The 106,671-nt window shown below is 44.7% G+C and overlaps 2 protein-coding genes across 8 annotated transcripts; both read left to right on the top strand.

Moving 5' to 3' along the window:
* The first annotated feature begins 383 nt into the window (after nt 1-383).
* On the top strand, nt 384-63,605 carry PARP14 (poly(ADP-ribose) polymerase family member 14). Of its 7 annotated transcripts, none has more exons than XM_077829586.1 (19): nt 384-636; nt 4,777-4,913; nt 5,022-5,055; nt 7,765-7,815; nt 10,481-10,669; nt 14,447-14,713; nt 20,717-20,953; nt 23,174-25,452; nt 27,297-27,533; nt 27,777-27,998; nt 29,332-29,425; nt 30,598-30,747; nt 32,025-32,087; nt 33,176-33,343; nt 34,027-34,236; nt 34,337-34,936; nt 37,592-37,734; nt 40,908-41,082; nt 63,079-63,605. In XM_077829586.1, the coding sequence occupies exons 1-19, from the start codon at nt 450-452 to the stop codon at nt 63,099-63,101; spliced, it is 5,466 nt and encodes a 1,821-aa protein (XP_077685712.1). In that variant the 5' UTR covers nt 384-449; the 3' UTR covers nt 63,102-63,605. The 7 variants fall into 7 exon arrangements, with proteins under 7 accessions (XP_077685712.1, XP_077685707.1, XP_077685706.1 ...); XM_077829581.1 differs by lacking the exon at nt 63,079-63,605 and adding an exon at nt 47,723-49,408 and having other exon boundaries at nt 386-636; nt 7,798-7,815; XM_077829580.1 differs by lacking the exon at nt 63,079-63,605 and adding an exon at nt 47,723-49,408 and having other exon boundaries at nt 386-636.
* A 900-nt stretch (nt 63,606-64,505) lies between these two features.
* LOC144271923 (protein mono-ADP-ribosyltransferase PARP14-like) lies at nt 64,506-100,365 on the top strand. Its single transcript, XM_077829579.1, has 17 exons — nt 64,506-64,710; nt 68,588-68,727; nt 68,827-68,860; nt 71,624-71,872; nt 72,717-72,953; nt 74,197-76,478; nt 78,849-79,085; nt 79,362-79,583; nt 80,982-81,045; nt 83,815-83,964; nt 85,142-85,204; nt 86,928-87,095; nt 89,890-90,099; nt 90,192-90,800; nt 93,020-93,165; nt 95,369-95,543; nt 98,752-100,365. The coding sequence occupies exons 1-17, from the start codon at nt 64,524-64,526 to the stop codon at nt 99,039-99,041; spliced, it is 5,463 nt and encodes a 1,820-aa protein (XP_077685705.1). The 5' UTR covers nt 64,506-64,523; the 3' UTR covers nt 99,042-100,365.
* Nucleotides 100,366-106,671: the final 6,306 nt, after the last annotated feature.

Genomic DNA, 106,671 nt, shown 5'->3' with positions numbered 1-106,671 from the left:
TACACTGTAACTGTCCTACTCTCAGCAATTTGTCCTGAATTGGTACTCTCAGTTGGGTCCCACCAAAGCCAGCATCCTTACATGCTGCTTTATCTTTGTTGTGCTTTTCTGGTACAGATGCATGTAGGGCTGTGCTGGCAGAGGACGGGGATGCCCGGGGTGAGGTTGGAGGCTTGCAGGGTGCCATGACCCAAGGTGGGGAGGTTTATCTGGGGCACGCCGCAAGAGAGGCGGCGGCGGGGGGGACGCTGCACGCGTAAAGCGAACACCTGCCCCCGCCCTAGTTTCCTATCTCAGAGGCAGGCTCGGATCACGTTGCAGACAAGAAACCCTGGGAGGCGCTTTCTGAGAAGCGAAAGTGAAAGCAGCTCAGCCACTGGGGTGTTTTTCCTGCCGTGAGGAGGCAGATTTCCTCCGGTGGGCGGTTTGCCCCTCAGCAGGAGCTGGTCATGGCCGGGGAGGCGACGTGCCCCTTCCCGCTGCTGGTGGAGGGGGCCTGGGGGGGCTCGGGGCTCCCCAAGAACCTAAAGAAAAAACTCCTCTGCTACTTCCAGAGCGGGAAGAAATCCGGAGGGGGGGAGTGCGAGATCCAGGAGCGGCCCGGCCAGGTCCTGGTTTGCTTCGCCCAGGAGGAGGGTAAGGCGTCTGTGGGGGGGGGAGACCCTGACCCGTCTCTTAATGTTTATTTTTTGCAGTTTGGGGTTAAAGCCGGGGCGGTGCCAGCCCCGGGGGGGGGGGGGCAGGAGCTGAGATGGGCTGCACAGAAAATGGCGCGGCGGGGTGGGTGACTACAGAGCTTGTGGGCACACCCAGGGAGGCACTGAGACTCCCCCGCCCCCACGCAGGGCCCGAGCATGCGGCCTCTGGCCTCTCCCTGCCTGTCTTGGCGGGAGAGGCCCCGAGCCGCCCGACCTGCTGCTCGAGGTCAGCCCCGAGCCCGCGGTTAGCAGCCCTCGGACAGCCGCGGCCCCGGCTCCGGCCCGGCCCTCTCGCAGCAGCAGCAGCGTCCCGGGGGCTCCCAGCTCGGGCGCGGCTCCTCGCACGGTGCCTGCGCGTGTGGGGCTCCTCCCCGGGCCCCACGCCCGCTGTTCGGGGCAGTCCGCGCCCCCCGCTTCCCCTAAGCACGTCCCCTCACCCCGCTGTGATTCCCTCTTGTCTGTGCATCCTGCCCCAGCCCCATGATTCGCCTTCCTCTGTGCATGTCCCCCTTCCCCCGGCTGTGATCCCCCTCCCCATTGATGCTGCCCTTCCCCGCCTGTGATTTCCCATTCCCCGCACCTGTGAACCTTCTCTCTTATGCACACTCCTCCCCGTATCTCTCCCTGGATGCTCCCTCTCCACGTTGGTTATTTCCTTGCTCCCCCTTTCCCTGTGCTCATATGGCCCCCATCTCTGCTGCTGCTGCTGGCCACGCTGCCTTCAGAGCTGGGTGGTGGGAGTGCAACAGCTGCTGCCTTGGCACCCAGCTCTGAGGGTAGCAGCAGCACAGACCTGCAGAAGTAAGATTTCAGAGTAACAGCCGTGTTAGTCTGTCTTCGCAAAAAGACAAGGAGTACTTGTGGCACCTTAGAGACTAACCAATTTATTTGAGCATGAGCTTTCGTGAGCTACAGCTCACTTCATCGGATGCATACCGAGTGGAAACTGCAGAAGACATTATATACACACAGAGACCATGAAACAATACCTCCTCCCACCCCGCTGTCCTGCTGGTAATAGCTTATCTAAAGTGATCATCAAGTTGGGCCATTTCCAGCACAAATCCACAAATCCCCCCCCCCCCCCCCCCGACTCACTCTCCTGCTGGTAATAGCCCATCCAAAGTGACCACTCTCCCTACAATATGTATGGTAATCAAGGTGGGCCATTTCCAGCACAAATCCAGGCTTTCTCACCCCCCGACCCACCCCCATACACCCACAGACTCACTCTCCTGCTGGCAATAGCTCATCCAAACTGACCACTCTCCAAGTTTAAATCCAAGTTTAACCAGAACTATTACCAGCAGGACAGTGGGGTGGGAGGAGGTATTGTTTCATGGTCTCTGTGTGTATATAATGTCTTCTGCAGTTTCCACGGTATGCATCTGATGAAGTGAGCTGTAGCTCACGAAAGCTCATGCTCAAATAAATTGGTTAGTCTCTAAGGTGCCACAAGTACTCCTTTTCTTTTTGCAGAAGTAAGAGTGACCTTTGCACTGGGAGGGGTGGCTATGGGGTGGACAAGGCAAATTTTAGGGTGGCTACTGCCCCTGCAAGCCCCCCTACGTGTATTCTAAGAGAGTGTGTGTCAGAAGGTCCTGTTTCAATTAACTAGGCTATTCTGTCTCTTCCTGTCCTTAAAAAGATACCATCAATGTGAACTCTAGTCACTTTTGAAAAGCCAGTTACAAGTCCTTTCAGTATTCCGCCTGCCCCCGAACCCCCCTGCCAATTTTTGTGCCACTGGAATTAAAAAAAAATAATTTTTTTTTTTTTTTTTTCAAATATTTTTCTCTCTCCTGTTCTGGTGTGAGATACCACCCTGAACAAGGGGAACTGACTGACTGTGCAGGGGAAATAGTGAAAATGATACAACATAGTGTTGGAGAAGTTGAGCAAACTGGGGGGAAAGACAACGATTCCCCCCTTCCTCCCCCAATCTTTTGTTCTTGTAACTATGGGGGTGGGGGAGTTCAGACAGACATATGATTTTTTGAAGTCAGTGGGATCCCTGCAACTCCTGTGCTGTGTGCTGTTAAACAGTTCCTGTGTATCACGCCTGAGGTGGCTGCATTTCAGTGCTGGGTGAAATGTTTCTTGCGTATATACAAGGGGTAGATGGAGCCTTTGCTCCTGCCCTGAGTAAGGGGTAGTTTGTAAGCACATTGCCCCATGAGGAGTCTTGGGAAGAAATTATGATCTGGAGGATAAGCGAAGTTACTGCAGCCTTTTACAGGGCAGAGCATACTTCCCTCTTGTCAGCTCAGCTCTGCTTGTCAAAGCTTTGTGGGGGTTAGAGCCCACAGTACCTGTTTCCACCATTCTGCACCTAGTTGCTGACAAGCAGGACGTTGTATTGGCCTCCACATGCTTGACTTGGGAATGGGACAGGTTGCATACAAGCGTGGAGTAACCTTATAACTCCCACAGTCCCACGCATAGCCATGTTAGTGGCAGAGAGAGTCTGGCTCAAACTCTGTAAAGCACTTGGGAGGAAAATGCTATGTTAATGTCCAGTAATATGTTGTTATTTATTACAAACTTTTTCTGTACAGAATTTACACCTGCTAATGTTGGGCCATAACTCTTGACTGGAAAGAGGGTATCATCTATATGTCCACTCTTCCTTTCCTATGCACATCAGACTGAGTTGATCTCAGACTTTCTGATGCTCATTTCTTGTGTCCTGTAATTTTTGAATGTCATGCCAGAAGGCTGTGCATATTTGTGTTTTCTTGATTAAAACCTTTCATTTGTCTCTACCACAATCCTGCCACATACATATCTTTTACTTGGAACACATCTTTAAAAAAAAAAAAAAGAAAAAGCAATTGCTAGATGGAGCCAGTTGTGCAAAAACACTGTACTAGGAAGTAAATGAGTTCTGGTTTCATGGCACACTCTATATCCAATATAAAGGATGGAGTAATCCTCTAATGTGCTCTGAATGATGCCATGATACTTATGTTGCTATGCACAGTGGAAATTTTCTGTGATGGGTTCCCCTCGTAATGCATTGACCAGATGCACCTAATGCCCCAAACCTGCATGTATTTATGCTCATGCTTAACTTTACACATATGAGTAGTCCTGTTAGCATTACAAAAGCGCGCAGACACACCAGTTGCATTGTGGCCCAGTTACACTGAATGATTTATGAACACACAGTAAGAGACAGTCCTTGCACTGAAGAAGTTACAGCCATAGGCCCTCTTATTCATGTGAGTAGATCATTTGCTGCAGTATTTGTGAAGCACTCTGATTTAACTGGTGTCACTGTAATACAAATAACAGGCTTATATATATTTCCCTCTTCTCTGCCCTCTTCCAAATAAAACACTTTTATGACACTTTATGCTTCCTGCAACTCCACAAGATCAGAAATCCACTCAGAAGTTACTACTGGCTAAGATGAATAACTCCCCATATATATTTATTCAGCACTCCTCCAAAGGTGGGCTCTGGAGCATCACCCAGTGGGGACCATGCTGCCATGGGGGAAGGGGTAACCCAGGGAGCTGTGTAGAAGCCCCATGTTCCTGCAGATTTCTCAAGATCCTCACAAATCTATGGGTTTAGGGAATCGAACACCCTCCCAGTTCCATGCCTCTACTCACCCCACTATTACTAATGGAACAATTGGAAGGAAGTTGTGAGGAAACTAATGTAGTGTATGTATTAATTATTTAATCTTTTATTTATATAGCACCAACAATGTGTTAGGCGCTTTAGAGACTGGTGTGACAAGGTCCCTTCCCCAAACTGCCTGAAACCTAAGGGCACGATCTTCCCTGTCCTGAAGTCAATGGGAGCAAAATTAGCCTTAACTAGGCAACATGCAAACAAGGGGAAAGAAATGGGAGGTAATGAAGAGCAGTTTTATTGAATGATGTTTAGCCCATCAGTCTAGTGCCATGATTTTTTTAAATGTTCTTATTTAATTGTTGGAGTTTTGTTGTATGATTTGTTAACAGTGCTCAGCAGGGAGGAGTATGTTGCCCATAATGGTGCATAGACCTATAGACTAACATCCCTTCTACCAAGATTATAACAGTTTTCTTTATTTGTGCCTTAGTGAGGCAGCGAGTTCTTAACAAAAAGACCCATGAGCTTGACTGGGCAGCGAAAGGAAAATTAAAGCTGGTTGTCATGCATCCTGAAACAGGTGCAACCAAAAAAGACGTGTCTGGGGAAGTGCCGGGTCCTAAAGAGGTAAATAAATATGAAACAGAATCCTAACCTGCAGTGTTCAGAGTTTTGAAGTAATAGCAAGAATGTCACATGCTGTTTTTAGTTGGCTTACTGTGCTTTTTGTTTTAGGAGTCCGAGACACCAAGCAAACCCCAAGAACCAGGTAAGGTTTTCAAAACAAATCTGAAATATTTAATGTTTATAAAAACTAGAATATTATTTGTGAGAAATGAAGCTTTTTCGTCTGTGTTGAGGTATGATGTATGGAAGATAAAAACTACTTTTAAGGGAGAGAAAACGCTTTCCACAATGACTGCCAATCCTTGGCTCAATGTAGAACACATTGAAGTCAATGAAAAAATCCAGAAAAGCTGAACTGCATCCTCTGGAGATTTATTCAGCAGAAATTCTAATATGTGACTTTTCTGCCTGGATTTGGGTTGTGCAGCCTGGCTGAATATAGTTATTCAGAAACCCTAAGTTAACTGCCTATGTGTACACAACAGCTGGAAAGTGATCCAGCTAGTGTGCTAAAACCAGAAGTGTAGCCACTCATGGTAGGAGAGGCTAGCCATCCTGAGTATGATCCCATCCAAACCCATAACTATGTACCTGAGGCAGCTATGCCACCATGGATACACTATTTTTAGTGCGCTAGCTCAGTCACAGTTAGTGCGGGTAAGTCTCCTCAAGCTGGAATTTACGTTTTCCAGTTCCAGCGCAGACAAATCCTAAGAAGGGAGTAGTGTTTTGGACATGATCAGTGAGTTCTATTATCTCTTGCTGTAGGCTCTTCTCAGGCTCCGATGTCATGTCCCAGTCCAGCAAAATACTTAAGTACATGGTTAACTTTTAGCACTGAGAGTAATATCATTGACTTCAAAGGGATTATTCATGTGCTTAAAGTTTATCATATGCTTAATTGCTTTGCTGGATCAGCATCTATAATGCTTTACTCCTCCTCTCTAATTCCTGCAGAAAGTTTTTAATTTGTTACTCTTGTGAAAGCTATTTTTCTCCTCCAGTTTTTATCGTTAGTCTAGCTCTGAACTACAGCAGCCATAGCATATTCCCTTAACTGGTTGATTGCAGCTGAGAAACCAGGTGGGTGTGGTAATATCTTTTATTGGACCAACTTCTGTTGGTGAGAGAGAAGCTTTCGAGCCACACTAAGCGATTCTTCTTCCTGAAGCTCAGTGCGGCTTGAAAGCTTGTCTCTCTCACCAACAGAAGTTGGTCCAATAAAAGATATTGTCTCACCCACCTTGTGTCCCTAATATCCTGGGACCAACATGCCTACAACTACACTAGTAAGGGGATTGCTGCTGAACATTCCAGGTGCCCTCAGGGCCCAGCTGTGCTACTCAGTGTGATCAACACTCAATCCTCATCTGTGAAACATCAGTGAAACATCGGCAGCACAACAGTTGCCCTGGAGAAACAGTATTAAGAGTGTTAATGCAGTTCAAAAGTTAATTTATTTTTATTGAGGCTTGATGAAAGTTAATGTAAGCAGTGGCACTTTAAAGGGACACTGTCAACATTGTTTAGCTTTAAAATTAACATGCAACTCTCATGCTAAACCCTGGTATCTGTGCTCCATGGTCTATTTTTAAAACTGATTTTTGCTTTGTCAGTTCCACCCATCAACACCTGAATTCACTGTGAGTCACAGAGGAAACAAATCTATACATAAAGGATCCCTTGTCTATTGAAAGAATTGCTCATTGAAAACTATCAGTGGATGATGTTAGCTTTGTTCTTGATATGAACTAGTATTTCAGTAATCAATGGCCATGTGCCTAGGCTCAGCGTGAAGTCATACATATGAAACTCCCTTCAGCCCTTTGTGAGCTGTTGGTGGCTCCTACATGTCACTACAGCAACATTTCAGGGCCAGATTGTGGGGTGAAATCTCTCTTAAAGACTTGTATAATCATCAGAAATATTTGTTTAAACCTTTTGGCTTTTAGGATTCTTTCAACCCTGTGCATATCTGCATTTTTCTTGGCCTAATTAGAAAGTAATTACACACCAACTTTTCTTTAATCCACATTGAGGTCTTTAAAAATAACCCTCCCATTTGATAAAACAAAGCTCCTTAACTAATCTCCAGTAATTGAATGAAAATTAAAGAGCCCCTTGTGCTACAGGACTAGAGAACTCATCTGGTATGCAGTTTTTGTTGCAAGATTTTTAGCTAAGAGATGGGTAAGACTCTCCCTTCCTATTAGTTAGTCTCCTGCATACCCCTACATCATAAGTGCTTACTTGAGTAATCCTTACTTGCACATGTGAGAAAGGGGTCAAAGTTTCAGGCCATAAACGCAGTTTGGCAGCTTTTGTCATTTTACCTTCTCCCTTCCGTGTTACTATTATATATTTGTATTGTGGTAGTGCTCAGGGGTCCAGTCAGGATCAGGAGCCCTTAGTAATGCTTCTCACAACAAAAAGATTCTGTCCCACAGATCTCTTGGTCAACAGCATCCATTTCGCAAGAGCCAGAGTTTACTTTAAAGTGCTGTAACAGATGGCAAAGGTTCTTAGCCATGTTTCTCACAAAGTGGATGGATACAATCTAACAGACTGTTGGTGCATTAGTTTGTTTTTAATATGATGCATCATAATTTTTGAGGTTTGTGTTATTTTTGAGTGACATAATACTTGGTTTGAAATAAAAAGATATATCACAAAGTGTAATGCTAAGGTAACTGCAGTCAAAGGACACAACAATCAAAGGAGATTAATTCGGAGCTCTAAAAATTGTGACAGTGTTCCTTCAACTGCAATAAGCACCAAGCAATCACATTTATTTAACCTTATGGGATTTTTTTTTTTTTTTCAATTAATGAATGCCATGTATCTTTTCAAGTCGGCTCTGATGATGGGAATTCTGTGTCTGTAGAGCAGGAAAAGAGGACAGGTATGTATGCAGTTTGTTAAATAGGACAATCACAAATTCTACTCTTGCATTAATTGATGGTTTTCATTGAAATTTAAACTATAACAGCTTCATGGAAAATTTAATGGCTGTTTGTTTAATGCAAAGTAGACTTAATTACACGAGTCTAAAAAATACAGACTGTGTCTTTTGTAAGGTGCCACTGTCCTTGAGGAGTCTGCCCACTCTTTCTTTGTGGGGTCTCTCTGACTGTACCCCACAGGTGTCAAGCATTGAGCCTTCACTTCTCCTAAGGTGGAATTGAACAGTTTACCCACTCTCAGACCAGGGCCTGGGTTACAGCCCCCTGGTATCAACCATGACTAATGCAGCTAGCCCATCTGGGATTGGACCCTGCAAGGCTTTGATTTTGGGAGCCTGTGATATCATACATTTGCAGAGAGACAGAAACCACTTCTTCAGAACAATGCGTGATTTATTTTTGCCCAGAGGTACACAGCACTTTAAAAAGTGGATTTAAAAGCAACAAGGAGATCTTCATGCATATTCCCTTATATTAGAATCATAGAATATCAGGGTTGGAAGGGACCTCAGGAGGTCATCTAGTCCAACCCCCTGCTCAAAGCAGGACCAATTCCCAATTTTTGCCCCAGATCCCTAAATGGCTGTTTCCACAGCTGAGGCAGGTCTGGTTTATTCCCCATCTCTGAGTTGAGAGAACCAGCCTACGCTGCTTGCAGCCTGTCTCAGGGCTTTACTGCGCTACAAAATTAAGTCCACTTAAGTTAAGTTGACATACAGCCACCGCAGTAAATAAAGCAATGGTTCACATCCACACTTGCTCTTTCTGTCAGTGGTGCACATCCTCAGAGGAGTGCTTCCACCGACTGAAGTGGGACATTGTGGTTACGCTGACAGCTGGAACCTGGCAGTCCAGCAGCTGCTTTTCCTGTCCCACCGCTGACAGTCACTCCAGGGCTGACAGCCAGAAGCTGTCAGCCAGGCATGGGCTCACAGTTGGGCCCCTGGCTCTGACAGCTTGAGTTGTCAGTCAGGGGCTGGGTGATCCCTGCATCCAGCTGACAGCTCAGGTTGTCAGCACTCAGGGGCCGGAGGTCAGCTGTGTACCGGTGCCCAGCTGACAGCTCAGGTTGTCCGCGGGGGGGGAGCTCCAGCTGTCAGCCATCAGCCACACTCGGGGCTGACAGCCAACAGATGACGTAAGTAATGCAGTGTTTTAACAGACACTGCGTCGCCCTAACTACATCAACGTAAGCACTATGCCTCTTGTGAAGGTGGAATTATTATGTCGGTGTAGCGGGGGACTTACTTCAGTAGATGCAGCGTTCTAAGGTAGACACTGACGTAATTAGGTCAACGTAAGCCACCCTGCATTTACCAAAGTCTGTAGTGTATCACAGGCCTCAGTCAGCCTTTTCACTGACACATCCCGGCTAACCTCTCTGACTACCTCGCATATCACTTTCTGCAAGGGGCTTTGAGGGGATTGGTCTCCTTTGTTTCCAGTTTTTGCCTGTAAGGAATCAGGAGAGCTCACCTACCAATTGATGGCCCAGCCATTGTTATCTTAATTCCTTTGAAGATCCTTAAATGAGGCTGACTTCTATGTATCATTGTTTTACCTTTCTTGGGAAGTTCCTTAACAAAGTGCATCAAAGGAGTCTGTAAAGGAACTCTATGCATTCAGTCATGCAGCAATATAAAATTGAAAAGGGAAACCAAGTCATATAAAATATTGCTAAAAAATAATCCAGAGAGACAAGGTGGGTGAGGTAATATCTTTTATTGGACCAACTTCTGTTGGTGAGAGAGACAAGCTTTCAAGCCACTCAGAGGTCTTCAGGTCTGGGAAAGGAACTGTCAGCATCACAGCTTGTCTCTCTTACCTATAGAATTTGATCCAATAAAAGATATTATCTCACCCACCTTGGCTTTCTAATATCCTGGGATCAGTATGGCTAGAACTAAGACTGCATGCAAGAAATAATCCAGAGATTTTCCCAGTTTGCCATGTATTCACAGCACAGAACCGCTAGCCTCACTGGCAATCTCAGAAGAGGCCAAGTATTGAATGAGCCTGAATACTGACTTCCTCTCTCACTGTTGGCTGTGTCTACACAAATTTCCCATTGTTTCCACTGACAGTGGTGGACATTGTTATCCTACACTGATCTGAATGAGTTTAGACGTCATGGTGGTTTAAAACACCAGTACCTTGTTTATGCTAGAGGTCCCATCATTGCTGGCACTGGTGGAGCTGCACTGGTGGTGATAACAGTAGGAAATGTAAGAGGAAAATGTCTTGTATAATCAAAGTGTTACAGGTGGTCCTCTTTGTCATGGATGAGCCAAACTGGGCATTGTGGAGAAGTTTGTACAGCCATTCCTCTGCTGTCCTGGTTTTGTGGAGGAGACATTGTCTCCAGGACTGTGGATCCACAACCTTTCACTAGCATACATTCAGTTTATTTGACTTTTTAAAAGAATTTTGTGAAACAAATTTAAGGAAAGTCATTTTAGAAATAGCTCTCTATTTCCCTTTCTTCTGTCATTATTTTTGTGCTGATAAGCTTGATATTAATGCTAAGAAAGATAAAAAGATCATTTTTCCTTTTTAATTTTGTTCAGTCAATCAGATTTCTGATCTTTGATTTCATCCTCTTAGGGAATTTGGGAAAAGAGATGACATCCTCTGAGCAATCCACTGTAGTAATCATCACTGCCCCAGGGGAGGAAATTGATGATGACCTTGTGAGCATGTACTTAGAAAATAAAATGCGGTCAGGTGGGGGACCCATCAAATCCTGCATCAGAAATAATCAACAAATAATCATCACCTTTGAAAATGCTGAAGGTATGATATAGACCTACTTCTCAAAAATATGCCCTCTTTGGTAATGGGTCTTTGAAATTCCATGTTGTAGTAGGAAGAGAGCCTGAGACATAAGCCCTTGTATCTGAGGCCTGAACTAGAGTAATGGCCAGAACTTGCTAATATAAAGCAAAATTTAAGTTGTGAGCAAGAGGCAGGCCCTGCTTACAGAATCTGGCAAGAATAGGGCTGATATTGCAGAAACACACATTCCTAAGTAGTGCTAGGCATAAGAATATATACACAAACACATTCCAGAAAGGTGGTACCAGAACACCTCAGTACCAGCACATTCCCCAAAGATAACAGAAACACACTGACCTATCCTAAAAATAAGTCAGGATGACAGCATGATGGATAGAAATGTTTTGATCAAACCATTAGGTACAAGGTAATGGGTGGTGCTTAGCCACATCAGAAGGTGGCACCTAACTACGTCAGAGGGGTGGTACGTAATTTGTTGGTATCTGTGTACAAAGATGTATCTCAGAGGGAGTGTCTTTGCCCAGCCGAGGGAGCAGTGGAAAGTCCCACCACTGACTGAGCTGTGTCCATTATCACGGGCATATATGTCTTAGTATCCTCATAGAGTCTGCTAGGTGCTATTACCGTGCTTCATCAACAATAAACTTGGCTGGGTGCCTTCGCAACTTAACAGATTTTGTGGTCATTGGGCGATTTGCTCAGGATCTGCTGTCGCCAGCTATCTGCGCTGAGCTGGGACAGCACACAGGGAGAACACGCATGCAGCCGAACATCTGATGACACGTTATTCCTGGATGACTGGTCTGAACAGAATAACTGTACCTGTACCCTTTGTGCACTGAAGATGTGGGTGTCATGTCAGCTATGAATACACTAGTACTGGGATAAGTCTAGGGAGAAATCACTGGATCCATGTAGATCTCACGCATGGAAACCACTATGTAAGGTGTATGGCAGGGCAGCCTGTTCATGGGCTAAAATAGCAAGTGGGGAACTACCCTACATACTGGCTGCAGTTAGGAGGTAAATTCTCTCATTGGCCTTTTGCCCCACGCAAGTCCCATTTTTTTTTTTTTTAGGTTTTGGAAGTTGGGAAAGGAAGGCAGTAAGTTTCATGCCATTGTGAAAATCAGAGAAACACTACTGCTGTTTGTCAAAATTCTTCATATACTCAGTCTGCCATGGCACCAAGTGCTGGGAAAACTTTTCCAGTTGGCTGAGGAGTTGCTGGAAATTCTGGATACAAGGTACAGGGCAGCAGCTAAGATAGGGATAAGGAAGATGAAAGGAGTTATAGTCATAAATAAGATTCAGATGGCTTTTCTTTAGGTTAGGTTAGCTTTGTAGTGATGTGGTAGCTAGTTATTCACCTGATAATATGGAATCTCAACGGAATTAAAAAGGGGGTAAAGTCAAAAGAGTTCTGGAACCAAGTTACCATCCTAGGCAAGTAAACTACATCCTCATCTTCAATTAGCAAATAAATTACCTCCTTGACTGTTTCTCCTCTTCTGCAATTAGGCACCCATTCAGAAAGGTCTTTATTTACCTTCCTGAACTGGGGGCCTTGAACCTGAAAACCAAAAACTTCTATACCATGCAGCTTCCAAGAGAAACTAGAATCTCCTAACTCCTTGTTTGACTCTCCTGTTTAAGGCAAGTTGCTGCATAGGGCAGAAAGACTGATAAAGATAAAGTACATAAATCTCCGTGGCTGGCATCTGTGTGCCTCCTTGAAATTGTTTTTTCTGCAGAATCGCTGAGCTGTGTGCAGAAGCCAAGGTCTGTTGAAACTCACAGGTCTTTAGTGGAAAACAGACTCCTAGCATATCTCAGGTTTCTCACCTACAACTTTAAAATTTAAGACCTGCTTTTCCCTTACTATAATGACAGTATTCAGGAGAGCTTTTCAGATTTTTTCCCCCAAGAATCTTAGTCAAACTGAGACATGTGGTGCATCATTCGTCTGTCTTCCTTTTGGACCACACTCTAGCTGCTTGTTGTCTGACTGTGGCCCTCCCAGGCTGAGATGGCTCACACCCTCACTTCTTGTGAGGCTCCACGCAGCCTCAAGCAGGCTCACCGACAGCAATTCTGGGCCCCCCTAGAAAGGTATGGCTGAGGTTTACGACACAATCAAATGAAGTACGACTGCCTTCTTACTTCTTTCAAGTAGGGCTTCTTTGTCTTGTTTTTCTCTCAGTTTCTGAGCTCGGAACTTACGTTTGTACTCCATAATGAACAGTAAGGACCGATTCGAAATACGACACTCCACGTTTCGTTTGAGATGTCACATGCTTACTCAGGCTGCTGTTGCTGATGCTCTGCCAGACCAGCAGGATGTAGCAGCCCTCTGGCAAACTGTTACTGTCACAATGAGGGACGGCACTCTGTACAGAGCAGCAGCAGGAAACCGGATTTCTTTCCTTTTCTTTTTTTTTTTTTTTTTTTTTTTTTAATAATTTTTATTAAAAGAAGTACGTATCTATCCCATCTGTCCAGGCCCTTTTAAATTGCCGGACACCTGGGCAGTTGACCCCTTTGCCCCCCATCAGCAGGCTTGGCCTCAAGTACTGCCCACTCTTCACTCCACACGATTTACCATTAGATGATAATTAGGGAAGCAACAGAGAGATAAATTATAATACATAAACCAAGAGACAAGAAGAGAACTGACCAAGTGGAGAAAAGAGTGCTATAAGAGGTCCTGTGGCTGGCAGGTCAGGAATGTGTGTTTGTCTGTATAGTAAGGCTTCGGTGAGTGAAGCCTTATGTGGCATAGTCCTACAGCCATCAAGAACAATTTTATTAGATGATAATTGCTTGACTACATAGTTCAGTGGCAGGTTAATGGGGCACCATCTAACCAATTTCAAAAAATGAGTTTAAAGTAGCCTCAGGTTTTACACCTGTCCCCGAATTTCCCCTTACCTTTTCCATGGTTTTACGGTCACATTTCCATATGCTCTAAAATGCTTTTCTCTGCTTGTTGCTGTGTGAGGGATCCAAACAAACAGGAGAAATTGGCTGCTATGCGGGGAAATGGCAAAACTGACTATACACAAAGTGCTGTCAAATAAACAGACTAGAAAAATATGTTTTCTCTAGTCTTACTAATAGTCATTTTAGGTGTTGTAAAAATAATGGTGAAGAACATTTCAGACACAAGTGTGATATTTAAATGTGGCACTGTCAACTTCAAGTCCAGATCTAGCAAAGCACTTCAGCTAGTTTTTTCAAAGGAGCCTAGGGAAATTAGGGACACATTTCCTATTAAAAATCCAAAGGGATTTGGGCACCTAACTCCCTTTGAAAATCCCAGCCTGAATAACCCGATGAACTTTAATGATGCCTGTGGTAACTTTGCTACATAGGGTCCTAAATACATATATTGTAAATAAATATATTTCAGGAATAAATTAATCCGCTTCATTAGCCCTCACTGAATGTTGTCATTTCAGATCTAATCTAGAGAACAATATTTGGAACTTTAGGATTAATTGGCACTAATAACATTTAGTACTAGGGTTAACTGCATTTTTTAAAAGGAGACTGGGATACTCTGGATGTCACTTTAAGGGGCTGTAGAATAACTTGATTTGATCATAAATTTTGACCACATGACTTACTTTCTCTTGTTACAGAAAAGATTAAAACAAGAATCCACTTGAGAGAAGCTTTTAAAATAAAACAGAACTTAATATATTGATCCATTCTGAGTAAGTACAGGTATATAACAGAGATCTCCATTTATTTGTGTTTCTGTGGAACTAGATGCACAAGAAGTCTTGGGAAAAAAGGATCACTCAGTAAAGAAAATTGCACTCCATGTGAAACCATGGCAAGCGGAGAATATCCAAGAACTCCCACAAATGGCTTCATCCCTAGTTGTCCTTGAAAATATACAAGAGACTATAAAACAATACATGTTAACTATACTGGTGGAGAATATCAGTGGCTTATCAGAAGATGACAATGACTTCAGTATGGAAATGATACCTGAAATTAATGCGGCTGTAGTTACATTTATCAAAGATATTGGTAAGATAGAATGTGTGTGTACAATATGTTGTCTTCACTTGATGCTTTAAAGGGGGCTATTCAGCTAACACTTTAGCTGAGCTGAAAAACAGAGGAACGTATTCTGTCACAGGCTTCAGATAAAATCCAGTCTCACTTACATCATTGTAAACCAGGAGTAACTCCACTAAAGTAAATGGAGTTACACCAGAGTAAAGATCAGTTTGGTAATTGAAGGGGGAACTACAGTCATTTAATTACCATCCTATGTACAGGAGTGCTGGGCAGCTGGCAGTGTGTAAAAAGAACTATTGCAAATTATATAAAATAGTATTTTGTGCCTGGTGAATTATAATTATGGGCCATATGATGCCATCATTTTATCAGCAAAACTGTTAATGGAATGGTGCATGTTTATTAAGTCAGAAGACATTATCAAATATTCATTAAGGGCCAAAACCTTGTTCCATTAAAGTCACCGCGATAGTTTTGCCATTGACCGCAATGGGAAAATTATTTGATCCTATGTAATGAATGGTCATTAAAAGGTGATTTTTTTTCAAACCTATACAAATCTATTCTCTGTGTGTCAACATACGCATATATAACAGTCATAGTGTACTCTCTTGAGTGATACTTTAGTCTGTTTTATATAATATGTTCTTATTTACATCCGTGTCTCTGATCAGTATGTAGGATAGGGAACATTATGATTACAGGTTTCAGAGTAACAGCCGTGTTAGTCTGTATTCGCAAAAAGAAATGGAGTACTTGTGGCACCTTAGAGACTAACCAATTTATTTGAGCATGAGCTTTCGTGAGCTACAGCTCACTTCATCAGATGCATACTGTGGAAACTGCAGCAGACTTTATATATACACAGAGAATATGAAACAATACCTCCTCCCACCCCACTGTCCTGCTGGTAATAGCTTATCTAAAGTAATCGTCAGGTTAGGCCATTTCCAGCACAAATCCAGGTTTTCTCACCCTCCACCCCCCCACACAAATTCACTCTCCTGCTGGTGATAGCCCATCCAAAGTGACAACTCTTTACACAATGTGCATGATAATGAAGTTAGGCCATTTCCTGCACAAATCCAGGTTCTCTCACTCCCTCACCCCCCTCCAAAAACCCACCCCCATACACACACAGACTCACTCTCCTGCTGGTAATAGCTCGTCCAAACTGACCACTCTCCAAGTTTAAATCCAAGTTAAACCAGAACATCTGGGGGGGGGGGGGGGGGGAGGAAAAAACAAGAGGAAATAGGCTACCTTGCATAATGACTTAGCCACTCCCAGTCTCTATTTAAGCCTAAATTAATAGTATCCAATTTGCAAATGAATTCCAATTCAGCAGTTTCTCGCTGGAGTCTGGATTTGAAGTTTTTTTGTTTTAAGATAGCGACCTTCATGTCTGTGATTGCGTGACCAGAGAGATTGAAGTGTTCTCCGACTGGTTTATGAATGTTATAATTCTTGACATCTGATTTGTGTCCATTTATTCTTTTACGTAGAGACTGTCCAGTTTGACCAATGTACATGGCAGAGGGGCATTGCTGGCACATGATGGCATAAATCACATTGGTGGATGTGCAGGTGAACGAGCCTCTGATAGTGTGGCTGATGTTATTAGGCCCTGTGATGGTGTCCCCTGAATAGATATGTGGGCACAATTGGCAACTGGTTGCGGGGCTGTCTGTAGGCAAGGACTGGCCTGTCTCCCAAGATTTGTGAGAGTGTTGGGTCATCCTTTAGGATAGGTTGTAGATCCTTAATAATGCGTTGGAGGGGTTTTAGTTGGGGGCTGAAGGTGACGGCTAGTGGCGTTCTGTTATTTTCTTTGTTAGGCCTGTCCTGTAGTAGGTAACTTCTGGGAACTCTTCTGGCTCTATCAATCTGTTTCTTTACTTCCGCAGGTGGGTACTGTAGTTGTAAGAAAGCTTGACAGAGATCTTGTAGGTGTTTGTCTCTGTCTGAGGGGTTGGAGCAAATGCGGTTGTATCGCAGAGCTTGGCTGTAGACGATGGATCGTGTGGTGTGGTCAGGGTGAAAGCTGGAGGCATGCAGGTAGAAATAGCGGTCAGTAGGTTTCCGGTATAGGGTGGTGTTTATGTGACCATTGTTTATTAGCACTGTAGTGTCCAGGAAGTGGATCTCTTGTGTGGACTGGACCAGGCTAAGGTTGATGGTGGGATGGAAATTGTTGAAATCATGGTGGAATTCCTCAAGGGCTTCTTTTCCATGGGTCCAGATGATGAAGATGTCATCAATATAGCGCAAGTAGAGTAGGGGCTTTAGGGGACGAGAGCTGAGAAAGCGTTGTTCTAAATCAGCCATAAAAATGTTGGCATACTGTGGGGCCATGCGGGTACCCATAGCAGTGCCGCTGATCTGAAGGTATACATTGTCCCCAAATGTGAAATAGTTATGGGTAAGGACAAAGTCACAAAGTTCAGCCACCAGGTTAGCCGTGACATTATCGGGGATAGTGTTCCTGACGGCTTGTAGTCCATCTTTGTGTGGAATGTTGGTGTAGAGGGCTTCTACATCCATAGTGGCCAGGATGGTGTTATCAGGAAGATCACCGATGGATTGAAGTTTCCTCAGGAAGTCAGTGGTGTCTCGAAGGTAGCTGGGAGTGCTGGTAGCGTAGGGCCTGAGGAGGGAGTCTACATAGCCAGACAATCCTGCTGTCAGGGTGCCAATGCCTGAAATGATGGGGCGCCCAGGAGTTCCAGGTTTATGGATCTTGGGTAGTAGATAGAATATCCCAGGTCGGGGTTCCAGGGGTGTGTCTGTGCGGATTTGATCTTGTGCTTTTTCAGGAAGTTTCTTGAGCATATGCTGTAGTTGCTTTTGGTAACCCTCAGTGGGATCAGAGGGTAATGGCTTGTAGAAACTCGTGTTGGAGAGCTGCCGAGCAGCCTCTTGTTCATATTCCGACCTATTCATGATGACAACAGCACCTCCTTTGTCAGCCTTTTTGATTATGATGTCAGAGTTGTTTCTGAGGCTGTGGATGGCATTGCGTTCCGCATGGCTGAGGTTATGGGGCAAGTGATGCTGCTTTTCCACAATTTCAGCCCGTGCACGTCGGCGGAAGCACTCTATGTAGAAGTCCAGTCTGCTGTTTCGACCTTCAGGAGGAGTCCACCTAGAATCCTTCTTTCTGTAGTGTTGGTAGGGAGACCTCTGTGGATTAGTATGTTGTTCAGAGGTATTTTGGAAATATTCCTTGAGTCGGAGACGTCGAAAATAGGATTCTAGGTCACCACAGAACTGTATCATGTTCATGGGGGTGGAGGGGCAGAAGGAGAGGCCCCGAGATAGAACAGCTGCTTCTGCTGGGCTGAGAGTATAGTTGGATAGGTTAACAATATTGCTAGGTGGGTTGAGGGAACCATTGCTGTGGCCCCTTGTAGCATGTAGTAGTTTAGAAAGTTTAGTGTCCTTTTTCTTTTGTAGAGAAGCAAAGTGTGCGTTGTAAATGGCTTGTCTAGTTTTAGTAAAATCCAGCCACGAGGAAGTTTGTGTGGAAGGTTGGTTTTTTATGAGAGTATCCATTTTTGAGAGCTCATTCTTAATCTTTCCCTGTTTGCTGTAGAGGATGTTGATCAGGTGATTCCGCAGTTTCTTTGAGAGCGTGTGGCACAAGCTGTCAGCATAGTCTGTGTGGTATGTAGATTGTAATGGATTTTTTACCTTCAGTCCTTTTGGTACGATGTCCATCTGTTTGCATTTGGAAAGGAAGATGTCTGTCTGTCTGTATCTGTGCAAGTTTTTTCATGCAGTTGATAGATTTCCACTCCATACGGCTAAATGCAGTGCCTTGCATAATGACAGGTTTCAGAGTAACAGCCGTGTTAGTCTGTATTCGCAAAAAGAAATGGAGTACTTGTGGCACCTTAGAGACTAACCAATTTATTTGAGCATGAGCTTTCGTGAGCTACAGCTCACTTCATCAGATGCATACTGTGGAAACTGCAGCAGACTTTATATATACACAGAGAATATGAAACAATACCTCCTCCCACCCCACTGTCCTGCTGGTAATAGCTTATCTAAAGTAATCGTCAGGTTAGGCCATTTCCAGCACAAATCCAGGTTTTCTCACCCTCCACCCCCCCACACAAATTCACTCTCCTGCTGGTGATAGCCCATCCAAAGTGACAACTCTTTACACAATGTGCATGATAATGAAGTTAGGCCATTTCCTGCACAAATCCAGGTTCTCTCACTCCCTCACCCCCCTCCAAAAACCCACCCCCATACACACACAGACTCACTCTCCTGCTGGTAATAGCTCGTCCAAACTGACCACTCTCCAAGTTTAAATCCAAGTTAAACCAGAACATCTGGGGGGGGGGGGGGGGAGGAAAAAACAAGAGGAAATAGGCTACCTTGCATAATGACTTAGCCACTCCCAGTCTCTATTTAAGCCTAAATTAATAGTATCCAATTTGCAAATGAATTCCAATTCAGCAGTTTCTCGCTGGAGTCTGGATTTGAAGTTTTTTTGTTTTAAGATAGCGACCTCTTGTTTTTTCCTACCCCCCCCCCCCCAGATGTTCTGGTTTAACTTGGATTTAAACTTGGAGAGTGGTCAGTTTGGACGAGCTATTACCAGCAGGAGAGTGAGTCTGTGTGTGTATGGGGGTGGGTTTTTGGAGGGGGGTGAGGGAGTGAGAGAACCTGGATTTGTGCAGGAAATGGCCTAACTTCATTATCATGCACACTGTGTAAAGAGTTGTCACTTTGGATGGGCTATCACCAGCAGGAGAGTGAATTTGTGTGGGGGGGTGGAGGGTGAGAAAACCTGGATTTGTGCTGGAAATGGCCTAACCTGACGATTACTTTAGATAAGCTATTACCAGCAGGACAGTGGGGTGGGAGGAGGTATTGTTTCATATTCTCTGTGTATATATAAAGTCTGCTGCAGTTTCCACAGTATGCATCTGATGAAGTGAGCTGTAGCTCACGAAAGCTCATGCTCAAATAAATTGGTTAGTCTCTAAGGTGCCACAAGTACTCCATTTCTTATTATGATTACAACCATTCCAGAAGACATGCATTCCCTTGTATTATGTAGCAGTGAGAAGTGTACGTGAATTTGTCCTGAACAAGAATTTTAGTTGATCTGATTAACAAATCAGATCTGATGTTATGGAGAACAATAGCCACTATGCATAAGACCAAATTCAGGTATGGTATAAGCAGGCAAAACTGTTGTTGCAGTAAAGGGAGTAGCACCTGCTTATCAGTAGGGTTGAATTGTTTTAGACTAATTACAGTTTTAGACTAATTACAGCAACCATAGTCCCTGGTATACATGAGTTCTTTTAGGACAACATAATTCCAGTATTGCCATTATACAGCATTTCAACGTGTTTTTGACTTAAAAAAGAGAAGTACCCTGTATAAGAAAACAACAATTATTTTTTTTAGAAGATAGAACTTGAGCAATTTAAAGTGGTACATAGCTATCTTATTTTTAAATTAGGTTGAATAAGACAGTATGATTATTTATGATACCAAAGGATTCCAACTGCCAGACATACTAACTGCAAAAAGATTAGTCCGATATAAGTAACCTACTGTGTAAAATACAGATCTCTGGGGGAGTATGTTCTATGGGAATTAGCATCCAGTTGGAAGTCAGGAATGTCTAAATTCTCTAATCCTGACACTGCTACTGATTCCCTCTGTAGCCTTGGGGAAATCATTTTACATTTGTAAAACTGCTATTTACAGGACCAGGCACAAAATCTACTTATCCACCCTCTACCATGATGACTGATGATAGTGAAAAAATTAATGATATTTTGTTTCCCTGTTCAAAAAAAATAAAAAAAAAATCACTCATGCAAGTGGGAAAGTAAAATTTTGCAAAGCTGGTTAATAAGGATTAATTATGTATAACTGAACATCTTGATCCCTACACCTATTGCTTATTTTCTTCTGTTTTTCTAACATCATAATAGTAAAAATCTGTCAAATGTTTTTCTTTTCTGTTTATAGATCTAAGGGAATTTGTTGAAAAGTTCAACCAAAACCATAGGGCAAAGCAACAAAATATTACAGCACGGCATCTTGAGGTGACAAAAAGCATTAAGGCTGAAAATTTACCACCTAACATATCTAATGACTATATAACTGTCTACTTTGAAAGTAAAAGAAATGGAAGTGCACAAGTGTCAAATGTTGAACAGTTACCTGAAGAGAATTCAGCTATCATTACTTTTCATGATCAGAAAGGTGACATATAAATATGAATCATTTATTTAATCTTGCAGTTAAAAGATCAACATGAAAATGAATGTGCTCTTTTAAGAAATGGCTAACTTACCCTTAGAAAAAAGTTAACTGGTTTGATGGTTTGGCAGGTTTTTACTCTGTTAGGTTAGAAACCTAGATTTGGGACTGGATATAATATGACTAATATGAGGCACTTAGTTTCCAGTGGACATATATTACATTGTGTTAGGATCTCTGCAATGTCTTTTGAGTCTGCACAAGGATTCTGTCCTTTCTGTTTCTTAAATTAGGGACTCCAAAGCCAACAACAATGCCACATAAGTTGAAGGTGCATTTTCATCAGGCATTCTTAGGAGCCTGGATAGACTCTTCTGTCTTTCTACCTAGATTTTTAGTCTGTGTTCCTCACCATGGTATCCAAGTTCCTTTCAGAGGCTCAGTTCTTGTGGGCACTTGAGCTGAGCTCAGTACATCTGAGGGGTGGCTGGGTGGGCAGAGATGGTGTTATTACCACATTTCTTCCCTCGGCACTCCTGGGGCCCGAGCGGGGTGAGTTCAGCTCCCAGCTTCATTACAGCAGCCCTGAGCCTTATGCTCCCTTAGTCCTGAGGTTATGCAAATTTACATCAGCTGGAATGGCTCCCTGTGGATTGGTTCAAGCTGTGTGCAGAATGCAGAGTATTGTGCAGAAGCCTGTATACTAGCTCTGCACCAGCTGAGAACTTCTCCTCGGGTGACTCCAAGAATGCAATGAAGAATCTGGCCCCAAATTTTTGTAAATTAGGCACTGGTGCTGAGCACTCACATCTTTTATGTAGTTGCCTAAATATGGATTTAGGTGCCTAACGTTAGACACCTAAGATTATAGATTGTGTTGTAGATGACTGGCACTGTATGAAAGTAGTTAAGGACTTTTTAATCTCTTTGGCTAGATGCCACAGTAGTATTTGAATTAATTCTGATGCAATATTAATTTTGGCTATAATTATGCCAGATCCTTTAAAATAATATATATGTGCCCAGTTACATTTTAACCAGTCTCCTAAAATGGGAAGTGTAGCTCTGTTTTGTAGCAATAAACAAACAGCTATGGGAGAAGTCTCTCATGCAAGAAGTTCCAGTAGCTTCAATATAGGACCAGATCCTCAGCTGGAGTAAATCAAAATAGCACCGTTTGTTTACCCCAGCTGAGGATCTGGCCTTAATTGTATAGGTAGGTCTGGCTTTCTCACTCCCCAGCCAGGAGCGTGGGAGCTGTCCCCTTAAAGGAAGTGTTAAGCAGCGGGGTGGCCTCCTCCTCCTTAAAGTGTTGGCCGGGGGCGGGGGTCTCTGCTCTGCTGGACCAGGACAACCACACCCTCCAATGCACTTGTGTCTGCAGAGATCGGGTGTCACCAGCCCTGTGGGAGCACATGCAGCTCTGTCATGGAGCCGCTCCCAAGAGCTGCACGTGGCTCCCTGCGGTGCAACAGAGCTGCGACACCCGATGCCTGCAGGCTCACTGACCCATTGATTTTTATTTTTCATCAGTTTCAGTGTATCAGCGGACATAGGTGTTTACCTACAGTTATCGATGATAATTGAATCCTGCCAAGTCTATGTATAAGTCAGGCAAGCGGCATCTGGTGCTAAGAGGTTAAAAGTATAGAACGCCAACGTCTGTGTTAAACTTCCATGTGGAACGTTATAATTCTGTAGGTCCATCTAAAATCCCATTACCATAAATCAATTTTTTTCCTCAGCAGTCTGACTAGAATATATTTGGTCTGACTCTGCAATTATGCAATAGTTACACCTGTTTAATCAGACTCTTGTTCATTGTTCACACAATGGATATGCTGTACATAAAAAAGGAGAGGGAGCTTTACAATGTAACTTTTTTTTCTGGATGGAGTGTCTCAGATTTATTTATAACATGGCAAGAGTAAGTATTACCGTTGTGTAGTCCTGTCTAGTATGATGGCTTGTTATGCTGTGGACATGTACAGTATATACAAGCCTTTGGGTACTTAGAAAAATGTCACTTGTCAGTAACTTGGGAATATTCTTATTCAGTTTAAAAAAAACTTGTTCAACCTAAAAAGCACTCCTGTCAGAATCAAAAGGAAATGCAGTGACTCATGAATTGCAACTTTTTAAAAAAAACTGAAGCTAATTAGCTTAGAAGTGTTACAGTTAATTGATTTGACTTGGGTAATTTTTGTTTTATTTTATATTTAGATATAAACACTGTCTTGGCAAAGCAGCATTCACTCAACAAAGTACCAATTTCTGTGTATCCGTACTACAGCTCATTGGGTACAGCTCTATATGGAAAGGAGAGGCCTCAAATAGAGATGCCAGAACCAATTACAATGTCTCTGGATCCTTACATCTGGCAGTTTTTACAGACAGATAATAGGCTAATCCAGGAAATAAATCATGAAATGGCAGATTGCAAATGTGAACTAATGTGGCCTCAACCCAACCGTGCAAATCCAGAAATAACACTGTGTCCCTCAAATGCCTTATCTAAACAGAGATCAATGATCAGGTTGATCAAGACATGGAATGAAGATGTTGCTAAAAAGTTCTCACATAGCATGTCAAAGTACAAGGCCATTAAATGTGAAGTAAATTCAGTGGTGTGGGAAGCCATAAGAAACAGCTTGGTAAAAGATGGTGTTTTGATCGTACCTGACATTTCCAAGAACATGGTTGTCTTAGTTGGTAACACAGAGATTATAAAGGGGGCAGACCAAGAACTGAAGGAGCTAATAGAAAATGCCAGGAAAAAAATTGAAAGAGAAAAGCAGAGCATAGAACAAACTCTGTCAGTTGGCCCAGGAAAGTATGCAATTTTACGCCTTGCTGGGCTAGAGGAGAATGTTTACAAGGAGTACCCGTCTCTGAAGATATGTTGTGATGCATCATCAAAGAGTATTCGTCTGTGTGGAGTGGCTGCAGAAGTATTTAAAGTCAAAAGTGAAATACTAGAAAAAGTGCACAGCATGGCACAGAAATCAATCAATGTCCATCCTTACGTTTTCCAGTTCCTACAACACGTAGATAATGAAACTCTGTCACAGCACTTATTTATGTCAAATCAAATTATTGCCTTTTATGAGCTTGGCACTGATAACATAATGCTGATAGCAGGTTCTCCTGAAGTTCTTCTAGATGCAGAAGAAGAAATTAAGAAGGTTTTGATTTACAAATGCATTGACCTGGAGGACAACTCAGTCCTCAAAAAGAGAGAATGGAGGGAGCTCATCAGTCATTTGTACAAGGCACATAACTGTTCCAAAGGAACTGTAATAATTGTTGAGTTGGAGAATCAAGTAGTCATTGCTGGTTATTTCAGAGCAGTAGCAGAAGCATATCAGCAACTTTCTGATTTTGTAGATAAACACACTCAGGTACAAAAAGTCATAATAGCCAAGTCTGTGGCAGTTGTAATGTTTGTGGAGAAGGAAAAGTCCAGTATTTGGCTTGAATTAAAAAAGAAAGGTGTGAAAATTGAATTTGGCACACAGAATAAACGTAAAGGTATTTCCCTGAGTGGACCGAGAGTGGAAGTGTTCCAGGCAGTCACCAAACTTGAACAAATTCTGTCTTCTCTACATTCAGAAAATGTGGTAATTGATAAACCAGGGGCCAAGGTGTTCTTTAAAGAACAAGAACACTTGTATGTGACTGGTGTGAAACAACAATTTAACTGTCTGATCAGGCTGCAAGAAGATGAAGAAGAACAAAGAGAAGATGGTGAAGTTAGTAATGTGTATAAGAAACAAGGCCAGCCCCACTGTGAAAAGATCCTGCAAGATGGAGTTGCAGTAGCAGTTTATAAAGGGGACTTGTGCAGTCATCCAGCTGACGTTGTGGTGAATGCATCAAATGAGGACTTAAAGCATATTGGTGGCCTTGCTGAGGCCCTTTCAAAAGCTGCAGGGCCAGAACTACAAACAGAATGTGACCGTATTGTGCGGAAACGAGGCCCTTTGCAGCCCGGCCGTGCTGTTATTACAGATGCTGGGAACCTCCCATGTAAACAGGTGATTCATGCTGTTGGGCCCAGGTGGAGGGATCACGAGGCAGAAAAGTGTGTGCGCCTGTTAAAAAGAGCAGTAAAGGAAAGCCTACGCCTGGCTGAAACGTACAATCATCATTCCATAGCCATCCCGGCTATCAGCTCTGGGATATTTGGATTCCCATTAAAACTGTGTGCACAGTCAATTGCAACATCTATCAAGGAAACCTTGGAAGATTCTCCGGGGGAAAGCTGCTTGAAAGAGATTCATCTTGTGGACTCTTCAGAGAAAACAGTTCAGGCTTTCACTGATGCCTTCAAAGATGTGTTTAGAGATAAATCACCCCGACACATTTCGTCACCTCCATCTGAAGCAGCCTTCAAGCCCAGAAAAAGTAGAAATGCTCGAAGTAGAAAGGGTCTCCAGATGGTAACAACTGATGAAGGATTAAGCATCATACTGGAGATAGGAAGCATTGAAGATGCTACAGTAGGTATTTTAAGTTATCAGATGATATCCAACTTTATGTAAAGTTGGTTTTCAGTTATAAAATATATGAAAAGATGCTTAGATTTTCAGTTATAATTAACAATTAAACATAGACAATATGTTAATATAAGTCATAATTGATTAACACATTTGTATAGGTTAGACAGGTTTAGTTTTTCATGCTGTCTATACACATATAGAGATGAGAAAACATATTTTAGACTGACTGTATTTTGTTATTTGAACTGTATTCATTGTCACATTAAGCTGTTGCAACCACGTGTTTCTCTTCCATCATTTCTTTATGGTTTTGTCTGTGTTTATAGTTCACACTGTGATATGAGCTGAAACCAGCTGTGAAACGAGGACTGCTAGTACTTTCAAGCTGAACTTTGCACTCTTGTGCTCTCACCAGCTGTGTGAGAATAGCTACTTAGTCTATAAGGGGAGTGGGTAGCAACTGCCTATAGTCTCCATGAGGGGAAGTGACGGAACTTCAAATGTTTAAACAAGTAAAAATTAAATTGTTGATCCTGAACACCCTTAAATGCCATTGAAACTTGGCCCTGGTGACATATGAGCCTGTAACAGTGAGCTATCTTCTATTTGTAAACGTACATGGCCCCATTGCTGCAGTATCTCTGTGTCTTAGTGGTGCTTTGGATCATGTCTCTCAAAGATTTGTTACCTGGGAAGGATTAATTATCTCTGGTACCTGTAGTGAATGGGTCTTGCATATTCCATGCAATGTTAACTGCCTACCAATTTTCAGATTCCACCAGCATTGAATTATTTTAACCATTAATTGGACCAACAGCCAAAACTCCCAATTAAGTAACTCACTTATTTCCTTCTCAGTTTTCTAACTATCTCTTCTTTTTCCTTAAAGTCTTTTGTCTTTTCCCTCTGGATTTCAAGTTGATGCATTACTCTTCCATCTCCACCACTTTATTTCTGTCCAGTCTTTATCTCCTTGTTCTTTTTATATCTGTCACTCTCTTTGATTCAGCAATCTCTCCCTTTGTCTGAGGCAGAGAGCATCTTCTGAATCCTTATTTTTGCCCCTTTTAGTGCCACTCAGAGGATCCACATGATAACCAGCTGGCCATCCTGAGAGTGCTGGCTGTAGCTGCCACAGCCTGTAAACATAACGTCCTCCTTTGGTCAGAGAGGTTTATTAGAGCATGATGTACTGCACTCCTCTACAGGACTGTCTGTGCTGTTTGCACATCATTCATAACCCATGTTGACCTATGGAGTAAGAGAATTAACCCTTTCCCTCTCCTCTCTCCTTCAGTTTATTCCTTCTCTTTTTTTCCCTCTTTCTCTTCTGTAACTTCTCCTTCACTTCCCTTTCCACATAACTGCACCCATGTGGTTGCTCCTTCTCATACCAGTTTACCCTGTGGTGCCAACAGGAGCAGCAAGGCATCTGAAATTCAGTAGTAGCATCATGTCAGTTTTACTCTGCTGATGGGGATGCAATATGGGCAGGACCATTAAGAGTATGTGATCCCCCTACTGGAGAATCATATATGCGGGTTTTTCAAATGGACCTGGAGTAGAGTAAGAACACAGGATTCTGACATTTCCATGTAAAATATAAACTGCTGCATAAGGGACAAATTTCATTCTGTTATACACAAGCTACGCCACAAAAGTCGGTGGGATGATGTACGTATAACCGAGCATAATTTGGCTCATTTTGTTCAAAAGATTTGCTTTATTCCAGCTTTCTACTTTTTAAATTTGCTTTATTTCTTAAATCTGCAGGTGCTGTTATAATCACTTAGCCTTAAATGTTTCAAGTTTGATCTTATAACAGATATTTGATTTTGTTTAAGACGGACGTCATCGTAAACAGCGTTGCCCGAGATCTACAGCTTGATAAAGGTCCACTTTCTAAAGCCTTGCTGAGCAAGGCAGGTCCGATGCTCCAAGAACAATTATGTGAAGAAGGGCTAGCAAAAGTAGCTAGTGAAGGGTCTGTGTTCAAAACAAATGGATGTAATCTGGGCTGCCGTTTCGTGCTTCATGCCATTGTTCCTGGATGGAAAAATGGGCAAGAATCTGTACAGAAGGTAGAAGGCTATTTTCCTAATTCTCATTTGATTGAATAGGTTCTCAGTTGGCAGTAATGTAGATTTAATGTGAATTCTCCACTGAAATCAGCGGAGCATTTCCTAGGGGTCAGCTCTGTTAATTTTGATGTAACTAAGGTCATTTTGAATTAATCCATGGTTAATTATGACATTTTAATATAAAATACACTATTAAAAATATTAAACTGCATGTACTAATGCAAACTTTGTTGTGATTCACAGCTCCTAAGAGACATCATCACAGAATGTCTTCAGACTGCTGAGCAACTGTCTTTAAAGTCAATCACATTCCCAGCAATTGGAACAGGGAATTTAGGGTTTCCTAAGCCTGTTGTTGCTAAATTAATGTTTGACCAGGTGTTCAAATTCAGTCATAAAAAATATATTCAGTCTCTTCAGGACGTTCACTTTCTGTTGTATCCAGATGATACAGATAATATTCAGGTAACTTGTATCCTATTACTGTGCTTTCTGTTACACATGGGTTAAGGAAATGATGTCAGGCCCAGACCTAGATCAGGAAACTACTGACAAAAACAGTGTAAAGTCTCATCCTTCTCTCCCTCCTGCCTCTACCCCGGGAATGGTCAGTCCTCCTTGCACTGTTGGTCTGGTAGCAGTGGTGGACGTGCTAGTGTAAGCCAGCCACGGGCATTTTTACCGCTAAGAGCTCAATAATAGAGTGGCGGAAACACTGGTTGCCAGTCTACTTTGTGCTTCCACCGTTGCTAGCACTGGTAGAGCTTCACTGGTGCCAGAGCAATATTAGGAAAAGCACTGTTGGGGACAAAGACAGTGTGTCTCATGTCATCGTCCAGTGTCAGATTCCTGTTTGGTCTGGAGGCCGTTAAATTATGCTGCTTCTGATGTGGGCAGGTGTCAACATCCTCATTAACATGCTAGTCAAGAAAGTATCCTTGGATTTCCATCTTGATGATAATATTCAGGCACTGTCCTGTGAGGTGATCGCTGCTCCTGCTCTGATTGAATTGCCATTGGACTCCACCTAGAATGTAAAGTTGCCCTTTGATTCTTCCATATGCAGTCCCCTGCCTTTCCTGCACAGTTTTTTTTCTCATTTGCTGGAGCTGGCACAAGTTAACACTGAAATATTCCTTAGCCCATGGAGCCATGTGAATCTTTCATACATAGCCTCAGGTAGCATTCTCTTTCCCCCTCCTCTCTCTGGCTCTGTCCTCACTGAATAGTTAACTCAAGTTATCTACACTTGAGTTTAACTCCTCCTGAGTTCACTTAGCTTGAACGAGAGCAGCCACGCTGTGCTGCTGCAAGCAGCATACAGTGATTGTGTTAGCAGCTGTCGAGCTGTGCTAACTTGAGCTGCCGCCTGTACTCCATGATGGGCCATCCAACTTGAGTTTAAAGCACCACCAAACTTGAGTTTTAAGGTTTTTTGTGTGTGGACAGGAATTGAGTTAGAGGTATCACTCATGTTAGGAATAAGCCCTCTGTCTGTGCACCCTATTACATGCTAATTAGACTTTCACTGTACTGCCTGAAGGTGTTAAACCTGAAGCAGTTTGTCAGTTTCTCTCCCTTGCTCATAATTTTGAAGTAATCACGGTTCCTTTGATTCCAATTTATCAGTATTTCCATTCAGTGTTGAATAAGATTGCTTGGTGGACAGCATCTAGTCCATCACCTTTTTGTTTTTTCTAAAAAATTTTAGATCTAATTTTTATTTTTCAAATCTGTATTACTACTGAGAAAACTCTAAAGAGGTGCCTACAGGTGATGATTATGGTTCTCTTTCTAGGCATTTTCAGATGAACTGCAAAATAGAGCAAGTGGAAATATTACCAATGTCAAAATGCACAAGCCTGTGGCAGAGAATGCCCAGCAAGGACAAGGTAAGTTTGTTTTGTTAATGTTTTGTAAGTTTTATAACTATTCTAGTGATTGAAAAAAATTCTTAAAATTTTCACCTAATATGTATTTTTTTGATATTGGTTTGGTGAACATGTCCGTCCCAGTGTTCAAAGTAAGACAGTGATAATCCTATTAGTAAAAATCAGTTAAAGCAGAAAATTGTATCTCTCCAGCAATAGGTTTGTGTACACTTGTAAAAATCATGCCCATAATTCACTACCAGTCATAACAGTAGTAGAAGCTGTAGTGTAGACAGAACACAGGTATTTTTACCAGCGTACTAACTAACAAAGATTCTGAGCAGGTAAACAGTCTTACTACCACCTGTGATGCCTGGCGAATTACTGGATCATACATCCCATGGGGCCAGTCTTGCTCCTATTAAAATCATTGGACATTCTGCAAGAAAGTAAGACTGATGAGAAACAAATGTGAAACTAAATAGTTTTTTTTTTTTTCATTGTCCAACCTGACAGGATTACAAAGAGCAGGATAAATATTGCACACTTAATTAGATTTTTTTAAAAATATAATATTCAGATCCTGCTCAAAGGCTACTGAAAAAAATGAGAATCCACAAGCTTGCTTATTTTCATACTAAGTCACATTTCCACTCATATATCCTGCAGTGGGCCCATATGGTATGAGTTTACAATCACAGAGGGATCTCTCTACTCCATGTACACTGTAAAAGTGTTTTCTGTGCTGCCCCAGATTGGAGGGCAGTGATGGGAACAGGTAAAGACAGAGACCAGGGACTTTCCATTTACAAAGAGGCAGTGGCTCCAACACATTGGTATTGCGGGGCTATAGCTGCTATTTGAGCCTACGTATTGGAGCAGCAGCTATAGCAGGATAGGTTGTTTTGAAGCTTTGTGCCCTAGACCTAGCTTGGGGGTGGATCTCCTTGCCCTGGTTCAACTTTCTCCCACACAGTTACCTGGGCTTTGTGTGGGTGAACACGATATAATTTTATATTGTAAACTGAGTATGTTTGTAATCTTCTCCATGGGAATGTGACGGACTAAGACCAAAAATCAAACTTTTTGTGAGCTCTCTACTAAATGCACATAGAGGCAGGTGAGTCCCTCGCTCTAGGGAATAGAACCTTTGCTAAGATACTTCTATCATTTTAATTTCTTTTCTCTTGCAGCTTTCTTTGGGCCCATTTCAACCCCAAAACAGGGAGTGCATGAAGTGCAGATTGGTTCCATTACATTCCAGATAGCAAGTGGAGACATTACCACGCAAAAAACAGATGTCATTGTAAACATATCAAATCAAATGTTTAACCTCAAAACAGGTACTTTAGCCTAGTGATTGAGATTAATGAGAAATACATTTTGAGTGGTTTGAGTGCATGCATAAGGGGATGGGAGGGAAGAATTTTCAATATATACAAGTCTTTTTTTATACATTGTGCCCTGGCATTTTCAAACTGGGAAAGCTGTACTAGGAAGTATTTTAATATAATTTGTTACTGTTCGCCCCAGTATATAGAAAAATCCTATAGAATTTAATAATGAGAATCTTTCTCTAGAACGTTTAAACCTCCCTATAGAATTCTATAGCAGGGAATCATTCATTGTCTTATGTTCTGTGCAATGGGGTCAGCTGCCTCCCATGTACCCCTCATGGCCGGGGGTGCTTCTGCGGTACCTACTAACAATTTCTCCCTCAAAGGGCTTTTTAAACAAACTCCACACAGGCATTTCTGATCCATTCACCACCACCCCTTCTCAGGGGTCCAAGTTTATTCACCTAAATAAAGCTCCAAAATAAAACCCAAGAGTTCCAAAACACAGTCCATCTGTTTTACCCTCTTGTCAGGTCACTCCCAAACTTTTCCTGCCTGTAGTCTCGATAGGGAAACCTTACGTCCCAAGTTTTTCTGCTGGAGTCTGATCACTCCCAGCAGTCTCCAATTCACCCTACAGGCCTTCCTGCCTGGGGCCTTTCCCCCTTTGGCAGGCCACTCCCAGGCACAATCTAGCTGGAGCCTCAGGTTTGTGGTTCTTGCTTCCAAATCCCCCTGGGATTAGGTTCTTACTTGCAGAAACCTTTTTTACTTCCTACAGTTTCCTGAACTTCCACCTGCACTGCAGCCACTTGCTGCCCTTTATTGGGAACTACCTGATCTAATCCAGGTGTGCATCTTTAGTAATAAGGGTTCACTATCCCTACGCCCTCCAGCCCTCAAGAGGCAAGCCATCCTGACCTTTTACAGTCTGTATGAAGTTTAAACATTACATAGGAAGTAAAGCTTTCTCTTTTAAATATTATAAGCTTTATAATATTTATAAACCAAGTTATTGGTTTATCCCTATTACATTTTATAGGACTTATCTATAAGGAAGTAACAGTTTTATTTGACCTCATTGGGAACTGTTCGGTATTCAGCACTTTTGAAGATCAGGAAGATGCCTTAACATCTGATGCAGGCTTCTATTTTTTAAAAATCTTGACCTATTCTTTTGCCAGATGTGAGAGGATATTGTGTACTCGGTCTTGTTGACCTGGGTGAGACTTTGAGTACTCTTAATTTGATTTGTCAAGCTAATATGGCTCTTCTTATTTCAGGTGTCTCTAAGGCAATTCTGGAAGGTGCTGGACCACAGGTTGAAGCAGAATGTGCTCAGCTAGGTATGAATACAACATATGTGACCTGCTTTCTAGGGGCACTGAGCACCCACAGTTTCCACTGAAGGCAGTGGGAGCGGTGGGTCACACCACTGCTGAAAATTAACCTACTATTGTATTTGTGTTTATCTATGATCTCACAATTCCTTAATTAATTAATATGATGTGTGTAAAACATCTTAAGAGATGTTAAAATAAAGTACAAAGCAGAAGAAAAATACTTAAGAGATGTCAGCATCAAGGTAAATTAAAAGAACCTGCTCTGCTATATGACTCTTCCTCTTGTGCCAGTAAAACCTTCAAAACAGGGCAAAAGTACAAAGGGTTAGATGGTGCCTTTGGTCAGAGCCTGAGCACTGGGTGGTACATATTTATATGTAAAGAAATGAGCTGCACTACCCAGCAGCAGCCTCAGAAGACATTGTGCTTCTGACACAATCCTCTGACTAACTTTTTCTTTGTGTCCCTTTTTCTGAAGTTAGGAAGTAGTAATGTGCTGCTGGCTTATACCAGCAACCCACAGCATCCTCCGCATGGCTTAGAGACAAGTAAAAAAGGAAAGTTCCTATCTTAATGGAACTTGTATCTAATTTTAGACATAATCTATTGAAGAATGATAAATACAACCTATGCAAGATAAAGATCCAACAGGAAAAAATTATGAGTTCTGTGTTTAACTACAGGGAAGAGGTAAATGTGTAGGTTAGCACGGAAAGGCAATTGAAGGAAGTGGATCTGATGGGAGAGTTGAAAGAGGAGTGAGGCTGTGTAGTCCATAGAACCAGAGAGGAAAGTCCGAATACCAGTGGAGCACTGAGTTGCACCAAGCTGTCTGAGTGCACAGAGCAAGCTGAGGAGTAAGGCCAGATAAGATGTGGACGGAAGCTGAGCTGTGGCCTTGAAAGCAGGGATGAGGGGTTTGAATCTGGTGCAGAAGGAGATTGGAAGCCAATGCAGGGGCTCAAGGAAAGGGTAGTACAGGCAGGTGGCAGGTGAAGATGATGAAGATGATTTAGAAAAGTTTGCATTATGGATAATTAAAGGACTTATCACTTTCTGTTATGCCTTATATATTTTCTTTCATCTTTCAGCCTCACAACCTCACGATGACCTTATAACCACACAAGCAGGAAACCTGATGTGCAAAAAAATAATTCATCTTGTTGCCCAGAACGATACCAAATCTTTAGTCTCCAAAGTGCTCCAGGAGTGTGAACTGAAGAAGTACACATCGGTTGCCTTCCCAGCAATTGGAACAGGTTTATGTTTTTGTTGGAAAATTAAACTAAAACCAATCAGCCTTCTCGAGACCAGATTCATCCTGTGCGATTCCATTGACATCAGTGCTTCAGCCAATTGATTTACCTGAAAAGTTTATTCTCCTATATTAAGAAAATTGTTGTGACGTTGGGGCAAATAACAGCTAGTGAAGCTCAGAGCAAGGATTTTGAAATGATAAGGAAGCTGGAGATCACTGTTGTTAACTTAAATATAAAGTGATTTAAGACTGTCCTGTTTTAACGGTAGAGACTTGAGAATATCCATATGATATTAGCATCTAGAGAACCATGAATACTTGTCTCAACTGATGTTCATGGATATCCCACTGGAAGGTGTCTGTGTGCCTATTTCTGCTCCTACTGAAGTCAGTGGAAGTTTCTACTCTGACTTCTGTAGGACCAGGAACAGGCCTTAGATGGATGGGATATAAACCTATCTCTGTAGGCTGGATTCTTCCTTAGCCCTGCTTCTGCATTTCTTGATCACTCAAAATTTCCATTCAGATCAAAGAGAATCATTGGAATAAAAGAATGCAGAATTGGGCGCTATGTTTAAGATCTAGTTGTGCATGGGTCCATTACTTGAATAAAATTATATCTGTATTAAATGTCTTTCAACACATTGATACATGTATTTTTTTGTATTGTTACATTTGTTACAGGTCAGGCAGGCCTTGATCCAGCAGTAGTAGCTGATAACATGATGGATGCTGTAGTTGATTTTGCAAGTGATAAATCTGTTCAAATTGTGAAAAACATTAAAATTATCATCTTCCAGCCACAACTACTAAGTGTGTTCCATGCAAACATGCAGAAAAGAGAAAGTACTGCTAATGCACCTGCATCAGAGTCCTTCTTCTCAAAATGTGCTTGTAAGTAGATGTCTGGTTGTTCATTTTTAAGTGGAGGCATAAATAACCCTTATTTAATTTTAGCAACTGAGTAACCGCAAGTATTTATACTTCATTACAGCATTCTTCGGCTTGGGAAAACGTGCTACAGAAAAAAAGCCTGCAATGGTTTTGCAAAAGAAAATTGAGAGAACTGTTTTTCAGATTTGTGGTGAAAGCCAAAAAAACATGGAAGATGCTATATCCTGGATTAAAAACCTGATTTTAAAGGAACAGCATGAAAACACTATCTCAGATGAATGGATTTCAAGCTTTGATGACCAAGAATATAAGGAACTGGCAAACCTCCAGAAGAAACTGTCCATTCAGCTGGAATACAAGTATCCTGTGCCTTTAATTCGAGTTTCTGGTGTTACCAAAGACGTCTTGCGTGCTTGCTTGGAAATTCAAGACATGATCAAAAGAGTTAGAGCTGTTCAAGAAGAACAGTCCAAGGCAGAACTTCTCAGCAACCTAGTTGAGTGGCAATATTTAAAAAATAATCAGTACTTGCCTTTTGACAGCCTAACAAATCTACGCTTAGAGGATGCTGCAGCATTAAACCAAAAAGAGATTAACATCACCATTTGGAATAAAAACTATCAAGTGGATCTGGAAGCCAAACGTGCTATAGATGACACAGGGAAAATTATGGCCATTCTACGAATCTCAAAAGATGAAGGTGAATGAAAGCTGTTCGGTGTTACTTCGGGCCATACTGTGTCTAGCTTAGCATGAGTGAGTTGTGGGGAGACTATACAAGGGACAAACAAAGTAGCAGTTCCTGTGCACATCTGAAATACTAACAGTTCTGAGCAGCCATATGAGAAAGGTGCTGGATTCAGAAACAAAGATGATAAAGGCTCTTGGATTTATTAAAACTGATAAATACAGAAAATAAATACCAGGGTGCCTACGAAGAACTCAATAATAATTCGGCAGCTAGTGTGCAGTGACCACCACTTCTCACATAGATCAGAATCATCTCATTCTTACCCTGAGATTCCCCCTCTTTTGTTTGTTATATCCATCTGTTGTCTCTCATCTTACGCTTGAATTATATAAACGCTTCAGGGCAGGGGCCATCTTTCTATTAACTATGTACAGTGTCTAGCACAGTGGCATTGTAGCCTCTAAGTGCTACTGTAATACATAGGAGATGCCTAATGAGAGCTGTTCATCATCTCCCCCCACCAGAATAAATGTTTAAGGAATACTACAATTGCAGTCATGAAGGGTGATCGTTGTTCTCTCAGAGGCCCCTGCTTTTTTCTTTCTTTTTGTTCTTGGAGAGAGTTTCAGTTTTTATTAAATCTTTATTATTCTTGAAAAGACGTGTTTGAGGAGGACTTAAACAGAGGGTTCCTTTGCTTTAAATCCAAGCCAGTTTCACGCTGACTGACAACACAGCTAAGGTCTTAGCCTCTCTGACATGAACTGAGAAAGAGAAATGCAGCTGTGATGGAGTTTGGCCTTTATATTTTGAGGGGAGGTTATGTTTAGTTTAATAAGGAAACTCCCTTGTTCTCCCAGATGCCAATTGACCACCTGTATATAGTGTAATTAGATTTTCAGAAAGCCTTTGTCAAGCCCTCACCAAAGGCTCCTGCGCAAAGTAAGTAGTCATGGGATAAGAGGGACGGTCCTCTCATGGAATGGTAACTGGTTAAAAGATAGTAAACAAGGGCAGGAATAAATGGTCAGTTTTCAAAATGGAGAGAGGTAAATAGTGGTGTCCCCTGGGGTCTGTACTGGGCCCAGTCCTATTCAACATATTCATAAATGATCTGGAAAAAGGGGTAAACAGTGAAGTAGCAACATTTGCAGATGATACAAAACTACTCAAGATAGTTAAGTCCCAGGCAGACTGCGAAAAGCTACACAAGAATCTCTCAAAACTGGGTGACTGGGCAACAAAGTGGCAGATGAAATTAAACGTTGATAAATGCAAAGTAATGCACATTGGAAAACATAATTCCAAATATACATATAAAATGATGGGGCCTAAATTAGCTGTTACTACTCAAGAAAGAGATCTTGGAGTCATTGTGGATAGTTCTGTGAAAACATCCACTCTGTGCAGTGGCAGTAAAAAAAAAAAAAAAAAAAAGGGGGGGGCAAACAATATTGGGAATCATTAAGAAAGGGATAGATAAGACAGAAAATATCATATTGCCTCTATATAAATCTATGGTATGCCCACATCTTGAATACTGCGTGCGGATGTGGTTGCCCCATCTCAAAAGTATATGGGAATTGGGAACGGTTCAGAAAAGGGCAACAAAAATGATTAGGCATATGGAACGGCTGCCGTGTGAGGAGAGATTAATAAAATTGGGACTTTTCAGCTTGGAAAAAAGACAACTTAGAGGCGATATGATTGAGATCTATAAAATCATGACTGGTGTGGAGAAAGTAAATAACGAAGTGTTATTTACTCCTCATAACACAAGAACTACAGGTCACCAAATGAAAATAATAGGCAGCAGGTTTAAAACAAACAAAAGGAAGTATTTTTTCACACAATGCACAGTCAACCTGTGGAACTCCTTGCCAGAGGATGTTGTGAAGGCCAAGACTATAACAGGGTTCAAAAAAGAATTAGATAAATTTGTGGAGGATAGGTCCATGAATGGCTATTAGCTAGGATGGGCAGGGATGGTGTCCCTAGCCTCTGTTTGCCAGAAGCTGGGAATGGGCGACAAGGAATGGATCACTTGATTACCTGTTCCGTTCATTCCCTCTGGGGCACCTGGCACTGGCCACTGTTGGAAGACAGGATCCTGGGCTAGTTGGACCTTTGGTCTGACCCAGTGTGACCATTCTTATGTTCTTACCTGTGAACCTTCAGATGTCTGGCTAAGGCCATGTCTACACTACCCGCCAGATCGGCATGTAGTGATCGATCTATCGGGGATCGATTTATCATGTCTAGTGTAGACGCGATAAATCGATCCCCGATCTCTCTGCCGTCGACTCCAGAACTCCATCACGGCAAGAGGCGGAAGCGGAGTCGATGGGGGAGCGGCCGACGTCGATTCCGTGCCGCGAGGACACGAAGTAAGTGATTCTAAGTCGATCTCAGATACGTCAACTTCAGCTACGCTATTCTCGTAGCTGAAGTTGCGTATCTTAGATCGATTTTCCCCCCCCCACCCCCCAGCGTAGACCAGGCCTAAGATAGGATTATGCATTCTCTTGACGAAGAATGGCATTAATTAGAGATTGAATAATAAATGGGTGTTCTACTTTCAGAAAGGATTTATAATAAGGTATATGCCTGCATACCAGAGGAATCTAGTGTAAATAATATATTAACAAAATGTTTACTTTGCAGGTAAATTAGTAGCTCTCCCTGAAGAGTGGTGTGATATGAAACAAGAACGTGTCAAAGTGGTGGAGTTACATCAAGAAATGAAAGAATATCGAGATGTTCAGATGAAGTTTCAACAGACATGTTCAGCATTCAAAATTGAAAAGGTTAAAATGCTGCCCTAGTTTCTAGATATCTTGGTGACTGGCACTAGATGAGATAATGACGAAGGATGGACGAGGGGTTGGTTTAGCTTTCTAAATTTGGATAGTTCCTTGATAGAAGAGGAAGGATTAATAGATTCATACATTCCAAGGTCAGAAAGGATCATTGCGATCATCTAATCTGACCACCTGTATAAAACAGACCATAGAACTTCGGCAAAATAATTCATTTTGAACAAGAGCAGATCTTTTTAAAAACGTCTAATCTTGATTTTAAAATTTTCAGTGATAGAGAATCCACCAGGACAAATGGTAAATGTTAATTACCCTTGCTGTTAAAAATTTATGCCTTCTTTCCAGTCTGAATTTGTCTAGCTTCAACTTCCAACCATGAGCAGACACAGTGAAAAAAATCCTTTCCTAGTCTGTTTTTATTTATAATATATGTAGATCCTATTATTGCTTTGAAAAGAAGCTAAGCTATTGCAGATGTAGCACCAGTTTTCAGAAGTCTAGCAAAGTCACTCTGCCCAACCTTATAGTGAGACTGTTTCTCAGAACAAGACTTCTCAAGACGGTGCTGAGAATGGGGGCTGGTGATGGAAATCCGTCAGCACTACCTTTCTTCCACCCTACATCTCGGACCAGAACCTCTGCTGGTGTAAATCAGCTTGGTTCCATTGAAGCCAATGAAATTATGCTGGTTTATATCAGCTGAATATCTGGGTCCTGATCTCCTATGACAGGTCTTCTTGGGAGGGAAGCTCATCAGTCTGCTAGCATCTATCAAAAGAATTTAGGAGATCATCTCTCCTCTCTAGAGTCTTTATGAGGTGGTTGATGGCCCCTCCCCTGTCCAGTGCTTTTAGGGAGTGGCCAACATTCCCCTTTCAGAAACTTCTGATGCTTCATGGAGATTTCCCCTAGAATCTCCAAATTCCTTGTGAGATCTTCCTAAGTGTAACTAGTCAGGAAAAGCAAGACCCAATAGCTCCTCTAATTGGTTCCACTGCTGTGCTTTTTTAAGAGCTAACTGCACACTAGAGATTACTACACACAGGGAATTCCTTACAAAAAATATAATAAAAAGGGACTTGACCATGAAGACGATTGCTACCATTATATCTACACTAGCTTTCTTCCTAAAATCTCTCCGTATTGCACTACGTGCAGCTCTGCCAGTTGGAGCATATTATAGACCGGTTGCTGGGGTTGTAATCACTATGTAGTCTAACCCTGCTGAGAGCAAGTCAAGGCAACATGGGGTCAGATTTTTAAAGGTATTTAGGTGCCGAAAAATGCAGATAGGCACCTAGTGGTTGAAATCAATGGGAGTTAGACACCTAAGTGCCTTTGAAAATCCCACTCAGCTCCTGTCAGCATCTTTATGTGCCTAACTGTCTGTAAAAATCTGGTCCGTGGCGTTTAAAACGCTGGCTGCCAATACCTTGTCTGCACTCGCACTTCCACTGTTACTACCCGCGGTGCAGTTGCACCAGGGGTACTTCAAAGGTGGGAGACTTTAGGAAAGTTGCTAGTGTAGACAAAATCAATGTCTCACCTACTGGTGTGTGCATACAACCTGCTAGTTAGATGATTTGGGAGAATATTAATGATCTACAAAAAGAATCTTACACTGGCAAAGCAGATGGTATCAATATCACCATAATACTAACCATTATCAAAGTTAACATCACAGTTAAGATATTCAAAGCAAATCTTATGCAGCGTATGTCATATGTTTAGTACACAGTGATATTAACCCTTTCATAGTAGCCTTTCTGCTACAGTGAAGCATAGCAATGTACTGTTTAATTTCCAGCAACCAAGAAGCTAAAATAAGGAGGATAAGTTCTCCTTCCTCTTCATCCCACTGGTTTGGGGGAGCTCCCACTTCTTTCTGGCTGGGATAGTGAGGACTTTCCAAGTAAGAGCATCTGAAGTGTGAGCAATAGGAGGAGGTACCTTTCCACTTCCTCTCCTATAAAAGAAGTTCTGCCTACTGGCCATCTCCCTCTCTTTTCCAGACCGAACGCTGTCTGTTGCTTCTCCATTTGCAGAGGAGAAAAGACAGATAAACAATACATAATCATTTAATTTTATGCAAAATCCCTCTTTTGAAATACCTGTAAATCCTCTAACCTGTCCTGAAGCAGGACTTTAGATCTACCAGTTATAATAATTGTTACATCAGTACAGATGCACCATCCTGCTCAAGTCTAAATGATGGCAATTAGAGGAATTGAGATGTTCTGCTACACAGATTACTACATTGCTAATACACACACGCATACACTTGTTTAGCTGGATATAGGTCTGGTGGGGCACTGTTTCCTTTCAGATACACTTCTTTGCTGGTCTCTACTCTTTTCTTTTTGATGCATGCCGATCATCACAAGAAGCTACTACATCATCATATAATAGCAAGACAGTTAACAACATCCACCAAAACTGGTGATCTCCCCATCATATTTTGATATATTTTAACCACTGCAACGTGCATTTGAAAGCTAGCACCTCACTGAAGATGTATAAAAGATATGGGACAGCAGTGAAATGGTACAGAGAGAATCTAACTAACGAATCTACCTAAATGGATATGTTATTTTTATAACTACTACTAGTCTTACTGCATATTCTATTTATTTTTGATATCCTGTTAACCAACTATAAAAATGACACATTGGTCACAGAGTGAGGCTCTGAAAGCAAAATATTTTGTATCACATTGTGGGCCAGGTGCTCCTCTCAAGTGATGCCAGTATCAAGCTGCTTTAATTGAAGATGTTGGTCATTATCAATATCATGTCTCATTTTTTAACTTTGTAGTTTGAGAGCATACAACATCATTACTACTGGCAGGCCTACCTCATAAAGAAGCAGGAGATGGATACCAAAAATGGCAGCACAAATAATGAGAAGCTTCTATTTCATGGGATACGTAGTGCTGCATTTATCATAACTAATCACAGTGATACAATCAGTGCCAGTCACACAACCAGTTATACCCATGTCAATTTGGAGAAATTACAGTGAGTTTAGTGGAGTTGCTCAAGAGAAATATCAATATAAATAAGGCTAGAAAATGCCCCTTTGTAATTAATCATCCTGTTTTTCTGATTTGATGCCAAGGGTGTTAGTCATTATCAATAATATTTTATTTTCTCATGTTGTAGATTGAAAGGATACAAAATCCTTACTACTGGCAGGCCTACCAAATAAAAAAGCAGGAGATGGATTCCAAAAATGGCCATACAAATAATGAGAGGCTTCTATTTCATGGAACAACGAGTGGCTCATTAACCATTATTAATAATAAGGGATTTAATCGCAGTTACGCCGGAATGAATGGTAATGTGAAATTTAAAGCATGTTGCTTTCATAAGCATGGGATAAAATAGGATGACAAGGTGTAACATTTTCATGCTGTCAAAATACACATGTCTCCGATGCACAGTGACTCCTTATTGGCCCTGGAGACTATTTCTTTCTGTACATAGGTCAGGGGCGGGCAAACTTTTTTTGGCCTGAGGGCCACATTGGGTTTTGGAAATTGTATGGAGGGCCAGTTAGAGGAGGCTGTGCCTCCGACCCCCCCTTGCTTCTCGCCCCCTGACAGCCCCCCTCCGGACTCCTGCCCCATCCAAACCCCGCCCCCCCCATTCCCTGACGGACCGCCCCTGGAACCCCTGTCCCCTGACTTCCCCCTGACCCCCCATTCAACCTCCCCACCTCCGTTCCCCACCCTCTGACCACCCCGACCCCATCCACACCCCCCGCCTCCTGACCACCACCCCGAACTCCCCTGCCCTCTATCCGACCCCCCTGCTCTCTGCCCCCCTTAACGTGCAGCACAGAGCACCGGTGGCTGGCGGCGCTACAGCCATGCCGCCCAGAGCATTGCGCCGGTGTCGTGTAGTAAATTGCTCTCCGTAACTGCTACCAGTAGCACATTCCTACGTGGAGCAGTTTAATACACTACATGGGCAGCATGGTGCACTGAGGCTGCGGGGGAGGGGCCGGGGGCTAGCCTCCCAGGCCAGGAGCTCAGGGGCCGGGCAGGAGGGTCCCATGGGCCGGAAGTGGCCTGCGGGCCATAGTTTGCCCACCTCTGACTTAAGTTGTATTCTTTATGTGCCTCAGCTGTTCTCCATTGCAGTCATGACTCCGCTTTAGACGTAATAATACAATAATGATTCAAAACACTTCTACACTTCCTTTCATCAGATGATCTTAAAGCACTTCGCAAACATTAATGCATTTAGGCTCCTACCACCCCTGTAAAGCAAGGAAGTATCCTCATATTATAGATGGGGAAACAAAAGCATAAAGACTTTCAGCATCTTCCCAAGGCACCAATAGCAGAACTGAAAATAGACCTTGGGAGTTTTCGCAAAAAGAAAAGGAGTACTTGTGGCACCTTAAAGACTAACCAATTTATTTGAGCATAAGCTTTCGTGAGCTACAGCTCACTTCATCGGATGCATAAAGTGATGAAGTGAGCTGTAGCTCACGAAAGCTTATGCTCAAATAAATTGGTTAGTCTCTAAGGTGCCACAAGTCCTCCTTTTCTTTTTGCGAATACAGACTAACACGGCTGCTACTCTGAAACTTGGGCATTTTGACTACCAGCCCTCTTTTTGTGTGTGTGCCAATTAGTGCATCAGAGATACATGTGTGCAGCCAACATAAAATAAAATTCGAATGTGACCAACTGATTAGTTCTCTTGTGAGCCTGGAATCAGCAAGGTGATTTTATGGGACAGTATTACTTTAAAAGTTAAACTAATTCAGGGGTCTCAAATTCAAATGACCACGAGGGCCACATGAGGACTAGTGCGTTGGCCCGAGGGCTGCATCACTGACACGCCCCACCTCTTGCTGCCCTTGGCCCCGGCCCCACTCCCCCCTTTTATGAGGCCCCGCCCCGCCCCACCTCTTCCCACCCCTTCCCTGCCCCCATTCCAACCCCTTCCCCAAAGTCCCCACCCCAACTCCGCCCCCTTCCTGCCCCCAGAGGGTGCAGGAGGGGTGTGGCAGGGGTGCAGGGTGCAGCAGGGGGTTCAGGGCAGGGGTGCAGGGTGCAGCAGGGGGTTCAGGGCAGGGAGTTGGGGTGTGGGGTGCAGGAGGGGTGAGGGGTGCGGCAAGGGGCTCGGGGTGGGGGTGCAGCAGGGGGCTCAGGGCAGGGGGTTGGGGTGCAGGAGGGGTGTGCGGTGTAGCAGGGGGCTCAGGGCAGGGGGTTGGGGTGCAAGAGGGGTGAGGGGTGCGGGCTCCGGCTCGGTTCTGCTCTGCTTACCTAGAGTGGCTCTGGGGTGGCAGCAGTGCGCACCGGGGCCAGGGCAGGCCCCCTGGCCTGCTCCAGCCCTGCTCCGGGAAGCAGCCGCAACCACGTCCCTGCTGCCCCTGGGGGAGGGGGAGCACAGGGCTCCATGCACTGCTTTTGCCGCTCCTCCAGGTACCTCCACCAAAGCTCCCATTGGCTGCGGTTCCCCGTTCCCGGCCAATGGGAGCTGTGGGGGGCATGCCTGGAAGCAGTGTGGGGCTCGTGGTGCCAGGGGGGCCAATCTCGGCCCACAGGCTGTAGTTTGCCCAACCCTGGCCCAGAAGTAGGTGGGGGGGGGGGTGCGGGGAGCTTGGCGGGCCTGAGGAAATAGCCTGTGAGCCACGTGTTTGAGACCCCTGAACTAATTGTTGTGCTGACAACCCCACCACAGTCGTCAGTGGAGGCATTCATCTTCTGTTAACATCAGTCTGGATTGTCTCCCTCCACATGCGGATCTCATACCTGCCATGTTGAAGAAGGATAAACCTCCTTTGCAGAATGGAAAGGGGTGGAGAATGGCAGATCAGAGAGATTTGTGAATTGGATGGGAGCGTATAACAATTTTGTCCATTTGGCCCTGTGAAGGTTAATCAGAAAAGATAATACAGCATAGTACTAAATGTTCTTTTTGGTATGGGGACAACTGTGAACGGACTGAGTCCCTGGTGAAGCGGTTCTAATGAATCTGTGCTTCCAGGGAGCTGTGGAGAACTGACTTCCTGGGATCACCCAAAAATGGAAATGAGCCCCACAGTCTGTTCTCAAAACAAAATGATAGAGGAGAAATGCTGCAGGGAGATTCTCTAGATGTCCTGTCCCAGAGTCCTCTCACAGGCCCCCAAATTTGTGGAGTACTGCGAGACAATACTATTTACTGCTGTATAACTGACAATACTATGACAGGTTTCAGAGTAACAGTCGTGTTAGTCTGTATTCGCAAAAAGAAAAGGAGTACTTGTGGCACCTTAGAGACTAACCAATTTATTTGAGCATGAGCTTTCGTGAGCTTTCATGACAATACTATGTCAGATCATCCATCTTTCTGTCTCTGCTTCCCTTCTCGGCCCCAGCATCCCTCCAGAAACTCCCTGTTTGTTTCCCATTTTCAGAACCCCCCCATCTCTGCCTTCTTCCAGGAAATACCCCCTCATTTTCCATGTTGATGGGTGCATTAGGTACACCTAAGACAGAGATACAGAGAGAGCCATTAAAAGATAACGTTTGCCAACCTACCGTACATCCAATTTATTTTCTGTTCAAGGTGTCAGAAAAAAGTGATATCTCAGGTACTGCTGTCTGGAAAATGCTGTTGGCAAATACTGATTATATATATATATATAATATATATATTTAAATAGTGTTCACTGTGGACAAATAGAGCATCTCCCATGGCTGTGACACGTAGCTCTAATATTTGCCTGTTGTTTTTAGTATAATGAACTGATGATATCTAACCCTTACAATACTACCCAATTTCCGGGTAGATGACACTTGGAAACTGAGTACCTCGTGGGGGCTGGAAGCAGTTCTTGCCTATTTGTTTATTGAGGATTTGCAGGACTGTGTTGGGAGTGGCGTGGATGGGTCTTTGTGGTTTATTTTTTTGGTGTGGAGAGGTTATAGGAGGAGAGTTTAGGCAGCTGGTAGGTGCTGTGTGTTTTGTGGGGGGGTGTATGTAGTAGGAGGTTTCAACAGCTGGGATAGGACTCAGATTTCTTATTGGGATGAGGGTAAGGGGAGAATTAGGCTGCTTTGCCAGTCTGTGAATCAATATAGTTGTCTGCAGAAGCTCAATGTAGCTTAATATGCTCATCTTCAGTGTTCTGCTCTGCCTGTTTTAGCTGATGACTCAGTGCTCCAATGGAAGCTCTAGGAGGCATTGTATTTGAAGCAGAAAGTGTGGCCGATGCATTAGCCTTGGAGAGTATGCAGCATCTGCTCTCCTCTCCACCTAGACAGTTCTTCTCAGGTCTACTTTTACCTTCAACAGTGTGTCTCAGATCAGGACACAGTTATTCATAACCAATGAACAAGTTTTTATTAATTCACCCAGAACCCCACAGGTATATAATCAACAGTTGTCAGTTCTTCAGTATTTCTAATGCATTTATCAATCTTCAGGTCATTCTGCAAGATGTAAAGATGCACTTTGTCTAGGGTTTGATTTGAAATGGACTAGTTTAACACATCAAAAACAATTGCTTAAAAGTTTTCTTTGACATTCTACTAGTCTAGTTTGCTTGAACTTACAAAGGAGAAACATTTTTATAGAATCACTTAGTTAAAATCCTCAAATAAATTTCCTTGAAGTCTGACTAGAAAGTGTGCAGACCCAACCAGTTTCTTATTCCTGGTGGAAGAGAGCTTCCAACTTCAATTTATCTGGGATTCCTTAGACATGTCTCATGTTAGGGGGCTTATTCCTTCACCCACTTACTTCCCTGGTCCTTCTCGCATGAACAGAGAGCAACAATACCCGAAGTCCAAAGGTGCAAACAATTCGATGTTTATTGGGGTGAACTTCCAGCAAGCATGATTCCAGTTTCCTTCCTTAGTGTCCTCCTTCCCAGCTCTGACACCACAGAGCCTTACACCTGTGTCCCTGTTCCCATTCCTGCCCTTAGCCAAACATTATTCCAATTTCCTTACCCCCATTCCCTGTTCCCATTTCCCCCTTTAGCAAAACATGATTGCAATTTCCTTACACCTATTCCCTGTTCCCATTTCCCCTCTTTAGCCAAGCATGATTCCAGTTTCTGCACCCTCATTCCCTGTTCCCATCTCCCCCCCCCCACCCCCTCCCACCCACGCCCACTCACTTCCTCATTGACTACAGACTATATAGTAAAACTTGAGTTCTGCTTAGCTATACCTTAACCAATCATTTTCCTGAAATTTAACTAACCAATCCTAACATATTGTAACATGATTATGTAACCAGTTATATCCCACCACCTTAATTAGTTTACACCCAGCAAAATTAATTATACAGCAGACAGGAACAATTACAGAACCAGACAGAGATTATACAGACAAACAATAGCAAAGTGGGAACTATAATGACAAAACAATACAGAAGTGAGGATTTCATATCCCAGTATTGAGAAGTGAGTTCTTGCCAAACAGGATGCTGTTTCCTTTTACATTTTCTAGGCACTTCCCTTTCTCTGGAGGTGATAGGCATTATCAGGACAGGATTGTATTCCTAACAGCCCAATAGCACCTTCTTTCAATGTGACTAGTTTGGAATGTGAGGATGTGACGGGTCGCTTCCTAGCTTATGGCTGCCTCTGCTGCTTAGCCAAAGGCCTTAGCCTAAGAACAGGGCCTCAGACTGTCACAGTAAGAAAAGGCCCTTACACTGGCAGACAGTGATTTTGATTCTCTTTTGTACCTTTATAACTAGCCAAGTGATAAGAATACACCTAAATTCTTAGAGTATAGGCCTTTACAGACAGGCCTGAATATCTATATCCTAACACCTCACGCATTAAACATATGGATTGTTGGTCTTCTGTTGTGAGCAAGCAGAGGTGGGATGAACAAAGGTACATCTTGTAATCTCATTTTGTAACAATGGAACGGCTGCCATATGAGGAGAGATTAATAAAACTGGGACTTTTCAGCTTAGAAAAGAGTCAATTAAGGGGGGATATGATTGAGGTCTATAAAATCATGACTGGTGTGGAGACAGTAAATGAAGGAAGTGTTATTTACTCCTTCTCATAACACAAGAACTAGAGGGTCACCAAATTAAATTAATAGGCAGCAGGTTTAAAACAAACAAAAGGAAGTATTTTTTTCACACAACGCACAGTCAACCTGTAGAACTCCTTGCCAGAGGATGTTGTGAAGGCCAAGACTATAACAGGATTAAAAAAAAAACTAGATAAGTTAATGGAGGATAGGTCCATGAATGGCTATTAGCCAAGATGGACAGGGATAGTGTCCCGAGCCTCTGTTTGCCAGAAGCTGGGAATGGGCGACAGGGGATGGATCACTTGATGATTACCTGTTCTGTTCTTTCCTTCTGGGGCACCTGGCATTGGCCACTGTCAGAAGACAGGATCCTGGGCTAGATGGACCTTTGGTCTGACCCAGTATGGCTGTTCTTATGTTCTAACCTTGTTTGTATACTCAGTGGGGTGATCATTTTCCTGATTGTGTATAGTTACAGTCTATTCAAGGCATATTTGATATCTCTGCACTTCAGGGCCATTCTGCTTATGAAATACTATTTGTTTTAGCAATTTTCTCCAGATACCAGCAAGAAGGAATGGGTCCCAGTGCAAGAAACATGGTTCCACTGCAGTCATGACATCTGTAACAACAATATATTAAATTGTAACAGTGTGAAAGATAGATTCCATAGATTCTAGGATAAACCAAGAGAGAGAGTATAATGTCCTGCAGCAGCTCCACAGTGAGAGAAGAACCTGGAGCTAAGTGATAAACTGCCAGCTTGATGATATTACACTTGACATTGGTAAAAGGCTCCATACCAAGTAAGTCTGGAATGGTGCTGTGGCCCTAATTTCAATTCCAGATGTTCTCTTTTATTCATGGCAAGGTTTGGCGAAGGTTGTAGGCATCTTGGATATAGAAAAGTGAAAGACAAATGATGGTTGTTCATGAAAAATTCTCAGATCTTTCTCTTTCTGATCGCAGCTGCATGCTATGGGAATGGAACGTACTTTGCTGTCAATGCCAATTATTCTGCCCATGATACCTACTCAAAACCAGATGCAAATGGGAAAAAATACATGTACCTGGCCCGAGTCCTCGTTGGAGAATATTGTGCTGGACAAAAAGGAATAATTGCACCACCATCAAAAAACAACACTGATCCGACAGATCTGTTTGATAGTGTGACTGACAATAAGCCAAATCCATCAATGTTTGTCATATTTAATGACATTCAAGCTTACCCAGAATATCTTATTACTTTCACTAAATAAGCATTCTTTGTTACATGCAAGAAACTTTTAATCTTTATTTTGAAAGATTACCTCAAAGACCATAAGTTAATGAGAAAAAATTTGCAATGAAAGATGGTAAAACATATTTTACTATGTTAGCTTTTTAAAGTTTGATTGTTATGTATATGCCCAGTTGCTTAAATATACTTTTGTAATAGTCAAAAAACAAGAGAGCCTACTTATAAAAAATATTTGCAACTACTGGAACAGGGGTGAGCAAACTACAGCCCGGCGGCCACATCCGGCCCTTCAGACATTTTAATCCGGCCCTCGAGCTCTCGCTGAGGAGCGGGATCCAGGGCTTGCCCCACTCTGGCGCTCCAGCCAGGGAGCGGAGTCGGGGGGTTGCCCCACTCCGCACATGCCAAGGCTCTGCACGGCTCCCGGAAGCCATGGCATGTCCCCCCTCTGGCTCCTACACATAGGGGCAGCCAGGGGGTTCGCACGCTGCCTCCGCCCCAAATGCAGCACCTGCAGCTCCCATTGGCTGGGAACCGCGGCCAATGGAAGCTGCAGGGGCAGCACCTGTGGATGTGGCAGCGCGCAGAGCCGCCGGGCCGCGCTTCCATATAGGAGCCGGAGAGGGGACATGCCACTGTTTCCAGGAACTGCTTGAGGTAAGCACTGCCCAGAGTCTGCATCCCTGACCCCTTCCAGCCCCCCAACTCCGTGCCCCATCCCTGATCCCCCTCCCACCCTCCAAACCTCTTGGTCCCAGCTTGGAACACCCCCAATCCCTCATCCCCAGCCCCACCCCAGAGCCCACACACCCAGCCGGAGCCCTCACGCCCACCCCCACACCTCAACTCTCTGCCCCAGCCCAGAGCCCCCTCCCACACCCTGAACTCATTTCTAGCCACACCCCAACCCCCAATTTTGTGAGCATTTGTGGCCTGCCGTACAATTTCCATACCCAGATGTGGCCCTCGGGCCAAAAAGTTTGCCCACCACTGTACTAGAACATGCTAACCGTTTACACTGCATGAAGTTTCGAGTTCAATTTTCAAAAATGAAAACTGCTCAATTACATTACATATATCAACCAAATGAAAAATATTCTTGCATTGTATCCAAACACATTTTAATTATTAGTCTTTCTTATTCAGAATTATGACTGAGCACAACTAATAATTCTACAAGCCAGGTATTCAGTTCATGAGTTTGTATATTTTACAGCAGTGTCTGACACTGTAAATCAAGGAACAAATAAACTTAGAATAGTACCAATTAATAAGTGAATGTCCTAAGCCTTATGATGCTAATATACTGAACAATTGTACTTCAGGCAGTTAGCTTCTTACTCTGCATCTTCAGTCAAGATGTCATCATGTTATATTTATAGTACCTGCAATAAAGCTGAATTAGTTACAGTAAATGGTTGTTGCATGTTGTGTTATACTGATAGCATTTGTTCGGGGGTAGTTTGTATTTCTGTTACAAATCTCTGTCACTGTGTTTTCATAATTCAGCTATGAAAATATGGACTGCAAATTCTCTAATCAGCTTTTGCTTTTTTAGGAAAACTTTACTCTCAGGATTTTTCTATATGAATAGACCATAACTTAAAAACAAAATGACATTTAAAAGCTGTACATAACAGCAATATCCCATTCCATAATCTTTCATTTAGCAGCAGCACATAGCGTAGGGTCTGACCTTCCAAAAACTTACTTAATGCAGTAGTGGATGGTTGCAAGATTGGACCCATTGTTTGCATAATAATTTATAACACTTTTTCTGGTATGCTATACCACAAAAAAGCACTCATTCTGAAATAAAAGTGGGGAGATATACTAGCACAGCTATAACAGTATAATTATACCCGTATAGTTCTGGCAGTAAATTTCCTCATGTAGACAAGCCTGAAGGAGTTTTGCTCCATGGTAGCTACAGTGATGTACCTGGTTTGTCGGGGTAAGTTGCACAATTGCAAATCCTTCTGTATGGTGGTGCAGTTTTTCTGCAGTGCAAAAATCCTTAATGTAGACAAGCCCTTGGAAAGTTCTACCTGTTTACTAAAGCTTAACACTTCACTGCCACTGTCTCTCTCCCACACACATTCACAATCATACTTTGGCTTTCGCTTCTTATAGTTCATATAATTTACAGGAAAGTCTTCCGAAAATAGTCAGCACGTTGGAATTGGAAACGATGGGGTGAGGGGATGAGGGCAGTTGGGGAGGAAGGTTGGAGGTTTGACTCCTGGGTGAGGGGTAGGGATGTAGGAATGCGTGGAAGTTTGCCTGGGATAGAGGAATGGAAATGTGAGCAGTAGGTTGGGGTTTATTTGGAGGAGGAAGAAAATCGGAGGAGAGCAGCAGCAGCTGAGGCACTTTATGAAGGATGAGTGCTGGATCATGTTACAAAAAGGAATAGGAGCAGGGAGGATCCTCCTACAGAGAAATGAAAGTGAATAGGAGCAGGGAGGATCCTCCTACAGAGAAATGAAAGTGAAACACCCAATAACTGGGTGTGTTACAGAAAGGAATGGGAGCGAAAGATTAATTTCCTGCAGAGAAATTAATAATTTGGTGGGTTTGAGTGATTGGGGTTAGGGGGGGAAGTAAGGCCAAGCTCCCTCCTTTATCCCTCAGAAGTAGCTGATCCTGGCCAGGGAGGTGAAGGACCCCTTCCTTGTGCTGGTGGACAGGTTGGGGGGTAGGGGAGGTCAGATCTCCCCAAGAGCCAGAGGAAAAAACTCCTCTGCCACTTCCAGAGGCAGAAGAAATTGGGGGCTGGGGAGGGAGATCCAGGAGTGGCCTAGACAGGTCCTGGTTTGCTTTGCACAGGAGGAAAGTAAGGGGTGACAGATCTCGTTTCTTTCTTGTTTTTTGTTCATAGTTTGGGTAATATAATCCTAATTAGATAATTGTTTTTTGTCTCAGTATGTTAGTACAAAGTAATTAACTTTTCAGTAGAAAACTTGAACAGTGGTAGAAGGTTTCAGAGTAACAGCCGTGTTAGTCTGTATTCACAAAAAGAAAAGGAGTACTTGTGGCACTTCTGAGCTGTAGCTCACGAAAGCTTATGCTCGAATAAATTGGTTAGTCTCTAAGGTGCCACAAGTACTCCTTTTCTTTTTAGTGGTAGAAGGTGTAATTTTTCTCCGCCATGATGAGAATAATAAAAAACGGGAATGGAAGGCTGCATGATTAGCAGTGATAATGAACAGTCATCTTAGTAGACTTGTGCTTAGGCTAGAACAATGCTGCAGCCCTAAATTTCAGTCTCAGGTTATTTTTATTTAACAAGGTTTGGAAAAGGTTGCTGATTTCAGGGGCTACATCAGTGTGAAAGGGGGCTACATCATTTGCTCATTAAAATGTTTCAAAACTTGTGTCTCTTGCCACAGCCACAGCATTTGGAAGTGGAACCTATTTTGCTGTCCATGTACAGTACTCATCTGAGAAAAAGGCTACTGATGTAGTATGTTGTTTCCCAGGGTGATCACAGATGCCCAAGGCACTGAGCTTCTTTGATTGCTCTTGTCCATTCCACAATAGGTGTGCATGCTCGCCACCTGCACCGGTGCCAGAAGTTTTTCCCCTAGCAGTATCCATAGGGGAGCACCCCTAGCCACCCCTGGAGTGGCGCCTCCATGGCGCAGTATAAGGGGCACTGCACCCTCCCCCCACCCTCAGTTCCTTCTTGCCGCCAGCGAAGGTGCGTCGGAACTGCTCTGCCCCAGTGTGGCTGCAGCTTCCCCCTTGAACTCTTGTTCATTCATCGTCAGTAGTACCTGTAGTTAAAGTAGTTTAGTTTAGCGTTAGCTTAGTTTAGTGCGCCCGGGTCGGGGCATGCCCCGTGCCCCAGGCTTTAAGTCGTGCGACGCTTGCAGGTGGCCGATGGCAGCGAGTGATCTGCACGCAGACTGTTTACGCTGTCTGGGGGAAACCCATCTCAGCGATCGCTGCAAAATTTGCAGATCCTTCAAGCATCGGACCAAGAAGGAAGGGGACATTCGGCTCCGAGCCATTCTGATGGAGTCAGCCCTGACCCCGACTCTGGTGCGCCACTCCGAGTCGGCACCAAGTACCGTGGTGTCTGTGCACGGCGACCCTTCGGTGCCTCCCACCAGTCAGCACCATTCCCTGTCTGTGGGGCATGTCAAAAAGGCTAAGAAGAGGTCTTCTTCACCGAGACACAGGAGCTAAAGACTTGCTTCCCGGTCCAGAGGCAAGCCACCGCTTGGATCTCCGCAGTCACTGCCTGGTCGGTATTGTTCACAGTCTAGGGAATGTTCCCAACACCGTTCGCTGCTCAGCAACCGCCCCATCCGCAGTCCCCGTTAACCCCCACCAGGTTGTCTGGCTGGATTTGGACTGGCAGGGGTTCCAGGCACCGCTCCACCTCAAGGGACCATAGACCTCATGAGGAGAGTGTGCCCCATCGAGACTGGAACAGACGCCACCGGAGGTCCTTGTCTCCAAGAGGCTACCATGGCCCGTCGGTGCCGTTGCCGTCCTTTGTCTCGTGCCAGGACCCTGCCGCGGCACTGCTCCCACAGTCTCAGGCGTTGATCGTCGGCACCTTGCCGTCGCGTATCTGCCCATCGGAGCTGATGGCAGAGCAGCTGCTACCGGCAGTGGTACTGCTCCTCCACGCCGGGGTCACAATCTCATGGTTGGCACCGTTCCTGACACCGCCGCTCCTTCCGGTCCTCGGACGGTGGCAGGTCGTACTGCGGCCCGGCCTCCCTTGGCAGTTGTCAGTCGATGGGCCAGGTTAGCCAGGCTGAACGGCCTGCTCCGCCGGTGCCGCAGCAGATGCAGTGGCACTGGGCTCCTTGGCCAGCACCGTGGTACCAAGGGCCCCTCCTTGGCCAGCACCCGCGGCCCCCTGACACAGCCCCCGGTGGTGGTTTTCTCTGTGGCCGGAGCCTCGGAGACACAATTAGCCTCCCTGTCTCAGCCTCCCAGGAAGGAGTCAGTGGGGCATTCAACTCCCGTTCCGCACCCGGAGGGCAACCAAGTGGTGGGACCTCCGGCACTGGTGGGTACGCAGAGTACCACACCCCCATCCTCATCCTCCCCGATGAGGCTATTACGGTCCCTCCTCCACCTATTCTGCAGGAGGACTCTAAGGCCCACCAGGAACCGTTGAAAAGGGTGGCATCAAGCCTCAACCATCAAGCCGAGGAGGAGGAGGAACCCTCGGACTCCCTCTTCAATGTCCTCTTGGCCTCAGCAGCGGGCAGGGTGGCCCTCCCACTCCACGAAGGGGTCGCAAAGATTTCCAATGCCTTGTGGCAAACCCCAGCTTCCTTGCCCCCCATCTCTAAGAGGGCAGAACAGCCACCAAGGGGCATGAATTCCTGTACACCCACCCTGCCCCCAACCACAGGGAGAGTCCAGGCCAACCAGCCCCTACTCTGAAAAATAAAGACTCAAGGAGGCTGGACTTAAGAATGGAAACTCGAGGACGAATAAATCTGTTAAGGGTGGCAAACCACCAAGCCCTCCTGTGGTGGTATGAGTTCAATTTGTGTGGCTCTCTGCCCAAATTCAAGGACTCCCTCCAGGAGCGTGACATGAAGGAGTTCAAGGCGCTGGTGGAGGAGGGTACAGCGGCTGCTAGGGCGACCCTGCAGGCAGCGTCGGATGCCTCGGATACGGCTGCAAGATCTGTGGCCTCCGCCGTGTCCATGAAGAGGGCGTCATGGTTCCTGCTGTCTGGGCTGTCAAGCGAGACACAGAACTCCTTGCAGGACCTTCCGTTCGATGGCAAGGCCCTGTTTGCGGAACAGACGGACGTGAAATTGCACGGCCTGAAAGATTCCCACACCACGCTTAAGACCGTTGGCCCCTATATCCCGGCTCCGGCCAGGACCAAGTTTAAGCCTCAGCAGGCTCCCACCCAAGCCACCCACTCTGAGTATGAGCCCCCTCATAAAAAGTCTTGGGACTATAAGAAACGCCTGCAGAGGCAGTCCCTGTCTGCTCCCCAACCTGGGCCTTCCAAGGGCAAACAGGCAGGAAAACGTCAGTTTTGATGGGACATCCGGGGGCGACTTACCAGTTCATACCAGGGATCCACCCACAATAAAGCTTCTCTTCTCAAGCCCGTTGTATGCTTTTTTCCTGGAGTGGTGGTTGCAGCTGACCTCAGACCAATTGGTCCTCAACACCATCTCTCGGAGCTACACCCTCCAGTTTACCTCTACCCCGCCCAACCACTCCCCATCCCCATCTCTCCTGCAGGGACCCCTCTCACGAGGCCCTGGTTAAGCAGGAGGTGGGACAGCTCCTTGGCCTAGGAGTGGTGGAAGTGGTGCCAGCGGAGTTCAGATGCAAGGGTTTCTACTCCCGCTCTTTTCTTATTCCAAAAGCCAAAGCGGGGCTCAGGCCCATCCTGGACCTGCAAGGCCTGAACCAGTACATGGCAAGCCTCAAGTTTTGCATGGTGTCTGTGTTCTCCATCATCCCCTCCCTGGATCCTGGGGACTGGTACGCCACCCTCGATCTGCAGGACATGTACTTCAACCTTCATATATTTGAGGGGCACAGATGTTTCCTCTGTTTCACAGTGGAAAACTACCAATTTACGGAACACTACCAATTTACGGTCCTCCTGTTTGGCCTGTCCACTGCTCCCAGGATGTTCACAAAGTGCATGTCTGTGGTAGTGGCCTACCTCAGACGTTGTGGAGTTCAGATCTTCCCCATCTCAGCGACTGGCTGATCAAGGGCAGCTCCAGGTCACAGGTGCGGGATCATGCGGTGCTCCTCCTGTCCATGTGCACCACTCTGGGCCTGTTGGTAAATGACACCAAGTCCACCTTAGTCCCGGTGCAGCACATAGTTATTGGGGCAGTCCTGGACACGACATCGGCCAGGGCCTCCCTCCCACTGGACAGATTCGAGACCCTAAAAGGGCTCATCGACATGGTCACAAGGTTCCCCGTGACCACAGCCAGGGCATGCCTCCAGCTCCTGGGTCACATGTCGGCGTGCACATATGTGGTTCGCCACGCCAGACTCAGGATGAGGCCCCTCCAGCTCTGGTTGGCCTCAGTGTCCTCCCAGGCCAGAGACAGTGTGGACAAAGTCCTCACTGTGCCCGAACCAGTGATCGCCTCCCTACAATGGTAGTCCTCCACGGAGAACATGCTCCATGGGGTCCCGTTCAGGGGCAGACCCCCATCGGTGGAGCTGGTGTCCGACACTTTGGACCTGGGGTGGAGAGCCAATGTAGGGAACGTTCAGACCCAAGGGTTGTGCTCCACGCAGGACCTTGCCCTGCATATAAACGTCAAGGAGCTCAGGGTGGTCCTTCTGGCATGCGCGGCCTTCCGCTCGCACCTGGAGGGCAGAGTGATCAGGGTTCTCATGGACAACATGGCCTTGATGTTTTACGTCAACCGGCAAGGCAGGGCCTGCTCCTCTGCCCTCTGCCAGGAAGCCCGCAGGCTGTGGGACTTCTGTATAGCCCACAATATTTGCTACAAGCCCACCACTTACCAGGTGCCCTGAATTACCTGAGCCGAGACTTCTCCTCTCAGAACGAGTGGTCGCTACACGCAGAGGTAGTGCACAGGCTTTTCCAAGTGTGGGGCACTCCCCAGGAGGACTTGTTCACAACACGGCAGAACCGCTCGTGTCCCTGCTTCTACTCCGGGGTGGGGGGTTGGGTGTGGGTGCCATCTCCGATGCCTTCCTCCTATCCTGGTTGGGCCAGCTTCTCTATGCCTTCCCCCCGATCCTGTTGATCAGCAAGGTCTTGGAGAAAATAAAAACAGACAGGGCCCAGGTCCTTCTGATTGCCCCGGCATGACCCAGGCAACATTGGTATGGGACTCTCACAAGCCTGGCAGTTGCCCTGCCATGGCTGTGGCTGTTGCCATCCCACCCGGACCTGCTATCCCAGGACCAGGGCCGCCTCCTGCACCCCAACCTAGCAGCACTCCACCTCACAGCATGGCTGCTCAATGGTTAGGCCGGGAGGAAAGGACGTGCTTGGAAGGGGTTCAGCACATCCTTCTGGAAAGCAAACGGCCCTCCACCGTCAGGCCTACCTGGCAAAGTGGTCTTGGTTTTCCCGGTGGGCAGCTGATCAGGGTGTTTTGCTCGTGGCTGCTCCAATCCAGCTAATTTTAAACTACCTCTTTAACCTTAGAGCCCAGGACCTTGTGCCCTTGTCCGTCAAGGTGCACTTGGCAGCCATATCAGCCTTCCACTCACCAGTGCAGGGTCACACGGTATTCTCCCATGCTATGACTGGCTGATTCCTTAAGGGATTGGATTGTCTTTTCCCTTATGTTAGGCCCACAGTCCCACAGTGGGACATGAACTTGGTGCTGGCCTGGTTGACGGGTCCCCCGTTTGAGCCGCTAGCTACGTGCTCCTGGTTGCACCTCTTGTGGAAGGTGGCCTTCCTGGTGGCGATCACATCAGCTAGAAGGTTCTTGGAGCTCACGGCCCTGATCGCCGAGCCTCCGTACGCGGTGTTCCACAATAATAAAGTCCAACTCCAGCCGCATCCTTCGTTCCTCCCTAAGGTGGTCTCCACCTACCACATGGGTCAGGACGTCTTCCTGCTGGTCCTCTGTCCCAAGCCCCATGCGTCCAGGGAGGAGCACTGCCTCCACATGCTGGATGTGAGACGAGCTCTGGCCTTTGACCTAGAACGGATGAAGTTGTTCAGGAAACCTTCGCAGCTGTTCATTGCCTCGGCCGAAGGCATGAGAGGTCAGCTGATCTCCACTCAGCAGCTATCCAACTGGATCACCTCGTGTATTCATACCTGTTACGACCTGGCGGGAATCCCCCCCGCCGTTGACAGTGAGGGCACACTTGACTAGGGCGCAAGCCTCGTCGGCTGCCTTTTTAGCCCATGTCCCTGTTCAGAATATTTGTAGGGCTCCCACATGGTCTTCGGTCCACATGTTCACCTTGCATTATGCGATTGTCTCCCAAACCAGGGAGGACGCTGGGTTCGGCAGGGCTGTACTCCGTCCTGAGAGTCTGTGAACTACCCACCTCCAACAGATATAGCTTGGAATCACCTATTGTGGAATGCACATGAGCAATCACTCGAAGAAGAAAAGACAGTTACCTTTTCCGTAACTGGCATTCTTCGAGATGTGTTGCTCATTGCCATTCCACGTCCCACCCTCCTTCCCCTCTGTTGGAGTTGTCTGGCAAGAAGAAACTGAGGGTGGGGGGAGCGTGTAGCACCCCTTATACCGTGCCATGAAGGCGCCACTCCAGGGGTTGCTAAGGGTGCTCCCCTACGGGTACTGCCAGGGGGAAAAACTTCCAGCACCGGTGGACATGGCTAGCATGCACACCTATTGTGGAATGGACATGAGCAGCACATCTTGAAGAACACCAGTTACGGAAAAGGTAACTGTCCTTTCAGAGCTAGTTACCATCTTGCGTCCTTCATCACATCTAGCCATCCCAATGGCTCCTGTTTAGTCACCTGCGAGGTGATGCCTCAGTGCTTCCACCACCCACCAAACAACATCACATCCTTTCTTGATGGTGGAATATTGGGTCTCTTATGGTTGTGCAGATCCCAACTCGACGTCAGGCTGAAGCACTGGCTTGCAGTACAAACTGTCAATCCAAAAATCTAGGCTGTGTAGAAAAGGGTTGTGTACTTAATATTTCCTTTTTCTTACTGAATACCTTTTCATAATGCTCAGTCCACATAACCCATTTGAGTGCCAACTGTTTTATCAGGTCAGCCAGTGGGACAGCTATTCTAGTGAAATGAAGAACAACCCCCAGTAGTAACCCTCTAATCTCTAGTCTAAAGGATCATGTGTGGGGCGGGGAGGGGAGGGGATGGAAACAAGCCACTCTTTAAATGTTTTTTCCTTGTCTATCAGGGTGTGAACGTGACCATTTCCTACTGGATAGTATTTGGTGTCTTTGTTCTCTAATTTATACTTCTCCGGATTTGCTGTAAGACCAGCCTCCCTTAGAAGGAGGTCCATCTGCTGAGAGGAAGACTAGAAAAGGGGAAGGAACTCTGGGTTCATAGAATCATAGAATATCAGGGTTGGAAGGAACCTCAGGAGGTCATCTAGTCCAACCCCCTGCTCAAAAGCAGGACCAATCCCCAATTAAATCATCCCAGCCAGGGCTTTGTCAAGCCTGACCTTAAAAACTTCTAAGGAAGGAGATTCCACCACCTCCCTAGGCAACGCATTCCAGTGTTTTACCACCCTCGTAGTGAAAAAGTTTTTCCTAATATCCAACCTAAACCTCCCCCACTGCAACTTGAGACCATTACTCCTTGTCCCGTCCTCTTCTACCCCTGAGAATAGTCTAGAACCATCCTCTCTGGAACCACCTCTCAGGTAGTTGAAAGCAGCTATCAAATCCCCCCTCATTCTTCTCTTCTGCAGACTAAACAATCCCAGTTCCCTCAGCCTCTCCTCATAAGTCATGTGTTCCAGACCCCTAATCATTTTTGTTCCCTTCACTGGACTCTCTCCAATTTATCCACATCCTTCTTGTAGTATGGGGCCCAAAACTGGACACAGTACTCCAGATGAGGCCTCACCAATTTCGAATAGAGGGGAACGATCACGTCCCTCGATCTGCTCGCTATGCCCCTACTTATACATCCCAAAATGCCATTGGCCTTCTTGGCAACAAGGGCACACTGCTGACTCATATCCAGCTTCTCGTCCACTGTCACCCCTAGGTCCTTTTCCGCAGAACTGCTGCCTAGCCATTCGGTCCCTAGTCTGTAGCTGTGCATTGGGTTCTTCCGTCCTAAGTGCAGGACCCTGCACTTATCCTTATTGAACCTCATCAGATTTCTTTTGGCCCAATCCTCCAATTTGTCTAGGTCCCTCTGTATCCTATCCCTGCCTTCCAGCGTATCTACCACTCCTCCCAGTTTAGTATCATCCGCAAATTTGCTGAGAGTGCAATCCACACCATCCTCCAGATCATTTATGAAGATACTGAACAAAACCAGCCCCAGGACCGACCCCTGGGGCACTCCACTTGACACCGGCTGCCAACTAGACATGGAGCCGTTGATCACTACCCGTTGAGCCCGACAATCTAGCCAACTTTCTACCCACCTTATAGTGCATTCATCCAGCCCATACTTCTTTAACTTGCTGACAAGAATATTGTGGGAGACTGTGTCAAAAGCTTTGCTAAAGTCAAGAAACAATACATCCACTGCTTTCCCTTCATCCACAGAACCAGTAATCTCATCATAGAAGGTGATTAGATTAGTCAGGCATGACCTTCCCTTGGTGAATCCATGCTGACTGTTCCTGATCACTTTCCTCTCATGTAAGTGCTTCAGGACTGATTCTTTGAGGACCTGCTCCATGATTTTTCCATGGACTGAGGTGAGGCTGACTGGCCTGTAGTTCCCAGGATCCTCCTTCTTCCCTTTTTTAAAGATTGGCACTACATTAGCCTTTTTCCAGTCATCCAGGACTTCCCCCATTCGCCACGAGTTTTCAAAGATAATGGCCAATGGCTCTGCAATCACAGCCGCCAGTTCCTTTAGCACTCTCGGATGGAACTCGTCCGGCCCCATGGACTTGTGCACGTCCAGCTTTTCTAAATAGTCCCTAACCACCTCTTTCTCCACAGAGGGCTGGCCATCTATTCCCCATGTTGTTCACTTGTAATAGAGCCAAGAAAAGAGTCTGTCAGAGACTTTGGAAGAGATCTTAAGACTCTTTTAGGACTAAAGAAACAGCCAGACAGCTGAGCAAAATATCCCAAGAAAAGGATTCACTTGTCTAGAGACCCAGACAGCCAAGTCCTGAGAAGACAGCTAACAAGCTGCAGCAGAGCAAAAGAAAGTAGCCTCAGGGAAAGAAAGAAATACAGAAACAAGGAGTGTTTGTGGTCAAGACAGGGGCCCAAGGGTGCAGCTCATGGAAGATGTAAGGTGGCAGCTCCTCTTGGGCTACGTCTACAGTGTAAGTGTTACAGAGGCACAGCTGCACCAGTGCAGCTGTTCTGTTGTTGTGTAGACATATGCCTCAGCACGAGAAGGGGGTTTTCTGTCACTGCAGTAAATCTACCCCCTTGAGAGGCAGTCCGTAGGTCAACGAAAGCAGTGTCTATACTGGGTCTTAGGTCGGTGTAACTGGGTCTCTCAGGCATGAATTTTTCACACCAATGAGAGCGTAGCTTGGTCAAGCTACATTTAGGTGCAGGCCTTAGACTAAGGGAACACCAGGAGTATTGAAGTTACACCCTGAAGAAGGGAGAAGAGCTGAAATGATTTGCTTTTATTTGGGCTTTCGTTACTTTGACCGGTTGTTACCCTGGAAAGAGTGGCATTTTCAGCGCAGCTGGAGACATAAACTGAGGAGACTGCTGCATTCCTAGCACTGGAAGGTAAGGTTCTCCCTCAGAGCTAAGCCTTCAGTATCCGCAGAATCTAAGTTTTCCTTTTAAAAACAATTTTTATTAAGAACATAATTTTTGCAATGGAACATTCTTTTTCTACATTTTGGTAGCTGTTGCAACAGCAAGACAGGACTGTCAGAACAAACAGCCCCCTTCCTTCATGAGGCATATTGTCTGTTTCATCAGGACCACATGGTTCTTTGTACTCCTTGGTATTTTCTGAGCAAGGTCAGTTCTTCTTTCCATGCATCTCAAGAAACAATCCTATCATCCAGAGCACAAACAGGAAAAGTTGTGGCTCGCTCTAGACATGCTCAGAGCTTTAAAATTCCACCTCAAGCAGACTGAGCAGTCAGGAAATCGGATTCCTGGTTCATTGCATTTCACACACAATGCAGAGGGGACAATGATAGTAACATGGAAAAGGGGGTGCATAAGTTCCCTTTATAACGCTTCAGATCAACTATTCCCTGAGGTTATTACAGTCTAGATCAGTGTCTGCTCGACATGGCGGCTAGATCACTAGACATCTCTGGAAGATATTTTTAAAGTGACAACATAATCATCACTGCCCACATACCATATGAAAAGCTAGACGTCCAGTCTCCCAGAGAAACATTTTTTGGAAGGAAGGTACTTCAGGGGATGGTCCCCAGATAGGTTCTAGTCTGTTCAAAGTGGTGAATTGAATTGCACACAATGTCCTTTCCCTTCCTTGGATTCTGATGCCACTCACTACTTCCCAATACTGTGGACAAACGGAGAAAGGAAGATTTCCTACCAGATCATTTGCTTTCTGTAAGTAATGTCTTCATTCGTCTGACCCAACCAGTTTTATTAAGTGACAGAAGTTGGGTGTGGATTTATCTACCAAGCTAGTTGTCCAAGAATTCAGTTAATTGCCTATAAAGAAGTTTTATTAAGTTAGATTTTTTTTTCACGTACTGTCATACGGCTTTGGAAGGACACCCCTGGGCAGCACACGGAACTGGTGTAGCTGACAGAAAATGTTACTAAGAACCAGCTTGAGTTGCTCCCCAATAATCCTTTGCAGAACAGAAAAAAACCCATTGTGCAGACTTGCAGAGATGTTACTGAAAGAAAATAATTAGGGAAAACATTTGCCATACCCTCCTTCTCCTTTGTCCCTCCAGTCTCTGTCCCCTCCCCTTTTCACTGCTTTTGCCCCTTCTCCCTTTCCCCAATTTCTTTCTGTTCAACTTCCCTTTCTCCCTCCCAGCCTGTATTCTTCTTTATTCCATCCCTTTCTACCATCCCTCAGGAAACCCCATTCCATAAAATCCCTCTTCCTTATATCTGCCCCACCTCCTAGGATCTCCCTTAGCTGGGATTTCAGCCCAATACCTTTATTTATCTTAATTTATTTGGTGTAGTTATTTCCAGGTTTGATTTAGCCATTGTATATGAAAAATATTAAATTCTGTTTACATGTTTAAAAGTATATATTAGCTTGTACTGGAGGGAGGAGTGTGATTTGAGGTTAGAGTGACCCTGATTCTGAACTGAGCCCAAGCTGAGCAGGGCATAGTTTAGGTTGGTGGTTTCTCAACCTTTCCAGACTACTGCATCCCTTTCAGGAGTCTGATTTGTCTTGCACACCCCAAGTTTCACCACATTTAAAAATTACTTGCTTACAAAATCAGACATAAAAATACAAAAGTGTCACATCACATTATTACTGAATTGGAATACAAATATTGTACTTACATTTCAGTGCAGAGCATATGGAGCAGTATAAATAAGTCATTGTCTTGATGAAATGTTAGTTTGTACGGACTTTGCTAGTGCTTGTTATGTAGCTTGTTGTAAAACTAGGCAACTATCTAGCTGAGTTGATGTACCCCCTGGAAGACCTCTGTATACCAGCAGTGGTCTACATACCCCTGGTTGAGAACCACTGAGTTAGGTCATAGGATGAAGCAAGGTGGCTTTGTGTCCTCTCAGATTCTTGGCTGTGCTCCCACACTTCTGGTAGTTTCATACCTCACATTAGGGTGACCAGATAGCAAGTGTGAAAAATCGGGACAGTGTGTTGGGGGTAATAGGTGCCTATATATGAAAAAGCACTAAATATTGGGACTGTCCCTATAAAATCGGGACATCTGGTCACCCTACCTCACATGCATTTTCCACCAGTGGGCTGCTTCCAGCAAGAAGCCTAGAAGTGCGAACTGTAAATAACAGCTTCACAAAGACAAACAGCTCTTTTCTGTCATAGTGAGAAGGTAGTAATGGAGCTTTCTAGGGTGTGTATTGGAAATTCCCCTGCCCAGGGATCAGGCCTTGCACTGCAGAAGAATGTGTAAGCAGAGTGATGAGCTCTACCCTGACATCTGGTGGTGAGTCGTGGTGGGTTATGGAAAAGAACTTCAGGGGCTGATCTCATTTGCATAGGCACACCCACCCCCCCCAGATTGTCACTTTGGCAGCTGCAGGAGCCCCAGTTTCTCTGTTATTGGGGCAGGAAGAATAAACTGTTATTATCCTGATTATGTGAATAGTGGAACTGTACTTGGCCTTTTGTTATGATGGAGGGACTCACCATCAACTAAGCAGTACTCACTAGGCAAGGGTCATGGGTTCCAAAACCTAGTGAAATGAGAGAGCCTGGGGGTTGGTATTAATATCTGGTGGTGTGGGCTGTACATGCTAATTGTACTGTCTCCTCTCTCTACAGGTGAATATCAGAGCCAGTTTTGATTCCATTAGGAGTCTAGTTATAGGCTGCTGAGCTGAGTTGACTTTGGGCCGATGGTGTAGGATCGCTGAGGCTCCCCTTCTACAAGCTAAAATTACGAAGAGCTGAAATCACTGAGTGTTGTGTTAAGTAGTGGGTGGGGGCTGAAGATGTATCCTGGAGCACTTTGTGGGACGGTGGGAGTGGCTTACGGGATGATGAGCAGAGCAATTTGTGGCTGGTGGAGCGGAGCCCCACAGAGAGGTAACCCCCCCCCCCCATTTCCACCCAGGTTGGGAGGTAAAACTCTGCAGATAAACTTTTGAATTCTGGGGCTGCCATGACCAGGGACAGAGGCTTTTGGGTTGTTGGACTTTTGGGATTTTGTGTGACTTTTGGGTTGCTGGACTCAAGAACTAAAGGGAAAGGACACGGCCCAATTTGCTTGGGGTGGGTTTTGGCTCATGGATTGTTATGAATCCTGTTGGTGGTGTTTCCCCAACATGATGCCACATTGTTTCTCTCTTGTTATTAAAAGGGTTTTGTCACACTCAGACTATGTGCTTGCGAGAGGGGAAGTATTGCCTCATAGAGGCGCTCAGCGTTGGTGGTATATATTTGTCCCAGGTCACTGGGTGGGGGCTCGAGCCGGTTTTGCATTGTGTTATTGGAATGGAACCCCTAGATACTGAACCCGGCCCTTGTTGCTGCCAACTGTGATGGGCAGAAGGGTTACAAATATAAAAGAGGGACATAATGATATATATCACTGCAGATTGTAGAGTAACCAGCTGTGTGCCTTGTATACCTATTCACTCTGCGTTGTACAGCATTCCTCCCTGATTGGGCTATTTTGTGGAAATAAGACTACAAAACCACTGGCAGGCAGGGCTGCACTGGCAAAGGGTCAGGGCATGGGGGAGACGGCTTTCCCTGTGCACGGTGAGAAGCTGTATTTCTTTGCCACAGTAAAGTTATACACACCAGCACCTCACTCTCTTTTGGCTTCACCATACTCTGCAGGTCATTTCGTTGCTGACATTGCACAATCCAGGCAGACCTTCTCTGCTAAATAACACGTTTTACGAGGACACCTGGCTGTGGGTAGGTGTGTGGAGGGGGGGGGGTATGTCTGCTGGGGGGGGGAAGGGAATGAGGGGTGCAAGGGAAGGGATAAGGCCAGGTGGGGGTCCAGGGAATATGTGTTGCCGGGACAGGAGCTTTGGGTGGCGCGGGGGAGGGCAGGAGCAGCGGGAGGTTTGGCTTCTCCGGGGCGGGGGCGACTGCTGTGTCTGCGGGAAGCGGGTCTGGTCACCGGCTCTGCCTTCCGCCCCCCCCAGCCAGAGAGAAAGAGAGGCGGGGGAGCGGACGCCTTGCGGAGAAATGAAAGTGAAACTGGCCCTGCAAGACGGGGACTCGCCCAGGCCAGTCAGCAGGAGCTGGTCATGGCCGGGGAGGCGACGTGCCCCTTCCCGCTGCTGGTGGAGGGGGCCTGGGGGGGCTCGGGGCTCCCCAAGAACCTAAAGAAAAAACTCCTCTGCTACTTCCAGAGCGGGAAGAAATCCGGAGGGGGGGAGTGCGAGATCCAGGAGCGGCCCGGCCAGGTCCTGGTTTGCTTCGCCCAGGAGGAAGGTAAGGCGGGGCGGGGGGGGGGGGCACGGCTCGCTTTGCTTTGTATGTAATGTGGGCAACAAATGTCTGCTCGGAATGTGTGTGTCCGCTCCCTGCAGGAGTCCGGGTGAGTGAGGGGCCCACGGGCCGCAGGGCAAGGCTGTGTGGGTGGGTCGGGTCCTCTCCCTCGCCCCAGGGAATCTCTCTCCAGTTTGGCCCTGTCCAGGTTTGATCTGACCGAACTGTGCTCTAGGTGGGCAGGGGCACCATTTCAGTGGGGGGCAGCTTTCCGCGGGGGTCTCAGGCCCACTTAGGCCCCTGCAAGCTCTTGGAGTTTTGTTTTGTTTTTGAAGGATACAGTGTGAAAATCTGCCTATTTTTTGAGCATATGTTGTGCGGATTTCCTGTATTTTTTAATAACAATTTACATAGGCTTCTTCAGGAAAACCTGTCATAACTTTCCAGTACTGGAAATGTTTCTCCTTCTAGCTCTGTACTTTGTCAACTTCTCTGGTGAACTTTACCAATGCACAGAAAGCTCCTGTCCTATGTAATGGCCTCATATAACCATCCTGACAATTGTAGTTTATATCTGCCAGCCCCTCATGGACATAATCTCATCAGTTCATGGAGGCCTTGATTCAGGAAAATCTTCAACTTTTAAGCATGTGCTTGAGGCCTGTTGACTTCATTGGGGTTTAAGAACATGCTTAAGCTCCCATCCGAAATGGGAAAATAATCTCCATGCCTGTACATTTTCTTTTGAACTGTGAGCCAGGTGATGTCTATACTGCAGTTAAATATGCTTGGCCGGCCTGTGTCAGCTGACTCGGGTTTGTGGGGCTTAGGTTGCAGGGCAAAAAACTGCAGTGTAAAGATCCAGGCTCCGGCTCTGGTAACCAGCCTGTCTGCGTCACATTAATCTCATCTTGCCGTTTCACTGAGAGATGGGAATCTGTGCCACTTAGTCCTCTATGCTGTTCACATCACATCTGGTTGTGTTAGAACTCACAAGCTGGACAGCACTGGGCTTTATCAGTATTTGGATGAAAGACCTCCATCTGGGAAAGCCGTGTGACTTGGGAAGCAGTGTTGGATGTTCTTCCTCGATAAGTGGCATTCAGAGGTTGTTATATGCCGGTATTTCTGCATAGTAGCTAGGGGTCCAGTGCTGTTAGAGATGCTGGGTATGGCCTTACACTCTGTGTAGTTACATATGCCTGTGCAAAATGGGTGTATAACTTTACCACTTTGTACTGACTTTGCACAGTAGCACACAGAATGAAAGACAGTAGGGAACCAGCCCTGCTGTCCTTCAGATGGGATATAAAAATGAGGTAATGACTTCTTGAGACCATTAAAGATTCCTTGGCATTTTTGCCAGAGTTAGGGGAATGTTGCAGCCTTGTGGTCCCGGGCAAATGCCTCAGTGTAATTGCCTTCACTTTAACTTAAATTTGCCTTGTTGATTCATTAAATAGGATAGTCTCCTCCTCTGTTCCTAAAGGGATATGATCAGCTTGAAATCTAGTGATTTAAAAAAAACAAACAAACGATAAAAACAGGTTACAAGTAGTTTCGGATATTACACGTACTTTTGAGTCCCCATGCCAATTTTTGGCTTTTGTAAATTTTTACATTTAAAAAATATTTTCTTTTATTGCTGAAATACTTACAGAAATCGGGGAAACAGAGAAAATTACTATATACAAGGTGCTGCCAAGTACACAATTTAAGCATACTTATAAAAAGAGAACTCTTTTTTCTTTTTGTAATCCTAAGTGTTGTATCAATAGGTAAAAATAAGTTCAGATGGAGGTATTATTTTGAAGTCAGCAAACTGTTATTTAGTGTTGCTCTGTGCTGTTAAACAGTTCCTGCATGCCACCCAGAAGTGGCTGCATTTCAGGGCTGGGTGAAATGTTTCTTCCATATATACAACAGTTTACCAAGGGCTAGATGGAGCCTTTGCTCCTGCTCTGAGTAAGGGGCAGTGTGCAAGTGCTTTGCCCCAGAAGGAACCTTGGGAAGGAATTGTGACTTGGTGAATGGAGTAATTAAATTATTGCAGCCTTTTACAGGGTGCAGGTTACTTCCTGCTTGTGTCAGCCCAGCTCTGTTGGTCATTATATTAGGGGGTGGGGCCTTGGAGCTGGTTCAGTCCCCACCCCCTGCCTTTCTCTACCATTCCCTATGCATATGCTCCTGTTTGAGGGCTGGGGCAGGGAGTATTGGTCCCACAGAGCCAGCTCTCACAGCATCAATCTCACGATGATCCGGCCAGGCTGCACAGAGGTGTGGAAATAAACCTTACTCCCCTGCGTGGCCATGTTAGGGGCACTGACAGCCTGCCCCAAGTTCTGTAAAGCACTGGGGGTGAAAGTGCTATATTGATGTAATATCTTATTATTTATTACAAGCTTCTTCTCTTTAGAACATATTCCTGTAAACGATCGACTCATAGCTCCTGAATGGAAAAGTGGGTGTCGTCTATATGTCCATGTTCCCCATCCCACACATGTTAGATTCAGTAGATCTCAGACCTCCCGATACAAGCAATTCCTTTTTTCTTTTTGTAATTTTTAAGTTGATTAAGGCCGTTCATTTGTCCCTACCACAAATCTGCCAAATATATATCTTTGACTCTGAGCAAGCCTTAAAAACAAAAACCAACAAAAAACCAAAATATCCACTAGATGGAGCCACTGGTTCAAAAACGGTGTACAAGAAAGTAAACATGTTCAGGTTTCATGGTGCAATCAGTATCTGGTATAGAGGATAGATTAATCCTCTGGTATGTCTGGATTGAGATCATGACATTTATGTTGGTATGCACAATGGAAAGTCTCTGTGACAGGTTCCCCGTCATAATGCAGAGACTAGATCCACCTGATACCCTAATCCTGCAAACATTTATACTCATGCTAACTTTCTGCACACAAGTAGTCAGGGGTGCTGGAACAATTTGAGTAGTGGGGGTGCTGAGAGCCATTGAACCAAACTGTAAACCCTGTATTTGATGGAAACCACTTCAGACCAGCACCCCCAGCACCTCTAGTTCCAGCACCTATGCAAGTAATCCCATTAGTATTAGGGTAGTGCCCTGACACACCAGTGAAATTGAGGCCCTATTGTGTTGGGTTCTCTGCAGATGTGTGATGAGAGACAGTCGCTACACTGAAGAGCTTAAAGTTTTAGGCCCCATTCCTGCAAACAGTTAGGCACTCGCTTAATGAGGTAGCCAATAGGACTACTCACATACATCTAGTTGAGAACTTAGATAAGTGTTTGCGTAACTGGGGCCTATGATCAATGTTCTTTAGTGCAGGGACTGTCTCTTACTATGTGTTTTTACAGCACCCAGTGCATTAGGACCCCAATCTGACTGGTTTTGCTGAGCACTACCAAATACAAAGAGTGATGAGGGTAATATACCTAATAAATAATAATGTGTTTATATATTTTTGCTCTTCTCATGACTCTTCTACAAATGAACAAAGCTAGTATTTATATAAAGCTAATATTCTCTGTATGCTGCCCCACCTGTGACTTTCTACAGCTCTTAAGATCAAGGGATGCTGATCAAAATTGCAGAACTGGAAAGGTAAATTTACCAGAGAAAGATTTCGTGAGATTGAGAGAGCCTTGAAATGAGCTTGTGCTCCCGTTGGGCCAAACAAGGGATGCCATGGTCTGACTGAGCAAATTTCAGTATGTGTTGCATTCGTGCCATGAGTCTAAAAATATGTTCATGTGATTATTGGATGTTGGTTATATTTTACCTTGTTCAGTGTGGAGGAGGATGTCACCTGGTATTAGGATATAAGAGTGCCACATAGACCTACATACAGACCATCCTTTCTACCAAGGTTATAAGTTTTCTTTGTTTATATTTTAGTGAGGCAACGAGTTCTTGAGAAAAGGACCCATGAGCTCGATTTGCCAGAGACAGGAGGATTAAAACTTGTTGTCACATGGCCTGAAACAACAGGTGCAATCGAAGACGCCGTGTTTCAGGAAGAGTTGGATCCCAAACAGGTAAATAAATACAAACCGAACCTGCAGCATCCAGAGCTTTGAAGCAATAACAGGAGCATCAGGTCATTCGTTAATATTCTACTGTCATTTTCTTTTTAGACTTTAAAGACAGCAGGCAAAGCCCAGGAGCAAGGTAAAGTGTTCTTCATCATATAGCACATAGAAGAACAGTGTGGTTCTTCATCGAATGAAAATGTTGGTGCTAGAAGTAAAACTTCTCTTTCATCACTGAGCTGTACTTCTCTAGGGAGTTGTTCAGAACGATGTCTCTCTGGGTTTGGCTTCAAAAGCTGGTCAGAAAGATAGGCGGCTGAGAAACAGGAATATCTGGGACATGATCAGCAAGTGCCTATTCTGCAATTCTACTGAAAGTGCTCAAACTCTGAGACTTTTATGACACTTTTCTCCTCCCTGTGCAGAAAAGACAACTTCAGTCAGCTAAATATGCTCTTGAAACTAATAATTTTCCGTTCCTTTTTATGCACCTGTCTCATTCAAGGTTTAAATAGCCATGGTGTGTCCCTTAAATACCTTGGCTGTCACTGAAAATTCTAGGCATGACTACGTAAAACACACCACCTGTCTGGTCAGTGTACCAGATTATCAGGTACATCCAAAACTATCTTTCGTATTCCATTGGTTTCAATGGGATGCCAATGGAAGAACAATAGCTGTGGAGGACAGGCACTGAAAGAGTTAAGCATAGGTGAGGGATCTTTGTGTATGTCTAGTTTCAAGATTCTTCTACAGAAATATGATGCTTGCAAGTATTTCCTGGTTCTATGACATAGTTACATTGGTGCCCATGTATTTGGGTCAGGCTGTGCAGTCACATATTGCGATACTAACTTGAAAAGACACAGTGGAAGATCCTGTTGCCGGCAGAATGCAGAACTACAAAGGGATAACTTCAAATGTTGTTATGAAAAATTATACATCTCATTAATACGTTAATGAGCTTACTTAGACCCCCCTTCCCAGCAGTACTCTGGTAAACTTTCTCATTCAAAGTGTGATCTAGAGAATAGTATCTCAGACAGCAAAACTAATCATCACCAGTGAAAAAGTAAAGTTCAGTCTTCAGGTTAAGGAAGTTAGGTTAACCAGGAAATTCTTCTGTTGTTACAATTACTTTTATAGACATTTTTGATTTCTCAAAATTTAATATCAATCCTATTTTAGACATTACAATAAACTATAACAGTAAATAACTGTCTCTATCTTAATGTTTATTCAGTGCTTCTTTTCTTAGCTCTTCCCTGCTTCTAACAATGGGTACTTAAATTTAGCATCTGTGTTATATTAGTTCATGTTAGAGATGGGCCCCCAAATATTAAAAACCTCCAGACTTTGGATGTGCAGCCATGTTTTGTATCTTAAGCCCATCTTCAGTTTATGCTTGTGTGCTTACTCCTGGGGGAATTCTGCACCACTGCGCATGTGCAGAATTTATGTCCTCTGCATATGTCTTTGCTTCCCTGCAGAAAAATGACTTTCTGACAGGGAAGCCACAAGAGTGGTCATGTGACCCTTTCCAGCAGTATGTTTCAGATACCCAGGGCAGCCAGCAGAGAGGTAAATCACGGTGGAGCAGGAGGCAGGACTGGGGAAGACCCAGCTGGTGACTCCTACCCTGTGCCAGCCTCAGTTGCTAGTCACAGCTGGGCTGGGGAGGACAGGACTTCCTCTTCCCCTGCACGGCATCCCCACGCCCCACACTTCCCCATTGCTCCTCAGCTGCAGCGAGAGGGATCCCTGTACAGGGAGCTGCTCCCCCATCCGCCCAAGCCCCATGCATCCAGACCCCCTCGTACCCAGACCCTCCCGCCGAGCCTCACCCCCCCGCATTCAGAACCCCCCTGATGAGCTCCATTCCCCCTGCACCTGGACCACCTCGATGAGCCACCCGCATCTGGATCCCCCCCCCCACCAAGCCCCAACCAGCTGCACCTGAATCCCCACCCCACTGAGCCCCACTCCCCCAGCATCTGGATCCCCCACTGAGCTCCCCAGCATCTGGATCCCCCACTGAGCTCCCCAGCATCCGGATCCCCCACTGAGCTCTATTCCCCCAACCCAGACACACACGCCCCACTGAGCCACAACCACCTTCACCTGGACCGCTCTGCAGAGTCCCTTTACTGTTGCACCCAGAACCCTCAACAAGCCCCTGTGCATCTGGATCCCCCACTGAGCCCCCCCACGCCCAGATTGCCCCACACAGAATCCTATCAGCCCACACCTGGATCCCTTCACATTAAGCCCCTCCACACTTGGATCCCGCCTTGCCGAGTCTGCCTGCCCACACAGAGGGGCAGGGCCCTGGGGTGTTTCTGGGTCAAGCCTGGTCCTTGTGGTGTGTCAGGGTTGGGTGAAGCCTCACCACTGAGCCCGTGTCCGGGGGGGTGAAGGGGGAAAGCTGCACACTGATCTCCCACCTGTGTGCAGCCAGTGGCCTGTGCTCCCCAATGCCATGTTCCACGTTTATTTGACAAAATTTGCAGAATTTTAATATACTGTACACAGACTATTAAAATTTTTGGCACAGAATGCCCTCAGAAGTAATGTTCTTTTGATGTTTTATCAGATGTGATGGATGAGGCTCTATTCCTCTGGGTGATTTTCCTGTAGATAGGTATGACAACCCTTTGATGTTTTACGGTATACAGTAACTTAAGCGAAGCTTTTGTCCCCATAATCATTTTACTTTTTCCAGAAGAGAAAGCAAGAGTCTTTTTGAGAGAAAGAGACAGGATGAAAGTTTAAAAAAATTACAAACATTAGAAAATAAAATAATGCTGAGTTTGCCCTAATATATTTACCCCATGAAATGTATTGAGTGTGTACAGCTGTGTAACCCAGTGACATTCTTTTATTTGTACTTTTGTCAAACTAGATGTGCAGGAAGTCTTGCAAAGAAAGGAACGTTCAGCGCAGAATAGTGTACCCCATGTGGAGAATGTTCAAGAACACCCCCAAACAACTTCATCTCTACTTGTGCTTGAAAATATAGAAGAGTCTGTCACAGAATGCATGTTAATTATGCTGTTGGAGACTATCAGTGGCTTATCAGGAGACAAGGACTTCAGTATGGAAATTATACCTGAAATAAATGCTGCCGTAGTTAGCTTTTTAAAAAGTATAGGTAAGACAGAGTGTACACCGCCAGTAATTTTTATGTGTAGTTTTAAAAGGTAGCTGTCACCTAATGCATTAAGAATTGCCATAAAAGAAATCTGAATGAATAGTAAATTGGGATCTAGATTGACTACAATCAGTCATGAAAAAGACCTGAGTACCATTGTAGACAGATCCGAGAAAACATCTGCTCAGTGCACAGCTACTATCAAAAAGGCAACCAAAATGTGAGGCTGTAGAAAAATTTTGAGAGAAAATAATATTGAAAATATTATCATGCCAACTTCATAAATTGATGGTGCAACCACACTTAGAGTGCTGTGTTCCATTCTGGTCATTCCATCTCCGAAAAGATATAACAGAAATAGGAGGGGATGGAGTGCAGAGATGGGTTGAAAATATTAGCAGTATGGAAACGCTTTCCTATGACAAGAGATTAAAAAGATAAGAACTACTTATCTTGCAGAAGAGATTAATAGGAGGAGACATGTCGGATAAATACAATAATGAATAGTATTGAGAAAGTAAATTGAGTGCTCCTATTTTACCTTTATGATAATACAAGAACAAAAGGACAGCCAATAAAATTGAAAGACAATTAATTTAAAACTAATTACTGGAAATAATGTATTACAAAATAAATAAATACCTTATTACACAATTGGCCTGTGGAATTCATTGTCACAAACACAGTGGTATTTACACTAGGAAACTTGCCCAGTGCTGAAAATGGTTTCATTCCACGTGTAAAGAGAACCAAACCACACTCAGTACCATTCCAGAAATCATAGCTGAGCCCTAAGACTGCTACAGTAAAAAATGTTTCATGAATGCCTATTTTCTGATTTCAGATACCGTGAAATTTTTGGACGTATGTGCCCAAAACAACAGAATGAAAAACTTAAAAATTACTGCCAGGCTTCTTGAATTGACACAAAGCATCAAGGCTGAAAACATACCATCTAATGTTCCTAAAGATTATATAACGATCTACTTTGAAAGTCCAAAGAATGGAGGTGGCCCAGTATTAGATGTTAAATATTTCTGTGAGGAGAATTCAGCTATCATTACTTTTTGTGATCACAAAGGTACGACCGTCTCACTTTCAGTACTTCTTTTAATTAGAAAATGAACATGATATTCTTAGAAAATGGTTAACCATCTTGGCGTCTGAAAGTAAATGGCTACACTACTAATAAGAGACCCACGTCAGGTTTGGTGTCATAAAAGCAAAGTGCTTAGGCCCTGTTCCAAGGTGCTGAGTTCTTTCCAGGAGGTGTTGTGCAACCTCTACTCAACATTGGCCTCAATGTGACTTGCAGGTTCTCAGCATCTCAGAACTTGACCCAATGAAAGTTTATATCTAAATAAGAATTAAGTAGAATCCATGGGTTGGTTCACTAGAAATACCCACATGTATTTGTTGCCTGTTCAGGATTTCAGAACCATTCCATCCTGTGTACAGGAGATCTTTATATAACCTTTAATATCTCTGTTATGAGTGGATTGATGACTCTCTGATGTTGTTTTCTAATATAAACACATCCATGGTTTTTCATCATAGTTTAATTATATGTGACGATAAGGAAATCAGGTTCTTTAAACCACTTTGAGCTGTGATCTGTTTGGATTTCATAAGGTAAGCAGGGTCAAATTTCTTCTGCATCTGGAAGGGATATTAAGCGGTGATAATTCAGTCGGTTGCAATGTTTCCTTTGAATCAGCATGAAACCAATGCCCCATCCTAGTGTTAGGGTCACCTCCAATAAATAACTCCCTGTATTCAGAGTCCCAAGGTTTCCAGAATAATTTTGTTTGACTTTTAATTGAAGACCTCTGGTAAGTGACTTATTTTTGTCTAACATGCTAAATGATTGCTTTAGAAGATTCAGTATGTTAGACTTTGATGCATAACCTGGCTCATGGTAATGACACTTTTTGTACTCTCATCAATCGCATTGTCTATATCCCATTTAAAATGGCAGGAAAATGCCCCCAAATTGACATAACTTTCTGGATGAGCAGTGGACCAAGAGTTCTTTTGATAAAGTTTAGAATAAGAAATATTTGCTCCTCCTTTTGATATGGCACCCTTCCCTGCCCATCTCTCAATAAGGCCTCATTGTAAAGCATAACTGTGAATTAAATGATGCCCAGGTGTACTTAATGAAACAGATAGAAAACAGATTCCTCCACCCCTCTGAAAATAGTGTTTTGGAAGCCAAAAAACACAGAAATAGACACAAAAGACAAATTATTATTCTATTTAATAGTGTTTCAGGCTGATGTTTTTAATTTTTATTGAAATTCTTTGTATATTTTAATTTTTAGATCTGAATACTGTCTTGGGAAAGCAGCATTCCCTTGATCAAACACCAATTTCTGTACATCCGTACTACAGTTCTTTGGGTACAGCTCTTTATGGAAAGAAGAGACCACTAACAAAGATGCCAGAACCAATCAGAATCCCAGTGGATCCTTACATCTTGCAGTTTTTACAGAGCCATGATAGATTAATACAAGAAATAAACCAGGAAATGGAAAATTGCCAGTGTGAGCTAAAATGGCCCCAAACCAAATGTACACACCCAGAAATTACATTGTGTCCTTCAGCAACTTTGTCTAAACAGAGAAGGTCAATGATTAAATTGATTGGGACTTGGAAAGAGGATGTTTCCACTGAGTTCTCTTGTGTCATGTCAAAGTACAAGGCTATTAAGTGCAAAGTAAATGCAGTGGTTTGGGAAGCCATAAAAAATAGATTGGCGAAGGACGGTGTTTTGACTATACCTGACATTTCTAAGGAGATGGTTATCATAGCAGGTGACATGTTGGCTGTGGAGGATGTGGAGAAAGAACTGAAAGAACACATGGAAAAGGCTGTGAGAGAAACAGAAAGGGAAAAGCAAAATATAGAAATAACTGTGTCAGTTCCCCCAGGAAAGTATGCAATTTTACACAATGCTGGGCTAGAGAAGAATATTTACAAGGAGTACCCATGCTTGAAGATCTCTTATGATGCTGCAAAGAAGTCAGTTGGCCTATGTGGAATAGCTGCAGAAGTTTATAAAGTCAAAAGTGACATACTGGAAAAGGTGCAGAACATGGCACAGAAGTCAATTACTGTTGATCCTCAGATTTTCCAGTTCCTACAGCACATCGATAATGAAACTCTGTCACAGAGCTTATTTGTGACAAATCAAGTTAATGCCTTTTATCAGCTTGAGAATGATACTGTACTGCTGGTAGGAGACTCTCCTAAAGTTCTCTTAGAAGCAGAAGAACGAATGAAGACAGAGTTAGACTATAAATGCATTCCTCTGGAAGACCGAGAAGTCATCAAAAAGAGAGAATGGAGGGAACTCACTAGCACCTTGTACAAGACATATAATGCATTCCAGGAAACTCTAATAATGGATGACCTGCGCTCTCTGGAAGGAGATCAGAAAGTAGTTATTGCTGGTTATTCTAAAGCCGTAGCAGAAGCTTATCGAAAGCTTTCTGAGTTTGTAGATAGAAACACACAGGTGCAAAAATTAATCCCAGTTCAGTCTGTGGCAGTTGTACAGTTCATAGAGAAGGAAAAATCCCACATTTGTCATGAATTGAGAAAGAAAGATGTGACGATTAATTTTGGCACACGGACTTCACGTAAAAGTATTTCCCTGAGTGGACCAAAGGTAGAAGTATTGAAGGGCATCCGCCTGATAGAATTTGTTCAATCTTCGCTATATTCTACAGATGTGTTAATTGATAAACCAGGAGCCAAAGCATTTTTCAGAGACAAAGAACACTTGTATGTTAGTGAGGTAAAGCATCAATTTAACTGTCTGATCAGGCTGCAAGAAGATGGAGAAGAACAAAGAGAAGATGGTAATGATACGACAAAACAGCTCCGCTGTAAAATGATCCTGCAAGATGGAGTTGCAGTAGCAGTTTATAAAGGGGACTTGTGCAGTCATCCAGCTGACGTTGTGGTGAATGCATCAAATGAGGACTTAAAGCATATTGGTGGCCTTGCTGAGGCCCTTTTAAAAGCTGCAGGGCCAGAACTACAAACAGAATGTGACCGTATTGTGCGGAAACGAGGCCCTTTGCAGCCCGGCCGTGCTGTTATTACAGATGCTGGGAACCTCCCATGTAAACAGGTGATTCATGCTGTTGGGCCCAGGTGGAGGGATCACGAGGCAGAAAAGTGTGTGCGCTTGTTAAAAAGAGCAGTAAAGGAAAGCCTCCACCTGGCTGAAACGTACAATCATCATTCCATAGCCATCCCGGCTATTAGCTCTGGGATATTTGGATTCCCGTTAAAACTGTGTGCACAGTCAATTGCAAAATCCATCAAGGAAACCTTGGAAGATTCTCCGGGGGAAAGCTGCCTGAAGGAGATTCATCTTGTGGACTTTACAGAAAAAACAGTTCAGGTTCTCACTGATGCCTTGAAAGAAGTGTTTACAGAGAAATCACCCCAACACAGTTTATTGCCTCAGTCCAAAACAGGCCACCAGCCCAGAGAAAGTAGAGGTGCTCAGAACAGAAAGGGTCTCCAGGTGGTAACAACGGATGAAGGTCTGAGTGTCATACTAGAGAAGAGAGACATTCAGGACGCCACAGTAGGTGTTTTAATTGTCAGATATAACCCAGTTTCATGTAAAGCTTTTTCTCAAAGTTAAATGGGAAATGAGAAGATACTAGGTTAACTTCATTTCTAAAATGAGTATTCTGTAATGAAACACACATAGTGTGTTAATTAAATCAATAAATGGGAGAGGGACCCAAGCCAAAAAGTTTACATCTAGGTCTGAATTTCAAACATTCAGAAGTTCCAGGGTTTTTGGCTCTGTGGTTTTGGTTCAGCTCACTATAAAGATAACAACCATTTGCAAACTGCCCCCTGTTTGCGGGTTCCAAACCCCAGTTTTCCTCCAACTACCACAAATCCAGGATGTTATCTTAGTTGAGTGTGATGTTGGGTCCACCTCTAGAGTCAACATACAAAATAATTGGCTTTTTCAACACGCTGTATTGAAGTTAGAAGGGTTAACACTTATTCATAGTGCTCCAAGCTGATAGAAGGGAATCCAGGCCATGAGGTGCCATTTTCTCTGGTCTTGCTACTGTACAAGGGGTGTCCTGTGAGTTTCCTTCCCTTCTACCTCCACTGGGGAAGGCCATGGTGCTGAGTCTGAGTTGTACAGCTTGCAGGAGTCTTGAAAGAGCAAGACCAGGAGCGGCTGCTTAATTTGCTTTTGCTGAGGGCTGGATCAGTAGGCTGGAAACCTGAACCAATTGCACATTGGTTTTCACACTCTCTGCTTATCCAGAGTTCAGCTGATGCATTTCAGACTGGCTTATCTGGAGTGTCTTTGTGTAGTCCCTTAGTGTGTGTGTGTTTGTTTTATATTAGTGGGTCCAAGTGCATCTCAGTAGTCTGTACATCTCAACAGCCCGATTTTTCTTTTTAATTAGAAACTTCCCCTCTCTGACTCACCACAGCCAGTTGTGGTGCTCCCTCATAAAGTGTGATCTTATTGCACTGGCTATTGGCTGCTGTCTTTGAAAGCTTTATATTTGTGAGTTCTATTGCAGTAACAGCCCTATCTAACCCATTAAAAATACCCCCGTATTCAATGTTAAAGGGGAACTACAAAACCAAAAATTGTGGGTTTTGCTCTTTACTGTGTCTTTATGATGCAAACAGACTGCCTCGGTTTCTACCACCCCAGTTTTATATCTGGGATATTGCTTTTCTGAGAAGTAGCATCCTGTCCCATCTCAGTTGTGGGGAGGGAGAAGAGCCCCTAGGTTACAGCTGTATGTGACATCAGAGACATAACTCATGGGTAAGGCTATGATTTGGTCACAGAGGTCACGGAAGTCATGGAATCCGTGACTTCTGCAGACCTCTGGGACTTCAGCCCGCAGCAGCTGCGAGCTGCAGGGTACCTCCACCTCCTGTGGTGGCTGGGAGCTGTGGGGTACACCTGCCGCCGCAGGTGGGGGGGGGTCCCCCACAGGTCCCCAGTCCCTGCGGGTGCGGGGAATCCCTCGGAGCTCCCCAGCCTCCGTGGGGGGGGGGAATCCCCTGCAGCTCCCCAGCCTCCGCGGTGGGGATCCACCAGAGCGCCCCAGTCCCCGCAGGTAGCAGGGGACCCCCGCAGCTCCCCAGCTGCCACCGCTGGGGGAATCTCCCAGAGCTCCCCAGTCGCCACGGGCGGGAGAAGGTCCCCCGTAGCTCCTCAACTGCCGTGGGTGGGTCCCCGCTGGTGCAGGGGACCCCTGGAGCTTCCCAGCCACCGCAGATGCAGTAGCTCCTCTGCCTGGAGTGGGGAATCCCCCAGAGCTCCCCAGTCCCCAGGCAGGGGGATCCCCCGCAGCTCCCCAGCTGACACAGGCAGGGGTCCCTCCCACCTCCCAGCCACTGGGCAGGGGCCTCAGCTTCCAGCCACAGTAGGGGAGGGTGCTGGACCTTCCTCCCTCTCCATTTTGTCATGGACATTTGTAGTAAAAGTCAGGGACAGGTCATGGCTTGTGTGAATTTTTGTTTATTGCCCGTGACCTCTGCATGACTTTTAGTAAAAATGTCCATGACAAAATCGTAGCCTTACTCATGAGTGTTTAGTTACTCAAGGCTATAAGTGTTTTGGCTTAAATTTGCTTCAGTTTTGTTTTGGTGCAGCTGTTTCTTCTGTTGGTGTTGCTGGGAAACTGCCCTGGGAAGGAGAAGCTACACAACAGAAATTCTTCCCACAGGAATTTAGAAAATGCTGCAGGGAATGTCAAGCAGCAAAATGCAGGGTTCCTGTACTCCCATGATGGATTAACACCTCTATATACCTAGTATGCAGAGCTCTTGCTGAGAACCTCATGTCTGTGTCAACACATTACCTCTTGCAGCGTGTTACTTACACAGGCTATTGGTGCTGGTAGACACTTCTATTTAAGATCCTATTTGAAATATTTTTGTTTTGTTTTTCTTTCAGACGGATGTGATTGTAAGCAGTGTTGGCACGGATCTGCGGCTTGGTGTAGGTCCACTTTCTCAAAGTTTGCTGCAGAAGGCTGGACCAACACTCCAGCTTGAGTTCAATGAAGAAAGCCAAAGACAAGTACCTACTCAAGGGTCTGTGTTCCAAACAAGTGGATGTAATCTGGCATGCAGCTTTCTGTTCCATGCCATTGTTCCTGTGTGGGATCAAGGAAGAGGCGCTGCCATGACGGTAACAGTCTTTATACATTTTCTTCAGAGCATTAATTTTGTTTGAAGTTACTCCATATTTAACATGAAAATGAATTTAATGTGGATCCTGTATTGAAGTTACATAGTAGTGAGCAGGGAGTATCAGCTCCATTTATTTCAGTTTGAATGACCTCAAGATGTGTGATGCGTGTTTAATAATGAGGGGTGGGTTTTTTAGGACCAACAGACACTGATTGGGATTAAAGAATAAAGACGGTGTCGACAAAAACAAATGCTGCTGTTTTTTTTTATGCAGACCCTAAAAGACATAGTCAAAGAATGTCTAAAGAAAACCGAAGAGCTGTGTCTACAGTCAATCACGTTCCCAGCAATTGGGACTGGTGGGTTTAGGTTTCCTAAACCCGTTGTTGCTAAATTATTGTTTGATGAAGTGTTCAAATTCAGTAGAAACCACAATTTGAAGTCTCTTCAGGAAGTTCATTTTCTGTTGCATCCAGGAGATACAGATAATATTCAGGTAATTTCTTTCATGTTAATGTTTTTCGTATTACACACTGTTTTAGTTAGTTATTATCAATATGATTTAGTTATTGTGTTTTTAAAGGCCCAATTTATTATATTCATTATAAATTATTTTAGTGACTGGTTAAAACTGATGTCTCAGTGGGCCTGATCCTCTGACCCTTACATGGGACATCCATGTTCATGAGAGAGGTGCCATTGATCTCAATATTTTGGATTCTGAAATCATTACTCTGGCAAACTCCTGTTTAGTTCAATGAGAGTTTGCCCTAGTGAAGACTTAGTGAAAAGTGAGTGAGGACCTCAGGATTTGGCCCACTAAGTGAGGATTACAGGATTGGGCTCTGAAAGATCAGCTGCTTCCTCATAGAAATCTGAAAACATGCTGTGTGAAATCATGGTGCCACTGAAGTCAAAGGAGGTTTACCCATTTACTTCATTGGGACCAGCATTTCACTCTCTTGAGAAACACTCGTCTTTTGTTTTTGTTGGTTGTTTTCCTTAGCTCATTATTAATAGAGAGATTTGCATGATGGCAGATTATTTGTTTAATCAGATAGTCATTATCTTCTGCATGTGACAGTATAATTGTTTCCATAGAAATCACTTGTGATGTCACAAACAGATGATTTTTGACTTAAAGTGTGGAAAACCTCCATAAGCAGATGAGCCCTAAACCAAATAAATAAATAAAATAGAATTCTGTTTTCTTTCATATGTAGCCAGTAATAAAACTCTGGGGAAGAGGAATTCAGAAAACCTGTACGTGTGTATCTTTATTCTGTATATGCATGAATATAATGTGCATATATTCAACATTGTTTCCGAACTGAGGTCCTGATTTTCAGACCTCATTCCCCACTCATGCTTTTTAAGCACCAGTGCTTCTGCGTACAAGTGACAGGTGCTGCACTAGATGGCATTAGACAGTGCCAAAAATCAGCTAACCAATTCAGAACAAAGTAACTGCTTAGCAGTGTAAAGTTTCAGTAGGCTCAGGATTTTAATGTTCAGTCTGCATTAGGCTCCCAAAATGTTTCTCACCTTTGCTATTACTGGCTCAGCTCCATGACTGGTAGAAATGTTGTATTAATGTAGACGAGATTCCCAGGGTTGTAGGCATTTTAAATGCTGTATTTTCTAACCCTGCTCAGAGTAGTTTTATAGTATTAAAGTACCTGCAGCTACCAGCACCTTGTTTCCACAAAAGTTCCTGTTACTCCCACCACTGACACCTAGACTCTGCTGTAAGGTGGACATTATATGCATGAGATATCTCCAGTACAGATACATAGCTGTTAATTTTACTTGTGAGACTAGCAAGGTTTGAATCTGTCTCTGTTGGGCAAATCTCTGAAACCTTGTCTGCAGTACCTTTTGATTCTATTTCTAGGCATTTACAGATGAACTAGAATCTAGGACCAATGGGAATCTCCAGACTGTATCATCGAGTCCAAGTAAGGTTGTTTATTTGGATTGGGTTTTATAAATACACAGTTGGCAGGAGAATGTCACGAGGACGTAAAATAGTCTAATGAACTGACATTCCTAAACCCGGGAGGTGAAAAACTCAGGGGAGAAAATCTTTTGTTATGGTGACATTCTTGCTCTTCAGGGATGCTGCCAGGCTTACTACATGGAGGAGAATCCACTGGTACTATACCGATAGATTGCAGTGGTTGCTGGGATTGTAAAGATGCAATCACCATGCCAAGCGAACTACAGATAACATGCTACAAGAGCAACCACTAGAATGGGTGGGCTCCCAACAGCATCATTTCCCTTCTTCGTGCCCTTTTAGGCCATCTGTGAAGATTACCCCCTTCCCTCTGTAACTTGAATGGTCCACACGAAGGTATCCAGCAGATGTAGTTCCTTTCCATTTATTAATTTGCAGGAGAGAAATGCTGACAGCACAGTATGTGCGTGAACAGCACGCAACACCAGAGATTTGTTCAGGATAATGTAGAACCTATTCCCTCTTCCGTTGAAGTTCATAGCAAAATTGCATCAACGTCAATGGGAGTAGCAATGGGTCCACAGTATTTAAACTGGTTTCAGAGTAACAGCCGTGTTAGTCTGTATTCGCAAAAAGAAAAGGAGTACTTGTGGCACCTTAGAGACTAACCAATTTATTTGAGCATGAGCTTTCGTGAGCTACAGCTCACTTCATCAGATACATACCGTGGAAACTGCAGCAGACTTTATATATACACAGAGAATATGAAACAATACCTCCTCCCACCCCACTGTCCTGCTGGTAATAGCTTATCTAAAGTAATCGTCAGGTTAGGCCATTTCCAGCACAAATCCAGGTTTTCTCACCCTCCACCCCCCCACACAAATTCACTCTCCTGCTGGTGATAGCCCATCCAAAGTGACAACTCTTTACACAATGTGCATGATAATGAAGTTAGGCCATTTCCTGCACAAATCCAGGTTCTCTCACTCCCTCACCCCCCTCCAAAAACCCACCCCCATACACACACAGACTCACTCTCCTGCTGGTAATAGCTCGTCCAAACTGACCACTCTCCAAGTTTAAATCCAAGTTAAACCAGAACATCTGGGGGGGGGGGGGAGGAAAAAACAAGAGGAAATAGGCTACCTTGCATAATGACTTAGCCACTCCCAGTCTCTATTTAAGCCTAAATTAATAGTATCCAATTTGCAAATGAATTCCAATTCAGCAGTTTCTCGCTGGAGTCTGGATTTGAAGTTTTTTTGTTTTAAGATAGCGACCTTCATGTCTGTGATTGCGTGACCAGAGAGATTGAAGTGTTCTCCGACTGGTTTATGAATGTTATAATTCTTGACATCTGATTTGTGTCCATTTATTCTTTTACGTAGAGACTGTCCAGTTTGACCAATGTACATGGCAGAGGGGCATTGCTGGCACATGATGGCATAAATCACATTGGTGGATGTGCAGGTGAACGAGCCTCTGATAGTGTGGCTGATGTTATTAGGCCCTGTGATGGTGTCCCCTGAATAGATATGTGGGCACAATTGGCAACGGGCTTTGTTGCAAGGATAAGTTCCTGGGTTAGTGGTTCTGTTGTGTGGTATGTGGTTGTTGGTGAGTATTTGCTTCAGGTTGCGGGGCTGTCTGTAGGCAAGGACTGGCCTGTCTCCCAAGATTTGTGAGAGTGTTGGGTCATCCTTTAGGATAGGTTGTAGATCCTTAATAATGCGTTGGAGGGGTTTTAGTTGGGGGCTGAAGGTGACGGCTAGTGGCGTTCTGTTATTTTCTTTGTTAGGCCTGTCCTGTAGTAGGTAACTTCTGGGAACTCTTCTGGCTCTATCAATCTGTTTCTTTACTTCCGCAGGTGGGTATTGTAGTTGTAAGAAAGCTTGACAGAGATCTTGTAGGTGTTTGTCTCTGTCTGAGGGGTTGGAGCAAATGCGGTTGTATCGCAGAGCTTGGCTGTAGACGATGGATCGTGTGGTGTGGTCAGGGTGAAAGCTGGAGGCATGCAGGTAGGAATAGCGGTCAGTAGGTTTCCGGTATAGGGTGGTGTTTATGTGACCATTGTTTATTAGCACTGTAGTGTCCAGGAAGTGGATCTCTTGTGTGGACTGGACCAGGCTGAGGTTGATGGTGGGATGGAAATTGTTGAAATCATGGTGGAATTCCTCAAGGGCTTCTTTTCCATGGGTCCAGATGATGAAGATGTCATCAATATAGCGCAAGTAGAGTAGGGGCTTTAGGGGACGAGAGCTGAGGAAGCGTTGTTCTAAATCAGCCATAAAAATGTTGGCATACTGTGGGGCCATGCGGGTACCCATAGCAGTGCCGCTGATCTGAAGGTATACATTGTCCCCAAATGTGAAATAGTTATGGGTAAGGACAAAGTCACAAAGTTCAGCCACCAGGTTAGCCGTGACATTATCGGGGATAGTGTTCCTGACGGCTTGTAGTCCATCTTTGTGTGGAATGTTGGTGTAGAGGGCTTCTACATCCATAGTGGCCAGGATGGTGTTATCAGGAAGATCACCGATGGATTGAAGAAGAGTTCTATGTCTCCCAGGTCCTATGGCCTGAATAATGGAAAGCAGAAATAAAAAATCTGTGTTAGAGAATATTGGAGTCAAAGAGGATACTTTATATCTGGAGATCCCAATCTGTGAACTCTGTACTGAATGTACAAAGCATACATAAGCTCAAGGGAATAGCACTTTTACTAGGACGGACCACTCTTAAAGTATTTTTATTTTCCTTGCAGTTTCTTGTGGGCGTGTTTCAACCCCAATATTGGGAGTTCATGAAATGCAGCTTGGTTCCATTATATTCCAGGTAGCAACTGGCGATATCACCAAGGAAAATACAGATGTGATTGTAAACATATCAAATTCATCATTTAATGCCAAATCAGGTACTTATTGAATATCTATTAATTTAATGATAAATTCACTGCCACTTTTTGGAAATGGAGGGAGCCCTTTTTTTCACGCTGGAAAAGTGGGATGGCAAATGTCTGTGCTTTGTGTTAGTTTGTTACATTAAAGGCCATCGGTCTTTTCCTTTCATTTCTGGGCTGTGGTTCTCCAACGTTAGTGCTATTCCCAGTGGGAATTTTCCATTGTGAAATGTATCACTTAGACCAGTAGAACCCAGCTTTGCAGCATTTGAGAGCCTCTTCGTCTAACAGAATTGCAGAGAGCTAATAAATAATGGCTGAGTCCTCTCCTGACGTTGAGTTGGGATGTTTCAAGATAGAAACACAAAGCCAACACATAGCAATACAACCTCATGACACAAAATAATATCAGGGTACCCAGGCATAAGTCAGAGCCGCCTGAAGAGACAATACCCTTGTTCTCTCACTCTCTAGCCTATGCTGTAATGTTGATTTCTCCCCGCAAAAAAATTCTAAATATATTGGTAGGTGCCTATTCTGCTTCCTGGGGGCCTGGCCCATTAACTAATATATGCAATATGAGGTCATGTAAAGGACTGCCCATAAGTAAATTAACATTCACCATGCCCTGCCAACCCTCAGTCCACCCCGCACCTCAGGAGCCCAAGAAATAAGATGGGTCTTGCCCCTTGCCTAGAAGGTTAACAAACTTAGGCTCTGGCATTCTGTGGAGGTGAGTCAGTTCCAAAGTCGAGGACCCCACACAGAAAACACCCTGCCAGCAGCCCTCATTTGTGTCAAGGAGGCTTCAACTTGAACATCTCTGCTGATCCCAGCAGTAGCAGCATGACACAGAGAAAGAGGCAATCTGTCAGGTAACATACCATGGTGACTGGCGTACTGTTAACCAAGAGAGCTATGAAATAAAGTTAATTTGTAAATGGAGTATATTCTTTGCAGGCAATATGAGATGTTATGCAGATTACTGAATACAGTGTGGATTGGTGGGGCTCAGCATCTTGTCAGATCTGTCCCCATGGGAGTTTTGGCTATTCAAGGAATACAGAATGTGGCTGTTAGTGCATGAAAATGTAGCATGTGGCAGGGAAAAGTTTATGAGAGTTTTCATACAGGTGTGAGGTGATTTTTGGGTAACAACAGTTAAACTGACATGTTTTCTCATTTATTTAAGGTGTCTTCAAAGCAGTGATGGAAGCTGCCGGACCTCAGGTTGAACTAGAATGTGCTATGCTTGGTATGATGCAACATATATTGCATTTGATTCCATTATTAGTATAGGTTTCAGAGTAACAGCCGTGTTAGTCTGTATTCGCAAAAAGAAAAGGAGTACTTGTGGCACCTTAGAGACTAACCAGTTTAGAATGAGCTGTAGCTCACGAAAGCTTATGCTCAAATAAATTATTAGTATACCTGCTCTTTCCAAAATTTAAATGGCTGCTTATGCTTAGTCATGATGTTACAATCCCCCAGTTGGACCATATAATTTATAATAGGAAATTACATTACATTAAATAAAATTGTGCTGGCTTTTTTGATTTTTGAAAACCCTGCTCTCACGGCACCCACATTATTTTTGCAAAAGGAAGATAATTTGGAAGAGAGGCTATTTGATCCTAATGAGTACATGGGAAGTAGTGCAACCATAGGCTCCTATTTATGAAGGTACTTTAGCACATGCTTAACTTTCAGAATTTGAAGAGGCCCATTGGCTTCAGAGTCACTTTAAGCTCATGATTTAAACTCGCCTAATTAAAGTTAGGCACATGCTTGATGTACCTTCTTGAATTGAGGCAATAGCCATTTTGGGACTGATCCCACTGGATAAGACAATGGGAGCTTTTCCATGGACTTAAGTGGGTGCAGCATCAGGCTCTTAGATTATCAGTGTCTCTCCTTTTGTATTCAAAAGTGCACAGTTGTTGTTAATTGAAATGATGTAACCCAATAGGTACTGTCTGTGAGCTCTTTTACAGTATTTGGATTCTGCCAAACCGGTGCCGAAATTAAACCATTGCCAGCTATGGCTGGCGCCCATTAGGGCAAGAAAAACCCTTAGTGCACATCCTGAATCACAAAATGAAATAGCGCCCCCATGATTCTGGCAGTTCAGTTCCAATATTGCACCTTTTGCTTCAAAATTTTTCACTTTTGGCAAATCTGTGGATTCTCCCCCTTTATTAGCCTGATCCTTGCCCTCAACTCCCAAGCCAATGGGAGTTGAATGTGTTCTGCACTTAGCAGGATGAGCGCATAATCTCACTATCAGTTTCTTGCCTTTCTGCACAGTAGTGCTATTTGTACCATTGCGCTCATGAGTCCATCAGTTTTTTGCCGTATAAGCTCTTTTTGATGTGTTTATAACTCATTTTAAATGACCTAGCACTTTTAAAGGATTTTATTATGTGTGTCTTAGCTTTCTTGCAAGAGCCCAAGTGATTTTGAGGAGTTTCTCATGCAGAGGTATTGTGCACATTCCATTGATTCACATTTTAGGAAATGTTGATAATACGAATAAAATTATTTAAATTTCATATACTTAAAAGGTCAGTTGTGTTAAATTGTAAACTATTGTTTGATGAGCACCCAGATTTCAGTCATAAGTAAAACAGGAAATTCGGAGCACGTTCGAAGTTCATCCCCAATTTAAGATATCAGCGTAAAGAAAATTTAAAAGCAGAATGTTAGCAGTGAAAACGTTAATCAGATGAAGCTGGTGGAATGTCAAGACCCTGTATGGGTAAAACATTCAAGATGGATTTGCTTTCCACTTTCCTGTTTGCAAATACCAGGCACGTTTCTAACCAGAAGCTATATTCTCATCTGGTGTAGATCAGCATGGCTCCATTAAAGACATTGGAACTGCTCCATTGTGCACCACTTGAGGCTCTTGTCCTTTGTTATTATAAAGTGTTGATCTCTTTATTTTGTGTGTCATATTTTTTTCTTCTATCTTCTAGCCTTGCAGCCTCACAGTGGCTTTATAACCACACAAGGTGGAAAGCTGATGTGTGGTAAAATTATTCACCTCGTTCATCAGAAAGATGTTAAAGCTCTGGTCTCTAAAGTGCTCCTGGAGTGTGAACTGAGGAAGTACACATCTGTCGCCTTCCCAGCAATTGGAACAGGTTTGTTTTTTCTTAGTAGATTTTGAAAGGAAAAGCAAAATCAAGATCACTGTAGTAAGTTTACACACAAACTCATACCAGCAGTGTAATGTTAAAATTACAGATTTGCATAGCAAGTATCCATGTGGTATTAGCTTCTAAAGGCCTGACGCTACTCTTACTGATTTCAGCCGAAGCATATTCTGGTCCGAAAGTAGCCTAACTACTTGGTTCAGCTGGCTTGCTATAGACAAAGTGCGTATCACAACATTGGCAGGTAACTCTATGGCTGAGGGGCTTCATTCAGTGGAGAGAGATTGAAAAAGCATGCAGTAATGTACAGTCACCTGGCTAAGGGAGGTGCCACTTAATGATACCAGAGCTGAGTGAATAGCTGACTTTTTCAGGGGCAGAACTTTAAATTCTGAAAAAAAATTCAGTTTGGTTCTAATCAAAACTGATATATTTTTTTTTCTTGCCAAAATAAAAATTAAAAAAAAATTTTTTTTTGATTTGCATCAAATAAAACATTTAGTTTAGCCCCAAATGATTTTTTTGGTTATTTCATTTTGTGTTGTTCTTCTCCCGTTTTTTTCAGTTAGCTATATCTTGAAACATCACGCCATTTAGAAAGGAAAAGTCAAAACGTTTTGTTTCTAAATGGCTGAAACAATCTGTTTCAACTTCTTTGGGGGAAAAAACCCGCAAAAACTGGTCACCAAATTCGCAAGTAGTTTCAGAGCCCTGAAAAATGAAAATTTTTGTCTAAATTATACATTGACACTAATGCAGGGGTGAAAGTAAGTTAGAGGACTTACCAGTACGCTGGAGTCCTGAACAGGGGGCATGGCCTCAACCGGAAGAGGCAGGGCCTTAAATCTCTGTTAAATCTGTTAAATCTCCGTTTAATCTTCATCTGATTGATCAAGATTTAAAGGGCCCCTGGCTCCCAGCCACCACTACTGCAGCTGGAGCCCCGGGCCATTTAAATCACCCCCGAGCTACCAGCTACAGAGGCGGCTGGGAACCCCGGGGCTCAGGGGCGATTTAAAGGGCCCAGGGCTCCAGCTGCCGCTACCGCAGCAGAGCCCTGGGCCCTTTAAATCACTGAGGAGCCCTGGGGGCTCCTGGCTGCCTCCGCTACCCCGGGGCTCTGGGCTCTGGCAGAGCTTTAAAGGGCATGGGGTTCCGCTGTGGTAGCGGCTGCCGGAGCCCCGAGCCCTTTAAATCCCCGCCTGAGCCCTGCTGCCCGAGCCCTGGGATAGCGGCGGCCGGGCTCCGTCGGGGATTTAAAGGGCCCCGGGGCTCCAGCCGCTGCTACCGCCCCAGCCATTTAAATCCACTCCGGAGCCCTGCCGCCACTACCCCAGGGCTTTAAATTGCTGTCTGGGAAAGCCAGTCCCGGTACAGCACACCGGCTTACTTTCACCTCTGCACTAATGTGACATTACCTAGGAAAAACACGTTGCATTACAATATTTCTGCTTTGCAAACTATTTCTCCAAGACCGTAGACATGTTTTAGTCAAGATATATATTTATATGATAACTTCAAATGTCAGTGAACACTCTGGTGTCATTTTAAAAAAAACCTGTAACATTTACTTAAATGAGTAATTCTGTTGTCTTCAACAGAACTGTTAGCATGAGCAGGATTATCTGTGTAAGAGTGGCAGGATTGGGCCACATGTTAGTAAAAAAGCGAGACATTCAGAACTGTTAGGGTAGCCTCTAAGACCACTTCCACACGGCTCCCCAAGAACTCAGTTCTTGTCACTCAGGTTCCTTTATCTGGCATACAGCAAAGCTATACTGAGTTGTTCACACTCAAACGTAGCGGGTAGGTACAGGATATACCACACATCCGAAGTAATGCAGAAACCCCCTTCTGTTATGTACATTTATACATTACATTGCATTTACTTTACATTGCATCACATGTTTTTGGATTGGCTTGGACACTTCGTAGGAACCAATCCCTGTACAGTGTTCACAGTCCATGCACGTCTTACCCTTTACCTCATCTTAAGTTTCGGGCTTATCTTGTCTATTGTTCTCTCATCCAGTTAAAAGCTGTTAGTATTGTTATAGAAATGTGTTATATCCATTTGTCAGTGAAATTATACTTTACGAAAATGGCAGACTAATAGCTCTTGCTTCAGTTATGGCATCAAAAGATCTGCACTTTAGCAGGGATGTTGGTAATATGGATCTTTTTGGGGGGAGAGACAGAGAATGACATCTTCACAGTCTGCCACCTGTCAGCTAATGATTGCAACCAGAAAAAGATTGGAGCCAGGTTTCTCTTTAAGAGCTTACAAAGTAACTTTCTTTTCACAATATATTATTTCCTCAAACTGTGTTTCATATCTGGTTATGCTGACCTCATTGTAAGAATGAGACTGTATTGCCTTTTAAAAGGATGTTTCAATAAATCATCGTAGTCATATTTATCTGTTGTAATTATGAAGAATGAAGTCCTGTGTTTAGCCACAGAACAAGTACAGCACAGATATAGCAGCTGTGCAATATACCTCAATTTTGACTTGGAGGGATTACCTTTATTATTATTATTATTTTATTATATTACTTTACTGTGTTAAGTGTCAACAGGGTGCTTGGCCTTATACAAAAAGAGTTTCTACCCTGACGGCTTGCAGTTTAGAAAATAGACATTTTTTGATCCTTTTGCTCGGACTGTTCACAACATCTTCAGATAGTACAAGTAGGGAGCAGAGAGGCTCTTTGATATAGAGAGCATCTCAGTTCACATACTGTTCACCAGCAAATATGTATTTTTTATTTATTTGTTGCAGGTCAGGCAGGGCGGAATCCAGCTGAGGTAGCTGAGGACATGATGGATGCTATAGTTGAGTTTGCAAGTACAAAAGCAGTCCAGCATGTGAAAAAAATTAAAATAGTCATCTTCCAGCCACAGATGCAAAATGTATTTTATGCAAGTATGCAGAAAAGAGAAGGAGATACAATTTCACCAACATCAGAATCATGGCTTTCTAAGTTAACTTGTGAGTAGTGAGTGTTTTTTAAATGGGTACATAAAATTAAATATTTTCTAAAATAAAAGTTACGTAATTACAGACCTTATACTTCATTGCAGCACTTTTAATGGGCAAAAAACGTCCTACTGGAAAGAAACGTGGATTCGTGCTGGAGAAGAAAATTGAGTTAGCCACATTTCAGATTTGTGGTGAAAGCCAAAAAAATGTGGCAGCCACTGAATCTTGGATAAAAAGTCTGATTTTAAAAGAACAGTATGACAACATTATTTCAGATGAATTAATTGACAGTTTTGGTGAAGCAGAAGCTAAGAAACTAAGTGAACTCCAGAAAAGCCTACATATTACCATTCATGTGGAAACCAAGGAAACTCCTCCTTTTGTTAGAGTTTCTGGTATAACTAGAGATGTCTATGAAGCTTCCATGAAAATTCAAAACATGATCAAAAGAACTAAAGATAACCAAGAAGAACAATCAAAGGCAAAACTTGTCAGCAATTTAGTACAGTGGAAGTATTCCATAAACAAGGTGCATTTCACAGACTTTGACCCTCTGATAAATATGCACTTAGAGGATGCTAAAGTAGCTAAAAAAACTCAAATTAATATCAAACTCCTCAGGAAGGACTACAAGGTAGACATGAAAAATCTATGTGCTACAGATGAACAAGGAACAGTTATAATCATTCAGCGTGAGCCAAAGGATGAAGGTAAATTAAAGCTTTGTTGAGCTGTTCTTCATAGCTTTATTATTAATTATTATTATTTTGTTATTGCATGAAGGGTCTGACAAAATACACACACTTTCATTCATATGTAAAATTCTAAATAATGCTAGTCTGTTTTCTTAGAAACTATTAATGATTCTGAACATATATTTAAACATATTGAGCTTGAGTCTCTTCTCACTTACACTAGTGTAAAACTAGTGTAACAACATGGACTTCAGTAAAGTTACCCCTTATACCAGTGTGAAGGGGTAAAAAGAATTCAGATTTCTCAGTCATCCAACAGCAATGCTTCTAGTCTAGATGAAGACTTATGCCCAGAAGTAAACCTATCTCTTGCCATAAATTTTCAGTTGCTAGGCATTACCTACCACTGTCAGTGATTCCACTTAGCAATTTTAGTTTGAAATGTAACAGCAGCTGTGTCAGAAAGCCAGCACATAATTTTAAACTGAGTTTCATAGAATCATAGGACTGGAAGTGACCTCGAGAGGTCATCTTGTTCAGTCCCCTGCACTCATGGCAGGACTAAGTATTATCTAGACCATCCCTGACAGGTGTTCGTCTAACCTGCTCTTAAAAATCTCCAGTGATGGAGATTCCACAACCTCCCCAGACAATTTATTCCAGTGCTTAACCACTCTGACAGAAAGTTTTTTCTAATGTCCTACCTAAACCGCCCTTGCTGCAATTTAAGCCCATTGCTTCTTGTCCTATCCTCAGAGGTTAAGAAGAAAAATTTTTCTCCCTCCTCTTTGTAACAACCTTTTATGTACTTGAAAACTGTTATCGTGTCCCCTCTCTGTCTCCTCTTGTCCGGACTAAACAAATCCAATTGTTTCAATCTTTCCTCAAAGGTAAGGCCCTACCAAAATCAGGGTCGATTTTTGTCTATTTCATGGTCATAGGATTTTAAAAATAATAAATTTCACGGTTTCAGATACTAAATTTCTGGCGTACCAACCCCAAAGGGAGTCATGGGAGGGGAGTTGCAAGGCTGTTGTACAGGGGTCGCGGTATTGCCACCCTTACTTCTGTGCTGTTTCTGGTGGCCGCGGTGCCTTTAGAGCTGGGCAGCTGGAGAGCAGCAACCGCTGGCCAGATGCCCAGCTCGGAAGGCAATACTACTGCTAGCAGGGCATCGTGGTTGGCGGGGGTTTCCTGTGGTCACCCTCCCATACACACACAGCCAGCCCAAGGCCCGTTTAACCCCAGAATGCTGGGGCGCTGGGCCTGTAGCCAGGGAGGGGCAGGGCTGGGGGAGCCCTGGCCAAGGGCTCCTTCAGTATGCCAGACTCCAGCTGCTGGTCCTGGCTGGGCTGCCTCTTCCCCTGCAGGGGCCTCTCCCAGGGCTGGGTCAGACCCAGCTCCAGGAATCTTCCCCGACTGCAGGAAGCTCTGCAGCTGTCGGCCAGGAGCCCAGCTCTGAAGGCAGCACCACGGCCAGCAGTAGTGCGAAAATAAGGGCGCCATGGTATGGCGCTGCCTTCAGAGCTGGGTGGCCAGCCAGCAGCCACTGCTCTCCACCTGCCCCGAATATACTAAACTGTAAATGTGCCTCTGTTCTTTTCCATATTTCATTGTGGATTATGTTTTCCAAAACCTTTTACAGTAATGCCAGTAGAACCGTATTCAGACCCCTGACACAGCAAAAGTACATGTTTATGTACTGAATCAGGACCTCCATAAACAAATATCTCTTACTGACAGAAGAGTGAATTAGCTGTAGCCATATTCTTTCTCAGCTTAATCACTTTGCTAATAAATCATTTGATTTACCGATATAATTTTATAAGCAAGAAGCAAATACCATTCCATATAAAAAAGATCCAGTCTTGCCACTCTTTACTCACATGAATTGTCCTTAGTCATGCGAGTTGTCCCGTTTACCATAGTTTGTACCCTGAGGCCCAAAATGTTGAGTGGTCCAGAAGTAATGAGTAAAATTTCCCAACATTTCTAAACTTTACTTTAGTTAATTGTTTTTGTTTGGTAAGTGAGAGCTCAGATTGGTAGCAAAATAGAAAATCTAATCTGTGCTACAGAAGCCATGGTATATTCATGGCAAAGAATAGTCTTGCCAAAGAATCTGTGGAAGAAAAGAATCGATAATAGGTGCTCTTTTTTCAGTTTTTAATAAGGCACAAGCCCGTATAAGCAGAGTCAGTTCTTGCTGTATTAACAAAATGTTTACTTTGCAGGTAAACAGTTAGTAGCGTTCCCTAAAGAGTGGTGTGATATGAAACAAGAACGTGTCAAAGTGGTTATGATAAATACAGCACAGCAAGAATATCAAGATGTTCAGAAGAAGTTTCTAAAAACCTGCTCCACATTCAAAATAGAGAAGGTGAAGTAACATGAGAGTGAAGTTTTTTGTTTGTTTTTTAAAGAGAAACTTTCATCTTTTATTTTTTATTAAGTATTTATTTGTAGTCACCCCTTCCAGTTCTGTATTTCCCCAACACTACACTCTGAGGTCATTGATAAAATCCAAAACTTCATTGCAAATCTAAGGAAATTTTCCGTTCTAATATCATATGATAGTGGCTGTCAACGCTTAGATCAGTGGTCCCCAAACTGTGGGGCTCCTAGAGGGCATGGAGGAACATTTGGGGAGGTGTGGTGAGGCCTGGGCCAGCCTCACAGGGAGCAGGGAGGGAGCATCACCCAGCCCTGCTCTGCCCCGGCTCTGACCCCAGCCTTGGTTTGCAGCTCCTGGCCCCGCTCCCAGCCACAGCTGTGGATCTGGACCCTGCCATGGCTCCACTCCTGGCCCTGGGTTCCGACCTGGGCCACAGTCCCAGCCCCAGCCATGGCTCCACTCCTGGTAGCGGCCCCAGCCCCCAATCCCAACTGGGCTCTGCTCCTAGTCACAACCTCGGCTCCCAACTGTGGCTCCGGCCCCGACTCCGCTCCTGGCCATGGCCCCAGCTGCAGCTCCACCACTGGCTCCACTCCTGGCCACGGCCTTGGCTCCCAACCATGACTCCTGCTCCGGCCTGCGTCACCGGCACCAGGTCCTGACACCAACACTGGCTCCCAACCACGATTTCAGTTCCAGCCCCACTCCCAGCCCCCAACCGTGGCTCCAGGGGGGGCGCGGACAGAGTCCATTATGGTTATGCGGGGGGGCACGACGGAAAAAGTTTGTGGACCACTATCCTAGGGTGATTGGGCATTCAAGCAGTCTGTGTTCAGTATCCCCAAATTATGAGATATTGAAGGTAATTTATTTATGAAATATAGGCTTACACACATACATAGTCGGAAATCAACTGAAAATCTGTCTGCTGTGAATGTTACAGTAAACCATCTCTAAGAAACAATCAGATTAATCTCCACCAAGTAAATGATTGACTCTTGAAGTCCTTACTTATGCAAACCTCTCATTGAGCCAAATCCTGCTTCTTCGTCTACAGTGCATTGTTCTTGCTGAAAGGAATCAGGATTAAGGAATCCTGTGCAGGAGATCTGCACATATCTCTGCATTGTGCGACTCTGTCCTGTAGGAAGCAAAGCTCCCAACAGCCCATTGTACATGGTGGGAGGCAGGCAAGGGGAACATTGGGTCCAGGAGAATGGCACCTACTCTACACAGATCCTTCTGCAGGTGGAGAGCTGGTTGGCCACACACACACTTCTGCAGCCCTGAGGCTACAGTAGCAGTCATAGAGCAATTCCTTTAATCCGCAGAGATTAATCCACAGCTTGGGGGACAGATTCCTTCCCTGTGAGTCCCATAGGGAGATCCCCTTCAAGCTATGTGCTGGTTCCAGGATACAGGCCCCTGACTTCAGTAAGTTTTGCCTGAATGTAAATTGTAAAACACTTTACAAAGGTGTCAGCATCAAGGACAAAGCGGAATTAGTTAACATGAAAAGGGAATATAACTAGGAGAAATCAGATGAAATTAAGAATGAGGAAGTATTCTGAATATCCCAGGACACTTGCCAGTGGTGAGATCCTCTATCCTTGAGGAATAATGTTCTGAGAGAATAGAGGAATGCCATAGCACTTGGCACATTTAAAAAAATATATGGAGCAAAATGCTAATTAGCATACAGTGGGAACAGTTATGCAATGGCATGACCTAAGCAAGCTTCTCCAGCTCTAGATTCTATTAACATTAATTTGCCAGTTGGAAGCTTTTATACCAGTGCTCTCTGGGCCAGCTCCAACAGGAACATTTCCTATTGACTTCAGTGGGAGTTGGATCAGGGCTTTGATGCCGATATACCAGGTTGATCCCTGGAACCATTTCCTTACAAATAGATTGCTTTCCTGAGTAGGCCAGCAAAATTTGCTCCCTGGAAGTGTATTCTTAAATGGCAGTTTTCAGCGGGCTAAGTTATACAATTGAGGACATAATTTTAACTCCCAAGTTGGGATATAGAAAAGAAGCTTGTTCTTGTAAAAGCATAATGGTAGCTCTACAATTCTCCCCTTTAATGGGAGAACTGTCAGCAAAAAGTTCAGATGTTCAGGGTGCATCTTACTCAAAAGCCATATTGGGCATTATCAATAATGTGTTTTATTTTCTAACTTTGCAGATTGAAAGGATACAAAATCCTTACCTGTGGCAGACCTACCAAATCAAAAAACAGTCGCTGGACAGAAAGAATAGCAACACAAATAATGAGAATCTCCTATTCCATGGAACACCTAGTTCCTCACTGAACACAATTAATTACAATGGGTTTAATCGTGGTTTTGCTGGAAAGAATGGTAAATTGTTGTTATTCAAAGCAAGTTAATTTCCTAAACAGGGAATGGATGAGTGAGACATGGTGTGTGATAATGGTATCATATGCACAGTGCATGGTGAGGAAAGAGGCAAAGAATTAGTAAATATGGGGAATAATTCTGTATGGAGGGAAGGAAGTATTAGATGACCTAGTAGACTCTTCTGTGCGTGCCTTGAGCATATCCTAAAGGGATGTTAGGAATCATTAAAAAAGGGATAGAGAATAAGACTGAGAATATCTTATTGCCCTTATATAAATCCATGGTATGCCCACGTCTTGAATACTGCGTACAGATGTGGTCCCCTCATCTCAAAAAAGATATACTGGCATTAGAAAAGGTTCAGAAAAGGGCAACTAACATGATTAGGGGTTTGGAACGGGTCCCATATGAGGAGAGATTAAAGAGGCTAGGACTTTTCAGCTTGGAAAAGAGGAGACTAAGGGGGGATATGGTAGAGGTATATAAAATCATGAGTGGTGTGGAGAAAGTGAATAAGGAAAAGTTATTTACTTGTTCCCATAATATAAGAACTAGGGGCCACCAAATTAAATGAATGGGTAGCAGGTTTAAAACAAATAAAAGGAAGTTCTTCTTCACACAGCACACAGTCAACCTGTGGAACTCCTTGCCTGAGGAGGTTGTGAAGACTAGGACTATAACAGGGTTTAAAAGAGAACTGGATAAATTCATGGAGGTTAAGTTCATTAATGGCTATTAGCCAGGATGGGTAAGGAATGGTGTCCCTAGCCTCTGTTTGTCAGAGGGTGGAGATGGATGGCAGGAGAGAGATCACTTGATCATTACTTGTTAGGATCACTCCCTCTGGGGCACCTGGCTTTGGCCACTGTCACAAGACAGGATACTGGGCTGGATGGACCTTTGGTCTGACCCAGAATGGCCATTCTTATGTTCTTATATGAGAATTGTTCATATGTCACCATCCGTCCAGGCTCTGAAGTGCGCTATTGTATTCAGTAGTTATGAAATGCCTAGCTAATGAGTTCCGATATACCTGTGCTGATATCTTAATTACGCAGCTGTTTATTCTTATCAGACAGACAGATCATTCCTTAAGCTAAAGGGTTTTCTTATGTTTTGGAGGGTTTATAAGTCTAGCCAGATAACATGCTTTCATTATTGGTTAATTTGAAGGCTTTTATTTTCAGTTTATTTGTACTGTTTATTGGAGGGGTGGGCAAACTTTTTGGCCCGAGGGCCACATCTGGGTATTGAAATTGTATAGCGGGCCATGAATGCTCACAAAATTGGGTGTTAGGGTGCGGGAAGGGGTGAGGGCTCTGGGGTGGGGCCAGAAATGAGGAGTTCAGGGTGTGGGAGGTGGCTCCGGACTGGGGCCGGAGGTTGGGGTGCAGGGGGGGACTGAGGGCTCCAGCTGGGAGTGTGGGCTCTGGGGTGGGGCTGGGGATGAGGGGTTGGAGGTGCAGGAGGGTGCTCTGGGCTGGGACCGAGGGGCTCAGAGGGCAGGAGGGGGATCAGGGCTAGGGCAGGGGGTTCGGGTGCAGGAGAGGGTCAGGGGTGCAGGCTCCGGGCGGTGTTTACCTCAAGCAGCTCCTGGAAGCAGCGGCATGTCCCCCCATCCCCCCCGGCTCCTATGTGGAGGTGTGGCCAGGCAGCTCTGCATGCTGCCCCATCCGCAGGCACCGCCTCTGCAGCTCCCATTGGCCACGGTTCCCGGCCAATGGGAGCTGCGGGGGCGGTGCTGGGAGGGGCAGCATGCGGAGCCCCCTGGCTGCCCCTATGTGTAGTAGCCTGAGGGACGGCACATGCTTCTGCTTCCAGGAGCCGCGTGGAGCCACAGCATATGTGGAGCAGGGTAAGCCCTGGACCTCACTCCCTCGCGGGAGAGTGAAGGGCCAGATGTGGCCCCTGGGCTGTAGTTTGCCCACGCCTTGTTTATTGTCTAAAAATCGTAAATTGTGAATAAGATCTGAGGAGTTTATCAATGTCAAGTGGTTAATCCCTTGGCCCGTGCACAATATCAGCTGCAGACAAGCAGAGAGAGATCATCGTACTTTGCAAATCTAAAATCATTTAAAACTTTGGTGGCCTTTGTGAAAGTTGATTATATTATGCAATGTATTACCTACCTCACAAAAACTGTTAATCAGAACAGTCACTGTCTGGCTTCCTTGTTCATGCTCAGCTGAGATATTACAAAGTGAATGGACATAGAGATACAACCAATTATCTTTTCTGCCTAGAAAATGGTGCCACCTTATCAGATATGAGACAAATTGGCTGAACAGTGTGGGGAAAGCTTCCGCAGCTGCTTGTGCTGTATCTGTTCTTGGGGATAATTAGATGACACCACTCAATCGGGCACTTTTCACAGGAGTTAAATTTAATATATACATTCTTCCTCTTTAACTAGCGTTATGGACAACTCTGTTACATATAAATCTGAGATGTTCTGCACTGATCATACAGTTGTCTTTGGGTGCTACAAACCAAAACATTGTATTTGGCGCCGAGACTATCTGAGGCCCTGATTCTGCAAAGACTTGTGCCTGTACTTAGCTTTAAGCATTGAACTCAGTTGAATTACTCAGAATACATACTTTGCAGGAGCAGGGATAGTATTCTACATGACACAATGAACAGATGTGATGCACAGCAAAGAGCAGACGGGGCAAAGAAGGATGAAGCCTTTAGCAATATGATTCAATTCCCTGCATATATTTTTGACTATTTGCATTAGAAGCTTTCTCCCACTTTCAGAAAAGAGAAACAGGTCCCAGATGAAGAACCATGATTCCTCCGCCTCTGTGAAGTATAATTAGAATATTGTAATTACAATTATATAATCTTATAATTAAAAAATTCTAAATGTTTGCCATGTGGGATAGTGGATAGATGGATAGGATAGATAGAAAACTACACAATGACAAATAGAGGGAGAAAGTTTAACCTCCTTCACCATAAGGCAAAGTAAGTCTGCATGATTAGCTCAGTGATAAAGTGTCATCTCAGTAAACTTATGATTGATATTTTGGTACAAGGGCCTATTCCAAGTGAGGCTGGAACGATGCTGTCAGACTCTTAATTTTAATTTCAAATGATCCTTTTTCACTGATAGAAGAGAAGGTTGCACGTTTTAGGGGTTACATAAAAATGAAAGTCTTGTTGTTCTTTAAAAGTTTTCAAAACTTCGTCTTTCTGATCACAGGTGCAGCAATTGGAAATGGAACCTATTTTGCTGTTGATGCCAGTTATTCTGCTCACGATGGATACTCTAGACCTGATGGAAGTGGCAGAAAATACATGTACCTTGCTCGAGTTCTCACTGGAGAATATTGCACTGGAAAAGCAGGATTAATCACTCCACCAGCAAAAAACTTGGCAGATCCTACTGACCTGTATGATAGTGTGACTGATAACATGGTTCATCCATCAATGTTTGTCATATTTAATGACATTCAAGCTTATCCAGAATACCTTATTACTTTTAGAAGATAAGATTTATTTTTTAAAAACAGTGGAAGAGGTTTTTGGTGCCTTTATTTTTTGAATAATATCGCAAGGATAATTTTGTAACCAGAAATTTGAAGAATGAGAAAAGTACTGGCTTTCTTATAGCTCTTTATATTTTGGTTTATTGACTCAAATGACCATTTATATAGCCAATTGCCTAAATATATATAAATAATATTAAGAAAAGAGACCAGGTTAAGTAGATTTTAACATGCACCCTAACAGTGCTCATAATTTTGGTGTCGATGAGGAGCAATGTTCCCTCTAATTTTTGACAGGCCGTGTGCGCAAAAAATTTCTTCTGTACAAATTGTTGTGCTTCTGTGCAAATTTTTGTGCACATGGTGTTTAGGATCTGTGTGCGCGTGCACACGCACACAGAGGCAACGGTGGTTGTGAGAATAGCACATTCAGGCTAGGTAGATAGGGCTCTTAGCAGGAAGGGCTGTTGGATGCAATTTTTTGTTACCCACAACCTAAAGTAAACTGAGTGTAGCAGGCTGGTGCATCAGTAAGGATGCTGTTCACAGAACACATCATAAGGCACTGAATAGCTGAAAGAGAGTGTCTTTCAAACCCTCAGACGTGTATGCCACAAGCGTGGGGGCCCTTGATCTCAACTTTTTCCGAGTATACATATTAATCACTCTCAGCAAATTACTGCTCCTGGTTAGCTTAGGGTTCAAGGAAAACCCAAAAACATAGCCACAAAGCACATAAGTTACATTCAGTAAATCACCTTTGCCCCATCCTATTCATCTCCTACTTACTAGGGCTCATGTCTATATGGGTATTCTGCACATTTCTCTGTATTATCCAGATGCCTTTCTTCCCAGGTGCCTAGCTGAGTGCTGGTGCTTTTGCACTTCATTCAGCATCCTGCAGAATCAATACATTCAAGTACAAAATCAATCCTTCTGAAATATTCAAGATAATCATCATATTGAGAAGGCTGACATTCTTTCTGCACAGTCTTGAGGCATAATAAGCCCTTTTTCTGTAGAATTATAACCTTGTATAGCTGGTAACCTCTGGGGATGTTTTAAATTACCGAATTCTAGAAAACGATTGAAAAGCCATCTATTGATAAGCTTCATAAAGCCAGTTTTAAAATATTTGTACTTCTGAAAATTAGGTACATTCATAACAGTGATATTAACTTCTTATGCTGCCACTTATACCACAGGGTCATATTTCTGGTGTCTTCAGTAAAGCTGTTAATTATTCTGAATAGTGAATGGTGTATTATAGGGTTATTAGTTATACAGCTATTACAGACACAATCAATTAAAATGAACCTTTGTCTGAACATTTTTGTCTGCTATGATACAAGTGATACATAGGCTCACTATTACTGAAAGGGTTTAGAGAAAAATTAAGTCTCTTTATTCAGTTTGTACATTTTGTGTATTTGACAGCACTCTGTGTGTAGGCCCTAATTCAGCATTTCACTTAGTACAAGCTTAAAGGTTTTGCTGAACAGAGATTGACTGATGCGATGGGCCATCGACTGTTTAATTTTTGAAGCGATTCGGACAGTTTAAACCACAGGCTCTCTTCTTTGCCACTTGGTGTTCCCTTTTGCTCTGTTGCAGAAACTCTCCATCAAAGTGAATAATGCTTCCCACCAACCATGGTAAATGTTTCTAGGGCAGTACACTGGAGATTTTAAGATGCCCTATTTATTGGCCCTTTGAGAAACAGTTAAAATACTGCATTGCACCTTAAGATTGCTAGAGAACTACTGCACATACACCAGAGATTTACTCTAGTGATGAGTTAATTGCAGCACAGCCACAAGAACAACCCCACCCCACAGTGGTAAGAAGGAGCAACATGAGGGGACCATCTGGTTCAGAGTTTCCCTCTTTTCTAACACACTAAAATATTTTTTATTATTTATAGAGCAATGTGTATCTGGCACTTTTCCAAAAAGGAAAGGACCCGTAGTGGCTGCCCTCCAGATTGCTATGGGGGAATCCCAGTCTCTGGATCCCAGGTGTTTTACGCTTCCCTGGGTCTCAACAGGCTGCAGCCCCGTTTCCTCCCTTGGCCTCTCAGACACATTTCTTGTGCACAGACCCTCAGGCTGCTGCCCCTTCACGGAAGTGGAAGCAGGGGTGCTGGAACGGGGACGCAGGGCTCTGGGTTGGGGGTCCATGGCTCCCCACAGCTGCCCAGGAGGCTCTTACCACGGCTGAGCTGCTGCTCCAAGGCCCCGTCCACTGGCCAGAGCCAGGCTGGGGTAAGAGTTGCACAAGCAGCTGTGGGGAGCCGTGGACTCCTCACCTGCCCTGGGTAAGTGTCCAGGGGGCAGGGACAGAGGCCAGAGGCTGCTCTTGGGGGTCCCCCACCCCCAGCAGGTGGAGGGGCCCTAGCGTTGCCAACTTTCTGATTTCAGAAAACCTAACACCCTTGTCCCAGCCACTGCCCTGTCCCTTCCCCAAGGCCTGCCCCATCCCTTCTCTGAGGCACCGCCCCGCTCACTCCATCCTCCCTCGCTCACTCGCTCATTTTCAACAGGCGGGGGCAGGGGGTTGGGATGTGGGAGGGGGTGGAGGTGGGGGCTCTGGCTCGGGATGCTGGCTCTGAGGTGGGGCCAGGGATGAGAGTTTGGAGTGTGGCTGAGGGCTGGGGAAAGGAGTTTGGGTGTGGGAGGGCTCCGGCTGCGGGCTCTGGGCTGGGGCTGGGGATGAGGGGTATGGGGTGCAGGAGGGGGCTCTGAGCTGAGGGGTTGGGCTGAGGGGTTTGGCGTGTGGGAGGAGGCTCTGGGCTGGGGCAGAAGGTTGGAGTGCGGGGGGGGGCTACAAATAATGGGTTCAGGGTACAGGAGGTGGCTCAGGGCTGGGGCAGGGGGTGCAGGTTCCAGGCGGCACTTACCTCAGGCGGCTCCCGGAAGTGGCCAGCATCCCCCTCCTGCTCCTAGGTGGAGGCACAGCAAGGCGACCCCACGCACTGGCCCAGCCTGCAGGCACCGCCCCCACAGCTCCCATTGGCTGCAGTTCCCAGCCAATGGGAGCTGCGAAGCCAGCGCTTGGGGCAGGGGCAGCATGCGGAGCCTCCCTGGCTGCTCCTGTGCCTAGGGGCTGCAGGGACATGGCGGTCATTTCTGTGAGCCACGCGGAGCCAGGGCAGGCAGGGAACCTATCTTAGCCCTGCTGCACCCCCGACCAGACTTTTAATGGCCTGATCAGCTGCACTGACTGGAGCTGCCAGGGTCTCTTTTCAACCAGGTGTTCCAGTTGAAAACTGGACACCTGGCAACCCTAAGAGGCCCAGGCTCCCCACCCGGCTCTGGCTTCCAGCTTAACTGGGGGCAGGGCCTTGGGGGAAGAGGTGGTGCAGGGGTGGAGCCAATGGGGGGGGCAGGGGCCCCACTCCCTGACTTTTGGGACGGCTTCCCCCCCTACCCCTGGGCCATGATGACCAGAAACAATCAGTTCAATTCACTACAAATACTAATTTCTTTGCTTAATAAATCAATCAGCTTTAAATGAAAACTATGTTTTGATAAACTTTTTTCTTATGTATCCAATCCAGCATATTTAAGGTATTTATTTAATTTACAGAAATAAAATGCTGTTTTTTGCGCATTTGAGTTGAATTTCCACCCAAATAGAACTTGGCACAAATCTTAAGTAAAAAAATTAATCATTATCTAGTAAATAAGAATTGCATCATTCACCATTTTCTAACTGTTAAGTGCTGAAGAATGTTGTTGCTGCTGCATCTTTGTTACTGTTCTTGGAGCTCCGATGTCAGCTGCGTTAGACTAGCAGATGGTGCAGCATGTTAATTCCGCAGACAGCGATGTTACTCATAAGAAAGATCGCAGGCTTGGTTCAGTGGCGAAGGTGCTCAGCCAGGTTTACTGTCGATGAAGCCCAGTTCCTCGTGCCCCAAAGGTGCTACGCGTACACTAACACATGTACGCCTGTGAGAATGGACCAGCTCAGTCAGCCATGGGAGTCTCTGCTGTCTCCTAGGCTGGACAAAAGTGCTCCTCCTATGACTTCCCCTTTTATACATTGGTAGAAACAAATTGCATATTACACTTCTGACGTGGTTAGTTACCACCCTTATCCTTGTATCTGCTAGTCTGAACAGAAAATCCTCTTCCATTATCCTGTTGTCCCATCTTTATCTTACTTGGGGCCAGTGTGTGCCTGTTCCTTTGCCTAGAAATGTGTTTATGCAGTTATTTGAGACCTCTAGATGTTCCTGTACCATCCTCACAAGCGAGGAATGTGCTTACTTGGTGTTAGCTAATAACTGGTATGTTATTTTGCCTAGGCCAAGCCTATTCTGGTTCACAGCCTTTGGTTCACACTATTAGTTATGCCTAGGCCTGCAGCAAGGCCTACACTAGAACTGGAATACATGTAAGTTAAGCTAAAAAATGGCTTTAATAAATTTTTATAGATGTAATGAATCCTCCTGGTTAACAAATTTAGTGTAAAGGCTCTATTTAGTTGCAAATCAACATGTTTTAATGCTTAACAAACAAAGAGAATCAATCTATCTTTTGGAAAATAACCAAAATATGATTAAAATTGATTATTTAAATCAAGGTGTCCTGCCTGCTGATTTAAATAATGATTTAAACAGTTGATTTAAATCTATTCACCCTGCATGTTTACCTTTCCTCTGCACTAGTAAAGCTACTTCTTAGTTCACTTAGACAAAAGCCTGTGCTTCTGAAGCATAGGTCGAGAGTTAACTGATGACCATGCCGTGCTGCACAAAGCAAGTGTCAAAATAAGGGTGGTCACAGTTGTGCAGGAGATAACTATACCAGACAACGCACAAAAGGCCTGATTTCCACCACCTCACAGACCACAGAACTGTTGGTGGAGATGCCCAGCTCGCTTACCAGGGGCCTTGCCAACCACCCTATTGGCCAACCCAATCCCAAGCAGCCTTTCCCACTTTCCTCATTCCCCAGCATTGCTCCAAAGAGGTCAGCCCAGCCCACTGCATCTCTGCCTGGACTACACACCTCAGCCCAGCACTGCCTAGCAGAGCCCATCTCTGCCTGGACTACCAAGTCCAGCCCAGCCCAGCCTACCCTATCTCAGCCTAGACTACCCGATCTCAGCCCAGCCCAGCCCATCTCAGCCTCAACTAGGGTTGCCAATTCTTACGGATTTTGCCAGGTGTCTCCCAGAATGGGTCTTGATCTCCCAAAGGCTACTGAAACCAATCCAGGAGATTTTAGGCCCCTAAAAGTCCAGTGGGTGGTGCACCTCAGCCCAGTCCAGCCCAGGCTACCTACCCTGGTTCCGTGGCAGCTGGCACATCCCTCTAGCTCGTAGGCACAGGGGCGGCCAGGGGTCTCCGTGTGCTGTCCCCACCATGAGTGCCAACTCCAGAGCTCCCATTGGCTGGGAACCACGGCCAGTGGGAGCTGCGGGGGTGGTGCATGCAGGCAGGGCCAGCGTGCAGAGCTGCCTGGCCGCCCTGAGCCTAGGAGCTGGACATGCTGGTCACTTCCGGGAGCTGCCCGAGGTAAGCACCGCCCAGACGTAGCCCAACCCCCCTCCCAGAGCCCGCACCCCAACTGCCCTCCCTCACCCCAACCCCCTAACCCAGCCTGAGCCCCTTCCTGCACCCAAACTCCCTCCTGGAGTCCACATCCCCTTCTGCACCCCAACCCTCTGCCCCAGCCCTGATCTCCCCTCCCGCACCCAAACTCCTTTCTGGAGTCCGCACCCCCATCTGCACCCCAACCCTTTGCCCCAGTCCTGAGCCCCTCCCACATCCAAACTCCCTCCCAGAGCACGCACCCCAAGACCTCTCCCACACCCCAACCCCCTGCCCCGGGCTCAGCCAGGAGCCCCCTCCCACACTCTGAACCCCTCAGCCCCAGCCAAGAGCCTGCACCCCAATCAGCGGTCAGCACCACCATGTTGCACGATGGACACTTGATTACTGGACTTAGTGATGGACATTGGCGGGGAGCGGAAGGGGGCTCTGGGCTGAGGTAGAGGGTTGGGGTGTGGGAGGGGGTACAGGCTCTGAGCTGGGGGTGTGGATTTCAGGGTGGGGCAGAAATGAGGGGTTCAGGGTGCATGAGGCAGCTCCGGGATGGAGCAGGGGGCTGCGGGAGTGTGAGGGCTCCGCTGGGAGTACAAGGTCTGGGGTTCAGCTGGGGATGAGGGCTTGGGGACAGAGGAGGGTGCTCCGGGCTGGGCCCAAGGCGTTCGGAAGTTGGGAGAGGGATCAGGGCTGGGGCAGGGGGTTGGAGCACGGGAAGGAGTCAGAGGTGCAGGCTCTGGGCAGTGCTTACCTCAAACAGTTCCAAGAAGCTGCCGCATGTCCCGCTTCCGGCTCTTACGCAGAGGCGTGGCCAGGCGGCTCTGCCCCACCTGCAGGTGCCGCCCCCACAGCTCCCATTGGCCATGGTTCCTGGCTAATGGGCTGGGAGCCACAGAGTCAGCACTGGGGGCGGGGAGATGGAGGAAGTGTGCCTGCAGAGTCGCCTGGCTGCACCTCCACCAGCAACAGCAGGGGCAGGGAGCTGCTTGCGGGGAGTAGCCTGAAGTGAGCACCCCCACCGACCTCAACATTTTTTTTTTTTTTACCACAGACTCGTTGCCAACCTCTGACCCCAACCCCCTGCCCCAGCCTGGTGAAAGTGAGTGAGAGTCAGGGAGAGCCAAGGATGAAGAGAGGGGGTGAAGTGAGGGGGTCCCCCTTGGTGAAGGGGCGGGGCCAGAGCGTTTGGGTTTGTGCAATTAGACATTTCACAACCCTAGCCCGGACTACTCACCCCAGCCCAGCCCCGCCCAGCCCAGCCCAGCCCGGACTACCCGCCTCACCTGAGCCCAGCCCCGCCCAGACTACCCACCTCACCTGAGCCCAGCCCGGACTGACTACCCACCTCACCTGAGCCCAGCCCCGCCCAGCCCAGCCCGGACTACCCACCTCGCCTCAGCCCCGCCCGGACTACCCACCTCGCCTCAGCCCAGCCCCGACTACTCACCTGAGCCCAGCCCCACCCAGACTACCCACCTCACCTGAGCCCAGCCCGGACTGACTACCCACCTCACCTGAGCCCAGCCCCGCCCAGCCCAGCCCGGACTACCCACCTCACCTCACCTCACCTCAGCCCAGCCCCGCCTAGCCCCGCCCGGACTACCCACCTCACCTCAGCCCAGCCCCGACTACTCACCTGAGCCCAGCCCCACCCAGACTACCCACCTCACCTGAGCCCAGCCCCGCCCAGCCCAGCCCGGACTACCCACCTCACCTCAGCCCAGCCCCGCCTAGCCCCGCCCGGACTACCCACCTCACCTCAGCCCAGCCCCGCCTAGCCCCGCCCGGACTACCCACCTCACCTCAGCCCAGCCCCGCCTACTCACCTGAGCCCAGCCCCACCCAGACTACCCACCTCACCAGAGCCCAGCCCCGCCCAGCCCCGCCCGGACTACCCACCTCGCCTCAGCCCCGCCCGGACTACCCACCTGAGCCCAGCCCCACCCAGACTACCCACCTCACCTGAGCCCAGCCCGGACTGACTACCCACCTCACCTGAGCCCAGCCCCGCCCAGCCCAGCCCGGACTACCCACCTCACCTCAGCCCAGCCCCGCCTAGCCCCGCCCGGACTACCCA

The sequence above is a fragment of the Eretmochelys imbricata genome, chromosome 11 (genome assembly GCF_965152235.1).
Source record: "Eretmochelys imbricata isolate rEreImb1 chromosome 11, rEreImb1.hap1, whole genome shotgun sequence".
In the NCBI taxonomy this organism is placed as follows: Eukaryota; Metazoa; Chordata; order Testudines; family Cheloniidae; genus Eretmochelys; species Eretmochelys imbricata.
This window is presented reverse-complemented; position numbering and strand designations above follow the sequence as displayed.

What these genes read in the sequence shown, in the direction of transcription:
- LOC144271923 (XM_077829579.1), top strand. Translation starts at nt 64,524, where the DNA reads ATGGCCGGGGAGGCGACGTGCCCCTTCCCGCTGCTGGTGGAGGGGGCC. An exon ending in TAGCTTTTTAAAAAGTATAG is followed by an intron (nt 71,873 to 72,716) that starts GTAAGACAGAGT and finishes TTCTGATTTCAG; the next exon opens with ATACCGTGAAATTTTTGGAC. An exon ending in GAAGAGGCGCTGCCATGACG is followed by an intron (nt 79,086 to 79,361) that starts GTAACAGTCTTT and finishes TTTTTTATGCAG; the next exon opens with ACCCTAAAAGACATAGTCAA.
- PARP14 (XM_077829580.1), top strand. Translation starts at nt 450, where the DNA reads ATGGCCGGGGAGGCGACGTGCCCCTTCCCGCTGCTGGTGGAGGGGGCC. An exon ending in TACTTTTCATGATCAGAAAG is followed by an intron (nt 20,954 to 23,173) that starts GTGACATATAAA and finishes TTTTATATTTAG; the next exon opens with ATATAAACACTGTCTTGGCA. An exon ending in ATGATACAGATAATATTCAG is followed by an intron (nt 27,999 to 29,331) that starts GTAACTTGTATC and finishes TTCTCTTTCTAG; the next exon opens with GCATTTTCAGATGAACTGCA.